General features: G+C 51.5%; 4 protein-coding genes, 1 long non-coding RNA gene and 1 pseudogene across 12 annotated transcripts; 3 read left to right on the forward strand and 3 right to left on the reverse strand.

The window, feature by feature from the left end:
• Window positions 1-6,956: 6,956 nt before the first annotated feature.
• Window positions 6,957-14,749, forward strand: LOC106003652 (polycystic kidney disease and receptor for egg jelly-related protein-like). Its single transcript, XM_045083983.1, has one exon. The coding sequence runs from the start codon at window positions 6,957-6,959 to the stop codon at window positions 13,806-13,808; it is 6,852 nt and encodes a 2,283-aa protein (XP_044939918.1). The 3' UTR covers window positions 13,809-14,749.
• Window positions 14,750-15,440: 691 nt separating this feature from the next.
• LOC123393071 lies at window positions 15,441-16,851 on the reverse strand. Its single transcript, XR_006607766.1, has 2 exons — window positions 16,108-16,851; window positions 15,441-15,629 (listed from the first exon to the last, which is right to left on the reverse strand). It is a non-coding gene; the product is annotated as an uncharacterized LOC123393071 (long non-coding RNA).
• A 368-nt stretch (window positions 16,852-17,219) lies between these two features.
• CDPF1 (cysteine rich DPF motif domain containing 1) lies at window positions 17,220-38,941 on the forward strand. Of its 4 annotated transcripts, XR_006607763.1 has the most exons (8): window positions 20,702-21,820; window positions 22,000-22,099; window positions 23,971-24,057; window positions 25,389-28,598; window positions 30,317-30,554; window positions 31,418-32,198; window positions 37,525-37,863; window positions 38,791-38,941. XR_006607763.1 is itself a non-coding variant. In XM_045083695.1 (6 exons), exons 1-3 carry the CDS (start codon window positions 17,332-17,334, stop codon window positions 20,636-20,638), a joined length of 372 nt encoding a protein of 123 aa, XP_044939630.1. In that variant the 5' UTR covers window positions 17,220-17,331; the 3' UTR covers window positions 20,639-21,820; window positions 22,000-22,099; window positions 23,971-24,057; window positions 25,389-27,243. The 4 variants fall into 4 exon arrangements, 1 of the variants encoding a protein (XP_044939630.1); XR_006607764.1 differs by having other exon boundaries at window positions 23,971-28,598; window positions 30,317-30,832; XR_006607765.1 differs by having other exon boundaries at window positions 30,317-30,832; window positions 37,525-38,941.
• On the reverse strand, window positions 22,214-86,538 carry PPARA (peroxisome proliferator activated receptor alpha). 5 transcript variants are annotated; one of them, XM_045083693.1, is made up of 8 exons: window positions 86,394-86,538; window positions 85,302-85,379; window positions 49,115-49,360; window positions 39,994-40,154; window positions 38,708-38,846; window positions 37,722-37,924; window positions 31,545-31,992; window positions 22,214-29,133 (listed from the first exon to the last, which is right to left on the reverse strand). In XM_045083693.1, exons 3-8 carry the CDS (start codon window positions 49,320-49,322, stop codon window positions 28,886-28,888), a joined length of 1,407 nt encoding a protein of 468 aa, XP_044939628.1. In that variant the 5' UTR covers window positions 49,323-49,360; window positions 85,302-85,379; window positions 86,394-86,538; the 3' UTR covers window positions 22,214-28,885. The 5 variants fall into 5 exon arrangements, with proteins under 5 accessions (XP_044939628.1, XP_044939624.1, XP_044939627.1 ...); XM_045083689.1 differs by having other exon boundaries at window positions 85,302-85,449; window positions 86,394-86,495; XM_045083692.1 differs by lacking the exon at window positions 86,394-86,538 and adding an exon at window positions 86,167-86,324.
• Window positions 33,960-34,110, reverse strand: LOC123393105 (annotated as a pseudogene).
• On the forward strand, window positions 79,374-88,741 carry LOC123393098 (serine/arginine repetitive matrix protein 2-like). Its single transcript, XM_045083984.1, has 4 exons — window positions 79,374-79,431; window positions 85,712-85,949; window positions 86,047-88,145; window positions 88,385-88,741. Exons 1-3 carry the CDS (start codon window positions 79,374-79,376, stop codon window positions 87,890-87,892), a joined length of 2,142 nt encoding a protein of 713 aa, XP_044939919.1. The 3' UTR covers window positions 87,893-88,145; window positions 88,385-88,741.
• Window positions 88,742-104,801: the final 16,060 nt, after the last annotated feature.

A 104,801-nucleotide genomic window follows, 5' to 3' on the forward strand; every position in this document is an offset into this window, starting at 1 on the left:
ATTGATTTGCAGATGTTGAACCAACCTTGCAGCCCTGGAATAAATCCCACTTGGTCATGGTGAATAATCCTTTTAATGTACTGTTGGATCCTCTTGGCTAGTATTTTGGTGAGAATTTTTGCATCTGTGTTCATCAAGTATATTGGTCTGTAATTCTCTTTTTTTGGGGATCAAGGTAATGCTGTCCTCATAAAATGAGTTTGAAAGTTTTCCTTCCATTTCTATTTTTTGGAACAGTTTCAGGAGAATAGGAATGAATTCTTCTTTAAATGCTTGGTAGGATTCCCCTGGGAAGCCGTCTAGCCCTGGGCTTTTGTTTGTTTGGAGATTTCTGATGACTGTTTCAATCTCCTTACTGGTTATGGATTTGTTCAGGTTTTCTATTTCTTCCTGGTTCAGTTGTGGTCATTTATATGTCTCCAGGAATGCATCTATTTCTTCCAGATTGTCAAATTTGTTAGCATAAATTTGCTCACAGTATGTTCTTATAATTGTTTGTATTTCTTTAGTGTTGGTTGTGATCTTTCCTCTTTCATTCATGATTTTATTTATTTGGGTTCTTTCTCTTTTCTTTTTGATAAGTCTGGCCAGGGGTTTATCAATCTTATTAATTCTTTCAAAGAATAAGCTCCTAGTTTCCTTGATTTGTTTTTTGTCTTTTTTGGGGGTTTTTTTTTTTTGGATTCTATTTCATTGATTTCTGCTCTGATCTTTATTATTGCTCTTCTCCTGCTGGGTTTAGGCTTTCTTTGTTGTTCTTTCTCCAGCTCCTTTAGGTATAGGGTTAGGTTGTGTATTTGGGACCTTTCTTGTTTCTTGAGAAATGCTTGTATCGCTATATATTTTCCTCTCAGGACTGCCTTTGCTTTGTCCCACAGATTTTGAACTGTTGTGTTTTCATTATCATTTGTTTCCATGAATTTTTTCAATTCTTCTTTAATTTCCTGGTTGACCCATTCATTCTTTAGAAGGATGCTGTTTAGTCTCCATGTGATTGGGTTCTTTCCAAATTTTTTGTGATTGAATTCTAGCTTCAGAGCATTGTGGTCTGAAAATATGCAGGGAATGATCCCAATCTTTGATACCAGTTGAGACCTGATTTATGACCCAGGATGTGATCTATTCTGGAGAATGTTCCATGTGCACTAGAGAAGAATGTGCATTCTATTGCTTTGGGATGGAATGTTCTGAATAGATCTGTGATGTCCATCTGGTCCAGTGTGACATTTAAGGTCTTTATTTCCTTGTTGATCTTTTGTTTGGATGATCTGTCCATTTCAGTGAGGGGAGTGTTAAAGTCCCCTACTATTTTTGTATTATTGTCGATGTGTTTCTTTGATTTTATTATTAATTGGTTTATATATTTGGCTGCTCCCATGTTAGGGGCATAGATATTTAAAATTGTTAGATCTTCCTGTTGGACAGACCTTTTGAGTATGATGTAGTGTTCTTCCTCATCTCTTATTATAGTCTTTCGCTTAGAATCTAATTGATCTGATATAAGGATTGCCACCCCAGCTTTCTTCAGATGTCCATTAGCATGGTAAATTGTTTTCCACTCCCTCACTTTAAATCTGGAGGTGTCTTTGGGTCTAAAATGAGTTTCTTGTAGGCAACATATTGATGGGTTTTGTTTTTTTATCCATTCTGATACCCTGTGTCTTTTGATTGGGGCATTTAGCCCATTTACATTCAGGGTAACTATTGACAGATATGAATTTAGTGTCATTGTATTGCCTGTATGTTGACTGTTACTATATATTGTCTCTGTTCCTTTCTGATCTACTACTTTTAGGGTCTCTCTTTGCTTAAAGGATCCCTTTCAATATTTCCTATAGAGCTGGTTTGGTGTTTGCAAATTCTTTCAGTTTTTGTTTGTCCTGGAAGCTTTTTATCTCTCCTATTTTCAATGATAGCTTAGCTGGATATAGTATTCTTGGCTGCTTGTTTTTCTCACTTCGTTCTCTGAATATATCATGCCAGTTCTTTCTGGCCTGCCTGGTCTCTGTGGATAAGTCCACTGCCAATCTAATATTTTTACCATGGTATGCTATAGACTACTTTTCCCGGGCTGCTTTCTGGATTTTCCCTTTGTTGCTAAGACTTGTAAATTTTACTATTAGGTGACGGGGTGTGGGCCTATTCTTATTGATTTTGAGGGGGGGGGGTTCTCTGCACCTCCTGGATTTTGATGCTTGTTCCCTTTGCCATATTAGGGAAATTCTCTACAATAATTCTCTCCAGTATACCTTCTGCTCCCCTCTCTCTTTCTTCTTCTTCTGAAATCCCAATTATTCTAATTGTTTCATCTTATGATGTCACTTATCTCTTGAATTCTCCCCTCGTGATCCAGTATTTGTTTGTCTCTCTTTTACTCAGCTTCTTTATTCTCTGTCATTTGATCTTCTATATCACTAATTGTCTCTTCTGCCTCATTTATCCTAGCAATAAGAGCCTCCATTTTTTATTGCACCTAATTAAGAGCTTTTTTGATTTCAACTTGGTTAGATTTTAGTTCTTTTATTTCTCCAGAAAGTGCTTTTATTTCTCTGGAGAGGGTTTCTCTAATATCTTCTATGCCCTTTTCAAGCCCAGCTACAACCTTGAGAATCATCATTATGAACTCTAGAGCTGACATATTATGTATATCCATATTGATTAGGCCCCAAGCATTTGGTACCGCCTCTTGTTCTTTTTTTGGGGGGTGAGTTTTTCCGCCTTGTCGTTTTGTTCAGATAAGAATATACGAAGGAGCAAATAAAATTCTAAAAGGGTGGCAAAGACCCCAGGAAAATGTGCTTTAACCAAATCAGAAGAAACCCTAAATTGTGTGTGTGTGGGGGGGGAGAGGAATAAAAAGAAGTTCAGAAAAAAAAATTTTTTAAAAAGAAAACAAATAAAGAAAAAATATAAAAAAGGAAAAAATAATATATATATAGACTGGTGACTCGAACAGGGTCACCCACTTAATTTGGGGAGTATTTTGGTCTCTTAGAAGAAACTACTTCCCCAAATTTTAAAGAATGAAAAATATATATAAGGGTAAACACAATGAAGGGATGGAATACGCCTATAAAGAAAAAAAAAATTTTTTTAATTTCTAAAAAAGGAGTTGATAAAGTAAGTTGGCTGGGAGAATAAAGAAAAAGAAAGTGGAGAGAATTTGCTTGGGCTGGAGACCAGAACAAGCCCAGAGCTAGATTTAGGGTATATTTTGATCTTTTTGAAGAAGTTGTACCCCAAAATTTTTAGAAGAAAAACCCTATGTGTATACAAAAAATAAAGTTAGATACAATGAAGGATAGAATATGACTATAATAATAAAGGTTCAAAAAAGATTTTTTTTTATGAAAGGTATTGTTAATATAAACTAGTTAAAAAACGTTAAACAAGGAAAGGGTAAAAGTTAAAAAAATTAGCAGAAGGAAAACTATAAAATTAAAAAAAATTAATTAACTGCAAGACTAAAGAATTATGGGGAGAAAGCCATGAATTCCGTGCCTTGCTTTTTCCTTTTCTGGAATTCCATTGTTCTCCTTGGTAAGTGAACTTGGTCTTGGCTGGGTTTCTTGCTGACCTTCTGGGGGAGTAGCCTGTTGTAGTGATTCTCAAGTGTCTTTGCCCCAGGCAGAATTGCACCGCCTTTACCAGGGGCCGGGCTAAGTAATCCTTTGGGTTCACTTTCAGGAGCTTTTGTTCCCTGAATGCTTTCTGTCAAGTTCTGGAGGACGGAATGAAAATGGAGGCATCCCAGTCTCCGGTCCGGTCCGGAGGAGCCGAGAGCTTGAGGCCACACTCCTCCGTGTGTCCTCGGAGAAAAGCGCTCATCACTCCCGTCTCCCTGGCTTCCGGCCATGCTCTGAGCTCACCCAGCCTGCGATCAAGCTTCTTTGTCTCTGGCACATAGCCCTGCCTGGAGTCTCTGATCCCCGCAGATCCCTGAGCTCTTCTGGAGGTGTCTCCCTGGATCTTGTGGGGACCCCGCTCACAGAGCAGTGGCCTGTGCCACAGACCATGGTTCAAGGTAACCCCAAGTTGAGAACTCGCTCCTCGGCTCCATCTCTGCAGCAGGCTTTACTGCTCTAATACCTACGAGCTCTGCCACACTCAGACACCCCTGATCCTTTTGTGACCCGTGGGACCTGAGACCACACTATCCCCGTGTGGGCGTTACCCTGTTTAGCCTCTGGAGTGATGTCCCTCACTGGAGCAGACTTTTAAAAGTCCTGATTTTGTGTTCCGTGTTCTGCTGCTTGCCAGGAGCCGGCCCCAGCCCCCATTGTCTATCTTCCCGTCGCCTTGGATTCACTTCTCCGCCGGTCCTACCTTTCAGAAAGTTGTCGATTTTCTGTTTCTAGAACTGTTGCTCTTCTTCTCTTCGATCTCCTGTTGATTTGTAGTTTTTCTCAATGGTTTGATAAGCTATCTAGCTGATGGCCTGCACCTGATGTCCTCTACGCCTGCCACTTCTCCTGCCATCTTGACTCCTCCCCCCTCTTTCAACATTTCCCGTAGCTCTTGCAGTCCATCTCCTACTTGTGTAGCCTGTCTTAGGGCTTGAACAGTATTCTAGAGACAAGGTCATGTATCTGAGTGGTTACCGGTCGTACATGAAAAGCTTCATCCAGATGGTCCATCTGTGGGCAGACACAGCAAATAAAGTCCGCAGTTTATAATCGTGGTTGTGATCCAAGGAAAGCTCTTGCTGGAAACACCCAGAGGTCCTATCTGTTAGTAAGAAAATCAGAGTGTTTCCTCAGCTCCCCTCTGTTCACGTCCCAGGACCGGTGTTATTCCCAGGATTACAAAAATGCCTTGTATCTTCCTTAATCCTCAATTGCCCAAAGGAAGAAGGCCCAGCCCCAGGCCTTTTGGCTTCAGGAGCAGCACAGTGCTTGGCATACGTAGGGGCAGTGGGACCTCGAGAGGGGCACGTTGGGGAGGCACGAGAGAAGAGCGGGTCTGAGAATGGGGCATGGAACCCTGCGGGCCAGAGGGTCCTCTGGAAGCTGGAGCAGGGCAGGCTCCGGAGGGCCGGGTCACTGGGGCTCAGATCACCAAGGGCGCCATGGATCACAACACCATTGCTCTAAAGTGTCCATGGGGAAGGACAGGGCTCCTTTTGTACCTATCTCGTCTGTTCCTGGGGTGCACACAGACCCTGCTGCCTGTGGCGCTGGCCCAGGCCTGGGGACTCCTGTCCCAAAGTGTGTGTTGTGGGGTGGGGGTGCTGAGAGGGGACAGGGAGTCAGCAGGCTAGGAGCATGATCTCCGAGTTCCTCTTCCTCATCTTCAGCTTCTCTGACCCATCAGGCCTCACTGTGTCTTTCCTGAATCCCCTCTTTCCTTGGCTTCCAGGACACCACACCCTCCTACTCTCCATCTTGACCCACTGCCTGTCTCTGTCTGCCTCTCCTCTAAGGACCAGAGACAACCAGAGTCTGTCTCCTTCTCCATCTGGGCCTCTACCCTACATGCCTCTGATGACCCAATATGAGTTTTCAGCCCTGACCTTTCCGGATGTCTTAGCTCAGACTGATAAAACAAATTACCTCCGGGGGGGGGGGAGCGGAGTGGGGCAGGTGTCTGAACAGCAAGGATTTATTTCTCACAGCTCTGGAGCCCCACGGCCAAGCTCAGGGTGTCAGCATGATCGCTTCTCAGTAAGGGCCATCTCCCTTCCTTGCAATGGCTGCCTTCTCTGTCCTGACAATGGCCTGTCCTTCGGGATGGTGCACTCAGAGAGAGAGGATAAGAAAAGAAAACCCTATTACATGTTGCCTTCAGAAGACCACTTTACATATAAAGACATACATAAGCTGAAAAAGAAATGAATGAAAAAATGATATGGCATGGAGACAGTAAGCATAAGAAGGCTAGTGTGGCTATTTCATTTCATTTTCCAGGTTTATTCAGATACAATCAACATATCATCTGGCATTGAACATCACATGAAACGGACTTCCAAACAGAGATGATTACTGAGATAAAGAGAAACATCTCATCACGAGACAAGGACCAATTCACATGGACGTAACACCAATGTGTATCCATCTAATAGAGCCTGAAAAGACATGAAGCAAAGATGGACAGAAAGAAAGGGTCAAAGACACAGTTTCCCAGTCAGCACAGGAGAGAGTAACAGCCTCTCTCAGCGAGTGATAGAAAAATTAGAGAAAACCCAGGGGAGACATAAAAGATGAAACACTCGGGTACCCACTCTCTTGATCTAGTTGATGTCTGTAGGACAACCTACTCAATGGCAGGAGACACACCTTGTTTTTAAGGGCACCAGGACCATACAGCAAAGTAGACCACACTACTGTATTCACGACAGACTTAAGTTAGAAACCAGCATATCTTAGATTTCGAACAAGCTCCAAATACTGGGAAATTAAACAACCCATTTGAACTGATGGTTCAAAACCCAAACAAGGGCAAGTAGAAATAGTTTAAATTGAATGATAAGAAAACTAGGCACGCATGCAGGAGGCAGTTTAGCAGTGTTTGGTGGGACATTTACAGCATTAAATGCTTCTAGAGAAATGAAGATCTAAAGCCAACGATTGGGGGTTTCATCCTAAGAAAGTAGGGAAAGCAAATCAAGAAACCCAGAGTCAGACCTCCCTGGGCTCTCAGCGAGTTCACATCCCTGTGGTTTTGGCCAGGAATAGGTGAGGGGTATTTGCAGGCTTTGGGGAGCCTTGTGCTGCCTTAATTAGATGAGCAGTCATGCGGCCAGGCAGGGGTCAGGGTACCACGGGGCCCACCCATTATTACCCACTGAGTTCGAACCGCAGCCCACGAATCAGCCCTCCGCCAGACACGGAGGTAGTCTGGACCCTGAGGCCCGCCTCCCCTCCCCCTCGCCCCCTTCCAGGCCCGCGCCCGCCACGGCGGTTTGCCAGACCCTGCGGTTGCGGCAGCGGCTCCCAGGTTCCCAGGCAGGTGGCGCTATGGGGCGCAGAGCCCAGCTTCTCCTCCTCCTCTTGGGCCTAGGCCTGGGCCTAGGTCGCGGGCGCCTCCCGCGGCCCACCACTCCCCACAGGGACCTGGCTGCCATCCCCGACTCCCGGGCGACCGCCACACCAGAGTCCGGACCCCGCCGCCCGGATGCAGCCTCGGCCCGCCGTCCCTCGCCAGCCGCCTGGACTCGCGGCCCAGCCCTCGGAGACGCGGCCGCGCTGCGCGCTTGGAGGGCCGCCCCGGGCCTCGGGGAGCCGGCCGGCAGCGCCCGCGTCCACCTGCGGCCCCGCGCGGCCCCTGGCGGCGGCGTGATCCTGGCCGGTGGCGGCCGCCTCTGCCTGCCCCGCGGCCCCGCGCGCCCGCTCTGTGTCCTGCTGCGCGTCCGGCTGCGCGCGCGCTTGGCCGCCGCGCCCGCGCTCGTGCACCTGCGACTGTCTGCGCGCCGCGGCCGGCTGTCCCTGCTGTGGCGCACCGCGCTGCCCCGCGCGCCCGGGCGCCCGGAGTGGACCTTCTGGCTCGTGCCGCTGCGGCCCGCCGGCCCTCGGCGCCCCCGCCGCTCCACCTCCGACCTGCCGGCCGCCGGGCCTCGCCCCTCCGCGGGCTTCGTGGCCCAAACGCAGTGTCCCACGGATGGGCCCACGCCTGTTGTCCTGGAAGCTCTCACCTCGGATGGGCCTCAAGCCATCCAGTCTTCCGTGTCCTGCCAGGTATCCCCAGAGGCGCCGTGTGAGATCACCATGGTGAAGATCAACAGGAACAAAGATGGTGAACCCTTGGTGCTGACCAGGAAGATGGAGGCTACCCTCAATGCCACCTACAAGTACAACTGTGCGAACTCCACCTTAGTCGTTACGTACTGGCAGGTGTTTTCCGTCCACTCGGTACATGAACTGCCCCAGTGGCACAGACCATTGGACATACCAATCTCGAAATCAGGGAGGGTACCAACATTTCTACATATCCCTCCAAAATCTTTAACTTGGGGGGTGTATGTGATGAGATTCGTAGTCGATGTCTACATGAATCCAAATAGGCCTCAGGCCTCGGCCTCAGATTTCATGTATGTCAGCATCGTTAGAAGTGACCTAGAAGCAGTTATTCCTGGGGGTCCCAACAGAACAATCAAATTCACAGATCAGCTGGTTCTGGATGGAACGGGGTCGTCGGATCCAGATTCGGACAACCCTTCGCAGGGACTCCGTTTTTCTTGGTACTGTACCACGGATCCAAAAAACTACCAGGGATATAAAATCACAGTGATGAGCAACAGCGTCTGCGCCCCACAGCAGACTAATCTGAACTGGAAGGAAGCCTCTGGCCCTGTCCTCACACTTCAGCCAGGAACACTGAAAGGTGGAGGTGTGTATTTCATCAGAATGGTGATCCACAAGGGTGATAGGAGAGCCCATGTTGATAGAAAGGTACACGTGCTCAAAGGACCCGCCCCCGCAGCATACATCTCGTGTATTGAAAATTGTGATGCCGTTTTGGGTATTTCAGCCAGATTTTCTTTGTTTCTCCATTGCACAAATGGTTCAACAAGCCAGGATGTGTATAAATGGTCGATTCTGTCATCACTAGGGGATGAGGTAAACTTTGATTGGGTGAAGCACACCACAACAGGAAGGAATGGGGCTCATTTGTCTATAAAAGCTTTTGCTTTGAAGGATTTTCCTGAAGCTAAGTTTTGGGCTTCTGTGCATTTAGCAACTTGGAGTGGGCATAACGTGGACTTGAAGCACCCGTTTGTTATTAACTATGTCCCTGAAACCGGAGAGTGCAGCATTAATCCAGCTACAGGAGTTGCCTTTGTTACCAGGTTTGTCATCCGGTGCCATAATTTTAAGGATAAGAACATCCCACTTACGTACAAAATGGTAGTCTCTGATTTGTATGGTTTGGGTCAGATCAGTTCTGTGAAAGAGAACACCTTGGGGGCCATCCTGTATTTGGGGAATGAGTCCACATCGCCCCCTTCATTTCTCCCCGTGGGTGTGTTGGCTAATCGTTATGCGATGAAGATATCTATTCAGGTGTATGACTCTCTAGGAGCTTTTTCTCAGGCGACTTTGTATGCAACCGTACATGCCCCTACGGATAAAATCTCAGCGAAGGGCGTGCTCGATCGCTTATTCAATTTCACCATGGGACCAAATTCATCGCTATCTACTTTGCTTGACAGCCAGGAATTTCTACGTGCAGGCTATTTAATATATATAGCAGCTTCTGTTTTGAATATCATGAAACCTGAATTAAGTTTGGAAGCTGACAAAGCCAGACTCCGGGAATACCTTGTCAACCAGACTTTCATTCTTCCCAATAGCACTTTGGTGGAAATTAGCCAGGTTGTCATGAGTGTTACTGAGTTAACCCAGACGACCACTGGATTCACTCGAATGGCTCAGAAACTGGCCACAGTGAGGATTTGGCTAGCAAATCGAGCCCTACAACAGTCTCGACAGAAGGATTCACACGTTTACTCTGAACAAATAGAAACAGTGAGCACTGGGATATTAACAACTTTGTCTAATATTTTGAAACTCACCGTTAGCTATGAAGTGGTCGATGAGCCTTTCTACGTATTGGAATCGCTAGCAGACACAGTATTGGTGGGTAAAGTACCAGGGAACGAGACCACTGCAATGACAGCCTCTAGCTTTAAGGTGTACCTCAGGAAAACTGAAAAGTGGGATGTTACCAATATCTTTAGGAATGAGAAAAGCAGTCAATATTATTTTCGTCCGACGCTAAATGTGAGTATTATTCCTAGTTTACCTGAAAACGCTCCAATTTCCACCATGTTTTGTGAGTTTGCAGATGATCCCTTTCCTTGGATGAATGATCAGGAAAGCTGTTCGGCAGAGGTGGTTGGATTCAGGATGACAGGAACCACACCTGACGGCGACGTGGTCGAGATCATGCCTGATGTAGCAGAAGTGTACATCGCCAGAAAAAACTTGAGCTTTGCAGCTTTTAACCTCACAGTGGGACCCGAGAGTGAGACCGAGGGAGCTGATGAGTCCTTGAAAAGGACGACAGGGAAGTTTAGGGTTGAGGTGGACAGCAGTGTAGTGAAGGAGTTGCTGGTCCACATTGTGACCGAAGCGACCGTGTTGTTCACGGTGTTGGTGTACGCTGGCAGTGAAATTACCCCCACTGCTCTGGTCGCCACCTTCCTTGTGCCCCATGACTTCCCTCCCATGACCAACCAGAGTGACCTGTTTGACTCAGCCTGTGCCGTTAGGGAGGCCCGCGTGGTTTGCCTTCCAGCGTCCCTGCTGCAAGTCATAGCTCAGCGAGGCGGCTCGCCTGAGTGCACCTTGGTCATAGCTCTGCAGGCACCTCGTTTTGTCCTGGCAGCCAATGATAAGCTCGTGAGAATCGCTCTTTTCAGCGCTCACTGCCTAGACATGTATGGGATCCAGAGCGATTGGAGAGAAGATACCTGTGTTCTCGGAGAGAGGACCACGTGGCGAAGAGTGCACTGCATCTGCCAAAGGACAAGGAGGGTCCGGCGGCAGCTGGATCTAATAAAACAAGCCAGCAGGCACTTGCAAACCCACTTTTTGACGGCCACTGTGATTGTGATCCCCAATGCTGTGGACCTACGTTTGGAGGTCATCAAGAACGTCACCCATAACCCTGTGACGCTCTTCACTGTGCTTTGCATTATGCTGATGTACATAATCCTAGCTTTCTGGGCCTTACACAGGGATGACATGGATCAGTATCTTCGGCAACACGTGATAATTCTACTTGATAATGATCCATATGATAAGGTGTGCTACCTTGTGACGATTTTTACTGGAAGCCGTTATCGGGCCCGGACAAGGGCTGATGTCTTCATGCAACTTATGGGAACGGAAGGTGCCAGCGATGTGCATTGTCTGAGCCATCCGTATTTTACAACCTTCTACCGGGGAGGCATCAACACTTTTCTCCTAACCACGAAAAGGGACTTGGGGGACATCCATTCCATTCGTGTGTGGCACAACAATGAGGGCAAATCCCCCAGCTGGTATCTAAGCAGAGTCAAGGTAGAAAATCTGTTCAGCCGACACATCTGGCTGTTTTTATGCCGGGAATGGCTTTGTATTGACACCTCCTTGGACAGAACATTTCGTGTTACCAACCCAGACCAGCCTATCAACAGAAAGGACTATTTCTTGATTGATTCAACTTACAAGCTGGGGAGAGATCACATGTGGTTCTCTATTTTCTCTGGCATCATTGCTAAACCATTCAGCAGGCTGCAGAGACTGTCCTGCTGTTTGGCAATGCTGATGGCCTCCCTTCTGTGTAATATTATGTTCTTTAATCTTGACAGAGCAGAAGAAATGGTTTCCAAGGAGGGGCGTTATGTTAGGTCATTGATGACAGGACTGGAAAGTGTCTTAATTATGATCCCTCTGCAAATACTAATAATTTTTGTCTTCACCTACTCCCAGAGGGAACCTCTTGTGACTCTAGAAAGGGTATCTCCCAGGAAGCATTATGTGGTACCCGAAAGTGGATACTGGGAGGAATATCTGGAAAAGTGGCATGCTCAGGAGACTGTGCATGAACCCATCATGGAAGCTTCCAGGTCTCCACCTCAGAAAAGACAGAGAGATCACAAGTATTTAGCCAAAGAGCCTTCCATTGCATGGCACATGCATACGAAAGGAGCAAGCAAGGCCACAGGTGCCAAGGAAAAAAATATAAATGCTAGTAACACAAACATAAATAACAATCAAGATGTTGCTGGTGGAAAAGACCATGCAGGTCCTGTAGAACTCAAAAGGAAGAGCAGGATCGTTCTGCCCTGGTTTTGCATTTATATAGCTTGGTTCTTGGTTTTTGCTGCATCTACTATATCTTCGTTCTTCATTGTATTTTATGGTCTGACCTATGGCTATGAAAAGTCAATGGAATGGCTCTTTGCATCATTTTGTTCATTCTGTCTGTCGATTTTTCTGGTGCAGCCATGTAAAATTATACTCTTGTCAGGCTTCAGAGCAAGTAGGGCCAAGTATTGTAAAAATCTTTCTTGGGCAGGCAGGTTCGGCCTCACTGAGATCACTCTTCGCAGCAAACTGAGCCAGGAAGAAATGGGGAGGCGTCACGAGCAGATCATGGAGCTCCGAAGATCGAGGATGTACCAGCCCCTCACCAAAGACGAAATCCTAATATTCAAGAGGAAGAAGGCAATTAAGAGAAGGGCTTTCCTGTTCCTGTGTTACGTTCTGACTCACTTCATCTTTCTAGCCCTCCTGTTGAGGCTCGTCGCCCTCCTGCATCACACGGACAGCTTTTACTATAACCAGTTTGTTCGCGATCGGTTCTCTGTGGATCTCGGCTCGGTGACCAAGCTGGAGGACATCTACAGGTGGCTGAACAGCGTGCTGGTGCCCCTGGTCCACAACGACCCGAATCCAGCCTTTCTGCCCGACAGCTCCTCTAAAATCCTGGGGCTTCCACTGCTGAGGCAGGTGAGGGCAAGACCTGGCGATAAACTCTGCCTGCCTGCCAACTTTGCCCAAACCAGCATGGGAAGAGAAATCCATTGTCATCCCAGCTATGGCACTGACCCGGAAGACACCAGAAGCTACTCTGGCCTTTGGAACCAAGTTCTCAAGAGGCCTGAGGATAAGAATACCAATGGGTTTACTTACAAGCCTCCAGGGAAGATCTGGGGGTATGTCTCCCACGGACTCTTACACACCTATGGGTCGGGAGGCTATGCGTTCTATTTTTTCCCAGAGCAGCAGCCTTTTAATTCCACCGTGAGGCTCAGGGAACTCCAGAGCAGCGAGTGGCTTGATGAGAACACGTGGGCCGTGATTCTGGAGCTGACCACCTTCAACCCAGACGTCAGTCTGTTCTGTAGCATTTCTGTCGTTTTTGAGGCGTCTCAGTTAGGAGTTGTGAACACGAGCCTGTCCGTGCACTCCTTCTCGCTTGCTGATTTCGACAGGGAGACTTCGGCAGAAATCTACTTGTATGTGGCTATTCTCATTTTCTTTTTAGCCTATGTGGTCGATGAGGGTTATATCATCATGCAAGAAAGGGCCTCGTACGTGAGAAGTGTGTACAATCTGCTCAACTTTGCTCTAAAATGCATATTTACTGTGCTGATTGTGCTCTTCTTTAGGAAGCACTTCTTGGCCACTGGCATAATTCGCTTTTACTTGTCGCACCCTGAGGATTTCATTCCGTTTCATGCGGTTTCTCAAGTAGATCACGCCATGAGGATCATTTTGGGTTTCCTGTTATTTCTGACCATTTTGAAGACCCTCAGGTATTCCAGAATCTTCTATGACGTGCGCCTGGCTCAGAGGGCCATTCAAGCGGCCCTTCCCGGCATCTGCCACATGGCCCTGGTGGTGTCCGTGTACTTTTTTGTGTACATGGCATTTGGCTACCTGGTGTTTGGTCAACACGAGTGGAACTACAGTAACCTGATTCATGCTACGCAGACGATATTCTCCTATTGCGTTTCAGCCTTTCAGAACACCGAGTTCTCCAACAACAGGGTTCTGGGGGTCCTGTTCCTGTCATCCTTCATGCTGGTGATGATCTGCATATTGATCAACTTGTTTCAGGCAGTGATTTTGTCTACCTATAAGAAAATGAAGCAGCCCGTGTATGAGGAACCATCAGACGAAGCGGAAGCAATGACCTATCTGTGTCGCAAGCTAAGAGCAATGTTTAGGTTTCTGACCTTCCAACCCAGGGACAAAGATGAACCAGAGTTCTTTGTCAACATGCTGTATGGGCAGCCAGAGAAGAATAGCCGGCAGTATCTGGGGCTGAAAACCAGAAACATCAAGGGGAAGAAAATGGTTTACCTTGTTGTGTGATGAGTGACAGGGTCAAGACCCACAGGCAAGAGATCCACCCCTGCCCCGGTGCTGGTTCTCTGAATGTTAGGAATGTTCAATGGCTCAGCAGTGCTCTCTTCCCATGTCCTGCACAATGCACACCCCTACATTCTGAAGTGTCTCCACCTTTGGACTCTACTCCTGAGTGTTAGGATTCAGGGCATGTCTGCAACATGGGAGCCCAGGGCCGATTTCCCTCTAGAGTGATACTCATTGTTCGTGGAGCCCATAGATGTTTAGAGTAGTAGAGACCTGGTGTTGGGTAGGGAGCTCTAAAGGGTCCCCACTCTACTTCCCTAGGGTAGAGCATTTTCATTCTGCAACTGTGTCCCTCGGGGCTAGGTGTCAGGAGTTTGTGGGTTCCTCAGTTGCTCTGGGGGATCCCCTTGCAGAGCAGAGCATGGAAACGCCTCTCAGCCCGCTGCCTTCTCCACACCCCCAGCCCACCCCCCACCCATCCAGCTGGGCCAGGGGTGGAGGGACTTTGTGCCGAGATCAGGATCCGTCTTTTTGCTTTTGATTCTCGGGCTGGGATCTGAGGGTTGGAAGACTGAGCTTCCCATCTACTCCTGAGGGCTACTGCTAGTTAATGCTGTGAAATGTAATAGCTTTTTCCGGCCAGTAGACATGAATTTTGTTCAACAACAAAAAGGGTGTGTGTATGTGTGTGTGTGTTTGTGGGGAGGAGTGGGTTCACACCGATAGATAATAAGTGTTCTGTATATTGACTGTAAGAATTTGTGCATCCAGGTGTTGGGCTTTGGGCAATTACAGCATGGTGGAATACTACAAAATAATAAAGAAAATGTGGTTCATTGTGTAAGAGCAATATGGCTCGCAACTCTTACAGTTCTGCTCAGAAGCATGTTCACTTATGTAGATGCCACTTTAAGCTTTATCGGAATTAAATGTGAGATAGCTCCTGTGAGACTTGCTGTGATTTTTGCGTGAGGGGTGTATGTACAGGTGGATCCTGCCTTCCCCATGGAGAGCCAGTGAAGGCGGACAACTCAAGCAGCTGGGAACAACTTTGTCCCAAAATGTGAGATTTCTCCTGTGAGACTTGCCATGATTTCTGTGTGAGGGGTGTATGTAAAAATGGATCCTGCCTTCCCCAGGGAGAGCCAGTGAAGGGGTCAACCCAAGCAGCTGGGAGACAACTTTGTCCCAAGGCTTTGATATTCACTGGGTGCCCTGTGGTCCTGAGCTGTGCTGGAATGTCTCACAGACACGCACATGTGCTTTCCATGCCACTCACACAAGAGTGCCTGAAGGTCAGATTTGGATTTTCTTTTCTTTTTTAGGATGTTATTGAGTTGAAAGAGAGAGAGAGAGAAGGGACAGAGGGAGAAGCAGAATCCCCGTTGAGCACGGAGCAGGAAGCAGGCCTAGATCCCAGGATGGATCATGACCTGAGTGGAAGACAGAGATTAACTCACTGAGCCACCCACATGTCCTTCTCTTTTTATCTGTAAACATGTGGTTTCTTGGGAAACCATTTAAAAAATATTTTGAGGGGGCACCTGGGTGGCTCAGTGGATTAAAAAATATTTTGAGATACCGCCCATCCTTTGGATTGGTTTTCTTCTTATATTACAAATGGTAGAGAGCTCCAATTCAAAATTAACTTTATTTTCTACCAAAGAGAGTGATTTGCTCTTTCAGTATTTCCCGTAGCTCTCGTAGTCCATCTTCTAACTTGTGTAGCCTGTCTTAGGGCTTGAACAGTATTCTAGAGACAAGGTCATGTATCTGAGTGGTTACCGGTCGTACATGAAAAGCTTCATCCAGATGGTCCATCTGTGGGCAGACACAGCAAATAAAGTCCGCAGTTTATAATCGTGGCTGTGATCCAAGGAATGCTCTTGCTGGAAACACCCAGAGGTCCTATCTGCTAGTAAGAAAATCTGAGTGTTTCCTCAGCGCTCCCCGTGGTTCACGTCCCGGAATTGGTGTTATTCCCAGAAATGTCTTGTATCTTCCTTAATTCTCAATTGCCCAAAGGAAGAAGGCCCAGCCCCAGGCCTGGTGGCTTCAGGGGTCTCACAGTGCTTGCATACCTAGCAGCAGAGGGGCCTGGAGACGGGCACGTTGGGGAGGCACGAGGGAAGAGCGGGTCTGAGGCTGGGGCATGGGACCCCGTGGGCCCGAGGGCCCTATGGAAGCTGAAGCTGGGCAGGCTCCGGAGGGCCGGGTCGTTGGGGCTCAGATCGCCACCGGCATCCCTGGCCACACTTGGGGTAGCTCATGGACATGTCCGACGTGCGCACTGCTTTACCGTGTCCACGGGGAAGAACAGGGCTCCCTTTGATCCTGTCTTGGCTGCTGCCTGGGGTGGACACTGACAGTCTTGACCGTGGCGCTCGCCCAGGCCTGGGGTCCGGGACTCACATTTTAAAGGGGGTGTGGGGACAGGGAGTTAGGAATCTGGGTTCAGGCGCTCCCGTCCAGGCAAGTGTGTAGCGAGAGGACGCTGGACGCGCTGCGGCCGCCTGGATTCTTCGAGGGCGGGTGGAAAATCCAAGAAGCATCGGAGAGCCTCAGAACGGTCACCAGCGTCGGTCCAGGGGCACGGCTCAGTCAGGAGGAGCGCGTGACCTTCCCTTTCCGACCCAGAGCCGCAGAGGCGGAAGTTCTCCAGAAAGCCCCGGGGCGGGCTGGGGGCGGGCTGGGGGCGGGCTGGGGGCGGGCTCGCGCCTGCGCCGTACGTAGCCGCCGGGAGGCGGAGTCGCGCAGGCGCCGCGGGTCGTGCGCCGCGTCGTTCCCGGCGGCGCTTCCAGCTGGCGTTGCGGGGCGGTGTTGCCCGCGGTTGGGCGGTAGATGCGGAGGAGCCCAGGTTGCCAAGGTCCTGCAGCAGCCCGGGAGGTGCGCGGCCGTCCGGCGAACTGAGGCTCCGGTGGAGGTCGCGGGTGACACCGCGGTGGGACAGGGCCGCTGCCGGCCAGAAGCCCCGGGAGAGCGCGAGGGAGAGCGGCGGAGCCCGGAGCGGGCCCAGGGGCCGGCCTGCGCGTGCGCGCTCGCGGCCGGAAGCCCCGCTGCCGCCGGGGTGGAGCCGGAGAGCGGCGGGCCGTGGGGCCGCCAGGCCCGGCCCCGAACGTCGTGAGCGCCCGGCGCGGCCCGGCGCTTCGCGGACGGCGGCCCGGCGCGCGGCGGGGGCGCGCTCGCACAGACGCGCTCGCTGACCTCGGCCTCCTCAGAGCGTCCCCGCCCGAGACGCCGCCGCAGGCCGCTTCCGGCTCGGGCCGTGCGCAGCGCCGCGGCGGGAGCGAAAGCGCGGCGGGGCCCGTCGGCCGCGCGGAGGCGCGAGAGGAGCCGCCCGGGCTGTCGCGGCGAGCGAGCGGCGGCGGCCGCGGTCGGGCCCGCTGGTTCGAGGCCCCGGCCGGCCCGGCCTCGGCGCCGCTGCGGTGGGAGTCGGCCGCGCCCGCCGCGCCCTTGACGGGCCCGGTGTGCGCGGGGCGCCGTCGGCCCGCGGGTCGGAGCTGGCCGTCTCCGGAGCCCGCAGATGGAGGCGGGGGCGCGGCGCCGCGCCGCGGGCGTGTTCTCGTGCGGGCTCTGCGCGCTGACCGCTCCCTACAGCTACGTGGGGCCGGCGCCCCCCGACGCCCGCGCCGTCGTGTGAGTCCCGCTTCCCGCGCGCTGGGCCGGCCTTGGGGGGGCGGGGCGCCCGGTGTGGCGCTGGCTGCGGTGTCGCGTCGTCGCCCCACCGCGCCTGGGCTCTGGACGCGGCAGGCGTGACCTGCCGAGGCGCGGGGCAAGGCTCCTCCAGAAGCTCCGGGCCCGTGGTCCGCGCCCCGCGCGGGGAGCAGCACGTGCTGCGGCGGCCGGCGGGGAGCGTCGTGCTTCCGGCCGGGGCGGGGTCCGCCGCGGCCTCTTCCGTGGGGCCGGGCCGGGTCGCCGCTCGTCCGCTCCCTCGCGGACCTCGTCAGTGGGGAGCCTTGCTGCCCTCTCGCTCTGAGGCGCCTGGCCCTGGTCCCGCTGCCCGTGGATCTGCCCGGAGTCAGCCTGGCGCCAGCCGCTGCGTGCTGGGGCTTGGTCTTGACCTCGGACCTGCCCTCCTGGGAGGCCGCGCCGTGGGGCGGGCGGCCAGCGCGCTGCCCACCCCGCGCGCCGCTGCCACGGGCCTGGTGGCAGGCGCCAAGGCTGGCTTCCGGGCGGCTTCCTCTGCTGACCCGGACCGGGTGTCCTCGCAGACGCTGTGCGCCTCCGCCGTGCGGGTGCGGCCGGCGCCGCGGGCAGCGACTAAGGCGCCCGGTTCTCCGTGCGTGCGCCAGGGCCCCGAGAGCGGAGCCGGAGGCGGCGCTCCCTGCGCGCGCCCCAGCGGTGGAGAGGGCTCGGGGCCCTGCGCTGCCGCCGCCGGCCTGCCCGCCGCCAGGAGCGGCTCCCCACGCCGCGGCTGCGGCTCGGGTTCCAGCCCGCCCCCCGCGGCTGGCCTTTCTGCTCCCTCTCGGGGGCACGGGGGGACTGGCCCTCCGCTCGTGACCCCCCCAGGGGTGCGGGCTCTGGGGAGGTCCATTCCGTGCCGCTGCCGGGCTTCCCTCGGCAGAGGTGCGGCGGGTCTGACCCCGGCGCCCGCACTGTCCCGCAGCCTCCTGGAGGAGAGTTACGTCATGAAGGACCCGTTCGCCTCAGACAAGCACAGGTTCCTGGTGCTCGGCTCCAAGTGCAGTGTGTGCAGCCGGCTGGTGTGCGTGGGCCCGGTGGGTACGCGGTGTGGGCTGCGGGGCTGCGGCTGCCTCTCCTTCCCTCCCCCCCTCTCCCCGGGGCCGGGACCCGCCCTTGATCGTGGGAAAGGTGACGGGTGAGCCTTCCCCGAGGACAGTGTGAGCGTCAGCCTCCCCTTGTGGCCGTGATCCTGGGCGCCCTGCCCCGTCGTGGTGGGAGCGGGGGTTCTTGGAGGCCAGCTGGCCCGGCTCATGATGGAGCAGTCCTGCGGCCAGCGAGGTGCGCAGACAGGCAGAGGGGTGGGCGGGAGCTGCGCGGCCGGTCTCGGTGTTGGCTAAGCAGTGGCTGCTGACGCTTCTCCCTCTCCCAGCCATGCCAGTGGCCATTGTGCTTCTCTCCTTGGGAGGGTGACCTTCTTCCTAGTTGTCCAGAGGAAGGAACTGTGCTTACGTGAGCAGTTGTTGTGGGTCAGGGCCTGTGCTTGGGGCCCGTTTTCCCAGGGCAGATTCCTTCCGTCCTGCCCCAAACCCTTCTGTGCAAGGCAGCATTGCTCCCGTCTCATCGGTGGGGACGCGGAGGTTCGATTGGCCAAGTAGGCCCAGGACACCAGGGTCGTGAGCCTCTCATTGGACAGCCCAGGGGCGGGTGGAGGCGGAGCCCTGGGGCTGAGTGCTGTGGCCCCTGTAACCCGGGTGACAGGCCGGGGTGGTCCCTGGGCACTCGGCTGGGGGGCAGAGTGTGGACAAGGCTTGCTGCCTCACAGACCAGGCTGAAACACCCGCCTCTGTCCCTGAAGGGTCGGGGGGATGCGATTTGATGGGGAGAGACGAAGCCTTGGCAAGGCAGAGGCCTGCATGTTCGAGGACACGGGGTGGCATGTGAGGACTCAGCCGGAGAGAAGCAGCTGGGAAATGAAGACTGGAAAGGGGAGTTGGGCCGGTGTGGGCGAAGCCTTGAACGCCACACTCACACATTTGGGCTGCACTTGGTGAGCGGAGGAGAGGGTGCCCTGTGTGGTATCCGAGGTCCCCTGTGTTCTTGGAACAAGTGCTTGGTTGGTGGCGAAGTCCCCTCTCTCACGTGGGAACAGCTTTCCTCTGAGTACTACAGGGAGAACAGCCTTGTCTTAGCTGAGGCACACCCTGAGCTGCTGCAGCAAAGAGACCCCCAAAGTACGTGGCTTGGCTAAGACAGTCTTCACTTACTTTTCGTATGTGTAAGCGTCCAGAGCAGGTGCCACTGCCATTCTCACAGCACAGCACAGCCAGTTGCAGAAGGGGCCGGGAAGGCAGTCTTTGGACGGGGCCCTGGGCGGTGAATCCTAGGGGTTGCGTGGCAGAGGGTGGGTGCAGGGGACAGTGGCCGCGGTTGGACAGATCCAGCCTCCGGCCCAGACCAGCCGCTCGCTGGTGGCCGTTTTGGTCTGTGGAGCTGCGCCCAGCACCGGTGGGCACCAAGCACCTGTCGCACTGCTGGGATAACCAGGAGAGGGAAGGATCTAGGATCTCTGACAGGTTAGGTGTGGCCCGGGTTCCATCTTCTCATTGTTTCCACGTCACCTGTGGTGGAGCACGGTAGTCCCCAGAGAGTGTCTGCGCCATCCAGGCCCTCCCACCTGGGTTGACCCAGGCCTGCTTGCCTTGTTCTTCCCCACATCTTCACCAGTCTCACAGGGTGATTCCCACATGCTCAGGACCCCCCCCACCCCCCACTGCTTGTAGGGGCTGGTGGGGACGCCTTGCCTGCTTCCTCCTCCCTGGAGGCCTTCCATTGTCTCTTTTAGTCTTAGGTGATGACCGCATTCTTGGAGGTGGCTGGCTAGTCCCCGGGCCCTGCTCTCCCTCCTGCGTTCTGGCCTTGGCCGCCACCTCCCTGATACAGCTGCCCCTGCCCTGCGCCCCCTGCCCCCAATACGTGGTGAAGGACTGGCCTCTGGGAGAAGTCGCACACCCCCCCGCTCTGTGGTACTTAGTCCCTGTCCTTCCCCTGTCCTCTTTCAGGAATGCAGTTTATTCTACTCCAAGAGGTTTTGCCTGCCCTGTGTCCAGGAGAACATGGACGCCTTCCCTCAGGAAATCCGGCAAGACTTGGAGAAAAGGAGAGCTCCATCAAAGAGGCCAGTCAGCCAGCCTGGCTCTCGGACATGAGTGCGCCGGATGCCGGGTTGGCAAGAGCACCTTGCACAGAGCTCTGGGGCTGAGCTGGGAGCCGCCGTGCCCAGCCTTGTTCTGGGACAGGCAGGAGCAGTGTGTGCAACTGGAGTGAGCTGGGGCCCAGCCTGCCCCAGGAAGGTGACTGGGAGATGCAGAGAAGGCACTCAAAAGGCAGACCTTGGACCAGACATCCCGCAGACCCAACCCCATACAGAGCCCTCTCCAAGCTGAGACTGCAGGGCAGGAACTGAGGAATGGTTCAGAACTGGCACAATGGGAGGCCAGGGCTAGGCCTGCTGGCCCTTTGGCTCTCCTCCCAGACCTGAGGGCTCTAGGCCTTCCCGCAGGGTCATCCCCTGGCTCCTGCTTACAGGCGACAGACCTGGAGGGGCCTTTATGCCCTTCGCATGATTTCGTCAGATCCAGGAGCTGCCTCCAGGTAACATGCTGCTCCGCCTGGCCCCGAGCACACTGGAGTGAAGGGACAAAGCCCACTGCCCTGGTCCAGTATGGGGAGGCCCTCTGGTCACGCTGGGGGGTTGTGCTGTCCGTGCTCATGCAGAGGCGGAACAGCTGGATGGGGACTCTTGCTTTCTCCGTCCAAGGAAGTGAGTGGTCACGCAGGGAAGACCTCACTCAGTGGGATGGTTCACAGCGAAGTGGCCTGTGGGAAGGTGCCTGAGCTGTGGGGGAGCGGCAGATGCAACCGGGGGTCCGGGGGCAGTGGAGTTTTACTTCACATCCTCGTGGTGCTTGGAAAACGTTTTAAATCTTGACCATGCGTTAGATCCGTAATTAAAAACCCAGAGAGCCAGTTAATGTTTTGAAAAGTAATCCTTCCCCAGATACATTTGCGAGGCAGATGTTCTCCTTGGCACTCCAGACCTGGCGTGGGTCAGGGGCCGGGGTGTTGCCACATGAAGCCTCTTCTGTCCTGTCTGTCCCGCAGGCTCTGGCTCCGGCCCCAGGCCCAGGCCCAGTCCAAGGCAGAGCAGTGCCTCCCCTGCCTTCCCTTCACACACACAGAGGCTCACGACTTGAGGTGCCGGCTTGCCCTTCTCCACAGGGAACTCCGCACAGCTCTGCAGGCTCCTGTAGCGGCCCCAGGGCACTCGTCCCTCCACGGGCACCCCTGCCCCGTGGCCCCCACCTTCGCCATGGGGAACACACTAAAGGGTGCGTTTGGCTCTGCCGGTTCTCAGAGGGCCGGAGCTGTTCTATCTTCGCCCCTGTTCTATCTTTAACTACCTGAAGGCCCGCTGACACTGTCCTGGGGGATGCCAGACAGTGGGTTTGAGAAGAGAATGAATAAAGAGCTTTTATTGGCTGATGGGTGCACTGGGTTTTATTTTCAGATGCTTCCCCTGCGTCACATTACTTGAGACGAATGGCTGTCATCCTGGGGCCACACTGTCCTAGGTCTGTTCTGTGCGCCAGAGGATAAAAGGACTAGAGGTGAAGACCCATGGGGGAGTGGGGTGCGGGCTGCTCTGGGCTGAGGGCAGATGCTATAGCCGGGGACTTTCAAACTAAACATTCATCTCATGACATCACTCAGAACTCACCAACAAATTTTAAAAAATAGTTTTATTTTTAAAAACCATTAAGGCAACGCTGTACCCTGAAATTAAATCCTTACATTCATCAGTCTTACAGTAGGACATTCCAAACCTGTACATTCCCATAAATTCAGTATATAAATCAGCATACGTGATCAGTCCAATCTCCTAGCAGGAAACAGAATAAGACTGAAGATTTTTTTAAAAATTAAAAAGTTACAGTCATTTTCTAATTGCTTGGAACTGCTATTGGTTAATGTGACTTGGAAGATTCCATTTGCTCTTCTGTGCACACCCCTGCTCCCTGAGGCCCTGGATGCCCTCTCCGCCAAGACCCAGAGAGGCCCCCAGAACCTGCTCTAAAAGATCTCCCTTGGAACTGCTCCTGTTAATACGAAGACAAGGGGTCTACCAGCCCCTGAAGACTTGGAGAGTATAAAGTACCAAAGAATGGTAACGATAAACACACCAAGAAACCAAGATCAGTCTTGCTTTGGAAATCTGTACCCATCTAATGTTCTGACGTGTTAGTCAGTTGCTCTCAGCACCACGGCCCTGTGGACATCAAGAAGTTCTGCTGAGATACTGAGAATGACCCAGGGGGACTCACGGGGTCTGTGGTTTCTATTATATGCTTTAGGCTGGGCCATCCGGGTGTTGCCAAAGAACCAGTAGTGCAAATATCCCATTCGGAGATTTTGGATTGCCCGAGTACTTTGGTAATAACCCACAGGTAGTAGTAATTCCCTGAAGAGCAGACTGCAACCCACGCCCAGGAATAGTTCAGGTCTTCATCAGGATACTGCTGGGGCAGTAAGTGACTCTGGACCTGGGTCTCTGGCCCCCTTGCCGGGAGAGACAGTGAGGACAGACTCGCTTGTGCTTGCATGTGGGCATGATGAGGGGAACAGATTTATACAGGGAAATAAACTGCATGGCTTGGGAGAGACAAAAAGCTGTGTGTGCGTGCGCGCTCGTATGTCAGTTATATTCCAGCATCCTTTGTGTTTCTGGTAGGTTCCAAGAGCTAGGCTACTAAGAGTATATGTCAACTAATACTGATTTCAAAAGAATCCAAGTCTTTGTTACTAGATGCATGATTATAAGTAAAATATTTATACTAAACTTTTACTTAAACCTGAATCCTAGTATTTAAGATAAAGCCACAAATAGTACTATGTACCATACAGTGTAGGAAAAATAGTGCTCAAACGCAAATACTGTGACCTTACTGGAAAGGGTACTGAGTGGCATTCATCTATTGTGAGGTAATTTTAAAATTTTTTATTAGTTTTTTTTTAGGCCTGAAAAAAAGGCAGACTGTGCTTTTTAAGAGAAGATAGTTTCCAAAAGTGAATGATTTTACTTTGGAAAGATTGGTCACTCGCTTATCTTCAAGGCCTGAAGCTTGACCTCCCTGCCCTGAGAAGGCCATGCTGAGGCTGGAGGACCCCTCCAGGCCCAGAGCCCTCCCCTCGGGGCTCACCTGGGTGGGTGGCTCACGGAGGGGGGCGGGTCCCTGTGCTGGTCTGCACAATGCTGCAGTCTGTTGAATTAACGAATTAAGGAAGTTTGGATGTTGGGTGTGGGGAGAAGGGTACGGGAGGAGGAGGCTAGTATATTCCCTTCTCTGGAGAAGCACTTGGGGAAGTTCTTCACACCTGACCTGAACTAGAAAACAAATTAAAAAACCTGATCCAGGTCTTAACCCTATCTCTGACATTAAAAAAAAAAAAAAATTAGTTTTTTTTTCTTTCATTTTGGCAGATAATGCACTGAACAGCTAGTGGGCCACTGGAGTCCTTGATGTTCCTGATTGCTTCAATCAAGATGTGACTTTGAACGTGGGTGCAGGTTAGTCTGTTCTGTTTGGCAAGGAATTCCTTCTGTATGTATTTCAGCTGGGCCACATTGCATGGCCCCCCACCTTGCTGAGGTAGGGTAGTGCACGGTGACACTTGTCCTTATCTCAGACTGACATGTCAAGAAGCAAATGGTCCGCTGAGAGCCCCACACGAGACCTGAGAAGGCGTCCCAGGCCTCATGCTGTAAGGGCAGCTCAGACCGCACCCTGCCCGCCAGCCTCTCCCTTTGCTGTCCTGATACGTGGGCCACCCCCAAAGCCTTTACAAGCCTCAGCCCACTCCGTGGAAGTATTAAGACACCGAGCTGCACTGCACAAAAACAGCATAACAGAGTGAACTCTCTAATTCCTTAAACTGACACATGAAGGTTCATTGTCTTTTTTTTCTTCTTCTAAAACTTTCAAAATCACCTCTAATTTGCATTGTGGTTACCAGAGAAATTAATAGATCTCGTCTCCTGAGTCAGACGAAAGTTCCCTGCCTTTGTTCTTACTCTGGTGCGTGTCACAGGCTGGAGGTCAATGACCATTTTCCTGAATTCTATTAAAATGGCACCTAAATATATATAATATATGTATATATATTGACATCCCAGCAAAAAAGCATAGGCTGCAACCTTTGGAGCCTGGCAAGAATCCTTAATCCCAGGGGAACCCTATAAATCAGCTTGGACCAAGAGTTCCAAGAAGCAGGGCCACATTTAAGGGGAGAACAAGCACAAGGGGCCTGGCTCTGGAGCCACCCGGTGCCGGGCTGTGCCAACGCTGTGAAGACTCGGTACATGGGAAAAAGCTTCCACGGACACTTGTTAATAATCAGTAAGCTCTCAGTGGGTCGCACTGATCGTAGCTGGCGACTTCCACAGTGGGATGTCCTTGCCCTCCTGAATGGAACCACAGCTGTGAACTTAAAGGCTTTAAGCAAGTCCCCCCTCCAGGAACACCTGCAGTGCAGGTTGGTTGAAACAGCGCACCCCTCTCTAAACGGGCTTTTGTCAGACATTCCGGAGACGGGTGTGGCCACTGGGTAGAGACAAAAAAACAAAAAACCACAACCATCAGTATGCAGTGGCTAGGTATCTAAGGTATCTAAGGTGTTTGGTGGTTTGAAGAAGCGAGGAGGAGGCAGGAAGTGCCCAGAGCAGCACAGAGGCCCAGGTGCACCTTGGACAGTCATTCCCAGTTAAGTCGGCCCAGAGGCATCTGCTTCCAGCCTCATCCGGCAGGGTCTTTCCCTGAGCCAGCTGCAGCGGCCAGCAGCTACAACTGAGGAGCAGGGCGGGTCACTGTGGCCAGTGACTGTTCCCACTTCTTCACCCAGGTCATGCTCCACCTCAGGGCCACCAAACTGGGGCAGCAGCTTCTGCACGTGTGTATCTTGGAGGCACTCTTTAAACCATCAAAGTGCCTTTAAGGAGTCACATGACTTTCCACCTCCCAGTGTGCAATCAAGCAAAGGTGAGTAACTTTGGAATCTTACTCATAAATGATCTGACTATAGGTGCTGCAAAAGGACCCCGAGTGTTTCATGTACCTTAATTTTAACTGTGCCTTTAGATATACTGTATTGAGGTAGCTGTTATGCTATAGATTTGGGGAAACAGTAGTTGCTAAATTAATAGTTTACTTATCATCACACATTAAACAAAGGATTCTACTTGTGCCTTGCTTGAGCTTCTGCCCAGATCTTAGGATGCTGCCCTGTCTCTGGAACCCCCCACACGATCCTTGAGGCTGTTTGTTTCCTTAGAGTTTCAGCTGGCCCAGTATAAGAAACGCATCCAAAATGCAGAAAGATATATTCTTGTTCTTAAAATGAAGAGTCTCTTTAAAATAGCTCTTGCAGGCATTCCTGAATGCACTGTGCACCACGGTTCTTCTCTTGGACTTCACATTCTGTTTGATATATGTACACCTGCTGTTCAGGGAGATGCCTGGAGTGCATCTCATCTGAGAGTTACAAGGCCACAGGGAAACTCGAGAGCAATGTGGGAAGAAAGCAGCAGCTCACTGGTACTCTGAAGATTCCCAGACTGTCCCTGCCTCCTGCTCGTGCTGGTACATTCGCTTGCATCCTGATTTTGGAAGATGCTGGGCTTCCCCCAAACGGCCACTGGCGTGCACAGCCCTCGGCATGGCAGGGGCAGGATTCTGTGTGTGGGACACCCAGCTGGAAGTGCCCAGGAGGACAAAGGGGAGGGACGCTGTGGGACTAGGGAGAGAGGGCCAGGCCGGCTCCCAAGCTGGAGCTGGCTGCTGGGTTCAGGAATTGTCCTTGTCAGGCCTACAGACAAAGGGTGTTGGTAATTTTGTGGTTTCTGAGGCATTTGGCACTTGTGGCTACAGACAGTGACTTGTCTAAGGGTGTCAAGGTGGTGGCATGGGGAGCTGCATCACGTGCCGAGTTCCCCAGCAGAGGAGGGGCTCCGTGCCCTGGTCTGAGGCTTCTCAAACCTGTTCTGTCAGATCTACCCCACTTCATGCTGACGTCTGCTAAAACCCAGCAGGCAATAAATGTGCTTTAACGAGCCCCTACTGGAAATGCGACAGTATTTTGAATTGGTGAATAATCTGTCCATATCTGACAAATCTGGTCTGAGAAATCTTTGATTAGGTGGCCTGAACATTCTGCATGGCAATCCGTGACTGTCTGTAATTTTCTTCCTATCTGTACCAGTGAACAAATTTAAGTGACTTTCGAGCCGCAGTCTCTGCAGCCTCCTTTGTGGCCTCACCGGGAGTGCCTCTGGGTGTCTAGCTGGGCCCCAAGAGAGCCAAATGCTGACACTAGGAACGCAGAACCCATGCCTTCGGTAGCAGAATGCACGAAATAAGAAGCTTTTTTAAAAGTAAGTTTTATGAAAACAGAACCATGAGTGAGTGACTTTCATGAAAGCCTGAATCTCGAGGGCCCCTTTCTGAGGCCATGTCTATGAATGGCCTCCACGTGGGGCATTTGAGAAGAAAGGCCAGTGGACGATGGAGGCGACACAGATGCAGCAACGGCCCAGGGGGCCTTGTCTTAAGGAGGAACGCCCGCACAGCCCTGCCCTCTGACTTTGGGTGACCTCTTGACGGGTGTCATGTATACGTGGAAATACTTCTATTTGCTTCCAACGGATCCTCTGAGTGGGCCTCTCAGCAAAATAAAGATGAAAACTACCACTAAGGTTTAATTTTGAGAAGGATGTGCCTGTTGTCACATTTGCCTTTTCTAGTTGAAACCTCACAGTTTTATCATTCTCTCTCCTCTCGCATTTCCAGGATGCTGACCTTGGGATCTTGATCAATCTCAATCCTAATCATTCCTCGACAGCAAGTAGTAGAGTGACCTGACCTTACAAAGATAAGTTTTCTAGAGATGGAGGGGGAGGGGCGCCAATGGCACCAGCAAGTCCTAAGAGCTGCCAGGAGGCAGGGGGTCATAGGCAGGTGGCCAGGGGGGTCCCCCGCACCCCTCCTCTCCAGTTTCCACTTCAAGCTCTGGCAGGCTCAGGCCTGGCTGGCCTGGAGGGCAGGGCAGCTGCAGATCCCCTCACAGAACATTTATGTACTATGGTGGACAAAAAGAGAGAGTCTTTCTAGATCCATATGCTCTGGGCGAGAACCACGAAGAACATTGCTTTCATAACCATACCGGGGTTTAGGTTGAAACAAGTATTTCGGATGTTAGGAAAGCTACCTTCCATATGTAATCAGAAAACTGCCCCATGAAGGACGCTGTGTCTGCCCCCCTCATTCTCCACATGGTTCCCCCAGGGCCCATGCTCTAAAGTCCTGTTTGCCTCACCTTCTACGCTTGGGTGCAGCTACTGCCACCAAGAGTTAAAAAAATAAAGCTGCGTACTTTAGAAAGCAACACATGAAAAGACCAAGGAGCTGCCTTGACACACGGGGCCCAGAGGAACACTGACAAGCAAGTTGTCAGTTTGCCCCCCAAAATGCTATCATGGCCCCCAAACAACCTGACTCGGTTGGTTCCCATTTGATAGGGGACAGGTCAGAGGGACGGAGAGCTGACACACTTCCCGTTTGTCTTGTTCCTGCTGCCCCGACGCCAGCTCAAAGCAGGCAGAGAATCGATTCCAGGGGGAGTCTCGAGATGCGGCTTTCTGGGATCGTCTACATACACCTGCAAACAGGCCCTTCCACCTAAGTCACAACCATGAACACAGTGAAAACCAACTGACTGCAGTGTTTGGATAGCTTATCAAATGATCCTTTGAAATTTTAAATCCTATGATTAAGAAACAGCATGTTGTCTGTCTTCAAATTCAGGAAGCAGAATTAAGGCCTTTCCAATAAATATTTTGCTGCTTTTTTTAAAAAAAAAAAAAACTTAACCTTTGGATTCATCTAGATTTATAGGATTATAAAAGTTAAAAAGTGCTGATTAGTTTAAAAATGATAAGGGAGCATAACAGCCAAAGGTGGCAAAAGGAGAAGACAGACCACATATTTCGAGATCACCAGTTAATTCAGCGCTATGTTATTCCCGTGATATCAAGAAATCTGCATTGATTAACATCAGGTGAGTTAAAATCAAACCACTGGGCATTATTCCCCTTAATTTTCTAAGAACTGCTTATAGCTACCTGTCCCCACCATTTTAATACTTTGCACACTTTCAGAAGTACTGGTGTGAAAAAGAAAGAAATGTGGTCTAGGGTTCCGGTTACCTAAGGCTCATCCGTCCCATTCTCTAAGGTGAAAATGGTGGAATTTGTGCAAATCGGATGTTGCTCCCGTTTCCCATCTGTAGTGCTGTTGACTTTAGAAGTCCTTGGCACGTGGCCTGGGTGTTTTACCTTCAATCCATCAGTACATGTCCCTGTAGATTTCTTGCAGCAGTGGGTGCAGGGCGGCGTCAGACTCGGTCTTTTTGATGACCTGCACGAGCTGCGCGTGCTCAGTGACAAGTTGCCGGAGGTCTGCCATTTTCTGAAGGAGTTTTGGGAAGAGAAAGATGTTGTCCGGGTGGTTGGTCTGCAAGTGAAGTTTGAGCACGTGCACAATGCCCTCCTGCATTTTTTCAATGTGTCCCACGTTTAGAAGGCCGGGACGATCTATTCCCAAAAGAAAGAAGAGATGATTGTGATAATCACCCCACTGATGACCCATAACTGTTTATCGGTCGTGGAAACCAAACGTTCCTATTTATGTGGCCTTTCATTGTTATTCCAACCTTTCGATAAAGTCGACTCGGCTAGAAGACAGAACTTGATTCTATAAAAGTCACTGGGACTGTTGGGTAGATGGGACAAAATACTTGGTCCTAAATATTTGTATACTGCCTTAAATCGACCAACTACTCTACAGTATGGCCCTTTCATTTTGGGTTTATCTCATTACCACTGGTACGGGGAAAAACCCTAAAACATTGGGAGTAACCATATATTACAATGATGATTAAAACAACCAGTTTTTGCATAATATGAAGTGAAATAATTCTTCTTTAGTGAAAACTAAATATTCGGTTTCAAGTTTTCCATAACCGTGTGAAGGAGTGTGATTGTGTTGGACTGGGTTTTGTGGTGCAGCGCACTGTAAGGGGAAGGCATGCTATGAGTCTTCCGATATGAGTCAGCTGCATAGACGGAGGAGTAACATGTGAGTGGCAGATGCCAGCTGTACCAGATGCTGCTGAGCCCCAGGGAGGCCTGAGATCTGGGGCCAGCAGGTCAGTGAGCACACCACATGCCCTCCCTGGGGACACTCAACCGCAGGCACTGGACCTCTCAGGACAGCCCGAGAACACGCGTCCTACCTTGGGTCCAGAACCCACCTTGTCCCTGTCCCCGTCCCCATCCCTGTCCCTCTGTCCAAGAGGCAGTGCTCTCTTTAAAGCCTCAGTCCTTACTAGGATCATTAAAAGCGTTGCAAAGGATGTGGATTTTTTTCGTTGCGCTTTTTGGTTGTGAAATGAATCTAATTACTCACTTTTTAAACAGATTAAAAGAAACAGAAAGTGGGAAGGGCGCCTGGGTGGCTCAGTGGGTTAAGCCGCTGCCTTCGGCTCAGGTCATGATCTCAGGGTCCTGGGATTGAGTCCCGCATCGGGCTCTCTGCTCGGCAGGGAGCCTGCTCCCCTCTCTCTCTCTCTCTCTGCGTGCCTATCCATCTACTTGTGATTTCTCTCTGTCAAATAAATAAATAAAATCTTTAAAAAAAAAAAAAAAAAGAAACAGAAAGTGAATCCCCCCTCGTAAGGTTTAATGTGTATCACACTTGATCCTTTTCTATAAATAGGATTGATCCATGATTTTTTTTGAGTGAGAGAGCGCACGTGGCAGGAAAGGGCTGAGGGAGAGAGAGAATCTGAAGCAGGCTCCCACCTCAGCGCAGGGCCTGATGCAGGGCTCGACCCACTACCCTGAGTTCATGATCTGAGCCGAAATCAAGAGTTGGACGCTGAGCCACCCAGGCACCCCAGGACTGATACAGGATTATAATTTCTTCTAGAGAACTGTGCCCTACTCCTATAAAGGTTCGTGCCGTTGCTTTTTACCCACAGCACTACATCTTGAGCATACAGAGGACAAGAATAGCTGACATCAAACTGCCCTACAGTTTCCATTGCTTGCCAGGGCACAAGGGTGCCAGCTGACCACGCGCAGCTGGATAGTAGCCGGGACAGGCCTTGTGGAGCTTCCGCAGTCCGGGCAGCTGTGGCTGGCCTCAGCTCTGCATGTCAAGCCACCTGCGGGGCACAGCACGGTTTCTCGCAGTGGGTGGTGGTCGCCCCATCAGTCTCCCCCAGACTGGGTAAGGTCAGCTGAGTTTACAGTACAGGGATGACCTTCTTATATCAGGACAGGGTTATTTAAAGGAACAGGACATTGAGCCAAAATTCTGGGAGCTGCAGAGCCAGCTTCCCTGCAGAGAGGCCCAGATTCTCCTTCACTGGGATCCATTTCCTTTGGCAAAGCAAACTGCAAACACTGCCAGTTAGCGACTGACATTTTTCATTATGAAACAGAATATACCAATAGTGAGATAAACTGTACTAACATCTGCCTGGCACGTCACATAATACTGTCTGTAATATGGATAGAATACTATAATAGTAGAATTACATAACAATAATAATATACACCATATATTATGATCTTATCTAATATGTATTAGATATTAGACATATATTAGATAAAAATTGTGTTACCATTATACCTAGTAAATTATATTTGATGATTATATTATAATCAGAAATAGAATATTATGTATATAACATAGTTATGAATGGAACGCATTTATATAATGTACAAATATGTATTTAACTATAGTAACGTATGCTAGAATATGATACGGTATGATATAATTCTCACTTAATTCTCCTTGGTGGTGACGCAGGGGCTCTCAGATGCCCTCCCGCCTGCTGGTGCGTGCCTCACCGTGTGCCACTCACGCACAGACAGATGTACTGCCATCCTTTGGGAGAGGAGGCTGCAGGGGACAGCAGATTTGGTCAGTGACTTACCTCCACAGCAAATTATAGCAGCCACAAAAAGGGAGATATCACTGTCATCCAGCTCCAGCGCGTTGAACTTCATTGCAAAATCAAACTTAGGTTCCATGATATCACAAAACGGTTTCCTTAGGCTCTTCAGGAATTCACGCGTTATAAAACCGTTTCCATATGCTACCAGCATTCCATCTTTATTCATCACAGAAGACAGCATGGCAAATATGGCCTCATAAACTCCGTATTTCAGCAAAGTGACCTGATCGTTTAAGTCCAAGTTGGCAAAGCCTGGGATGGACTTGGCAAACTCGGTGAGCTCGGTGACGGTCTCCACAGACGTGCACTGGCAGCAGTGGAAGATGCGGACTTCCGCCTCCTTGTTCTGGATGCCGTTGGCCACCAACTTGGCCACCAGAGTCTTCTCAGCCATACACAATGTCTCCATGTCGTGTATGACAAAGGGCTGCAACGAAAGACACGGAAATGAGCCAGGTCGCCGGGGACAGGCTGTCCTCTTAATTATCAAAGAACTGATGAGCAGCCAGTGTCTGCAGATCACCTGCGGAGAAGCGCGATATGAACAAAATGCTGTCTTCGTCCTTAAATAACCTCAAAGTTGGCTGGGGACACAAAGACATTTATGGAGAACTAGCGATATAAATCTGTAAGGTAAGATCATCACTGCCTGACACCAGGTGGGGATTTTATTGCTATGAAAGGGAAGTCCTGATTTTGGCAATAAAGCTAACAAGAGTGTATTTGCAAAGCACTTTTAATACTTTATAAGATTTTCTGAACTCCTGACTACTATTGCAGTGGCCCTAACTACAGTAATTTAAAAATTTTTATCACCGAAGAACAGCTGACATACAATGGTATATGAGTTTGAGGTGCACAGTGTAGCGATTCAACACATCTACACCTTAGGCAGTGCCCACCCCTTGAGTGGGGTCACCAGGAAACATAACTGCAGTATTACTGACCACAGTCCTCATGCTGTCCTTTTCATCCCCAGGCCCATTAATTTTATAACTAAAAGTGTGTGCCTTCACCTCTTTCGCTCACGCTACATTAATTCTTAATTTTACCATTTTATGAACTTCAGAGATAACCGTTGTTACCTGACCCTGACTACAGCATGAGTGAATTTGGTACATAAATAGATAGAACTCTGAAAGCTGGTGTTTGCATAGCAATAAGCAAGAGAGCATTGTTAAGCCCTTGCTCTCGGGGGCCACCTGGGAAAATCTTAAAGAACCCTCACTTCCTCACTTCAGTGCTCTGTGTTCTGGAACAAGCACAAACCCTTAGGCCAGCAGTCCACACTTTGATATATACCATTTGCTTCTAAGACCATGGGTCTTAGAAGACCATTTTCCAAGTATCTAGTGGAGGAGTGGAGGTGGCTGGCCCTGTTATTCGAGGCCAGCATGCCCAGAAGGCATTATATATCTGGTGGGGCACAGGGGAATGGATGTAAATATTTTGTGCTGCTGGCCAGAATGTACACCAGGTCTGTGTGCAGAGCAGAAGCAATGACAGTCTCTAGGGGATCTCTGATTTATAATGTGTTCTACAGATCAGTAATGAGGTGGGCTGAAGCATTATTTTCAGTTCCTACCAGAATACGTAAATGTAGAATGGCATAAGCAGCTCATGATTTTAAGACTCACTCTGCCTGTGCGCAAAGCGTGTCACTGACACTCTCTCTGGCCCCAGAGCACGACGTGGCCCCTATTCCTGGGCCCCCAAGAGCAGGAAACCATCTTCGGTGCACCTGGAGAGTGTCCTTGTCTCAGAAACAAGGCAGGCACATTGGAACAATACAAGGCATTGTCTTAGAAATTCGAATTTGCAGTACAGCATTGGACCACCCCCCCCCCAAAAAAACCCACAACAGTAATTTGATTCTACATCTGAAGAAAGGGAATACTCAAAAAATTACCTGTGTGTGAGTGAAAATATTCTGAATACAAAATTCAAAGCCAAAGTCCCGACTATCTCAAGTCTGGTTAAGGAATACTTAACCAGTCCCTTCAAAGTCCCTTCAAAGACTGTAAAAGCAGGCCTGGTTACTGTTGTTTAGGGAAAGTTTGGGGGCAGTTCTGTGTCTTGGGAAGTTGCTCAGAGTAAAGGAATTAACATTTTCGGGTGAGCTGGAGGGATGCTTTTGAAGGATACACAGCACTATCCCTTCAATTTCCAGAAAATACACTAGTAGGCCACCTTGGCTGTATCACTGGCTTTGTAATCTTCAGCAGAAATAAAAACAAAAGTTGTGTGGCCCAAACAAATTTGGGAAACGCTGAGTTAAATAAAGTTCGGTCCTTCCAGAGTCTCTACTGTGGGGTGTGTGTTGGGAAGCTTCAGGAACAGGGATAGGCTGGGCGGCAGTTCCCCAAGTGTGTGATCCCAGAGCACCTGCATCCTTTGCTGGAGCATCTCACATGACTGGCACGGTACTGGCCACGGAATTTGCAGGACTCCAAGCGAGATGAAAATGTGGGGCCCCTCTTTCAATTAGCAATAATCGCGCCTCAGATAAACCTCATTGGCTACGATACTGCCACTGCGCAAAGCTGGGGGCCCCTCTTTCAAAAATGATGAAGAGTTTCAGGACAGTGACAGCAGGGCATGAAATCCCAACCCTGGGCCCTTCCAGGCAAAGCTCCTTGTGAAACAGGACACAGGCCCATGAAACCCTCCTGGGACAAGTTTTATGTAAAACATACTCTCGTAAATGGGGAAGTAACTGGTACAAATACTTCATTTCATTTTTATAAAATTTTCACTTAGATTTTAAGAAGGCAGGGCCTCATTAACAGACAAAATTAGAAACCATCTGAATTCAAAACCAGTGCTAACATTTAGAAACCAATGTTTATGGAAGCTTAAGAGAGAATGCATATACTAACACACTTGATAAACACTGTTGATAGGACTATTTAAAAAAAAAAACATGCTGCTTATATTTAATTATGGAATGCGCCTTTTATATTAATTTATATTATTATTTATATATTATATATATTATATATATATTTATATATATATTATATATATTATATATATTATATTTATATAATTTATATATTAATTTATAATGCGCCTTTTATATAAATGCGCCATTCATATTAAGTTTGAATATGAATGTATCTGACATCACAGGTGGTCATTTCAGATAAATAAAGGATGTTGTCACAAGTTTAAATAGCAGGAGGCAGAAAGCTGCCCAGCACCCCCACCCATCACTTCCCACCAAGACCAGAAGGTTCTCCTAACCGACATCTACCACTTGTGCACACGCCTGACGGTGTTCTGTGTGTGTTAATGATACTCCTGACAAAAGCTCATCTTTACATACATCTAAATAGCATTTTCTACATAAAGTGCAGGCAGCACCATCTTTTAGGAAAAAATTGTGATTTCTTGGTAGAATTGTTTTGGATGAAACCATTTAATAAGCTTTTGGTTAGGTTTTACTACACATTTCAAGAAATGGTATAAAATATTAAGTATGTTTTTTAAATCTTAAGACACCTTAAGTTGTCGGTGTAATCTTTCAATGTAACACCGCGGGCAAAACCCCACCACGGGGTTTATCATCCCCCAAAGCCATTTCAGGCTGGCGCCTGGGGGGGTCCCTCGTCTCAAAGATCTCAAAGCGCTAAGAATAATGTTGGAAGCCCTTTTCAAAACGCACATTAGAATCTATTCTCAGTCACGTGCCCAAAATTTATCCCCTTGCTTGGTTCATTCTTCTCTGACAAGACACCTGACTTTGTTACTGACTGGCTACAAAGGACCCATGATTTTGTCTAAAATGCCTTAATCTTCTCAGGGGACACAGACTGTCCATAACTGAAAACATTCAAACACTCTAAAGACTATTCCCAACAATTCCGAGCTATATAGGAACCTTTGAGATAAACATATGCGGTGTCCTTCATTTGAATGAAGAAAGTCACGATGGTCTGTGACATGAGACCAGTGCTACTGCATGACCGTCGCCTGGCACAGTCAGTGCTGAAAAACTGTTTGTCCGTTTGAACCGAACACCCTCCCCTAGTTTCCAGAGGTGCAACGAGCTTCTAGCGCCAGCAGTGGCTGGGGCAGTGTGGGTAGGCCGTGCGCATTCATGGGGCAGGCCCGAGCCCCTGGTTGCAAACCTCACAGGAGAGGCACGGACTTGAACGCTCCTCACCGTCTCACTGCATGTGGCCTTCCAGAGTCTTGTGATATTAACACCTCAGATGTCAACACACCAACTTTTTAAGACGTTGAAAAGCATGTCTTTTGGAAGCCGAGTTCAGATGGGACCGATGTGTCCTCTGTGCCTCGGCTCTGCTTCCGTTCCTGTCGCCGTCGAATCACAGGGCAGCCAGGGCCCTGATAAGCCCTGGCCAGCTAGCTCACTCAGGGCCCTGGCGGTTTTCTGGCCTCCGGTTCTGAAATCTGAGTGGCTCAAACCAACCGCATGTCCAGACAGAAACAAACACTATCGCTCCCATCAGCCCCTGCCCTCAGCTAACAGCCGCCCTTCCCAAAACAATGGGATCCACACGCTTCCTGCAGCTTCCTTCCTCCTCCCAAGACCCTCCCTCCACCGTTTTCCCACCAGCCTCCCACAGCACCCCTCTCCTGGCCCACCCAGCCCCTAATCGGTTCTAGCCAAGCTGTAGGTCTTCGTGTTATGTGATCTACAGGCCACGGGAAATAGAAAAGCAGACCCTGTGTCCTGCATGGGGAGCTCCAAGCTCTGGCCGACGAGGACAGGGCTCCCTCCAAAAGCGTTAGGATCTCAGTGGTATATGCAGAAAGATACTCTGTGGGAATGAAACTAATGTTAAACAAGAGTGTTTGGTTCAGAGTCAAGTTAACTTTTAAGTTCCCCTTTAAAAACCCAAGAGAGAAACAGAAGATCTCAAAGAGATCAGAAGCTTTGGTTTCTCTAATATGGGGCTCTCCTAACCATTTCCAGGAGAGAAATTCCAAATTAAAAGGTTACTTTGCTGTCAGCCTCATGGTCCAGAAAGGGTCTAATTTATATAAGCCCCTGGGGCCTTGCAGCATGGGTACGGCTTTACCAATGTCCTTTACCGCCTGAGCCATTCCGAAACGTCCCCACCCATTTAATTGGAGAATTTTACTGAAGAATTAAAGACTCAGTAAAAGAGAGGTTTGCTTTGTTCATGAGAGTAAGTAGCTTGTGAAATACTTCATTTTCCTGTGACTAAAAATTCCAGCTTGTAATTCCCAATCAGGATTGCTTTAAGCTACTCATTAGTACGAATTAAACCTGTTTTGCCATGTCATAGGAAAAAAGCAAACTATTTCATTAGCCAACCCTGGGCTGGCTCTTCTTTGAATTAGCTGTGAGATCAGTTCAGCAATGGACACAGAGACTGAGCAGACCACAGGGTCGGGGGCAGGTAGCAGTGCACTTCGGAAAAGGCCCAGAGCTATCCAGAGAAGACAAAGTTTCTGTAAACGAACAGCCCTTTCTAAACCCAGAGATGTCCTTGCCTTTTCACTGAAAAAACAGGAGTGTGTGTGGGGGGGGACTGTAGGGTGGGGGATGGGAGAGGAGGGAGGAGATTAGGGGAGGCGCCAGAACATGTGTTGCGTGAAAGAAAATGCTTCATTTTCTGGCATTAAAATAGAGATTTAGGGGCACCTGGGGGGCTCAGTGGGTTGAAGCCTCTGCCTTCGGCTCAGGTCATGATCCCAGGGTCCTGGGATCGAGCCCCGCATCGGGCTCTCTGCTCAGCGGGGAGCCTGCTTCCTCCTCTCTCTCTGCCTGCCTCTCTGCCTACTTGTGATCTCTGCCTGTCAAATAAATAAATAAAATCTTAACAATAAAATAAAATAGAGACTTAAGGAAAAAAATAGAGGATTTAAAAAAAAATGCACTTAAGAAATGACCCTAAGCTATTGATCAGACTTTGGCTTTTCTTTTTTTCTTTCTTTTTTTTTTTTCATGTATTAATTACAGAGTCATTATGATGCCTGGTTGCTAGGAGCTCTGAGGTAGAGCGAGCCCAGAAGATAGGAGTTGCCGACACGCTGCCTCCATCCGCTGTCTCTGGGACTGACACCGTCTTCCCAACACCCAACCTTGGTCCCCTCAGCCCCTCCCTGCGGCCAGGGGCCACCTCAGGCGGGAGAGCAAGCAGCAGCCAGGCCACCTACCGGGTTGTTGCTGGCCTTCCCTGCCAGGATGACCCGGGCCTTGACCTTGTTCATGTTGAAGTTCTTGAGGTAGGCCTCATAAATTCTCTTGGCGAGGGACTTCAGATCTGCCGTTTCTGCATCTTCTGGGTCATGTTCGCAGGTGAGAATTTCCGCTTTCAGTTTTGCTTTTTCAGATCTTGGCATTCGTCCAAAGCGAATTGCTGGGGGGCAGGGAGGGGGGCCACGGGAGAGAACGGGAAGCGAGCAGAGGTGAGCATCAGGGTGCACGATAGGGGGACGGGCCTCTGGGCAGAGAACGTGTGCCGAGAATTCAACCACGAACCAAAGCCGCCCCGTCAGGACAGTCAACATTGTAGTGCTCTCTCTATTCTGGAGAGAGGAAAATGAAACACAACCCTCCATAAACTCTGGACTTCTTCAAGAGGCTAAAAGACAAGGCGACACCCTCACTTGTTTCGTCAGTAGGATCAGCTGAAGGTTCAAAATTGTCCTTTAGGACAATTGTCCTAATTGACCTAATTATCATGAGGTCCAAACTTGAACCGAGTTTGAGGAGATGGCAGTGACCCCTAGGGTGACTTCATGTGACACCTTTTTCTTTGTCCAGAAGGTAGACCTGCGACCACTGGGAACTAGTCATTTTAGATCTACTGGCACGTTCTAAAATGACAGCAGGGTTCAGAATAACAATATTCGCCGCACACGTGCTTTGTGGGGATGCTGCTTCCACGCTGGCATCCCAGAGGGATTTCCATTCGGTCTGAAAACCTTCAGTCAAAGGCTTACCGTGTGAAGTGTCTAAGAGGAATTCCGGGAGCTCTGTTGCGTCTCAGCTACGTGACACTTCCCCCTTCTTAGGCTATCTGGGTTGCAAAACGATCTGGGCACTACGTGCATTCATTCAAAACACAGTCCGTGGCGACCAGACAAGGGAGGTGGGCTGAGGCACGGGCTGCAGAAGCGCACTAGACAACCTTACCTACCGTTATGGGACATCCCGACCGAAAGGCACTTGTGGAAACGACAGTATTGGCACTTATTCCGGTTCTTTTTCTGAATCTTGCAGCTGCGGTCACATCTGTCATAGGCCAGCTTCAGCCGAATGGTTCGCCGGAAGAAACCCTGTGGGATGGACGCAAGGTTGGGGAGGGGTGTTTCTGGCCATTCATTTACTGTACTTTTCAAATGAACTGAAATTAGTAAAATTGTTCTAAGAAGTCTGACTTAATCAGGACAAACTGAAAAATTTAAATTTCATTACACATAAGACGAAAAACCAACAAAGTGAGGCAAAATTCAAAGCCGTTTCAAGACGTCCTTGTCTGGCTTGGGAAGACAATGGTTATCGTCTCCCAGAGTCACTTAGTCTTAATTTGTCCAAGTGTCGCTTTCCCTCCCCAACTCACATCCCGATCTGTGACTGCACGGATCTCTGTGTAAGCGAATACTAGCCCCTTCCAGACTAAAATCACAATGAACTCATAAAAGGCAGCCACCTGGTGGTAAAGAACAGTCACGCTTGACAAAAGCTTATCTTAAACTCTACCCAGTAAGAACCTTTAGTATTTAGTCCATGAGAAACAAAATGTAACAACAGGAACTCAGGCACGGCCCTGGGGCAAAAGTTACTCTGCAAGTAACTTCTTTCACAAGTTCATGGTCAGAAGGCTTGCGAAGCGTCTGTATTTGCTTTGGTGCTGTCTCTGTTTGCTTCCCACTTCCCACTGCCTGTTTCACACCGGGCAGGTCTGGAACGCCTGCGGGAGCAGGGACAGCAATTTCTTGGGGGACAGGAGGGAGGTTGGCGCCTTCCCTCAGCTGGATCTCTAAGTCTGTAAAGTGGGGAGGGCCAGAGCAGGCCAGGAGCATGAGGAGGCTGAAGAGAGAATTCTGCCCGTCGGAAGGCAGCGTGGCCCTTTCTCCCCACAGCCCAGGCCTCCAAGGCCAGCCCGGGCTCCGGTGCGGCGCGGCTGTCAAGGACGTGGGTTGTGCCCACACCAGGAAGGGTGTGGTGTCTTCCAAAGTCAGCAGACCGTCTCAGCATGCACAGGGAAGAGTTCCAACTTTGAACACGAGATGACGAGACCCTGCGCGTATCAGGTACATGAAATACCGAAGCTGAGAGTGCACACACAGTCCTAAAAGCACGATGTGGGGGCCTGACACCGCTGACTGACGGATCCTTTTAGTGATGATCAAAATCTGTGCTTAAAAAGAAGCAGCCATTGTCCCAAGCAGGGACACTCTCCCCTGCTGGGGTCCACCGTACCTTACAGCCTTCACACGCGTGAACTCCATAATGGTAGCCTGAAGCTTTGTCCCCACAGATCCTACATTCAATGTTCAAGGCTATGCTGGAAGGTTCATCAGCACTACCGGCCGCCACTGGGTATGTGACCGACGAGGGGCTTGAAGCTGGTGAGAGGGTGTCTGAGAACAGAGGAGAAAGACCGATGAGCGCTCCAGACAACGTTGCCGTCGATGTATGTCTATGCCAGGTTCAAGAGGACACGACTGCATGTGAGGAGGCGCCTGCTAGTAGGCAGAGCTCCCGGCCTGGGCTGGCCCCTGTCCTGGGCTGTCCCACCCCCACCCTGTGTGCCTCCAGTTACTGCGGTTACATCCGCAAAGCGGCTGGGAGGCCCCTGGGTTCTGGACCCACAACCCCAGCTGTCTCCCCCTCACCCCCGACCTTGGCGTGGCCTACACACAATTTTTACTTTGCTGCCCTCCACTCTTCTGCAAATGTTAACTCCATAAATCACACCAGAATACAGGATGAAAATCCATGTGGGCAACATCGGAAGCAACAATCCATGAAAGATTTAAAAAAAATTAAGCTGACTTCCTTAAAATTAAAAACTTCTTTCTGCTCTGCAGAAGACACTGCCAAGAGAATAAAAAAGACAAGCCACGAGCAGGGAGACAATGTTCGCAACACACACATCTCATAAAAGACTTGTATCCAAAATACACAGAAAAGTCTTAAAACTCAACAATAAAACAAACCGCTCAATTAAAAAAGTGGGCAGAAGATCTGAACTGACGCCTCACTGAAGAATGGTAGCAAATCAGTATCACTTGCCATTGGGAAACTGTGAATTAAAATTAGACGTCCCTATGCACCTATTAGACTGGTGAAAACAAACAGACAAGCACTGGGGCGCCTGGGGGACTCAGCGGGCTGAGCGTCCGCCTTCAGCTCAGGTCATGATCTCAGGGTCCCAGGATCGAGTCCTGTGTTGGGCTCTCTGCTCAGCAGGGAGCCTGCTTCTCCTTCTCCCTGTACCTCTCCCCCTGCTTGTGCACGTGCATGTGCTTGCTCTCTTAAATAAATAAGTAAACCTTTTTAAAAAATTAAATTAAACAAACAGACAAAGCTCTGACAACACTGCCTGTTGGTGAGGACATGTGGCGACAGGAAGGCTTGCCCATGGCTCGTGGGAATGCAGAAAGGTACAGCCACGCTGGAAGACAGTTTGGCAGAACAGTCTTAAAGGAATCACACTCTGAGGTATTTAGCCATTCGTGATCTGAGGACTAAGTTCACACAAACACTTACACACGAATGTCTCTATCAGCTTTAGTGTTAATCTCCCCAAATCGGAAGCAACCAAGATGCCCTTCGGTAGGTGAGAGGACAAGAGGGCAAAGCCGGTCTGAAAGGTCAGAAACTGTGCGACCCGAACATCTGATGCTTTGGGGAAGCGGAATCATAGGTCTGGCCCAAAGGTGAGTTGCTGGGGGAGGGTGGGAGGCAGATGAACAGGTAAAACAGATTTTTGGAGCCGGTGAAACGATTCATATGGAAACATCATGGTGAAGACACAACATGTGATGCCTTCGTCAGAACCCACAGAACTTTACAGTACAGAGTGAGCCTTCATGTGCTCAAATAAAAATTTAGGAGGTTGGGGAACTATGCTGGGGGAATGAGTGACAAAGTGAGCTCACTGTGCCACACATGCACGGAATGGCTTCCCTGAAGGAGGTGTGGAGAAGACCCCACCGAAGGCAACTTGGAAATGAGTGGCATCTATGAGACCAAAGGCAAAGGAGCTACGTGTCTGCTTGGGGTGTCCGTGGAGAAAGCAGCTCCCACAGGGTCCAGGTTAGCCACCCTGATGCAACCACTGTGTAGACTGGAGACAGACCATGAATGGAAGGAATGGTGGTGTGGGAGCCGGGCCTCTCACTGTGGGAGCAGGAGCTAGCAGATTGGCTGGGAGAGGTGAGAATGACCCATGTGATGGCGGGTTAGTGCCGCAGGCACCACGCAACAAACAGAGATACAAGTGGTGACATACGGAAATGTTTGTGGACCTATGCGTATACATGGGTTAGAACATACCCATATCTCTTTGCTCCATCAGCTAAGAGAGCCTGAAAGAAAAGACACTCCAGCAGCAACCTGAAAGGACAGGGGAGCAGCAGCCAGGACTCTGACAAGGCTGGATATAGTTCCGTGACCACCTCTCACGGTGAAAGCCTCAGAATCCACAGGCCATCAGGTAAGGGACTCAGAAGGATTTTGCCTCAGTATTGGGGCAGACTTAACACTGTTATGGTTCCATCTAACACAGAACCCAAAAGGTCAAACATTTTCCAAGTAACTAAACTGCGTCCCAGAACAGAACTCAGAAGTATTTATGGGAATACAAAAATATCCATCATGAACAAAGTTCACAATGCATGGCATCCGATAAAAAAAATTACAGGGGCACCCGGGTGACTTAGTTGGATAAGCGCCCAACTCTTGATTTCCGCTCAGGTCATGATTTCAGGGTTAGGCTACACCTGAACAAACACAGATGATTAACGTTATGACTATCCTAATGCGTTCAAGGAGCAGGATGAAAGACTAGAGACTGGGTGGAAAAGCACCACATTGCACCACATTGCACCACCTAGTGTGAGAAATAAACTGGATGGGATCAGAGCTGGCTCAGACACTGCGGAAGAAAAGATTAGTAAATGTGAAGACACAGAAAACAAACAAACAAAAAAACAAACAAAAAACCCACTATCCAAAATGGAACACTGAGAGAAATTAGATGAAAAGAAAAAAAAAAAGCTTCATAAGTGAAATTTACCAACCATTTAAGGAAGAACTAGTATCAATTCCACAGAAATACAGAAAACTGTAGAGGAGGGGCTGTTTCCCAATTCATGCCACGAGACCAGCATTAATCTGATACCAAAACCAGATAAAGATTTTAGAGGAAAACTAGAACCAATATCCTTCATGAACAGAGACACAAAATTCTTAACAAAATTTTAACAAGTCCACCATGTACAGAAAGGACAATCCATTATGACCAAATAGGATTTATTCTGGGAATACAAAGTTGACCTAATCTTTGAAAATCAAATAGTATAATTTGTTGTATCAACCACATAAAAAAAGAGAAGTCACATGATCATCCTACTAGATGAAGGAATTGTATTTGACAAAATCCAACATTAATTTCTGATAAAAACTCACAGAAAACTGGGAAGGAGAACTTCTTCAATCTAGGAAAGGGTATCTATGAAAAACGGTTATTGTCATACTTAGGGATGAAAGACTGAGATCAGGAATAAGGCAAGGGTGTCTCCTTATTCAACATTATACTGGAGATTTCCAACCAGTGTAATAAGGCAAAAAAAAGAAATAAAGGCATCCAGCTTAAAAAGGAAGAAGTAAAACTGTCTTTATGTACAGATGACATAATTACCTATGCAGAAAATTCTAAAAATCTATAAAATATGAAACACTTGGCAATAAATCTGACCCGAAAAATATGAAAGATGTGTACACTAAAAACTAGAAAACATTGCAGAGATAAAATTTTTTTGAAGATTTATTTGACAGAGAGAGCACATACAAGCCAGTGGTGGGGAGAGACAGAGGCAGAAGCAGACTCCCTGCCAAGCAGGATCCCAGGACTCTGGGATCATGACCTGAGCTGAAGGCAGACGCTTAACTGACTGAGCCACCCAGGCGCCCCCTCAGAGAGAAATTAATGAAGAGCTATCTAAGAGGGGAAATAAGTTCATGGCTCAGAAAGCTTGGTGTTGGTAAGATGTCAATTCTCCTCACATTGATCTTTTGACTTAACGCAATCCCAATCAGACTCAGCAGACTTTTTTGGTAGAGATTAAAAAACTGATTCTAAAACTACCAGCACACCCAAAACATCTTCAGGAAAGAAGAATAAAGTTGGAGAATTTAGTGAAACTTGCCTTCAGGCCTTACAGTAAGAAGAAATTAGTGGCACTGGTGTCAAATGAGACAAACCAATGGAACTGAAATAGACCCAGGCAGGTAAAGCCTATTGATTTTTGACGAAGATATAAAGGCTGTATAGTGGAGATAAGAGTATTTTTGTTTTTTTGAGATAAGAGTCTTTTTAATAAAGTCTGTGAGAACAATTACAAATGCAAAAGAGAGAGAAAAGAAATGAGTTTTGAGGCATATATGAAAATTAATTCAATAGATCTAGACAAATTCCGTAGAGCTAGGGCAAAAATGTAAAACCTAAAAAATGTCAAACTTACAGAATAAAGTGACTTTGGGTGAGGCAAATATTTCTTAACTATGACACAGAAAGCAGGATCCATGGGGAAAAAAACCACTGACCAATTCACTTCTTCAAAATTAAGGACTTCTGTGTCTTGAAAACCACTGCTAAGGGAAGGAAAAGACAAGCCACAGACGAGGAGAAGCTATCCAGAAATCACACATCTGATAAAATACTCGTATCCAGAATATATGAACACTTCTCAACAGTCAAAAGCAAGGAAACCACTCAATTTAAAAATGGGCAAAAGGTTTGAGCAGAAATGTCACCCAAGAAGATGTGTACACATGAGGCACAAGCTTGGAGTTATCACATAAACAAGTCACGGGGCAGAGACGTACAGCATTGCAAGTACAGTCTGAACTCTCGTGATGACATTGTACGGCGACAGACGGTGATGGCGCGTGGCGGAGAGCACTGTGTCACGCAAGCAACTGTGAAATCACCATGTTGTATACCAGAAGCTGATGTAACACTGTGTGTCAACTATGCTTCACTGAAAATGTTTACAGGGGCACCTGGGTGGCTCAGCCAGTTAAGCGTCTGCCTTTGGCTCATGTCATGATCCTGGAGTCCTGGGATCGAGCCCTACATCACACTCCCTGCTTGGCGGGAAGGCGGCTTCTCCCTCTCCCCCTCCTGCTTCTCTCTCTGCTTGTGCGCTCGCGCTCTCTCTCCGTCAAATAAATAATTAAAATCTTAAAAAAAAAAGTGATATACGATATACTGTTCTGGAAAAGACTTTGGCAGTTTCTTAAAAGTCACATATACGTCTACCTTACGTCCCAGCCATTCGCTCCTAGGTATTTAGCGGAGAGAAGCGAAAGCACACGTCCACAGAGACACTTGGACATGAATGTTCTCAGCAGCATCGTTAGCAACAGCTGATACACAGAAGCAACTGAAATGTTCACCGACAGGTGTGTGGGTAAAGAAACAGTGCGTATCCACACAACACATAAAAAACCTGAGCTTCTGGTATGTGCTTTGATGCAAATGAATCTCAAAAGAATTTTGAAGAGTGGAAGAAGCCAGCTGAAAAGAACACCTACGGCATTATTCTTTTTATATGAAACTCTAGGAGCTACAGACAGATCTATAAGGAGAGAGAAAGATTGGTGTTGCTCAGGGGAGGGAGGGAGACCAAGGGGTGGGGAAGAGGGTTTATACAAGAGCACAAATAAATTTGAAGGTGATGGCTTTGGTCACTGTTTTCATTGTGGTGATGGTTTCACACATCAAATTGTGCACGTTAACTATGTGCAGTTTACTGTATGCCGTAAAGTTGCAAAGGAAAATCGGGGGAGAAAGATAGATGGGCCTCGCAAGCAGCCTCACCCATCTGTTCTCCTGGGTATAAAGTTTAACGTGAATACACTTTATAGACGGCCCTTCCAGAGCAATTTGCATAATGCAGAAATACCACCGAGGGATGGAAAAATCTAATTTACAAAGAAGCGGTAATCTTATCTCAAATTAGCTAGTCCCACCAGCCCTGGAGAACCTGGGAAGGAAGCAGAGCAAGATTTTAAGAAGCAACAGATGATGCCAAATGATGAAAAGGATCAACCACAACAGTTCGGGGAAGCTGACGCACACCCCAGGGCCTGGAGGGCCAAGGGCTGCGGGTCAGGGGTGTCTGTGGCACACGTTTCAATATGATCACTTTTTGTTAAGTTTCCCCTCTTCTGTTTTTGCCACAAAGTTCCTTGGAATTGGTTGAAGACCAGGATGGAACTCTCTCCCCACAAACCCTTGCTCTTACTTTATTTAGATGCAAAGCGTATGTCTGCCCAAGGACTTGGGTCCGGTGTGGCTTTTGATGGGAGCACATGGACCACGAGGCTAGTTTATACGACATTTCCAGGTCTTATATGTCAGAGCTTTCAGATGGCTTAGGAATATATTTTACATTATCGTTCTTGACAACGACCTAAAACACAACCTTGAAACAAATGCAAGAATGTAATTTCGGATCCCTCCTGTTTGAGGGTGAGGACTTGGGAGAGAGAAAATCCAGGCAGAGTGGCCGCTGTGGACTCTATCTTCCCGGAGAAGGTGGGTGTCTGCACACTCTTTCCATCCATGGCTGGAACAGAGCTTTCCAGGGGTTTTACAACTACACACCCACCCTGCTCGCACAAGTTCCTTATTTGAGAACAAGCTCAAGAGCATGTGTGACCTAAAGGAAAGCCTATCCCCAAATCTTTCGTTATAAAATGAACAACTTGTTTTCCAAAGGGGGGAATCTGCCTTCTTTTAATAATAAAAAAGGAAACATGGACACAAATAAATCTTCTCAAATCCTGAAGAAGAAAAATTTCTGATCATCAGTATAACCACAAATAGTATGTGAAAACAACTGGCCAGTAGGCTCCGTGCCTACAGTGTGGTGACCCAAAGATGCATTTGGAGGGGTTGAGAGCTGGGTTTGACCCTGGGCTTCTCATCTTCAGCATGTCCCAGTGTCCTGGGGTCTGTCTCTCTTCCTCTTTCCTCAAATAAACAGAACAATGAGCTCAAACATTGTTCTTGGGATTCAGGTAGACAAGGCACATGCACTGGCTACCATGGTGCCCAGTAGCCTAGGCTGTCACTGTCCCAGGCACTAGCACAGGTCAGCCATGCGGCGACCTACTGAGGCACTGAAGGTGATCCCGCACCCCAGAGGCTTTTCCTTGCTTGCCTCCCTTGCTGTTTCTGGAAGCTCCCATCACCCTGGATGCTCGCTCCTTTTCCTCAAAGCTCACTCCCTCAATAACAAGTCATGAAAAAGACAGTCAAAATGCAAAACCATTGGGGCGCCTTGGTGGCTCAGATGGTTAAGCCTCTGCCTTCAGCTCAGGTCATGATCTCAGAGTCCTGGAATCGAGCCCCGCGTTGGGCTCTCAACTCAGCTGGGGAGTCTGCTTCCCCCTCTCCTCTGCCACTCCCCCTTCTTGTGCTCTCTCTGTGTCTCTTTCTCTCAAATAAGTAAAGACATAAATCTTAAAAAAAAAAAAAAGTGAATAATTTATAAAGGTCTGTTGGGGTCACTACCAAGGCTGTTCGCCTAGGAAGGCAACAGAGTCGGATAACTCGTCATCTCCCCGGGGTCTCACATGGATCGTGCAGTCCCTGACTTTCTGGGTCGAGGACACTGCTGCCAGAAGGGATGTTCTTACGAAGAACTCGGCTTCAGAGCCAGCTGAGGGACACAGGTTCAGGTCCTGGCACGGTCTCTTTCTAGCTATGTGACCAGGCCATGTTACCTCATAGCTGTGTTATTTCCACTTGTAAAACGACAACGGTCTTCTCACTGAGATTTTGCGAGGATTGTGTGAGGCTGTGCGCAAGGTGCTTTCTCCTTCTGCCAGGAATGCTCTTTCCTGCTGCTTTTATTTTTCATTAAAGCACCTCACACATATAGAGAAATACACAGAAGGACACCTGCTGCCCAGATCTACAAGTGGTAATGTTTCATCACACTGCTTCATGCCTTCTGTCGGAAGTCCCGGCAGGACCCTCTCCCCAGTCCCACCTGCCTCTCGGCAGGGCACCGACCTCGTAAAGCTGGCACGAGCTTTCCCAGATGTGACATGGACCTACCGACCACATTCAGCACTGTTTGGTACCGGAGACCTCACATGCATCGAACTGTACAGAATATATCGTCAAGCTTATTTTCATTCTTTATCTTCACGCTTTTTACGTGGATTCGAGCGGAGACAGGTGGAGCTAATTCTTCTAAGTTATGATGAACTCCGCAGCAGGAAGCTTTCACGACCTGCTCCCCCCACTTCCTATTTGTCCCCATGCCGCAGGTGCTATCCCAAACATGGCTGCCACGTGCCCCCATCTGCGTGTCTCCTTTTTAACGATGTCTGTCCCCAGTGGGCCCACTGGGTTGAGAGCGCACGCACCTCCGACTACTCTCTCTACAGAGGCTTCATCAGCGCGCACTGCTCCCGCCGTCACCAAAGTCAGCACACGATCATGAAAGCCATCTTCCTGGCGTGGGAATTGGCGAGAAGACGGTTGGCGGACAAGTACTCTGGGTTAAGGACCTGACACATGGGAGGCTTGTCCCATGAGGGCGTGGTCCACACCGCAGCACCCAGGGCCGGCTTCAGTGCTGCCTGGCAGGATGGCGGGTCCCGCCATTTCTTCTCTGTGACACCAGGGGCTACGTGGATGGACCCCAGGTTTTATTTCTTTGCATCTGTCCCACTGATACTAGTTGCAGGGTTTTTTTGTTTTGTTTTGTTTTTTGTTTTTTAAGATTCGATTTATTTATTTGAGAGCGAGAGCGTGCAAGCAGAGGGAGGAGCAGGGGGAGAGAGAGAATCTCCAGCAGACTCCGCGGAGCACGTTGGAGCCCAGCATGGGACTCGGTCTCAGGACCCTGAGATCATGTCCTGGGCGGAAACCAAGAGTCGGACGCTTCGCAGTTCCTGATGCAGTGAAGAAAACAGGGAGGTGGTTCATATACATTTCCAGATTTTTTTAAAAAATCGTTCTTTTTATCATAACAGGAGCCTCTGCTTTGAAGAAATAGAAACTCAGACTTGTTTAGAAATGTAGCTGACTGCCTTAACTGAATTTTAAGCGTTATTTGATTTGCATATGGCTTTTGAAAGCGGGCATGCTGCGTGTCTCACACGGTCTCCTGAAAGGCCCCCAGGTCAGTGAATTCGGTGTCACGCTCTATCATGTCTAAACAGTTCACGGCACAGAGATGGGACTACTTTGCCAGCTAAAGCGAACACTTTTCTCTGCAGGAAAGCAAAACAAAACAGACAACAAAAACTTACCTAAATAAAGCGCTATGGGATACAGCACACTTACCCGTAATAACAGACCCGTCTGATCCCGGGCCACTTCCTAAATACTGGTATTCCGCGAAACTGAAGCTTCCAGAACTGTCCTCGCCGATGGATTGAGAAATCTCTTGGATGTTTCCCATTTCTTGTAGAAATTCTTCAGATAATGGGCTTTCCAGATCTTCAGCCTCGAGTGGGGAGAGGGGACAAATCAGGGTCTCCGTGTCTACCATCTTGACGAGAGGTTCTGGAAGTGTAGCGGAGGCCCAGCCTGGGAGGAGAGAGAAGTAGCCAGTGAGTCAAACGCAGAGGAACACTTTTCCTTCCTTGAAAACCTCCGGTACCCATGACGACCCGCTAAATTCATAATCTAAGAAGGGACAGTGCTGACCACCCTTTCTCGCATGCCTCTTGGTGAACATGCTCGGAAAGTGGAAATCTTCCAACATGACATGTTTCAGAGAGAAAGCTGGTCCTGCAAGAATCAGTCACTTGCTACCGAGCACACAGTGTGTCGACACACGGTGTCTCACTGGACAGAAGTGGCCGCGGACACAAAGTCCCTGCTTGCCTAGAGCACCAATTTCGGTGGGGACGCAGACAGCAAGTAAATGAATACACGTGGGGACTGAATGTCTGCCGGTGCCCTGACAGCACAGTGAGAGCTCATGGGGACAGACGCTGCCTTACAGGGGGACACTGCCTGGCTGAGCTGGGGACAGTAGAACATGACAGGGTGTGCTGCACAGAGGTCTTGGGGGAGAATGTTCCAGCAAACAGTGTTTGCAAAAGCTCCACAATGGAAGCCTTCTAGGAACGCGCAGGCCAGTGTGGTTCAGTGCAGGGGCGCAGAGAGAGCAGGAGGGACAAGCCATCAGCACGCACCCTGCTGTGACAGTCTATGTTCTCCTGTACCCCAGGGGTAACTCACGCAGGTTTTCCTTCATAAATGACTGCACACTTACCGGTCCATGGGAGAGTTTAGAAAACCCAATTATGTGAGTGCCTAACAAAGCTAGACTGTTTCAGCCGGCAAACAACAGACGCTCTCCAGGTGGGTACTGTTACGAGCTGCACTGTGTCCTGCCCAACCCTATGCTGGAATCCTTGCCCAGGACCTCAGAACATGGCTATATTCGGAGAGAGGGTCTTGAAGAGGCCCCTAATTTAAGACGAGGGTCTTTTTTTTTTTTTTTTAAAGATTTTATTTATATATTTGACAGAGAGAGATCACAAGTAGGCAGAGAGGCAGGCAGAGAGAGAGAGAGGAGGAAGCAGGCTCCCTGCTGAGCAGAGAGCATCCCAGGACCCTGAGATCATGACCTGAGCCGAAGGCAGCGGCTTAACCCACTGAGCCACCCAGGAGCCCCAAGACGAGGGTCTTTAAAGCCAGCTCCGAGCGATGTGATTGGTGTCCTATGAAGAGCAGCGTGGGAGACACAAAAAGAGACACCAGGGGCATGCGTGCCCAGGTGCACAGGTGTGCGGCAGGTCCCGCTGCCTGAACGGGCCTCCCATCTCTGTCCTCCTGAGGTCCCTCGCCAGGTCCATCCCTGGCCTGGCAGTCATGCATGGCCCAGTGACATTTCGCTTCTGGGACTGCTTTCCCATCTGAAGCGGTTCCAGGGAAGCCCACAGGCTTGCAGCACCAAGAGGACCCAAGGAGGTACAAGCTGACCACAGCCAGGGCTGACCTCGAGGCGCTGCCATCACATGGTGACCGCAGGACGCCAGGCTCGCCCAGCTGAGTGAGAACACTATTCCAGAACAAATCCGCGGGACGTGCTCTTCTAAAACAGGTTCACAGTTCAGCCCTGCTTCAAGGAAACATCTTTCAGTGGGAAGATGAAGGGATGTTTTGACTTCCTTTAGAAATGCAAAAGGGGACAAGTCACACATTTTTGTGGAAGTCACATCTCCTGCTTAGAATTCAGACAGTAAGTTCTCATGGTTGATGATAACACCCCGGAAAAACAAAAGGGAACCGTTAGCCTTTCATAGGATTTAAAAGACTTTCTGTGTAATCTGTTCCCATAAGCCGGCCACGGCTCTGTGCATTTTCTGCTATCACGTTTTAGTCCGCATTATATCTGAAGGCAGCTTTCTTCAAACGGCAAGCAAGACAGTAGGGTAAGTATTATTTAAACTATTTTTCACCACAAACAAAAGGTTAACAACTGCAGTCACTAAAGTAAAATATTAACTGTGAAGTTTAGCCTAGTACCAGAGAGCTGGGCAGAGGCTGTGAGGTCAGTGGGGCTGGGACCACTTTCTTTTCGGGCTCCCAAGTGCTGCAAGGGAAAATGCACACGGACGGCAGCTTTTTTTAAATTCTTTTTTTTAATTCTCTCTTCCAACCAGGAGCATCACAGCTGGAAGAACTGATTTTGACTACAAAACGATGTTCGTTTCCTTGTCATTGCACTCAGGGAGTTAGAATACTCTTACTGCTTTATTTCTCAGTTGCTTTTAAAGCACACCTGAGATTTATTTAGGGGAATGTCGGTCCTGCTGTCCATGAGGAGCTGACAAGATAAAATCCATCCGCAGAGTGAGGCGACACTGTCCTGAACTCCTGCCAGAGGCCTGTGTTTGCACAGATCACTGAATACACTGGCCCTTCCTTGCTTCCGGCTGGAGCAGATAAGGCAGGGCTCCCTGTGAAGGTGTCCCCACGTGGAGAGCCGAGGCGGCCGGGCACACACCCCAGCCCACCTGCCCTGTGGCTCCTGGTGTGCCTTGGCTCCCGGCCCTCCCCCATTGCTGTGGCTTCTGCTCCAGCAGCAGAATTATCACAGGAAGTCTGGCTCTAAAGTCCACATGGCATGGCCACTGCCCAGTTCCTCGAGGAGAACAAACTAGGCGCCAGTTACTGTGTCCTCCGCCCCCGGTGCTCTGGAGGGACAGACGGGCACAACAGTCTGATCTCTTTTCTCAGCCGCGCCCAGTCTGGCCACGGAGGTGAGACAAACAGCCGGAGAAGCAGAGCGCGCCAGCAGAGCGCCACTGGGGCTTCAGATTCCTCGTGCAGGGGGGCTTCCGCGGGGGCCGAGAGCCCGGGAAAAGGGCTGCGGAGCTCCCCACCCAGCTCCCATTAAGACGTGTGTTCTGTGCAATCTTGGAGTTCCTTCCCGAACCCGAGGCCTGCGGGGTTCTCTGCCAACACTTCTCTCCCTTCCGACCCAGTTTAAATGGTAGCGCTGCGCCCTGTGATTTCTGAAACTCTGAACTCTCCTTCTGGGTCTCAGTCGAGCATTTACCCATCAGAACATGCAAAATCTAAAGAAGGTTAAAAAAAGGAAGAAGAAAGAAAGAAATGACAAGAAATAAGGAAGGAAGGAAGAGAAAGGGACAGAAGGAAGGAGACGCGGATGCCACGGCCATGCTGTGCCACTGAGGGCGGGAGAGCGCTGGATGGATTTGAACAGTGACCCAAAACCTTTACCGTATTGTGTTTTCCAAATCACCAACTCTTAGGTGGCGTGACTTTTTAAAAAGATTAGGCTAAAATGAGCTGCTAATGGCACGATGAGCTCTTACTCTGTGAAGCCAAGCGGGGCTCAGCATACCCTCCTCCGGGCTCCCCCGCAGCTCCTCAGCCCGATTCTGACAGAGCCCTAATTACATGCAGTGTGAGAACGTTTCATGTCTGTCTTAAGGGCAGAGAATGTGTTTTGTTAATCCCCGTATCCATAGTTCTCGCACAGTCCTTATGCTGCAGAGGGGATCCGGTTTCTGTTTCGGGCGCGTAGCTACGATGGGTACAGCATGTGCCCCGCGGTGTACCCCGGCAGTAATTCGGTGAGAGTCTGCGAGGACTCCCCCGGCTCTAACAAGTGGGGCCTGCCGTCGCCCAGATGGCACAGGCAGACCCAGCGTGTCCAAAGACAACAGAACATAAGGGTATCTAGATCAGAAGTCAGTGTGGTTCTGCGTTGGGAAAGTGATCCAAAATTTGCCCGGTGAAGCAGAATCACCAAGACTTAAAAACAAAAGTGTGCAAGAGGGACAATAAGTCTAGTGAATAACAAGGCTCCGAGTCGGCAGGAAAGAGCTTGTGTCAAACGGGGAAGGAGGGAGCGAGGCTGGCGGCTGAGGGAGAGGCCTTGGGGCGAAGGTAGGAATGCCCGAGCAGCTTAACTCTCCACCTTAGAAACGACAGAGGACGTGGGAGAAGCTCTGTTCTGGGCTAACATAAAGTGGGTGCTTTGAGGAAAAAGTGAAGGACTTTCGTTTCGTCACATGCTTGGAATCAAGGACCAAGGAGGACTCACGTCCTGGGGACGTGACTGCATCAGACCCATCTCTGCGCCCTACATTGCTAATGGAGTTTCTCGGACCTGCACGGCCCTTCGTCAATATTTTCTGAAATTAAACATTAAATAACAGCTGGATATTGTCCCAACTATTAAGATTGTCCCTATTGTCCCAACGGTTTTATATTTTATGGGATCAGATACTCAAGAGAAAGAACAGTGGGCGCTGGGCTTGAAGTCCCCCCTACTCAGCCCTTGTATTTGACCCAAAAGGGTCCGGACACATAGTGACAAACATGGAACTTTGACTTCGCTGCTCTTTATCTTTCTGTCAGCAACCCTGAGTTATCACACTGTAAAACCCCCTCAAATTATACTTGATGTGCTTATTAATGCCACCCCATAGAAGTAATTTACATTTTCTGTTGCAAAATTCAGTCCGATAAGACTTCGCTGCGTTGTGGAAAGGCAGAAGGCCGGAATTTCCGTCGGAGCAGAACCACTCGCACGGCAGGGAAGGGAACGCGCAGACGAGGAACTTCTCCGTGTTCCACCAACTGCCGCTCCACGGCCTTCTCAGAGGCTTTCCCCTTTCCTGTATACCTTGTAGATCTCTAATATTTAGAGGCTTCAGCTGTATTTGTTGGACTAGCAGTTAAAATAACATTTCAAAATAAACAGAGAAACGCTACAAGCCCTCTGTACCTTCACGTGGCACCTGAAGTTCATAGAACTGATGACCCATTCCCGCCTGCCTAATGATTAACGTGCGCCCGACGTCAGGACAGAAAATGCCTCCGACAGGCTCGGAAGCAGCGAGGACAGCGCCAGAGTGCGGCAGTGCGAAGGGATCCCGCGCCTGGGGGCTTGTACGAATTAAGCCAAAGGCAGGGTAATTAGGAGTAGTTTGCAAGCCACACAGTTATCCGGGGACATCTAAGACCTTCCCCCAAGGATGCCTAAGGCATCAGCATTTTGTAATCAAAAGAATTTGGTGTGTGAAAATGGCTGAGGAGGGGCGCCTGGGTGGCTCCGTTGGTCGCTGGGTGTCTGCCTTCTGCTCGGGTCATGATCCACAGTCCTGGGATCGAGCCCCACATCAGGCTCCCTGCTTGGCGGGGGCACTGCTTCTTCCTCTCCCACTCCCCCTGCTTATGTTCCTCTCTTGCTGTGTGTCTTTCTCTCTGTCAAATAAATAAATAAATAAAATCTTTAAAAAAAAAAAAAAAAGGAAAGAAAATGGCCGAGGAGTCCAATGTGGCAGGGAAGCCGTGAGGCTCTGCACCCTTACCTCTAAAGATGCGAGAAGAGGGCGTGGGGCGGACGGTTGAGCCTCCAGCTCTTGGTGTCGGCTCAGGCCATCATCTCAGGGTCGTGGGATCGAGCTCAGGCTCCCCACTCAGCACGGAGTCTGCCTGAGATTCCCTCTCCCTCTGTTCTTCCCACTCAAGCTCTCACTCTCTAAAATAAATAGATCTTTAAACAAAGAAAAACACACAAAGAAGAATGTTCCCAAACACTTCCAAGAAAACTCCTGCCAGTTCCGCACAAAGTTCACACCGTGTGATGGAATCTCTCTTCGCTGCGAACCCGGCAAGCTTCCCATTTTCCTGAAACCGGGGCTCTTATTTTTAAATCTAGTCTTATCTCTGCTGGTGATGAAATTAAAAGAGTTACAGGAGGGCCCTAAGTCAGACGAATGGCGCACTGAGCTGAGAAGCTCATCCTAAGAACCAGCAGTCGCCTGAGATGTGATCCCTGTTTGCCGCACAAAAGCCTCGCTCTGATGAAAACGGAAACCTAGCACCGCAGCATGAGGACCCGGGCCTCGCCAGGGACGACCCTGAATGACGACGTTCCGGAACAAGGGAGGCCATGCCTGGTGATGGCAGCATGACATCAGACACCGAAAACCCAACTCTACAAGGTTGAGCCTTCATTCTCTGGGCTAAACCAATGCTGGTCACCTTTGGGTGTGGAGACCACGGTTTATGAACGTCCGGAAACACGTGAGGGGCCACCTCCGCTGGCGACTGCCTTAACCCTGGACAAGACCCTGGAGGAGGCAATCTCAACCCCAGGGGGGACCCACAGCCCCAGGGCAGCGAGTGAGCCGGGAGCACCAGCTGAGCATTGTCTTGGGCAGGGTCCTAGGAAAAGCCAGACATGCTGGATTAAGTTCGCCAGTACCCGGGCAGGGTAGCTGGTATCCGCCCCATTTCCAGAGGAGAAACCCAGCCGTTCAGGGAGCTAAAGGACTGGTCCAGCTAGCAGGGGAGGAGACGTGAGCACAAGTGACTGCAGAGGCTGGAACGTGAGGAATCCTGGGGGCAGGGGAAGGGGGCATCCAGAGAGGCTCCCGAAGGAGGGGACGCCCGAGTTGAATCCTGAAAGGTGATCAGAAAGCAATGCAGAAAGCAAAGACAGGAACGAGGCTAAGGGAGCAGCCATGTGCACGGTGGCCTAAGCATCACCAGGAGACGATGGAGAAGGGCCGCTCCAGCTGCTCCGAGACTTGTCTGCTCTGCTCGACTGTGGGACAAACAGCCGTACAACGTAGTGGCTTGAAACACAACCAGCATCGTGCTTCCAGAGTCTGCGGGCCAGCACTCTGGGCCCCATCTTCAGGGTCTTTGGATGGGCCGTGTCCTACGGTGAGTACAGGACAGCAAGACCACGTGTGTAAGCTGCACAATGTTTCTTCTGCCACAAGCCCCGGCTCAAGACCAGTCACGGGGCAAGCTCAGATCCCAGGGATGGGAGAATCTATCCCACCTCTGATGGGGGTGGGGGGTTGGGGCACAAAGATTTTTGTGCAGCACAGGGGAGAAGTTGCAAGAGATGAATGGCAGAAGCGGGAGAGGGGGTCGGGCCGGGGCCTCACGGACATCACGGATCCGCTCGGGCAGGGGTGTGGTCCTCGGCCTCTTCTGAGCCCTGGGAGTCAGAGAGGGGTGCTGAGCAGCCCCGGGGTGTCCTGGCCGCAGGGTGGGACCTGCTCATAAGGGAGACGGGAGGAGAAGCAGCCAGAGTCCTTGCGAGACCATGGAGACCACCCAGAAGGGGTGTCGGGAGGGAGGGCGGCAGAACACGAGGGGCCGACACCAGCCGGTCACTGCAGCTGGACACGGGGCAGACTCGAGGACAAACCTACGCTCTGGCTCAGGCAAATGGGAAGGTGAGGTCACGCCCATGGAATCCAGGACCGCGAAGGAGGAAGGCAGGTCTCCCAGGTGGAGAGAGCTGGGACCGGTGGAAAGAGAGGGCCGTGGGAAAGCAGCCACAGGGTTTCTGAGGGACACCCAGGCTCGGCCCCTCCAGCCTCCCCGCCTCCTCTGGGAAGCCACCGTGCAGCCAGCAGTGTTCTCCTTGACAGTTCTTGGTGGCAGCAAGTGCCACCCTCAGGGGACAGGGCAGTGCTGCACATGACGGTGGATACGGGACCACATCTCTCGGAGCCTTGATTTTCAACGCCTGTGGTCAGGGTCAATTCGATCTGTGTGACAGTTTGTTCTGAGTGTCTGCAGAATGACAGGCACGCAGCCCTCCCCCAAATCGTACCATCCCGAGTCAAGACCAGGCCTCATTCAAGTGTAGGCACGAAACCCGCCCTTGAATACACTGAGCAGAACACAAAAGGAAGGGAAAACCCCACCAGTAACCAAGAACAGACGTCTGAGACACACGAAGGATTTCACAGCTGTCACTTAAGCCAATGACATGGACTGGAGCATGATCAGCCAGAGTGACCAGCAGCACCCGGCCGACGGACATATTTCTGCCCTGCCAACCCTGTAGCTTCTAGATTCTCAGCCAGACACGCAAGACTAGCATTAACGAAAAAAGGTCCTCTTATCTTAACTCCCAGGGGACAAATTTGCTCAAGGTCACGAGTAACCAAGTAGAAAGACAATGACTTCCTGGGAAGTGATATGTCCCAGGGTTAACTCTAGTTTTATGATTTCAGGAAGTTGATAAAAAAAAAGAAAAAAAAAAAAAAAAAAAAAAGAAAGACAGGGCCATTTTTAACCCTTTCTGCTTGGATTTCCGTCTTCGGTTTTCAGATTAAGGCTACACTGTTGTGTTTTGCCAGAGCATACAAGTTCTGGATACGTTTCCACTTCTTCCAAGTCCGGCAAAAAGCAGCCTGGGAAGAGGAGAATGGGGTCAACAGGAGCGTTCCGCACTACGTGAGCTCCAAGGAGAGATGCTTCTTGCTCTATTTATAAAGTTATAGGAAATGGTCAATGCCAGGCGTTTCCGAGGAGGGCCCAGCACCCACGCGCCTGAGGAACCGCTGGGGAATTCGTCATTAGCTCCTTCTATACTTAGAAAAATGACTTTTCCAATATGGGTCAATTTCCTGCCAGGTGAGAACTGCTTTTATGAAATCTTCGTAAATAACTCTACAGAACAAAGTCGGTAAACGTCGTCTTCAGAGTTTTCTGCCTAAACTGAATGATAGGTGTCTGCTCCTTCTCGTTCTGCATTCTGCCCTATGGCAAAGTAGACCAACGTAAGAACAAAGGCCCAATATGGGATGGTTAATATACTGTTTTTGCTAGGTTTCACCTTTCTCTGTAAGGATACAGGGAAAGGAAACACTTCCTGCGCTGGTTCTATTTACATAATGGACATGTGATATTACGGTCATGTTTCTTCTGTCATCTAGATGTTGTGTCTTGCTGCTTATCAGTCTGTGCGTGGCCTATGATGGGCATTTAGGACACAACTGATGAGGACGTCACACTTACACTTGAGGAGTTCCTCTTAACTTGGCGGGGGGACAGAAGGGGCAGCCCGACCCCCAGCCTTGCCCCCAGTTGGCTGGGGGCCTCCTGCCCTCCACCTTCCCCAACTGCAGGGGCCTGAAATGTCTCATCTGGAAAGGTCTTCTGCTAAGAGGGAATGCCTGCAGACACCAGCCATGGGCACCGTGGGGCCTGTCCCCTCCCAGGCTGACCTCTGCAGCAAGCTGACCACCACCCTCCCCATCCTCTGCCCAGGACCCCAGCCAGCATTTAAGCTCCTCACTTTCATATAGAAACAGACGAGCCCAAAATACCAGCCTTCTTCCGAGATAGGCCTCTGGCAAGAAAAAAAGAGAGCCAATCAACCAACAAATCTGGAAAGATCAACTTGGAAAAATAGAATACAGGAGGAAGAAAAGAACAAAACCAGGGGAACTGGTATTACTATCCCAGGAAAGAGAAGATATTGCCCTCATGGGAAGAGAAGACTATGCCGTAAAAAGGAAAAGTCAGAGAACAGAAAGCTCCCTTGGGAATTAAAGAACCACCGTCACAAACTTGATCAAGAGTGCTCGGATGGAGGCCTCTGAGATGGTGGAGAAAGCGGGGGGCAGTCAGCAGGCCAGGCGGACAGCAGGAAAAGTCGCCACAGATGAGGTGAAGAATGTTCCTCATGAAGGCGGAGGGACAGTCCAAACCAGGCCTGCCGGAGCCCGAGTGAACACAGACCCAAAGCAACACTCATTGCCAGGGGCTCCAGCACATACTGGGGACAAAGAGAAGCTCCTACAAGATCCCACAGGCTTTCCAAAGAGGAAAGACACGTCTTGTGCAAAAGATCAAATACCAGATGCTTTTGGGTTTCTCAAGAGAGTGCTAGAGGCAAAAGAACAGGTCAAGCCCTCCTAGAATGCCGAAAGAAAATTACTTCCAACTCATTACCACAGCTTCAGATAAGCCATCCTTCAGGTGGGCGGGGAAAGAAGATCCTGTATATTCTTTTCATGTGCCGGCCATGTATCTGGGACTCTGGACTCATCCTCCATAATGCTTGGTACTTGCCTCCTTCTGGTGGCAGGGGTGGGGTGGTTCCTGGTGGACGTGGTTTTTGGACAGGACTGGAGGTTACCTCTGGAATGGCACCTTCCCCAACCATCTAACTTGTAGAGCAGCAGATGTTGCTTACAGACCCCTGTGGGCCAGCTTAGGACCTGGTCATCATTGGTCATTATCCAGATATAACACCACTATCAAGAGGAGATTTCGATGACGCTGACGATGGCAGCAATGCTTCTGGAATCCTCATCGCCTGCCGAGACTATATGAACGCACTTCGGTCTTTAAACAGGCCCAGAAGGCGGTCACTCCTTATATGCTTACTCTATTGATAAGAATACTACAAGACACAATGGGGACATTAACACACCCAGTGTTACCAACTGGTGGAGCTGCGGTTGGAACCCAAGACAGGCAGCCTTGGTTCCTGCTCCTAAGCACCATGCGACATTCTTCAGCGGCATGGGTCCCAGAGCTAATGTTGGTGGCTTCCAATCCCGCTACCAGCAATTTCGAGATGTGATCTGGTTCCTGATTACCTGCAAGGGCTTCCCTCCCCAGTTCACCTATGCTGAGCGCGCTCCTCTGCATCAATGTGATCCTTTGCTAGAGTCCCCGTCAAATTTAGAGGTAAGAAAGAAACAACCCAGCATTGCTCTAATGTGTTTTTAAAATTAAGACTGGAGGAGCCCCGGGTGACACAGTCAGTTAAAGCGTCTGTCTGACTCTTGATTTTGGCTCAGGTCATGATCGCAGGGTCTCAGAATTGAGTCCCTCGATGGGCTTTGCACTCAGCATGGAGTCTGCCTGAGATTCTCTCTCCTTCTCCCTCTGCCCATCCCCCTGTTCTCTCTACAATAAACAGATCTTAATAAAACATGAAATAAAGAGTTGAGGTTTCAACTAACAGTGAAATGAAATGTGAAGCTTACTGGAGCCCCCAGCACTTAAGCTGCTAAATGTGTGCATAGCTAGTGGGGAACCGTCAGTCAGCCAGTAGAGTGTTGTCTGTCAGCATCTTTACATGGGGTCACTTGAGGCTCAGAGAAGACCCAGGCTTCAGTGCTGGTGCTCACTAGGAGCCAGTCGCTTTGTTCTGTTTCTAAAATCGGCTTTATGAATGAGGTGTAAGGAGCATACGACAACTCGTGCATATTTAATCTATACAATTTGATAAGTTCTGACATATGTATACACCTGTGAAACCACCATCATCATCCACATAATGAACATACCCATCAGCCCCAAACATTTCCTTGTGCCCTTTTGTCATGCCTCCCTCTCGTCCTCCACACTCCCATCCCCACTGACCTGCTTTCTGTCGCTGTGTCTTCTGGAGTTTTATATAAATAGAATCATACAGTATATGCCCATTTTTCCCAGCTTATTTTGAGATTCATTGATATTGTCATGTATATAAATTATTCATTTTTATTTATTGCAAAATAATATTCTAGTATATGGCGAGCCACAGTTTGAGTGACCATTTGCCAGTGACGGATGTTTGAATCGTTCCCAAGTTTGGGCTGTTATACATAAAGCGGCTATGAACACTCACGCACACTCTCTGTATGGACATATGCTTTCTTTCCATTGGCTGCCTATCTGCTCATGGACCTGCTACATCACACAACAGGTGTTTGTTTCACTTTTTGAGAAACTGCCAACCTGTTTTCCAAAGGACATTCCCACTAGTGATGTATGAGAGCTTCGGTCCTTGCACACATGGTCAAGAGTTGGTGTGCACGGTTTTTTTCATCTAAGCCATTCGAATGGGTAGGTGGTAGTACTACACCACTCCTGTGAAAGGCGGGAATGAATGATGCAGGACATTTTCACGCTGCTATCCACACACCTTTGGTGAAGGTCCATATCTCTTCCTCATTTAAAAACCTGGGTTGTTGGGGCACCTGGGTGGCTCAGTGGGTTAAAGTCTCTGCCTATGGCTCGGGTCATGATCTCAGGGTCCTGGGATTGAACCCCACATCAGGCTCTCTGCTCAGCAATGAGCCTGCTTCCCCCTCCCCCCTCCATTTGTAATCTCTGTCTGTCAAATAAATGGATAAAATCTTTAAAAAAAAAAAAACCTGGGTTGTTTATTTTCTTATAGGTGAATTTTCAGACTTTTTTCTCCCTGTTTTCTGGATGTAAGTCGTTTATCAGGTTTATACTTTACAAAGACTTATTTCCTCAGTCTATAATTTGTGTTTTTATGCTCATAAAACTGTCCTTTGAAGATCTAAAGGTTCATTCCAATGAAGTCCAATTTATCAACTTTTTCTTTTACAGATTGTGCTATTGGTGTCTTATTTACAAAGCTGTTGCCCAGCCCAAAGTCATGAAGATTTTCTCCTGCGCTTGTTTTATAAGTTTTAGATTTTACATTTAGATCCATAATCTACTTTGCATTAATTTTTGTATATGGCGTGAGGTATGGATCAAAGTTCATTTGGGACACATGGATAGTCAGTTGTGCTGGCACAATCTGTTGAAAAGATGGTCTAAACAAAAGATTTCTTGACAGTACCTTTGGACTTCTATTTTTAAAAATCAGTTTTACTAGTAATAATTGTGGAATTTTACCAAATACTTTTTCTGTATCTATTAAATAATCATACAGATTTTTTTCCCATTCTGTTAAAATGGTGAATTACATGAGCTTTTTACTGTCAAACCATCCTTGCATTCCTGGGCTGAACCCCACTTGGCTATCATATAACATTCTTTTCATATGTTGTTGAATTCAATGTCCTAAAATTTTGTTTGGAATTTTGGCATCTATGTTCACAAGGGATATTAGGCTTTAGTTTTCTTTACTTGTAATCCTTTGTCTGGTTTTGTTATCAGATAATGCTAGCCTCATAGAATGAACTGCAAAGTACTCCCACCTCTTTGATTTTCTGAAAGACTTTTGTGTAGAATTGGTATTATTTATTCCTTAGGTATTTAGTCGAATCTACCAGTGAAGCCATCTGAGCCCAGAGTTTCTTGGGAGGAGGGTTTTTAAGTACAAATTATATTTATTTAATAAATGTAGGGCTTGTCAGATGATCTACTCCTTGAGTTCAGTTTTGGAAGTAATTTGCCCTTTTCATCTGAGTTGTCAAATATACTGGCATAAAGTCATTTATAATATTCTCCTATTATCCTTTTGATACCTGTAGAATCTGTGGTGTTGTTGTCTCCCTTGTTCCAGATGTTGGTCCTCTGTGTCTTTTCTTCTTTTTTGGATTAGCCAGGCTAGAGGTTTGTCAATTTTATTTATCTTCTCAAAGAACAAGCTTTGCGTTTTACTGATTTTCTCTGTTGTGTTTTGGTTTTCTATTCACCGATTTCACTCTGATTTTTATTATTCCCATTTTCTGCTTACATTGGATTTAATTGCTTTTCTTTTCCTAGTTTCTTAAGGTCATTGTTTGAGTCCTTTCTTCTTTTCTGATATAGGTGTTTAGTGTTATAAATTTCCACTTAAGTATTTCTATAGCAGAATCCCACAGATTTCCATATGTTGCTTTTATTTTCATTCAGTCCTAAGTACTTCCTAATTTCTTTTTTGATTTATCAGCCCATGGATTATTGGGAAATGTGTCAGTTCCCAAATATTTCTTGATTTTCCAATCATGTTTATGTTATTGATTTCTAACTTAATTCTGTTAGTCAGAGAATCTACTTTGCATGACTTGAATTTATTTAAATTTATTGAAATTTGTTTTATGCCCCAGAATAGGATGTATCTTGGTAAATGTTCTACATGTGTTTGAAAACAGTGTCTATTCTGCTGTTCTTGGGTGGAATGTTCTGTAGATAAATGTCAGTTAGAAATAGCTGGTGTTGTTCAAATCTCCTACATCTTTGCTGATATCCTCTATTTGTTCTTTGAATGATCTCTGACTACAACTGCGTATTTGTCTATTTCTCCTTGCAGCTCTTTTTAAAAAAATTTTATTTATTTATTTATTTGACACAGAGAGAGAGATCACAAGTAGGCAGAGAGGCAGGCTGAGGGAGAGGGGGAAGCAGGCTCCCTGCTAACCAGAGAGCCTGATGCAGGGCTCGACCCCAGGGCTCTGTGACCATGACCCAAGCCAAAGGCAGAGGCTTAACTCTCTGAGTCACCCAGGCGCCCCTCTCCTTGCAGTTCTGTCAGTTTTTGCTTCGTGTGTTTTAAGGCCCTGTTATTAGATGCATAAACTTTTAGGATTGTTAAATCATTGCAGTGAATTGACCCCATTAATTTTTTCAGTTTTTTTCTGTCCTCCACTTCCCCCCCCCCAGGGTCTCCAATTATACATATATTAAGCTGCTGTTCTACTGTTCACTGATGCTGTTTTCATTTTTTTAAATTCTTTTTTTTTTCTGTCATTTTCTTTTCCATGGCTATGCCTTCAAGTTTGTGAATCTTTTCTTTTGCAATGTCTACTCTGCTATTCATCCCATCTGGTGTATTTTTAATCTCAAACACTGTAGTTTTCAGTGTAGAAGTTCAATTTATATCTTTTGTTATTTTTTTTAAGATTTTATTTATTTATTTGACAGACAGAGATCACAAATAGGCAGAGAGGCAGGCAGAGAGAGAAGGGGAAGCAGGCTCCCTGTGGAGCAGAGAGCCTGATGCAAGGGTCGATCCCAAGACCCTGGGATCATGACCTGAGCTGAAGGCAGAGGCTTTAACCTACTGAGCCACCCAGGCGCCCCTATATCTTTTGTTATATCTACCTAACTTTTTGAATATCTAAAATAGAGTCAGAACTATTTTAATATACTTGTCTGGCAAATCTAATATCTTTTTCAGTTCTGGATAGATTTCAATTCATTGATATTTTCTCCCTGATGATGGGTCCTCCTTTCCAATTTCTTTGGACATCTTGTAATCTTTGATTAGATGTCAGGTCTTTTGATTTTAGTTTGTTCAGTGCTGCATAGTTTTGTATTCCTATAAATATTCTTGAGCTTTATTCTAGGGTGCCGTTAGGTTACTTGGAGAAAGACTGATTCTTTTGTATCTTATTTTTCAGGTTTGTTAGGCAGGGCCACAGCAGTACGGACTCTAGTGTAATTATTCCCCCCCTACTGAGGCAAGAGTCTTCTGAGTATCCTATCCAATTCCCTTTGAAGTATGAGGTTTTCCAGACTGGCAGGTGAAACAGGCTCTGTTCTCGGCCCCATGTGAGCACCAGGCACAATTCCTGGCCCAGTGTGAATGCTGGGCACTGTTCCCTCTCATTCTCTCAGATGGTTCTTTCTCTGGCCTCCAGGAGTTCTGCTCACATGCACACACCAATCAGCACCTCACTAGATCTATGGAGTTCTCTTAACATACAGCTTTCTCCTCTGCTACTTTGCCCTGGGAACTCTAGACATTTCAGTCTCTCTAGACTCTCAGCTCCCCTTCCTCACCTAAGGGATGTTCCTCCTCTCTCGTCATCGCCTATCAACTCTTGAGTCATACCTCCCACCTTGGCTGTTTCCCACTCACACAAATGCCATTCATTGCCTGATTCCGTGTCTTGAAAAACATTGCTTCATGTGATTTGTCTGGATTTGTGGTTGTCTCGGGTAGGAGGGTAAACCAGTCTCTGTTATTCCACTTTGAACAATGGAGCCAATAATTTTTACACCCATAGAATGAGTTGGTTATAAGGCCACAGCCAGTATTTCTCCATTTAAAAAAATCCATGTCCTCTCATATATAGAAATATCTCAGATCTTCTTTTAATATTATTTTAAGTTTTTAAGTAAATTAATTATTAGACTATACTTTTATAATCACCCCTCCTCAGAGATCCTGCTAAGCCTCTTTGGGTCTAGACCTGAGATTCTGCGGTACCTCCTTTAAGTACCCATGATTCTGACATATCTTCTGGATATACTCAAGGTCCTGATATAGCTCCCAAGATTCTGGAACATCTCCTTCTCCTCACATATATTCTAATCCCTGCTTTGACTCAGCACTGACATCTACCTAAAAATCCCTACTTATCATGAATACTTACGTTTGTTCAGAATTCATTTTGAATCTTGCCAAGCATAGTATTTTCAAAATTTCACATACAATATTGTCACTTCTGACGTAATGTAAAGATTAACAAATGCTGAATAAATAGGGAAGGGAGAACACTAGCAGTGATTAAACAGATTTTTAAAAAACGTACTTAAAGGGATCACAAAACAATAAAAGGATTTATCTGCTAGGAAGTTATGACAATCATAAATACGTATGTACCAAACTGGCAAATCTTAAAATACATGAAGCAAAAACTTGTAGGACTGGCAGGAGAAACTGATGCCTCCACCATTATAGTGCGGACTCCAACCTCCCTCTTAGCAACTAATAGGACTGCTAGGAAGAAGTCAGCAAGGTTATAGATCTGAAAAACACAACTGACCAATAGGTTCTAACTGACATAAATAGAACACTCCATCCAACAACAGCAGAATACAGTTTGCTTTTTTAAGACCCATAGGACACTCACCAAGACAGATCATATCCTGGACTATTAAACATATAAAACATATCCTGGACTATTCAACAAATTCAAAAGAACAGAAAGCTTATGTTGTGAATTTTCTATTCATAATGGAGTCAAAGTAGAAGTTAATAACAAAGACTATGAAAATCTCTGAATATTTGAAAATTAATCAATACACTTCTGAGTAATCCATGGATCAAGAGAAAGTCACAAAGGAAACTTAAAAATACATAGAAATGAATGAAAAAGTATCAAAATATGTAAGATAAAGTGAAAGCAGTGCTGCGAGGGCAATTTATAGCATTAAATGTTTATAACTGAGAATCTGAAAGACCTACAATCAAAAATCTAAGTTTGTACCTCAAGAAACTAGAAAAATGATTGCAAAGCAAACAGAAGAAAGAACTTAATAAAGGTAAGAGCAATGGTCAAAGAGATTGAAATCAGGGAAACTACAGAGAAAAAGCAATGAAACTAAAGGCTGATTCCTTGAAAAAAAAATCAATAAAATTGATAAACCCCTAGAAAGAATGACAAAAATCAAAAGACCTGATACAAATTACTGATATCAGAAATGAAACAGGATATCATTATAGACCCTGCAACAAGTAAAAAGTAAAAAAGAAACTACTATAAATATTTTTAGGCTCATAAAATCAACAACTTGGAAGAAATGGATTACTTCCTTGAAAACTACAAACTACCAAAACTTAACCAAAATGAATAAACAATCTTGATAGCTTTATAACCATTTAAAAGTTGAACTTGTGATTTTAAACAAAACAAAACAAAACCCCTGAGAAACAAATTTCCAGGCCCAGCTGGTTTTATTAGAAAATTCTGTCAAACTTTTTTTTTTTTAAGATTTAATTTTGGGGTGCTTGGGTAGCTCAGTTGGTTGTGTCTAACTCTTGGTTTCAGCTCAGGTCATGATTTCAGGGTCCTGACTTAGGCCCTGAGTCCGGCTCTGTGCTCAGTGCAGTTTGCTTGAGGATTCTCTCTCTCTCCCTCTGCCCTTCCCCTGGATCATTCTCTCTCTCTCAAATAAATAAATCTTAAAAAAAAAAAAAAAAGATTTAAAGTTACCTTCACACCCAGTGTGGGGCTCAAACTTACAACCCCAAGATCAAGAGTTGCATGCTCTACCAGCGAAGCAAGTCAGGCACCCGTCTGTCAAACATTTAAAAAACAATTAACACCACAACAACTTCCTACAATCTCTTCCAAAAAATAGAGGAGAAAATTCATTTTCATGAAGCTGGTACTACTTTGACACCAAAACCAGCAAAATCAGTACAACAGCAACAGAAGAAAAAAAAATAAAAAGAACCTATAGGCTAGCATTGTTTGTGATCTTGGGCATAAAAATCATCCATAAAATATTAGCAAATCCAATTAAAATAAAACAGAAAAAGAATTATACACAACAACCAAGTGAGATTTATTCCAGGTATGCAAGGCTGGTTTAACATTTGAAAATCACTCATTATCCATCATATCGACAAACTAAAGAAGAAAAACCATATGATCATATTAACCAGCGCAGAAAATGTATTTTATAAAATCTCACCTCCACTCATAAGAAATTCTCAGCAAGTTCCTAATAGAGAAGACCGATTTCAACTTGATAGAGCTCATCTACAGGAATGGCACCAACAGCGCAAGCTGGTAAGGGCGCAGACGGGCTCACTCAGACACCGCTGATAGGAGCGCAGACCCGTACAGGCGCTTTGGACAGCATTCGGCCACCTGCGTATGAAACTGAACATACAACGGCCAGATGACCCGGCACCGCACTCCTGGGCCCCCATCCCAGTGAAACGAGAACTCCCGTCACACAAACACCAAAAGTACAAGTAGCGAAAGGAAAAAGAATCAGTTTGACATCAAGACTCGACATTTCTGGGCTGTCAACACCACCAGCAGGAGCACGAAGGCGACTCACCGGACGGGCATTCTGCGCAAAAGGGAATCTGCAGATCACACGTGCGGTAAGACGCGTGTGTCCAGAGCACTGAAAGCACACTTGCAGCTCAGCAATGAGAAGACAACGGGCCCAACTGAAAAACGGGCAAAGGACTGAAAAGACATTTCTCCAAAGAACATGCAGAAATGGCAGAGAAGCCGCGCGCGCCCGCACCAAGAGCTCTGGGCACCGCCCATCCGCACGGCCTCGCGAACACCCCTCCGTCCCCGGCTCTGCCCCGCGCCCGTCTCCGCGCCCGGAGCCACGGAGTGGGTGTGCGCATGCGCGCGCACAGGCGCATGGGGCGCGGTGGCGATGCGGGGCGGATTGCGCAGGTGCGTGCACTGGCGCGTGAAGGCCGTGGCGGGGGTGGGGGGGAGAGATACAGAGCGGGGTGTGCGCATGTGCGTGGAACACGGCGTAGGGACCCACGGAGTGTGCGCCGGCGCGTGGGACGTAGCGTTGGAGCCACGGAATGTGTGCGTGCATACGCGCGTGCAGGCGCGTGGCGCTGTGGTGCGGGTTGCACAGGCTTGTGCGGGGACGCACGGGGCGTGGCGGGGGAGCTACGGAGCGGGTGTGCGCGTGCAGGCACAGCCACGTGGGGAACGGCGTGGGGCATGCACGCGCGCAGGCACGTGGGGCGCGGCGGGTCTACGGAGCGGGTTGCGCAGGTGCGTGCACAGGCGAAGGCTCGGGAAACGGCGTAGGAAACCGCTGTATGGGTGTGCGCGTGCACGGCGCAGGCGCGGCGTGAGGTGGGAGCTACGGCGCGGGCGTGCGCATGCACAGGCGCAAGCGCGTGCGGCACCGCGTGGGGTCCATGGAGCAGGTTGCGCAAGCGCGTGCGGCACCGCGTGGGGCCCATGGAGCAGGTTGCGCAAGCGCGTGCGGCACCGCGTGGGGCCCATGGAGCAGGTTGCGCAAGCGCGTGCACAGGCGCGTGGGGCCCATGGGGCAGGTTGCGCAAGCGCGTGCGGCACCGCGTGGGGCCCATGGAGCAGGTTGCGCAAGCGCGTGCGCAGGCGCGTGGGGCCCATGGAGCAGGTTGCGCAAGCGCGTGCGGCACCGCGTGGGGCCCATGGGGCAGGTTGCGCAAGCGCGTGCACAGGCGCGTGGGGCACGGCGCAGGGAGCCACAAGCATGTGCGCAGGCGCGTGGGGCGCGGGGGTCCCTCTTGACGCCTAGCGTGGGCCGCGGGTGGAAGAACGAGGACAGTCCCTTGGCCCGCAGGACGCGGACGCCCGCGGCCGACCCAGCGGAGATGCGAGACTTTCCTCCGGGACCCCCGGTCCGATTTTGTCACTTGGCCCGGAAACCCGCGGGAGAGCGTCCTCCCCGCCGACGGCGGATCCGGTGTGGGGCGGGGTCCCGCGCGTCGCGGCGTTTCTCTGCGTCCGGAGCCGCCTCCGCAGCCTTCGGGCGGGCGCGCACGTGGGCACTTCCCCGTCCCGCCCTGGGTTCCGGCGGGAGCGGCGCGGACACCCGCGGCCGGCCTCCCGGCAGGCCCGGGCACAGGGACCCGGCCGCGTGGTCCGGGCGCCGCCCCAGAGGCCCGCGAGGCTTCCTTGCGGGACCCGCGGCCCCAGAGCCCTCGGCTCCGGCCCGTCGCCGCGGAACCCCGAGAGCCGCACACGGCTGTGCCGCGCGCTCCCGAGTGAGCCGGCCAGGCAGGAGCGCGGACACGCGGGGGCCTCGGCGGCCGTGAGCGGGGGGCCGCCCCGGGGCAGAGCGGCCGCAGTCCTCAAGCACACGAGAAGGCAGCCCAGACGGGGCTGCTGAGGGGCAGGAGCGACCTGTGCGGGGAGGGGGGGACACGGAATTTCCTGCCCCGAAGCGAGGCTCTGCGTGAAAACAGGAGCAGGGGGACCTCAAGGGTTGGCTCCTGAGACCAGGCGCTGGGGACTGGAAGCGCGGGGCGCCCCGCTTCTGGGGTAGCTGATATGTGCGCTGTCGCCGGCGGAGGAACCCGCCAGAGCCACGGTGCTTGCCATGCAGAAGGCTCGGCGGCCACCCTGCCAGCCAGGGACAGCTGTCACCGTGCCTGGTGCCCAGCACGCCCTGATGTAACCTCCGTCTTTTACGCCTGCACCAAGTCGCAGCTTAGGGTCCTTTGGGCAGTCCCCTTCGCTTGCTTGTTCCGAAAGACTGTCCTCTTCTTAAGTCACCTGCCCCCATGCCATCTCCAGCCCAGCGCAAGGCACCTCTCCCTCCGCCGGGACACCTGCAGCAGCCTCCCCACTGGCCCCCTGGCCGCCTGTCTCCCTCTTACAGGCTCTCGCTGCCAGGCGTGTCCTCGAGGACAGCCCTGATCAGAGCACACCCCCCCCCCCCAGTTCCAAACACCTGCGTTTGTAGCAGTGGAACAGCCCAAGGATCAGCATTGTCCAAGGGCACTCACAGGCCGAGCTGGACCTAAAGTCAGGTTTTCCCTGCCGGGGGAAGAGGTGCAGGGCTCTCCCCCTACGCCACCTTGCTGGCCCCAGCCACATGCCCTCAGGCCCTCCAGAAGCCCTGTCAGCCTCAGGACCCGCCTGCAGCTTCTGTCCGTGGTCCCTGGTGACAGCAAGAGGGAGCCTCTAACAGCTAAATCAACGTGTACCACAGACCCACTCAGAGGTCCCCTTCCCCGTGGCTGCTTTCACATACAGTACATAACCTTGCCAGACCCCCCCTCCCCTGCTGCCCAAGGTCTCCACAGTGACCTGCTGCCATCTCTGGTCTGGGACCTCGTGTCCTCTTCCTCTTCAACATGACATTGCTCCCCAGTCACACCACCTCGCACTCCGCCTCCCGCTCAGCCAGCATGCTTCCCGTTCTGGTATCTGCCCGGCCACCCTCACCATCCAGTCCTTCCTCAAGCACTACCTTCTCAGCCAGGCCACCCTGGCCACCCTCCCTGGTGCTCCTGGCTCATTCACCTGCTCCACACGTCCTTCCCCTACACTTAGCATCCTCTAGCCCCCCAAGCCATGTATCTCATAACTATGCTTGTCACCTGTCTGTCCCTGCCAGAGCACCACCCTAGGAACAAGGGGATTTTGTGGGTGTTTGCTAGCTCATCTGTTCCCCAGTGCTTAGACCCATGCCTGACACAAAGAAGGAGCTGAGTAAACATTTGATCTTGAAGGAATCAATCTTGTCATCACTTCCCTTTGCAAACCTCATATTCTGGCCAAAATAAACAGCTCAGCATTTGCCAGACCCAACTCATGTTTACCAGCTTTTCCTACAATTTATCCTATTTCTTTGCCTGGAATGCCTCCCATCCCTACACATTTTAAGGGACGCTCCAATACCAGTCCTTTCCCCAAAGCCCTCCTAGATCCACCGTCCACACCACTCCCCCCTGACAGCTCACAGCTCACAGCCCAGGGGTTGGCCAGTGCCCTCCTGCCCCGAAGATCTATAAGTTAAGGCGGAGTTCACATCTGTCACCTCCCTCGGCTATACAAACAAGAGTTCAATAAATATTGACTGAATGAATCGAACACTGGCACTAAATTATGAACATTGTTCCCTTGCTTAATAATAATAAAAAAAACACCCTCGAATCATTTTAAGTAACAAGTCTCTGAAAGGAACACTGCCAGTGCCTACAAGGCAAGGGCTCTGTGGAGCTTTTCCAAAGAAACGAGGAGAAGGCAACTTCTGGTGACAAGAATGCTAAGGAAACAAGAGTGATCTGTTTAAGAAAACAATGGAAATTTCAGCTATCAAGTTCCTGAACTGCACCCTAAGACATCCTGGGACAGGTTGCCTTCGGGGGCCTCAGGGCCATTTAAACTGTCTGTGACCAGTTCTGAGAGTCCACACTGTTCAGCTGACACCTGCAAGATGCAGGCGCTTGGTTGCAGATAGTGGTACCCTTGGAAACCTCTCCAAAGAGAACCAGCACCTTTCCAATACTGCATGTCTCCTCCATGAACATGGTATAACCCCTTATTCGTTTGGGCTATGTCGAATTTTTGTCAGTAATGTCGTTGGTTTTCTTAGAGGTCTTGCATACCTTCTTTAGACTTATTCTTAGGTATGTGATATATGCATTTTAAATTTAACTTTCAGTTAATAGACTTTATTATTTAGAATGGTTTTGGGTTGACATTAAAATTGAGTGGGAAGTACAAAGAGTTTCCATAGTACCTGCCAACACATACACACCCTAAACGGTTTTCCTGTTAGTAACTCCTGGTACTTCTGTTACCATTGATGAGCCAATATCCATATATTATTATTAACTGAAGTCCATGGTTGACATTAGAGTTCACTTTTGTTATTGCACATTCTGTGCACTTTGACAAATGTGCGGTGACATGTATCACTATTATAGTATCACACTGAGTAGTTTTGCTGCCTAAAAATTCTCTATCCTGCAACCACCAATCCTTTCACCCCTCTGTAGTTTTGCCTTTTAAGGAATGTCCTATGGTTGGAATTGTACAGTATGGAGTCTTTTGATAGTAATTCTTTCAGGTTTATGATTTTTTTTTTTTTTAAGAGAGGGAGTGAGGCTGGGGCGCCTGGATGGCTCAGTGGGTTAAAGCTTCGGCCTTTGGCTCCGATCACGATCCCAGGGTCTTGGGATCAAGCCCCGCATAGGGCTCTCTGCTCAGCAGGGAGTCTACCCCCCACCCCCGCCTGCTTCTCTGCCTACTTGTGATCTCTGTCAAATAAATAAATAAATAAATAAAGGGAGTGAGGTGTTGGGGAGAGGGAGAAAGAGAGAATCTTAAATAGACTCCATGCCCAGGCTCACTACCTGACCCAAAAATCAAGAGTTGGATGCTCAACCAACTGGGCCACCCAGACACTCCTCAGATATATGACATTTTTTATAATAACATCAGTGATATCAGTTGCCAAAATGTTTTCCAAAGTGGCTGCACCATTTTACATTCTTGTATTCAGTGTAGGAGAGTCCCTGTTGTTCCATATCTTCAGCCACTCTTGGCCAGTCTTCTAAATTTTAATGTCAGTCATTGAAGTTGGTGTATAGCGATATCTCTCTACTTCTGACAGTGATAGCTACTGCTATCAATCTCCATTTTCCTAATGATAACAATGCTGAACATCTTTTCATGTGCTTACTTGCCATCCAATGCCCTTTGTTGAAGAGTCTGTTCAAACCTTTGGCCCATTTTTGCTTTAATTCTTGATTGGGTTATTTTCTTACTGAATTATAAGAACTCTCTATATAGTCCAGATGTAAATCCTTTGATGTACGTTTTGTAAATATTTTCTCCAATATGTGGCATGCCTTTTCATTTTCTTATGTCTTTTTTTTTAAAGATTTTATTTATTTATTTGACAGATAGAGATCACAAGTAGGCAGAGAGGCAGGCAGAGACAGAGAGGAGGAAGCAGGCTCCCTGCTGAGCAGAGAGTCCGATGTGGGACTCAATCCCAGGACCCTGAGATCATGACCTGAGCTGAAGGCAGAGGCTTAACCCACTGAGCCACCCAGGCACCCCTCTTGTGTCTTTTGATGAGCAGAAGTTTACAATTTTGGTGAAATCCAACTTACTAATTTTTTTTCATAGTTCATGCTTTTTGAATCATATATAAGAAATCTTAGCCAAACTCCAAATCAGTAAGACACCTTCTGTATTTTCTTTTTGGAGTTGTGTCGTTTTCACTCTTAAAATTGGATCTATGACCCATTTCAAGTTCCTCCTCACCCTCCACCTCCTCCTCTTCTTCTTTAATATGGTGTTTGATGAGAGTCAAGATTTGTTCTTTTGTGTACTTTTTAAAAATTATTTATTTATTTGTTTGTTTGTTTATTTATTTGCGAGAGAGTGGGAGATACAGGGAAAGCATAGAGGGGGAGTGAGGGGGGAGAAGCAGACTCCCAGTTGAAGAGGGAGACTGACGTGAGGCCTGATCCCAGGACTCTGATCATGACCCAAGCCATAGGTAGACACCCAACCAACTGAGCCACCCAGGCACCCCTATTCTTTTGCATATTTCTATCCAATTGTTCCAGCACTATCTGTTAAAAACATTATTTTTTCCCCATTGAATTGACTTGGCACTTTGTTGAGAACCCATAGACCATATATGTAAAGGTCTAGTTCTAGACTTGCTATTCTGTTCCACTCATCTGTTTGTCTATTTTCACATCAGTACCACACTGTTTGGATTACTGTAAGTCTACAGTAATTCTTGAAATCATGTAGTCTAAGTCTTCTGTGTTCCCTTTCAAAGACACTTTAGCACCTCTAGGTCCTTTACGATTCCATATAATTTTAGAATCAAGTTGTCAAATTCAACAAAAAGACATGCTAAGATTTGATTTTGATCATGTTGAATGTGTAGGTCACTGCAGGAAGAACTGCCATCTTAACAAAGCTGAGTCTTCTGATTAAGAGCATGGTATAACTTGCCATTTATTTAGATCTAGGTCTTTTAAAATTTCTCTCGGCAATGTTTTGTCAGTTTCATTGCACACATCTCGTGCATTTTAGCCCAAGGCGGCATCTCGTAGTTTTCTGATGCTTGATTACTTTTTAAAAGTTAAACTAACCTTGTATTCTTGGGAGGTGGGGACCAACTTTCAGCACACTGCAGATGTCTTTTCATTGTCTTCTGGTTGAGAAAATTATCTGTTTTTGGTTGAGAAGTCTGAGAATTTGGTTGAGAAGTGATCTCTGACTTGTCGCTCCTCTGAAAGTAATGTCTTTTTTCATTGTTTTTAACCTCTAGCATCTTTCAGGATTACCTCTTTGTCTTTGTTTTTCAGCTGTTGCACTATAGTGTGTCGAGATATGGATTTTTTTGTTTTTTATCTTTAATTCTGCCGATCGTTCTGTAGATTCTCGAATTTGTGACTTGATGTTTTTCATCAGTGGCAGAGAAGCTTCAGTCTCTATCACTGCCAATACTGCTTCTGCTCCATTCTCTCTTTCTTGCCCTCCTAGGATCCCAATGATATGTACAACAGAATTCTCAATACATTTGTATTCTGTCCTTTTGTTTTTGTGCTTCATTTTAGATATTATCTTCTGACCTAGACACTGAATTGTGATTCCACAATTCTCCCAATAGTCATGTCTACTCTGCTGTTCTATCTATCTACAAGGTACATAATTTCAGCCTTTGTATATTTTACTTTTGTCATTTCTACTTGGGTATTTTTCATATCAATGTACTTTCTAAATATATAATTTCTGGTGTCTACCAAAGTTCCCAACCCCATTGTTTATCTTCTTAAATAGAGTAAGCAGGTTATTTTAAGGTTTATATCTTATAAGCCTAATATCTAGCATCTCATGGGTCTCTTTCTATTGTCTGTCATTTCCATGGCTCATGAGGTCTTCTTGCACTCTTGGTTGGTTTTGTTGTATGCCACTCTGTGCAAACAGTCATGCCTCACCATGAAAAGGATCACATGGGCAGAAATTGTGCAAAGTGATTGTACTAATCGATGGTGAAAATTACATGCCCTTTCAAAGTTTTTGGCAAAACATTAAAAACTCTCTTATTGTCCCTTGTAAATGAACAGGGAACAAAAACATATTGTAAAACTAATACAGACTTAGTACTTTGTAATTTAAAACATTAGAAACACTGAAATCCAAGTGTCTCATTTCTTTGTAAAAAACTTACCCAGAGTAGCTTGAACCCACACCCACTTAGTTCTGGTACCTAAGCTGTGTTGTGGGGAGCCTGGTGGCATTTAACTAACTATGGTCATTGGGATTCCTACAAATGGAACTGCACACTGGGAGCTGCCTATATTTCAGAATTTGTTCCTAGAAAAAGAGACCTAGGATGATGCTTTGTTCCTGCAGGCATCTGCCAGGGTCCTGGCAATCTGGGACCACCTTCGTCCAGCCTCCGGGACTGAGACTAGTTAGAACCGGGGTCAGTTCATGAGCAAGCTTATCAATTTCCAGTCACCTATTTTCCTAGAGGGCAGCTTTTTGGGTCCCAACAGAAAACTTGGGCTGTTTCCAGGATCTTCCCTTCTTAGAGGTTTGATAGCCCGAGTCTACTCTTAGCCACAGAGAAATGCTACTTAGCTTCTTCATTGCTTCATCCATAAACTGGCCAATACCCCAGGGACAAAATGACCCCAAAGGTCAAATTCCCATGCTCTCCAGACTCCAGCCTGACAACTCACCGGGTGAGTTCTCCAGCGCCATGGCATATGTTTAAAGATTTCGTCCACCTTTTCGAGTTGACTTTCAAGCCATTATCAAAAACGGAGTCCCCATGTCAATATTTTCAGACCTGTTTCTCTCTTCATTTTTTATTTCCAGAGCCCTAGAGTATTTCTGTACCTTTGAATAAACTCTGTAGACTGGCATATGACTGCATTTCCTTAAGGTTTTCCTCATATTCAGGCAATCTGGTTATAACAGATTCCTAATAAAATGCCAATAAAATTTTCGAACAGAAAAACTCATCTTTTCAACAACCACAAGGGCACAGATTATTAAGTAGAGAGGGAGGTTTTGTTATTCAACAGCCATTGTTAGGAGCCTTCTATACGAGGCCACGGTCTAGCCACCAGGACAGGAGTGAAGAAGACAGACAGACATCCCTTCCCCTGTGGAGCAGCCGTTCCAGGGAGGGGAGGCAGACAGGATTCAACGGAGCATGTCCTTTGATGGACGGTGACCAGGCAGGCAGAAGGGGCTACAGTCACAAATGGGGGGTCAGAGAAGACCTCCACATGTGGGGAAGAAGCACAGTTAGGATGTCCTTCCTTCCTGTAAGCAGGGACACAGAGCTGGGAGAGTCCCGTGGGGCCAGGACCTCCCGACACTCCAGCCCCTCCACTGCAGCAGCGGCAGTGGGAGCTCTGCCCCGGGCCTCAGCCCGACGGAGGGAAGGGAGGAAACCACCACACTCTGCCACTCACTGTGCTGTCACACGTGTCCCTCTACAGCTGTCCTGGCACGTGTCCGCACGACCTCCCCTACCCTGGCTGCCTCATGCACCAGCAACTCTGGCCCCAGCTTTTTATCTCGGATGTCCTAGATTTGTCTTCCGTTGTCGGAGCCGGACACTAAGCAGGTCACTCACATTCGGGTATGAATAGGAGAGATGCTGAATCCCACGAGCACGGCACCCAGAGATGTCCACGCTCCAATCTTGGAGCCTAGGTGAACTTGCGTGGCAGACGGGACTGAGGGCACTGCGACGGGCTGACTTGTGTCCCTGCTGCCAAAGGATACATCCAGGTCCTTCCTCCGGTACTTCAGAATGTGACCTTAGTGGAAAAGGGGTCTGGGCAGATGTAGTTATGATGACGTCATACGGGAGCAGGGCAGGCCCTTAATCCGTGACAAATGGTGTTCTTATAGAAAAGGGGGGACATCAGGATACACACACACACACACACACACACACACTGTGTGATGACAGGCAGAGACTGGACCGATGCGTCTACAAGCCCGAGCGCCGCACGGTAAGTGAAGGCAAGGGAGGGTCCGCCCAGAGCCTCGGGGTTGGGGGTCACAGCCCTGCCCACACTTCGAGGTCAGACTTCTGGCCCCCAGAACTGCCGGGGGAACACGCGGCTGTTGATCATGCTGCTTTGTTACGACTGCTCGAGGAGACGGACACGGGCCGGGGCCCCGCCTGAGGAGACTCGCCTGGGCCATCTGGCTGGGGCTGAGCGCGTCTCCTGGGCCTTGCGAGCTACAGGGAGGCGGAAAGGGGGCGTCCGGGAGAGTCAGAGTGTGAGGACGACTCAACCCACGGTGCTGATTTTCACCACGAAGGGGTCACAAGCGAAGGGCTGCGGGCCATCCCCCCCACCCGGCTGACCGCCCACCCCCGGCTGGCCGCCCCCGAGGGAACAGGGAGTCTGAACGGGCTGAGCAGTACAAATATCACCTCAGTGATCCCGACTTGCGGGGAAACCCAACCTCAAACCCATGTCAGTGGCCTGATGTGCAGGGAGCCCAGCAGGAGGGACGTCTGGTAAAATGGGTCCCAGAAGCCAGCCCAACACCGGTCCCGCCCATGGAAGGCAGCCAGGCTCCTCTCCCAGGCTCCTCCAGGAGCCGGCCCTGCTCCCACCTGCCGTTAACAGGGCTCGTGACGGCCCCGGGCAGGAGTCGGCTGCCTCGGTCCCACCGCCACAGCCACGGAGCCAGAAGCCTCCCGGTCCTCGAGGGCCTCGACGTCCCCCATCGTCCATAATCCAGGAGAGGAATTTGTCTACGGAATAACATGCCTCGGTCACTGCTGTCAGGCCAAACGGTGTCACACTAACGGCTCACCACCCGGCTCACCTCTCGGGGAGCAATTATCATGCTCATGTGACTAAGACCGACTTGCTGCTCGGAGGCTTGTCTGCTTTTAATGCTGGAAGTGTTGGCGACAGAGAGAAGGCAGACCCCGGAACTAAGCAAATGCTGCTTCCTGCATCTGGGTCATTAGATGCACAATTAGAGTTAATATTCACCTAAGGTTTAAATTCTGCTGCACTAAGTGGGTCAGAAGGATTTCGCGTGAGCACTTAATGCCTTCGAGGTAATAATCAGAGCAACTAAAATGGGTTCTGGAATCTCTTGGATAATTTTTGTTCACTCTTGCCTCCTTCCTGACTTACCTCCTCTAGTGAAAGGAAGTTCTGAATTTTAAAGACAAGTATTTGTGGAGCCACCCATTCAGATCGCTGTTAAAACCCTGGCGTTCCCCGCTTGGGGACCCGCGTCCCCTCTGCCTGGGAGCTCCACGCGTCCTGCGACGCAGTGACCATTCCTGTAGCTGTTCCACGGCCTCCCCAGCGCCTCAGACGCTGCCTAGCACAAGGTGGGCCCTCAGTAAGTGTGTGTTGAGTGAATGCACGAGCTCGGACATGCACAGTGAGAGCGCTCAGCGAACAGTGGCCGCGGGGAGGCCAGAATGTATCGAGTCAAAGAGCATTGCACCTGCCGTCGGGTTTGAATGTCTGCAGGACAAAGTCCTACATCCGGTCTGGAGGAGGGTCCCGGGAGGCGTGATGGAGGAGGGGTCCCGGGAGGCGTGATGGCGGAGGGGCCCCTGAGCCTCGAGGGAGTCTCCGCTGGACGGTGGCCACACAGGAGCTACCCGGTTGCACGGCCTGAGGCTGAACCGGTGGTGAGCAAGGCCACTCCGGCTCGGGGCTTCTGGGGTCCCCGTCGCATGGGGAGACCAACCTTCATCAGGAAAAGCCCCCGGGCATCCTAAGTGCGTGTGTCGGGGAGGTCCAAGTGGGGCAGGGAATTCAGAGAGGTTCCCCCGAGAGGGTAGCTTCAAGTTCAGTGCTGCAGGGCGGAGGCGCTGGGGGCAAGGTGGGGGCGGGGTCAGTAACCAGTAACGGAGAGTCCCGGGCAGGAGGGAGGGACCTGGGTGCGTGAGAGGAACTGGCGGTGCAGGAAGAAAGTCAGGCCGGGAGAGGAGGGCTGTGCCTTCCTGCTCACAGGGAAGCTGATGAATAAGGCCGGGTGAGTCAGCAAGAAGCCAAGAAACAGCTACAGAGTTCTTCCTATGTGGCAGGTATAACCACCCTTGGAAAGCGCTGGTATCCGCCCACGTGTCAACGAGAAAACCGAGGCGCAGGCCAGAAGGGCCCACGTGCGGCCGAGAGCCGCACCGAGGACCCCACGCTGGTCCTGCGTTCAGAGCCTCAGCCTAAGGCCACATCCTGGGCCAGGAGGGAGGGCTGGCCACGCTCCGCGGGAGTCCCTGGGCAGGTCAGGGGGAGGTCAGGAGGCCAGCGGACGTGGGGCCTGAGGTCACGGCCACAAGGACCAAGTGCACAGGCCCCTGGGGAGGAGGCGAGGCCAGCTGGACCCAGGACATGGCGGAGACCAGCGGCTGGCATCGGGAGAGGGGCGCCGAGGGCTCCAGACTGGAAAGTGAGCGTCTGTGTCCCTGGTCCCTTGGCAGCGCAGCTCCGGGCGTGCACAGGTGATGGCTGAAGCCATCTTCTGACGACAGGCAGAGGACGTGCCAACACCTCCGGCTAGGATGTCACTTTCATCTCTGAAAAGCAGCTCCTTTCCAGAGCCCTGCGTTCCGATCCTTACCCTCGTCCCTCGGAGCGCTCGTTCTCAGAGACCGTGCCAGTCCCGATGTCGCAACGCACCCTTCGGAAACACCTCCTAGAGGAGGATTCGTGTGGCTCGGAAGGCCCCCCTGCAAATGCGCGGTCAGTTCGGGCCTCCGTGTGTCTGTCTACCGTGGCTGGGTGCGGATGAGCCGCGGCCGTGCCCACCTGCCTGGCTATTGTTCCTCCAGACTCCTGCTTCTTTACTGGCCTGTGCCCTGCAAGTACTAAAGATCAGCAGCTGTCCTTGGCTGTGGTTAAATATTCACCTCCACTGGCCTTCTGACCTCGACTCCAAAAGCCAACTTCATTAGATTCATCGAAGTCAAGAGGACGGGGCAGAAGAAGGTCGGTCATTCTCGGTCATTCTCGGTCTCTGGGTTGAAAACAAAAGACCCCCTTTTCCTTTCTTACAGCTGCTCCGCACTCTGTCCCCGTCTTCCCACACAGAGCCAGGAGCTTCGAGAGAATGACAGCTGCCCTTCGTGGAAAGCGCCTGCTGGAACCTGCCTGCTGTGGCCTCCGCCGGGAGCTGCGACCTTCCCACGGGCCCCTGCCCCTTCTCCTCACTCTCCCCTGCATCTAAAGTCTCCTTTTCTGCACCTGACGGATGCTCTGGGCGCCAACCTTTCCACCGGCCCCGCACAAGAGTTCCTTGAACCCTGTGTATGCTGGTCTTCTCCTCTCAAGGAACATCAGCTTCAAAGGCTTCTAAAGCCCCGGCACCTTTCTCCTCATGCCCCTCATTGTTCAAAGCCTTCTTCTCGGGTTGTTGACCCCATAAAGCCTGGGCTGGCAGCATCCCTGCTCGGCTGGACTTGTTCCTCAGCTCTCAGGAGTCCTGGCTGAGCAGAACAGAGGAGGTTTCCCTTTCTGATTTGACAACTGCAACAACAGAATGTCTTCCTTTCCGGAAAACTCTCTCCACATGTGGCTGCTTCTAAGGAGAGAAGGGGAGGAGGTGCTTTCCTGAGCCTGTGTGTGCTTGGGACTGGACGCCATGCAGCTTCAGGGGAGCCCAGGAGACGCAGGACGGAGGCCCCTGCCCGGACCTGAGACAGTGTCAGAGACAGGGACATGTTCCAAGTGGAGAAAGGGGGCAATCATCGCGGGCCAGCAGAGCCCTCCCCCGAAGGTCAGGACATCAGAGGACGGCACAAGTCATTCAAATGCTCTGGTTTCAACCAGATTTCACATTTCTCTGAACAATTTTCCTTTTAAACATCATTCCCCTTAATCTCACCCCCGATGCGAGTGCACAGTGAACAGATAAGACTCTGGCCTAGTTAGCAAGCTCTCCCATAAAATGAACCAAAAGGAGACTGTAGAATTTATCAAATTTCCTCATGATCCCTAGAAAGGGGCAACGGGCTCTGCGTGTTGGCAGCCTAGTCCACCTGTCTGATAATAAACCTGCTGGAGAGGCTTTTAAAAGTTCTTCTGGTCAAAAATTATCCCACTGAACACAGGAGATAGGAGAAACCCGGCCTGCGGACAGTCAGCAGACACGATCTGACAGCAGAGCGAGCCTGTCCCCTACAAGCCGTGTTGCTTCACTAGAAATCCACACTGACGCAGTCTCGTCGGGCTGACGAGACTCACTTCTTAGAATGTTTCAGAAAGGACGCGGCCACGGGTCAACTCCGCATGACTGGGTCCCTTTTACTGGAGCTTAGCAACTTGTCACCTTCGTGCGGTGATCACGAACCACAGGCTTGTTCGGTTATGAAGGGCTGCAGGAAAGCGTGGGGCCTCACTCACTCGTAAAAACGGGGTGGAAAAGGAACTACAATATACTGTTCATTTAACTGTATTATAATTTCGACCCACGCATACAAAGCTTCATGGTCTTGGAAGCGGTGCCTCATTCTGTATCTGCCTTGCTAGCTCTGACTAGTTGAAGTGATGCCTTCCTCAAGGTCTGCTTGTGGCCTCTGAGCTAACGGCGTGAAGCGGGTACTTCAGACTGGGAACTGTCACTCATCTTTACTCACAAATGTCTTAAAAGAGCACAAAACGGAAGCAGCCAGGCGAGCGCGGTTCCCTGCAACATGGAGCCAGCACTGTCTCAAGCTGCCCCCGTGCCAATCTGGTCCCCACACCCGGAGTGGCCGAGGGACTCCTGCCCTCCCAGACAGAAGCGCCCCCGAACTCCCACCGGGGTAAAGACACCCTTTCCCTCATGAGCCCGTTGTTTGGAATCTGAACCCACGATCTCGCAGAAAGCTATCGCATTCTACTTAACTAGCTGCTCGGGCCCGCTCGTGAAAAGTCCCTCGGATACACGACGTGCCCGAATCAGAGTCATGATCACGGTCGGAGTCATCTTGGACACCACCGCCTTCATGATGTGGATGCCCCGCACCCTGCACCCTGGGGCCACAGGACTGCAGCCGCTCCCCTGCCGCGGCGTGACGGAGACTGCGGTCTCCCCGTCCCGGTGGGAGGGAAGCTGCCATGTGCACAGGGGCCTGGTGGGCAGGCCTGCTGTCCGCCCTTCGAAGCCAGCTCCCACCCACGTTGGCGGCCGGTAGGAAACGGAGGTCTGGCAGCCAATCCTTGTCCAACTGGGTTCTGCTGGTGGCTTGGCTCAGTGACCATTCGCAAAGACCTACTCGGGACGTAAGACCAGCGGGGCAGACACGAACAGGACACACACTGCGCTCAGCGAGTCCCAGCCCCGCGGGGAACGTCCGTGCCGCTTTCTGAGAGCCTGTGAAAATCCTGGCCAGAGCAAAAATAGCGCAAGGACCGGCTGTGGCTCACCAAGGAGCCTAGGGCAGGAAGGGTCAGCTTCCTCCCAGGACACCTTCTGGGCTACACGTGGGTTTTCATGCCCTACAGGAGACTGCAGGTAAGCCTCTACTGCTGAGCTTCCCAACCCCTCAGAGAAGGGAAGTGGTATTTTCTGATGAGGAGAGAGCAGTAGAGCAGTCTAGAGAGGTGGGCAAAGGCCCCGGGCCCGGCAGGCAGCTGCTAAGGAGCAAGAAACCAAGTCCCAAGCTTCAGAACCCAGTGCATTTCCACCGTAGGGAGCCGCCTGCAATGCAAACCAACACGTCCGAGCTTTCTCTCCCAGCACGAGCTGACCTGAAAACAAAGGTGGCTCAACCACAAAAATAATTCTAACAAGGTTGGCCCGGAGGGACCAAATTCTTCACTTTTTAGAGTGCAGAAACTCTTCCCAGACACCGCACTGTCACGACGGTGAGATGCTACGCGATTCAAAACTCCAGAGGAAGGAACAAACACACCTCTCGCCCGAGCCGCGCATCGGGCTAGGCCGTGTCTCACCATCCGCAGAACCAGCTAGAAGCTCACATGCGTGTGCTCCTTTCCACAAGAAGCTCAGGGCTTGTCAGCGTGGAGAATGCGCGGACGAAGAAACAAAGGCGTTCACATGCAGCCGCCGGGGGCTGCTTGGTTCTTACTTTATGTTTATTTATTGTTTTTTTTTTTAAATTTTAAAGATTTTATTTATTTATTTGTCAGACTGAGAGAAAGAGAGAGAGAGAAGCAGGGGGAACGAAAGGCAGAGGGGGAAGCAGGCCCCCCACAGAGCAGGGAGCCCGATGCAGGGCTCGATCCCAGGACCCTGGGATCATGACCTGAGCTGAAGGCAGAGGCTTTAACCCACTGAGCCACCAGGAGCCCCGTTCTTACTTTAAAACTATCTTTGGGCGCCTGGGTGGCTCAGTCGGTAAAGTGTCTGCCTTTGGCTCAGGTCATGATCTTAGGGTCCTGGGATCGAGTCACGGGTTAGGCTCCCTGTTCAGCAGGGGGTCTGCTTCTCCTGCTTCTGCTCCCCTAACTTCTCTCTCTCTCTCTCTGTCTCTCAAATAAATAAGTAAAATCTTAAAAAAAAAAAAAAAAAAACTATCTTCACACCAAGTTGGAAATTCAAGTTCACTGCCTCACTCTCCCTAACCACATGACCTGGCCTCGGCGTTGAGCTCTCGTGTTCCATGTCCCTAGTAAGGCTGAAGTAACAGATACAGCACATGTCTACCCCGCACCCAGAAACTACGCCTTCCTTCGGAATGTCTGTGGAACCTAGGGAAAACTGACTCAATATCAAGCCATGAAAACCAAAAATAAAAAACAGAGGTCTTCAAATTCAAAAACAGCAGAAATGATACTGGTCCCATCCTCTCTCGGAGAAACGCAACAAAACCAGCACAGATGCTCAGAGGGACACGGGTCGCTTGGAAGGCGGGGCCCTCGCGCTCTTTTCCTTTGGGGATACACACAGAGATGCGGGAGAGGAAAAGGAGAAAAGAGAAGTGGGGGTGTTTAAAATCTGGGCACACTAAGCTGAGAAACAATTGACCTTTTTTTACGATTACTTAAAGAATATTTGTCGTACAAACACAGATGCTCACAGCACGCAAGAGAAAGAGCATTGGCTATCAATCAGGAAATGGCAAGATGTTTTGGCAAAAACAGTTCCCCTCTCTATAGTCCAGTTTCGCCTTTTGGGATGAGGACAATCTCCAACTCTCTTTTTTATATCCTGGTACAACAAGCAGCTTCAGGAGCTTCATGAGCAGACCGTGGTTCTCTTGCTCCCCACTGAGCACCCTAGGAGGTGCTCAGCGGACGGCTGTAGAATGATGGATTATAAATAAATATATATATATATATATATATATATATATATATATATATTTGACAGAGATCACAAGCAGGCAGAGAGGCGGGTAGAGAGAGAGAGGAGGAACCAGGTTCCCCGCCCAGCAGAGAGCGTGATGTGGGACTCGATCCCAGGACCCTGAGATCGTGATCTAAGCCGGCTGAAGGCAGAGGCTTAACCCACTGAGCCACCCAGGTGCCCCCATATATATGGGGGGCATACATGTTTATATATAAAATACACAATTATACACACACACATATTAAGGGATTGGCTAAATAATGACTTTACCTAAACATGACGGACTATTACACAGACATTTAAAATGATGAAGCAGAAACACATTTGTTTCACAGGGCACGATTTTTCATTACCCAAGAGTCCACAAAGCAGAAGCAGATTACCAAGTGGCTTCTGTGCAAGAAACATGCCTTTTCTCCACTCTCTCTCATTCTCTCTCTCTCGCACACAATGCTTAAAACTCTGTTTGCGAGTCCAACAGACACGAGCTAGGACACACCATTTCATGATTATGGGATGTCTCTCATTATATATCTAAGATCTGAGAAAAGAGGGGAAAAAAACACATTTTCTCTGCAGTCGCGAAACTTGCTTTTGCCTCAGAGTTGTCCCGAAGTGGGACAGGGCTGCCCCTGTGCTGTATGAGGACAGCTCCAGACCTGACCCACGACCCCAGCAAGCTCTCCGCTGGATACTCAAATCAGCATGGAAACAGCGAGAAGAGCCGGCACCTGTGACTTCAGCGTCTGTCAAAGAGTAACTCTTCTCGCAGCTCAGCTGTCGGCTACATGGAACCGCATTGCTATCAAGGAATGAACCTCTCCCGGAAACTGAGACAAGAATCTGCCACTTAGCAGCACCGACTTCCAGTCCACATTCGTGGGCCTTTCCAGGCACTGAACACAGAGCTAACTTTGCACCACAAAGTAATGTAACTCACCCCAGACGGCTAGTTTGTTGAGCAAGAGAAGGAAACACTTAAATATTTCGGTCTGCAAACAGGAGCGAATAAACCTGGTGTTTACCTGTGCCGGCAACGTCTGACTTCCGAGCTGGTCTCGGCACCAGGGGTTCCTCGCGGAGGCCGGGCCCTTCCCTGCAGCCTTGGCAGCGAGAAGGTGAGGAGGAAATGGTCACGTTACGTCCTCTGGATCCTCCCCAACTCTCCACCACCTTGGAAGGGGAAAGTCACCGTGACCCTACTTCAGCAGGAATGGAAAACCCGGGGCCCCCCGCCCTGCCGGCACCCCCGGCCCCCCTCCCGAGCGGCCCTGGAGAGCAGGGCGCTCCCTGCTTAGCTGGGGTGGGGGTGGCCGCGCAGCCCCTAAGGGCCCAGAGCGCCCTGCAAACGCCGGTACGTCCCACAGTCTCTTCTTAGGAGGACGTTTGACACTGACACTGGGGCACGCCGCCCTCCTTTAAACTTGAAAACTAGCTGAGGAGCGCGCGGGCACGCAGCGGGTCGGCCGCCGTGGGTCCGGGGCGCGCGTGCGGGCAGGGCCGGCTTCCGGAGCGCGGCGGACACCGCCCTGCGCCCCCCCGGGCCCGCGCGGCGGGGACCCGGACAGACCTGGGCGCGGACGCCGCGCGCGGGACCCGCAGGGCCGGGCCGGGGAGGAGCGGGCGCCGCTGCCCTGGGCTCGGCCGGGGGGCAGACCGCGCTCGGGAGCAAAGTGCGGCCGTCCCTAAAGCGGCTCCGCGGGCGAGTTTCTCCCGTCCGACCGAGCGCAGCAGCCAGCGGTCCGTCTGACCCCGCCGCCCGCTACCCAGCTTCGGGGATCCCGGGGTCCCGGGAACGCCCCCGGCCGGTGACACCCCCCCAATCGACCGGGCGGAGCGAAGGGCGCGCCGAGGCCCCCGCCCGCTGCGCCCTCCCTCCCGCGGGACAACCTGCGGACCCGGCGTCTCCGAGGCCCCGGTCGCTCGGAGCGAGGCCGAGCAGGGGGCGGCCCCCTGGGCCCAGGGATCCCCAGCACCAGACCCAGCGCCCTCGGCCCGCGCCCCCGGGTCCCGCGCATGCGCCGCCCGGCCCCTCCTCTGGCGGCCGCCTCCCAGCGTCCCGAGAAGGGGAGACCCGGTTCTCCGACCCCCGCGAGCGCCCGCCCGCCCCTGGGCACCTGGGGCCAGTCCGCCGCCTGCGAGTCCGCCGGGCGAGCGCGCCGAGGGAGGCGGCGCGGGGCAGGGCGCTAGCTGCCGCCGCCTCCGCCCCCGCCGCCCGCTGCCCCAGCCGTGGGGCTGCCGCGTCCCCTGCCCATGCCCGGCGCCGCCTCCCCGCGCCCGTGCCAGCCGCGCCCCCCGCGGCACGCGCCGCCCCTCTGCCCCCCGCCCCGGCCGGGCTGCGCGGGCGGCTCGCGCGGGTGGCCGCCGGAAGCCCCGCCCCGCCCCGGGTCCCCTGGCCGCGCCCCGGGCGGGACACACCCCCCTGGCGGCGGCAGCCGATTGGCTGCCCGCGGGGTCGGAGGCGGGGCCGCGGCCTCTGGGGCTCCCACCTCGTGCCCGCTGCGGCTGCACCCGTGGGGAAACTGAGGCCGGAGAGGCGGAGGGGCTGCAGAGGTCTCCGGGCGAGCGGGCAGAGAGCCACGGTGGGACAGCGCGTGCAGCTGGGCGTCGGCGGGGGTCCAGGCCCGCGCCCCGGGAGGGGCTGCTGTCGCGGCGGGGGTGGGCGCGAGGCCGCCGGACCCTGGAGGTTCCCGCCTGGCGCCCAGGCCCAGCTGGCGAGGCCCCTCCTCTCTCGGGAGCCCTGCTCCGCTGGCCTCTGGCGAGCGGGTCTGGACCCCGGCCGAGGTGCGAGCGCCGGAGAGTCGCGGGGTGCGCAGGGTCGGGGGCGGTCGGGGCAGAACCGGTCCCAAGGACCGCAGCACACGAAAGAAGGCGAAAGAGAACGCGAGCTGAGGGGCGCGTCAACAGGTGGTGGAGGCGCCCGGGCGGGCCCCGCGGGCAGGGACCCAGGGTGAAGGGCAGCGGGGACAGCGTGGGCGCGGGCCACCAACTCCGACCACCCGCTCCACAGCCACACCCACACCCCCACCCCGGCTGCCAGACAGCCGTGACCCCTCCCGTCCGGCGTCACGGACGAGGGGCTGACTTTGTGTCCCGCCAAGGCGCTGGTCCTTTGCCAGCGCAGGGGGAGGTCGCGGCCCGGCAGCCAATGACAAGGAGCAGGGGAGAGAGCTGCGGAGCTGCTCTGTTTGCGCGGCGGCGCACGGAATGCACAAAGCCCCCGGTGCCAGCGCCTCGGGACACCCCTCCCTTGGGAACGAAATGTGTGCTATGCCAGCCTTCCTCCCTGCCCTCCCGCTGCTCCCGCCACCGTTCTATTTGTAGCGGCGAGCGGAGCGGCCGGGGGAACCTGCTGGGGGCGGATACCCAGCTGCGAACGAATCCCTGTATTATGCCGAGACTGGAGCCCAGGCCGTACCTGGCCCTTAAGTCGCAGGCGCCTGGATCTCACCCTTGGGGTTCGGCTCCTTCCTGCGGTGAACTTTGCCCTTCCCTGCAGAGACACCCACATCACCTTTCTGCTCGCACACCGGCAAGCCCAACTTTTATTACACGTCCTAGCAATAACCAGTGTTTGTATTATGTTCCAGTGTTCAAGGTTATCCCCGTGCACTAAATCCTGACTATGGCACAGGCTGGGCAGGCTGAACGTGTGTCTTACTCATGCTGCTAGGAGCCACGGACGGTGCTGGGTGTCGTGGATATAGCAAAGAAGGAACTACAGAGCTGACGTCCTCATGAGGACATTCAGGTTCAAAGATGTCATCTGATGTACTCCAGATCCCGGGCTGTGAAGGACCCAGAGTCCAAATGCAAGGGATGTTGGCTTCCTTTCCCAGTTGCGCTGTGACCGTCTGCCATAAACTCAGGTCAGCCAGGCGGTTGGAAAGACCTGGTAAAAAATTGTTTCGAATGAGGACAAAGGAAGCTGTTAGGGTTCAACAGAGTCATGTAGGCACCTAGCAGACATTAGAGCAATTATATTCTTGGATTCTTGGGGCTCTCAAGGTTTTTTAGGGAAAGAAAATTTGTTTCTCATGCATGTGCCCAAAGTTGTCCCTTTTGAGCAAATGCTTTCGGCCACCCATACCCTCCCTCCCCCATCCAGGTAGAGAGGGAAGAATGATCAGATCGCCTGGAAGCATCCATGAGACAGCTCCAAGCATGCTGCCCTCTGGGTGGGGGGGCATGGGTCCCTATTTGCTGTGAAGAACCTGACACACACCCAGCACAGGAGAAACTGTCACACAAAGAACATTCCACCCCTCCCCCATGTCCTGGAAGTCTCTCCCTCCGTCTCTCCTTACCTGCAGCGTGGATGGAACATGGGCGGTGCCAAAGAGCAGAGACAGCCTCCTGTGCACGGCTGGACGGGATCTGTAAGATCGGGGACATTTCGTGCTCTTGACACTGTGTCTGACACCCTGGGTCCCCCTGGAGCCTTAATAAATGCTAGGAGACTTTGGGGGTACGTGTGTCTCGGTTCATAGCTTCCACCTGTTGGGGCTGATGGTGTTTCCGCATTTCTAATCACATTTTCTAATCTGTTAGAAAAGATGTTTGGAGACATCATTATTATGGTGTTCCCATTACGATCGGGAGACCGAGGCACAGAGAGGTTACTTCCCAGACCAGGTCACGGAGGCCAGTTGCAGAACCCGGGCTAGGAGGCGGGTCTGTGGCACCCACACTCTGAGCAGGTCCTGGATGCACCCACCCACCCAATCTCCCTGGGGCTGCTGATGCTGTGCCCTTGGCCTCTGGGAGAGAATTAGGACTTTCAGAGAGGAGGTGGGGAGCCGAAGGCGGCTCCTGCCCCTAAATACCAGACTGTGGGGTACACAGTGAACTTGTAAGAAGGTGATGTCAGCCCTCTGTGTCCAGAGAGAAGGTGAGACCTGACCGCCTTCCTGAGTCCTGGTGGGGGGAGCAGCAGGTCCCACGGGTCTGGGGGGCCAGGCCAGAGTCTGTTTGTCCTACAGCTTAGGTAAGCCCTTTTCCAGGAACCAACACCTCTACAGGTCACTTATTTGCCCTTTGCTGATCTGCAAAGCCTCTGATGAGATGGATTTTGTGCTCCCGGGGGTCATCAGCCAGGGCAGTGGCCTCTGGGCTCGTGGAAGCCTGCCCTTGGGTCAGGTGGTAGAGATCAATGAGGAGAGGGCGCACAGGCTGAGAAACAGAGCGTTGGCTGTTGGCAAGGACAGAGCTGCCCCGTGGCCCACGGCTGGCCCTCGGGACCGACGAAGGGCCTGTGTGTGGCTGCCATCCCAGTAATGACTGCAGAGCCTCGTGGGTCCAGATAACAAAGTCTTGTCACATTAGGGCAACGAGCTCACAGCAGTCCCGCAGGGTAGCGGGGTTCATCCCCATGGTACAGATGAAGAAACCGAGGGCCAGAAATGCCATCGTTCGGCTGAGATCTCCAAGAGGGAGCAAGAACCAGGCTGTCAGAGTCCAGATCCGTTCCACCACCCGCCCCGGCCCCAGGGGGCCCCCCAGAGGTCTGGTGCAGAAGCCGGTGCTCTCCTGGCCTGCTACCCCAGTGGTCTCTGGCAGGCACAGGAACACCGGGTCGAGGATCAGTCTCGGCCCCAGCACTGCGGAGGGGCGGTAGCACGTGCAGAAGCCTACGGCAGGAGCGAGGGGCCAAGGGAGAGAGAGTAGAAATGGTGCAGGGCGGGTAGCAGGCGGCCTAGTGGGGCATTGGCTGGATTCCATCAGATCAGTAAAAAATAAGAAACGACGCATGCTAACCGATTGTTATTACCGAAGCAGAGGCCGCGGTGGTGGGTGAAGGCAGGCACTCACATGAGGCCTGCAGGCTCTGGAACCTTCTGCAGGCCAGCAACGGCTGCTGCCTCAGACATTTCACCTCTTCGATAATTAACCTGTCCCCAGCCTAGGTCGACAGACGGGCCACCGTGCTTGAGAAGTCCATGACAGCCCACTTGCAGCAAGGCTGCTCCCTCCCTCCCTTCCCGACAGTGAGCGGTCCTCCCGTCCGGATCTGTGCCATTCCAACCCCCTGGGAGGGGGCGGGGCTTAAGGTTCTCCGGATGGGGGCTGCCTTGTGGATGGTCTTATGTCCCGTTTAGGGCGCTGGCTTGAAGCTTCAGGACTCATGTGACCCAGTAGGGGAGAGCCTGACGGTGAAGCGTGGTGCGGAGAAGCATTTGGTCAATAACGGACGTTCCGCTCTGCTCAGACGGGGTTCGCGATGCTCTGACCCGGGTAGGGGTCCCGGCTGTGAGCTGTACTGTTGTTGGGGGGCAAGGTCAGGGGTAATGCAGAGAAGACCCTGCTGTTCACCCACAAATGTGTAGTAAAGATGGGTATACGGGCACATCACTGCCTGTGCCTGGGACACCCCCAATTTCCCTCATGAAACAAATAGACAGAACCAGGGATTAGGAATCAAACTGACCTAGAGTCAAAACCTGGCTCTACCTTCGACTCGGTCTGTATAACCTTGGACAAATGACTTGACCTCTTGACTGAACTTCCTCATCTAACAAATGGGGCAGCGGTGCTTATCTGCACAGGCCCTGGGGAAAGAATGAGCAGGGCCCCTGTAGGACGTGCACAGACAGGACCTCAGAGGTGGGTCGTGCTTGCGATTTGGTGACCAACTGCCTGAAGGCTCTGCCAAGGGTCACCTCCTCCAGGAAGCCTGCTTGGCGTCCATCCCACTGGCAGAGCCGCCCTCCTCCCTGGGTTGCCACCATCTCCCACGTAGTTGAGCACCGTCTTAATAGGTGCCTCTGCCCCACCTGCGTCACCACTCAGGCGAGCTGGCCTCGACGGAGGCCTCACACCACCCCGACCCCAGGCAGAGTGCTTACTTGTCGCTCACTCACGCTCAGGTCTGCCCGGGCTTCTGCCTTCTACAGATGATTTCTTCCAGCGCATCGAGGCAGCACGAATTTGAGCCCAGCCCTAGAGAGAGCTCCTTGGAGCAGGGCTGTCCTCCCCCAGCCCTTCATTCCCAGGTGCCCAGCCCAGGGCCTGGAACCCACAAGGCTCCATAAATGAGCCAGGGAATGGCCGGGACATTCTATTGGCACCTCTCGGCCCTGGCTTTCACCGAAATGAGGTCAAGGACTGTGGTCCCCAGTCCCCTGCAGGGACAGGCCATGTGTGCCAAGTGTCCCTGGGCTGTAGCAAGATGGGGAAGAGAAGCAGGGACCTAGTGTTTCCTGTCAAGCTTCAACTAGTCAGTTTGAAGAAACACCCCTTTTCTCCCAGAGAGGATGTCCTTGACATTCTTGGGTTATTACTGAAAATGCCTTTTCTTAATAAAAACGTCTTAGATGAAGTGCTGATAACGGTTGTTAGGGATTGGTGTGTTTTGGCTCACCGGCCCCCAGGTCCGTCCCCAAAGCTGTTCAACGTGTTGTTGGTTTGGAAAGCCCAAAGTCCAGGACCTCCTGGCTCCCACGAGCTCTGTTTACTGATAAACACACAGCACGTTGCAAAGGCCTCCCGACATGTTTCCGGGTTTGTTGTACCCGGCTAGCTTCTCCTCCAGATTTACTTGTGGTATTTATTTGCAAGTCAACATTCTGGTTTCTGTTGAGACTTGCAGCGTGAAATACACAGTCCTCCACGAGGGCCCGATTTTGATCTTGGACAAATCGGCAGAGCGGGGTGTGGGCGGCCGCCTGGGGAGCCTGCCCAAGTCACACCCACGTGGGGGCCCAGCTCACATGCCATCAGGCATCCCAGGTGTGGGGGAGCCCAGCCTGGTGGGGGAGAGGTTCCCTCTGCCTGGGAGCCCGGGGCGCGCAGCGGAAGGAATGGGCTGGAGGCCGAGAGGGAGCTGAATATCACGCATGTGCAAGGGTGGTGGCTGGAACCATCTCTAGAAGGGGACGGTGGCCGGGGCAGGACCCCAGACCGGCAGCCGGTGGGAGACCTTCTCAGATGGCTGGTGAGAAAGACAGAACCCGGAGCTGGGGACTAGAAACCCACCACCTAGTGTCTCCGTGTGGAAGCAAGGGTTAGTGCTGAGTGTAATTTTAAAACCCGGAAAAAACTCTCTAGGGATGGCTGGGTAGGTAAGTGCCAAAGACTGAGCAGGCACCTTCGAAACAGGACTCCCGTCTCGCCAGCTAGCAACCCTGGCGCTGATGCCCTCCGGGACAGCGAGGCAGGCTCCGCGCTCCTGCAAAGCCGCCAGCAAGTTTCCCCACGTCTCCTTGCTCCTGGGTCCCTGGCACGTGGTCTTCGGGCCTCCAGCCTCACATGAGGGACAATCTCCCATTAGAAAGCTGGTACCTTGACTTCTGTCCTCACACGCCCCTCCCGTCAAGGTAAAGGTCCAAAGTCTCCGAAGTGGCAAAGGGCCTCAGGTCAAAAGCGGCTGCTACCCCCCCACACCCTGTTCCTGCTGCCCCTCCCGCCCCAAGCTTGGCCTGGACGTTCTGGACTCTCAGCTACTTGTAGAGGTTTTTATCATCATTTGTAAGGGATTTCTCTCTCTCTCTTTTTTGTCTTCTGGCACTTCATTTTTAAAAATTTTTATGAACATATAATGTATTATTTTGTAAGGGATTTTTTACTTACTTACTTACTTTATTTATTTATTTATTTATTTTGGTAAGGGATTTTTTTTTTTTAAAGATTTTATTTATTTGACAGACAGAGATCCCAAGTAGGCAGAGAGGCAGGCAGAGAGAGAAGGAAGCAGGATGTCTGCTGAGCAGGCAGCCCAATGCGGGGCTCGATCCCAGGACCCTGGGATCATGACCTGAGCTGAAGGCAGAGGTTTTAACCCACTGAACCAGCCAGATGCCAGGGATTTTTTAAATACAAAAGGTTTTACTTATCTCTAGGGAGAGCTGACCCTAAGGAGCTAGCCCACCTTCCGCGGACACAGAAGCTTACACCGTTACTTCGCCAGCGGTCATACGGATCTGTTTTCTGGTTCAGATGTTAAGCATGGGGACTTGGCTGTCCCTGATGCTGTGTGTCCCCACCTTGCCTGGCATGGGGGGCAGTGGCCCCTTGCTAATCAGGGGTTTTTGAGCACGTCCCTTAAGAGCGGTGTGAGTCCAGAGCAAAGCGGCTCGCTGCCCCTCTCCCCGGGCAGAGGGTCAGGCATCTGAGCTGCCTCCCTGCTTGGCCGCCCGGAGAGGATGACACGCCCACTGTGCGCAGGACACTCTGCCCTCCGTACCACTCAGCCTCAAGGAGGCCTGCCGGCAGCGGCTCCTCGCCCTGCTCCCGGCTGTGGAAACTGAGGTTTGAGGGGCTGACCCTTGGCCCTGAGACGCAAGCCGGGGAGCTCTGGCCCTGCCGTGGCATCCAGAGGCCCCGCTCATGTGTCCTTGCTTTTCCACTGTGCCCCCCACTCCCCTCCCGGGCGCTGTGACCTTGGACAGCCACGACCGCCCTGCATCCTCTCCCGACTGTAAACTGAGAGGCTGGGCTGGCTGATCTCAAACGTTCCCTGCCAGCCGGGGACTCAGAGTTGTGCTTTGGGGGGTGTGACTGGGCCATGCCCCAGGAGCCAGCTGCCAGTGCCCACGAGGGAGGCATTTTTTCCTGCCTCGCTGGGGGAAAGCAGACACATGACTCTCTGGGCTGAGCACCCGTGGTGAATTATGATCAGCGGGGCTTGCGCTCTGTGCTTTGCAAATGTGTTTAGGACTGATCTCCAGGCCTGTTATCAGTGGAGCTCACGGCCTGGGGGGTTGGGGGGGGATCCAACTCCCTTTCTCTGCTGGAATGTCCCGGGCCAAGGCAGAAAGCCACCCACCTCTGCCTTCTGCAGACAGGGAGGAGAAGGGCGGCCCCCCGTCCTGTCCGCACTACATCGCGGAGGGGCCCCTCAGCGTGGCCTCCCACCCCCCAGCTTGCTTCCAGTGGCTCTCACAGTGTCTTGCTGCTTTGGTCTAAAAGTGGGCTCTGACTTCTTGCTGGGATCAGCAGAGGTGACAGACCCTGCTTCAGTTAAGAGGTGACTGGAAGGGGCATGCTTTGGCAGACAGACAGACCAGCAGGCCCCCAGGGACTGCCTGCCTCCCGTGTCCCCGCTCATGCACTGCGATGTTAGGGAACCAGGCCCCTTGCTGTTAGGGAACCACACCTGGGTCTCCTTGCCTAGTTGCTTCTGACCCCTTTGGAAGGGAACCTGAGAGGTCAGCTGGTGGCAGGGCAGGGAGGGAGGGCTCTTGGCAGGACCTGAGGTCCAGCTGGAACTTTCTGGATTGGGGGAAAAGGCAGGACCCCATGGGATCTTCACTAGGCCACAGGCAGAGGCCCGAAAGGAAGACTCAGACAGCCATGTGGGTGACACAGCGCTCACTGTGAGAGGCTCCTTGTCGCCATCTCCTTTTTGTTCAGGGCAGCAGAGTTGTGCTGAAAGTCAGAGCTCCGGCCCCAGCTCTGGGGGCGGGAGGGGGGGGGGAATCCAGCTGGCCCCCTCAGCGTCCAGCACCTTGGTATCCTTGTGGGAGGCACTGAAGCTGCCCCAGAAGGTCACTGCAAGAGGTCATGAAGATCTCCAGTCCCGCTGACTGCTCCCCCACCCGCCGGCACAGTCCTTTCACACGGGTCCTCCAGTCTTACTTCCCACATGCACCAGCGCCAGGCCTGCCCCGCCCTCTCGCCAGCCCCCTGGGGTCGGCCACGGTCACACCCCCACCTCTCTCTCTGGCCTCTCCACTTGCAATCTGATGTGTCACACTAGCTTTCCCTTGCATGGGGTACCACCTCTTCCGGGAAGTCCTCCCTGATCGCCTCCGTCCCCAGGCACTGTTCCTTTCTTCTGGACCCTTATCGGCCCCAGAGCCTCTGCTGATCTTCCCGGGTCATACAGGTCTGTTCACTAGTCCATCTCCGCCAGACTGGAAGCTTCCTGGGAATTAGGATCTTATCTGACATTATTAACACAAATAACAACAGAAATGATAGTATAAAAAAAAAATCACCCTTTTATTGGTACATTACCTCCTCCGTGTTGGGATTTAACGACGCCGGGCTATTCTGTGCGTAAAGCTCTCTAGTGATCGCATCATTCATCCTGCCGGATTATAATGCAATACGTCACCCAAGTGCTTTACAATTTTGCTTGTTTTTATTAAGACGCCTATGTTACTTACTGTGTTTGAATACACTTTTAACTTAGTTTTTACATTGTAATTTTTTTGTTGTGGTAAAGTGCACTTAACGTTCCCGTTGCTCAGGCTCGGGTTGCTGTGAGACCATTACCATGACCTGTCTTCCTGTTCTCTCTGCTGAAACTCTGCACCCCTGAGCACTCACCCCCACCTCCCCTTCAGGATTTTCAGTTGCTATAAAAGAGATTTGGGAACTTTTTGTTGAATCAGAATGAGCTCTGTAGCTTAGGGTCCGATCGGCGTTCGCTTCCTGGTGTGGATCCTTGAGGGGGATTGTGTGGAATGGCCATTCTCAAAGATGCTGGCTTCGGGGCTCCTTTCTACTCTTTTTTTTTTTTTTAAGATTTTATTTATTTATTTGACAGTCAGAGATCACAAGTAGGCAGAGAGACAGGCAGAGAAGGCGGGGGAAGCAAGCTCCCTGCTGAGCAGAGAGCCCGATGTGGGGCTCAATCCCAGGACCTTGGGATCATGACCTGAGCTGAAGGCAGAGGCTCAACCCACTGAGCCCCCCAGGCGCCCTCTCCTTTCTACTCTTAAAAGCTGCTGACAACCCCAACGCCTTTTGCTCCTGTGGCTATACTTGTCGGTATTACCAGTATTAGAATTAAAATTGAAAAAAAAACTTTAAATATTTATGAATTCATATAAAAATAAGAAGCCCTGCCTATGGGAATGTATACAACATTTTGATTATATTTTTCAAAGCCCCTTCCAGTGTCTTAAAACATTCTTGCCAGGCTCTCTAACGTCTGGTTTAACAGCAGGTGGCTGGCTCCCGCAGGGTGGCGGGGAGAGAGCGCGTTTCCTGGTGGGTTCAGGTAAGCACGGGTGATCTTTGACATGGCACCAGAATTCAGCCAATGAGTGTTACTTTTCTTTTCTTTCTCTCTCTCTCTCTCTCTTTCTTTCTTTCATATAACTGCTTTAGGGCAGTACATTCCCATGCCATAAAATTCATGCTCTTAAATTCTAGGGCTTCTAGAGTGTGCACAGAGTTCAGCTCCCATCACCTCTATTCATCCCTGGGGACTGAGGTGGGGAGTGTTTGAAGGGAGTGCACTCAGACAGGGGTAAAACCACGTCCTGATAGGAAGACCCCACTGAAGGGAAGCTCCCAGATAGGTGGAGGTCCCGTTAGGAGACTCCTCCAGCCCTGCAGACAGGTGGATGCTGAGAGGCCCCTCCCCCTCCCCTGAGAGCACAGGGGAGGAGGACCTCCGGCGGCATCAGTGATGGCCTTGGGAGAAAAAGCTCATTCCCCTTGACTGCCCAGCACGGCTGTGCTCATTTTGCATCCACAGAGATGGGGGGACAAAGCCCCTAGAGAAACACAGGAGATGTTGGAAGTCAAGAACACAGTAATTATAGGAGTGTCCCGTGGCCGCTGGAACAAATGACCACCCTTAGTGGCTAAACACAACCCAGACCTTCTGTCTCGGATCTGAGGTCAGGTCTGATGTGGGTTGGCAGGGCTGAGCCCCCTCTGGAGGCTCCAGGGGAGCATCTGCGTCCTGGTCTTCTCCAGCTTCTAGAAGCTGCCTGCATTCCTGGGCTTGGGACTCCTCCTGCCCCCTTCCAAGCCAGCAGCTTGGCCTGACCCGGTCTCCGACTCTGCTCCCACCCCACGACGACCCTTGCGACAACCTTGGATGCTGTGAGGAAATCCACATCCTCTCCCCATCTCAAGATTTTTAACTTAAATCTCATCCGCCACGTTCCTTTTGCCACACAAGGCGACTTCTTCATGTTCTGGGTATCAGGACAAGGACATCTTGGGTGGAGGGCTTGTTTCGTGTCATCACAGTGGTCAAGGTCATGGCCACGGGAGCAGACGGCCTCTGCCATTTGTGGGGCCATGGGCCAATCATGGCGCCTCTCCATGCCTCAGTCTCCCCATCTGTAAAGAGGGCATAATGACAGGGCTGCCTCATCAGGCCGTTGGAAGGATCAGTAAGGTGATGTCTGTCAGTTCCTCGGGGTGGGGCCAGGCATTTGAGAAGGGCTGGGGGAGGTCTTTCTCTGTGAGGTCCTCACGATTCCCAGGGGTCAGGCAGTCCTGGCCACAGGGCTGGAGGCAGGCCCTTCACAGACGCAGCAACCCCATCCTGCAAGTCACCAGGTGGCCACACACCACCCTGCCTGGGGCTGCTCTGCTGTGATACCTTACGGTGACTATGCCGCCCTGGTGGGGGGAGGGGGCCAGTCTGTACCCCAGAGCCCATGCGCCCCACCTCCCAGAGGGACCTCCCGGGACCTACCCAGGCTCCTGTGGAAGATACCACAGTCCCAGGCCCCAGGGTCCACCACCCCACTATGTAGGTGAGGACACGGAGGCCCAGAGGGGGACCTGCCAGCTGGGAGGCCTCGCTGCTGCCAGGCCCCTGTCTCCTGGCTCACTGCTGTTTCCATGACACCTTCTGGCCAGTGCCAGGTGATGTGGGCCATGGCAGTGTCTCGGGAGCCTCCCGTGTGGCCGAGGAGGGTGCCAGCAGGCAGGACACCCTCTACCCGTCCATCAGCCCCTTCCCTCTGTTGCACACGCAGAGGGTGCCCGGGGGAGCCCTGGCGGTGGGGGATGGGAGGGCGGGCAGGTGGCGCACACCCACCGTGCTATCCCAGGCCTTTGCCATGGATTTCACCGGTTTACAGGAAAGAGACTTGAGTTTCCTTCAGTGGCATGTCCTCCTACATCCCGGGAAGTCAGAGGCACTGAAGGTGCCCTTGCTGGATCCTGAGTCCTCCACTGGTCGGCCGGAGGACTAGAGACAGAGTCGCAACTTTCCCCCACCGCTGCCTCAAAGCCTCCAATTGTCTCTTCCATAGAATGGAAGGGGTATTTCCTTCTTTTTAATTTTTTTAAAAGATTTTCTTTGTTTATTTGAGAGGGAGTGTGCACAGAAAGAGAATGAGAGGAAAAGCCAACTTTCTGCAGAGCAGGAGCCCAACATGGGACTTGATCCCAGGACCCCAGGATCATGACCTGAGCCAAAGGCAGACACCCAGGTGACTGAGCCCCCCATGCGTCCCCAAGGTATGTATTTCCCTCCCTGGCTGCTGGGCTGGGCACCGTGAGCCCCCCCCCCCACCCACTGCAGGAAGCCAGGCCCTGCACCTGAATGATCTTGGCCTGCTGGGAGCTCCCCAGCACTCTGGCTCTCTGGGAGAGCTATGGGGCTCGGCAGGGCCAGGCCGCTGGGGGAGCAGGGAGCAGAGGCTCGGGGCTCTGCCTGCCACGGGGGCCTGTGTGTACACGTGCGTGTGTGTGCTTATGACCGTGCACATACGTGTGCATGTGTGGGCCAGCCAGGTGACCATGTATGGGGCAGGTCTGCGTCACACGTGCATGTATGGGAGTGTACCTGTGCATCAGTGTGCACGCAAGCCCGTGCATGTGAGCATAAACACACGTGTACGCATGTGTGTGTGCCTCTGCCCGTGCTCGTGCCTGGTGTGCATTCATGTCTGTGTGGGTGTGACCGTGCGTGCTCACGTAACTCTGTGTGTGCACACATATGAGTTTCTCATGCCCTCCCTTGGGTGTGCAAAGCTGAGATAGTGGGGGAGGGGGAGGCAAGTTCAGGCCTGGGGAGAGCTGCCGGCTTGGCCTGGTCCTGCCCTCAGCTCAGCCGCAGTCGGCTCGGATCAGAAGACCTTGGGTGCCAGGCCAAGGTCAGTGAGGCAGAATGCTTCCCAGGACAAGGCTTCCGGCACCTTTGGCCATCTCTCTGTTGCTTATTTCCCAACTTTTCCCACTTGAGGGCATCTTGCCTGTGTTTCTTGGTTTCTAGCCCATTCTGAGAGCCTGCTGCCACGCTGTCCTTGGGGGAGCTCCATCTTCCAGCTGCACAGGCAAGTGTCCCCAACCCAGCGAGGGTGCCTGCTCCGGGCCAGCTTCTGGGGGACGCCCTCCCCTGGTGACCCGCCTCTGCACCCCCACGGCCAAGGAGTTCAGCGCAGCATCCTTCCCCTACCCCCTGGCTCCAGGGTGGGGGGGCTCCTTTTTAAGGCTCCCCTGTAATGCAACCAGAACAGCCATGAGTTTCTTGATCGTTTGCTTCGCTGGAAACAAAGCCAGAATTGTCTGTGCTTGTGGGAAAGGGCAGTAGTTTGCGTAGCACAAAGAATTTATTTTTTCCTTCCCTGATCTGAGCCCTATCACCAGGGCCATGGCTGCTGGGAATTTGGAAGCTCCTTCTGGGAGAAGACTGGGGCAGGTGGTGTGGGTGGCCTGCTGGCCAGCCTGGTCACAGCTCCCTGCTGTCCCCACTGTGCCCCTGTCCTGCGATGCCAACACATGTGCGTCTGGGACACCCTTGGCTTCTCTTTCCTCACTCCAGACCCGGGCCTCTTCAGACTCCCTTTTCCAGGCTCCTCGCTGGGTCCTGGGGCTTCCGTTCTGGCCTGCGACACTGGCCCCATTGCGTCCAGATGAATGTGGCCGTCTTCTCCACCTTGGAGGAGATGCAGGCTCGTCCCCAGATCGCAAGAGTTTGCGAATTCTCCCAGCTTTCTCGGGGACGAGGTCATCCAGAAGACGTGTCCACCGTTTGACTCTCCGGGAGGATGTAGGCGGTGGGAGCCTACCCCTCCCGTGCCCTTAGAATGGACACTCTGCCTGCTGCTCCCGCCATCGGAGCTGTTTGTAGACACACAGCCTTGAGGGACGCCTGGGTGGCTCAGTCGGTTAAGTGTCTGCCTTCTGCTTGGGTCACGGTCCCGGGATCCTGGGATCAAGTCCTGCCTGGGGCTCATTGCTCGGCAGAGTCTGCTTCTCCCTCTGCCTCTGCTCCTTCCCTCCCCTGCTTGGGTTCACTCTCCCTGGCAAATAAATAAAATCTTGAAGAAAAAAGAGACATAACCTTGAGAGAATAAGTTGTTGTTGAGAACTTCTGGGCTGTGTACATGACTGCGCCGAGCTAAAGCTTCCACATAAATGACACTGGCTTTGGCAAGCAGGTGCCCAGATGGACCTACCTCACGGCTGCCCCAGACAAGGCTTGCAATTAAGTTCTTTTGCTTTTTAAGACCTGTCACCTACAAAACAAAAAAACAAAAACAAAAACAAGCATACAAACCAAGCAGGCGGTTGAGCGGCGGGACCCCAGGGATGGGCTGGAGCCCGCCCCCCGGTCCTCAAAGCCCCGTGAAACCTGGGACCCAGAGGCCAGGCTCTCAGACCCCCAGGGTGCTCCAGCGGTCCTGCCAGGCAACTGCCCGCCAGAGGAGGCCGAGCTGGACCCGTCGCTTCCTCTCTGCTACGTGGGGGTCCAGGGGACCTCGGCATGCTGGCCACCCGCCCCTCCACCTCCCGCCCACCCTGGAGAGCCTAGGGTGTCCTTAGGCTCATATCACCTCCTAGCGGTTCCGCAGCTCAGCCCCCAGGCCCCCAGCTAACACGGCCTGGGACTGGCTTCCCCAGAACATTCAAATACCACAACCTCTTGCTGGCCCAGACCTGAATGCTGTGGCCTCCTGCCGGGGAGAGGGCTCAGCAAGGGAGAAGAGCCCTGGCTTCCAGCCCTGGCCGGCCCTGACCTTGACCTGGCCTTTGGACTCCTGTGGCCATGTCACACGGACACTGAGTGGGGCTCTCGGCCCAGTGGCTCCAAGGAGGGCTGTTCCTGTAACAGTCTGTCCAAATCACCTCCCTTCCCTGCTGCTTCCCTGACGCTGAGTGTCTCCAGTGCCGCCCCCCCACCCCCCGCCAGCCGGGCCCTGGCCGGTAGCCAGCCCCCAGGGAAAACGGCTCCACCATGAGGCCCGGTCAGTGCGGTGTGCCCCTAGGGCTGTGTGAGGCTCGGCTCCATCGGACAACCTCCTGGACCTCCCACCTCCCCAGGTGTCCAGGACCCCACCAGCTGTGGTCAGAGAGGCGTCTGCCGCTCACAGCCCCAGCCGGCACGGAACAGGCACACGGACAGAGTCAACTATGAGAGGACATCCCAAGTTGGGTCTGGTTGGACGTCAACAGACTAAGGGGTGGGGAACACTGGGTCCCTGCTGGCACGCAGCCTCACAGGTGATCTGAACCCGGACGCCAGAGCTGAGGGTATGCAAATCTCACTGTCCTGTGGTGGTGGGGGGGGTTCCGGACCCCGAGGCAGCCCAGGGGTTTCTGGACCCTGCTGCTGGACCTGAGGGCTCAGATGCTGGACACCCACAGCCCAGATGCCAACACCCCTTGCCTCCTGACTCAGGCACCTGGACTTACGTTCCGGCCTGCATCAGGCTGAGTGTGGCTGTGAAAGCAGGATCCAGAAGCCGGACGAAGATGCTTCTGGCAGGGGCCCTAACCTGGCTACTCTGGCCACTGGGGCCACTCACACTACCTCCTGAATTTGGGACCAGGCCCCAGCCCTGGCCCCCAAAAACCACACTCATGCTGGACAACCCCATCTAGAAACATCGATGCCCCCAAACCATGTATGCCCTCTTCATCGGTTTTTCCCTGAATGTAGGGACTTCTTTGCAAGGCTCACTGGGGTCAGTCAGCACCACAGTCCCCAAAACAGGCCTGGGGGCTGCAGGGAGAGCTCAGGAGATGTCCTGTGATGACAGGTATGGTTCTGGAATAGTTTTCCGCATTTGACCCAGCACAACTTCTGTGCCTGGCAGGTGTCTATCTGGTCTTCATGAGGTCTCCCTCCATGAGGGAGCCTCAAACTGCCTCCTCCCCTCCTTGCCTGGAGTCGTTTCCCTTCCTCCACGATCTACACTGATCGCAAAGCTCTCTCACTGAAGCCAAACTCCCCACGGGCTCCCCGCCTCAGCCAGCCACCTCCCTCCACCTAAGGCTCCAATGTGACTGCCCCAGGACCTTTGCATCTTTCCCCCTACTGATCCCTCTGCCTGGGGAACGCAATACCAGAGGCTCTCATCCTCCAAGATGCTTCTCTGGGCCCCTGCCCTGCATCCTCCTGGTAAAGCTTTCGTCCCCGTAGCCCACCAGCCCCGTCAGGGAGAGGATGCTGCAGGCGGCTGCTCTCCACGCTGCTTGCTCAGGGTGTGGGTTGGGAGAGCAGCTCCTTCAGAGCCAAGTCCACCCCCAGCATTCATGCCCTATGAAACTGGACCCCCGAGAGCAGTGGGAAAGAAAACAAGGCCAGAGGGCCCCACGGCACCAGCCCTGGGGCCGGGATTGGGGAGTGTGGGGGCGGCTGTTGCATTCTGGCCAGGGCCGCGAGGTGTAGCTCCCTCTAGGGGCCAGGACCTGCCTGGTGAAGCCCTCACCCGGACCCCCACCCCTGCTGGCCACAGCTGGCCCACCCTCCCATCCAATGCAGAACCCACAAGGCCGCCAGCACAAACTTCCAACACGCACACCTGACCTTGTCACGAAGCTGCTAAAACCTGATCGCTCCCCCGGCCCTCCAGGACCCAGGGGCCTTCAGGGACACCCACTCACCTCCCACCTCCAGACCCTGTGCCTGCCGGGGCCTCCCTCACCGTGGACACCACGCACTGCCATCCCTGCCCCCCGTCATGTCTCAGCTCCTGTCTCCAGCTGGGTGAGCGGTCACATCACTTCCTCCAGGAAGCCTTCCCGCTCGCCCCCCCAACCTGGTGAGGGCCCATCCCCCACGGCCTTTGCGTGCTCTGTGCAGCTGCCATCACCCTAGGATGTCGTGTCTCCCAGTTCAGGCCAGACAGGCAAACCCAGGAGCTCTGGGGTTTGGGGTGCCATGTGGGGGCCCGCATCCAAAGGTGGGGCACGTGGTCAGGAAGTGCTGGCTTCCAGTCCCTGACCCGGGGTCTCCTGGTCAGCATGGGCTTGGAGATGGCGTCTCCCTGTGCTTTGGGCTCCTTGACCGTGAAATGGGGAGGGGCGCCGTCTCCCCGGCCGGGGCCAACAGATGCTTCACCCACAGCCCTCCTGCTCACCAGAGTGTGGCCTTGGGTTGACCTTGCTGGCCTCTGTCTCCCAGGCCTGAAGACACCCAGAGCCTGGGACTTGGCGGGGAGGGGCGAGTCGGGACGGGTCAGGAGCCAGCGGAAAGGCCTCTGGCCCTTGCCTGACTGGCTGCCCCGGGAAGCCGGTCCCCTGAGTTGACCGCCCCTTGGAGGCCCTACTGTGGGGCTAGGTCTCACATCTGTTCCCAGGTCTGGGTCTGAGCCTAACAGCCCCGCTCTTACGTTGTTAGCTGTGCCTTCTCAGTACCACCGAGGCCCAGAAAGGGCGAGCAACTTGCCTGAGGACAGCCGGCCTCTGGGGAGAGTCAGGCGAGGTGATGGAACCCGCTCTGGCGAGGCGTCCTGCCGGCTCCCGTCACCCCCAGCAGGCCTCCCTGTGAGCCCAGGGGACGGGGGCCTGGCCGGGAGCCCCGTCTCTCCCTTGCCCATGAGGTGGAGGAGCAGCTCTCGCTCACCCTGGGGCTGCCACTGAGGAAACTGGAAGGCACTGGGAGGGTCACTGCCGCCGGGTCACTGCCGCCAGCTCACAGCCTTCTGGGCCCGTGGCAGCATGGAGAGCCGTGGGTGGGCACAGGCGGGCCCTCTTCCAAGTGCCCAACTTCCCAAGCCCTGCTTTGGGCCGGCCCCAGGCCTGGGCTTGGGGAACTGCCCAGAGACAGCTGTGCCACAGCTGGAAGTAAAGGCTTGGGCGGGTGGGGGCAGGGCACAGTGACCACTAGCCCGGCCTGAGGGGGACACGAGGGACTGGTGGCCCAGCTGGCCACGGCTCTCCTGGCAGGGAATGTGGGCCAAAGGCAGGAAGCCTGAAGGGGTCTGGTGTCACCAGAGGGCACACAGTGGAATGGTGACACAGGCAGGGGACCTGTCCCAGGGAAGCAGTGACCGGCCAGCCAAGCTGAGGGCCATGGGGACCATGGGGGAGAATGACCCAGCTTTCTCCTTGGCAAGTCTCCTGCGGCCCCAGCCAGGGGAGGGGCCGGGGCCCAGGAGAAGGGGGAGGGCTGCTGGGCCACTCACGTGGGGGTGCTCTTCAAGGGGCCTGGGGGCCAGAGTGGGGGAGGGCAGGGGCAGCACCGGGGGCCACCTGGCTGTGTCACTCCCTGGGGTCTTCCGGGGTCAGAGCAGCGCAGTTCCCCGCGCAGGCGTCCAGCCTGAAGGAGCTGTGTCGTACTCCCAGAGTGGGCCTCAAGTCTGGGGCCTGGGACCCCACATGGTCCACCCTGGCTGGGGATGTCACTTTCGGTCACCCTGGCACCGTCCTTGGCCTCCGTGTCCTCATTTGTCCAGTGGGTGCTGTCCAGCCTGTGGGGCAGGGGTCACACGGGGTGCCCAGGGCCCAGTATGAGGGACAGGAGGGGGAGGAGGGCCAGAAAGTCCCACCAGCCAGTGCCAGGGAGGCCTCCTGGCGGAGGCAGCTGGGGCTGGGGACTGAAGGGGAAGCAGGCCAGAGGACTAGGGGAGCCAGCAAGACCAGGGGCAGGGAGG

Source organism: Mustela putorius, unplaced genomic scaffold (assembly GCF_011764305.1).
Source record: "Mustela putorius furo isolate JIRA1106 unplaced genomic scaffold, ASM1176430v1.1 tig00000738_pilon_pilon_pilon, whole genome shotgun sequence".
Lineage (NCBI taxonomy): Eukaryota > Metazoa > Chordata > Mammalia > Carnivora > Mustelidae > Mustela > Mustela putorius.

Coding starts and splice junctions, on each gene's coding strand:
- LOC106003652 (XM_045083983.1), top strand. CDS start 6,957: ATGGGGCGCAGAGCCCAGCTTCTCCTCCTCCTCTTGGGCCTAGGCCTG.
- CDPF1 (XM_045083695.1), top strand. CDS start 17,332: ATGGAGGCGGGGGCGCGGCGCCGCGCCGCGGGCGTGTTCTCGTGCGGG. Junction 17,445..18,414: donor CCCGACGCCCGCGCCGTCGT/GTGAGTCCCGCT, acceptor ACTGTCCCGCAG/CCTCCTGGAGGAGAGTTACG. Junction 18,527..20,491: donor GGCTGGTGTGCGTGGGCCCG/GTGGGTACGCGG, acceptor GTCCTCTTTCAG/GAATGCAGTTTATTCTACTC.
- PPARA (XM_045083693.1), bottom strand. CDS start 49,322: ATGGTAGACACGGAGACCCTGATTTGTCCCCTCTCCCCACTCGAGGCT. Junction 40,155..49,114: donor AGACGGGTCTGTTATTACGG/GTAAGTGTGCTG, acceptor CTCTGTTCTCAG/ACACCCTCTCACCAGCTTCA. Junction 38,847..39,993: donor ACGCGTGTGAAGGCTGTAAG/GTACGGTGGACC, acceptor TCCATCCCACAG/GGTTTCTTCCGGCGAACCAT.
- LOC123393098 (XM_045083984.1), top strand. CDS start 79,374: ATGGCGGAGACCAGCGGCTGGCATCGGGAGAGGGGCGCCGAGGGCTCC. Junction 79,432..85,711: donor CGAGGGCTCCAGACTGGAAA/GTGAGCGTCTGT, acceptor CTTGAAAACTAG/CTGAGGAGCGCGCGGGCACG. Junction 85,950..86,046: donor AGACCGCGCTCGGGAGCAAA/GTGCGGCCGTCC, acceptor CCCGCTACCCAG/CTTCGGGGATCCCGGGGTCC.